The sequence below is a fragment of the Mercenaria mercenaria genome, chromosome 19, assembly GCF_021730395.1.
Source record: "Mercenaria mercenaria strain notata chromosome 19, MADL_Memer_1, whole genome shotgun sequence".
NCBI lineage: Eukaryota > Metazoa > Mollusca > Bivalvia > Venerida > Veneridae > Mercenaria > Mercenaria mercenaria.
The window spans coordinates 27,634,081-27,759,046 of NC_069379.1; the positions used below are offsets into that span (position 1 = coordinate 27,634,081).

At 35.0% G+C, this 124,966-nt stretch overlaps 2 protein-coding genes and 1 long non-coding RNA gene across 4 annotated transcripts; 2 read left to right on the forward strand and 1 right to left on the reverse strand.

The window, feature by feature from the left end:
- The first annotated feature begins 4,577 nt into the window (after positions 1 to 4,577).
- On the forward strand, positions 4,578 to 67,908 carry LOC123542359 (microfibril-associated glycoprotein 4-like). Of its 2 annotated transcripts, XM_053531426.1 has the most exons (9): positions 4,578 to 5,011; positions 28,125 to 28,238; positions 30,168 to 30,281; positions 32,211 to 32,324; positions 34,273 to 34,386; positions 42,131 to 42,264; positions 52,691 to 52,787; positions 55,501 to 55,662; positions 67,075 to 67,908. In XM_053531426.1, the coding sequence occupies exons 1-9, from the start codon at positions 4,738 to 4,740 to the stop codon at positions 67,332 to 67,334; spliced, it is 1,383 nt and encodes a 460-aa protein (XP_053387401.1). In that variant the 5' UTR covers positions 4,578 to 4,737; the 3' UTR covers positions 67,335 to 67,908. The 2 variants fall into 2 exon arrangements, with proteins under 2 accessions (XP_053387401.1, XP_053387402.1); XM_053531427.1 differs by lacking the exons at positions 30,168 to 30,281; positions 32,211 to 32,324 and having other exon boundaries at positions 4,579 to 5,011; positions 67,075 to 67,906.
- LOC128551080 (uncharacterized) lies at positions 34,238 to 65,899 on the reverse strand. The gene is made up of 3 exons (XR_008368604.1): positions 65,577 to 65,899; positions 65,216 to 65,337; positions 34,238 to 34,375 (listed from the first exon to the last, which is right to left on the reverse strand). It is a non-coding gene; the product is annotated as an uncharacterized LOC128551080 (long non-coding RNA).
- Positions 67,909 to 84,019: 16,111 nt separating the features above from the next.
- LOC123542676 (talin rod domain-containing protein 1-like) lies at positions 84,020 to 104,548 on the forward strand. The gene is made up of 4 exons (XM_045328630.2): positions 84,020 to 84,114; positions 95,396 to 96,446; positions 96,941 to 97,039; positions 102,691 to 104,548. Exons 2-4 carry the CDS (start codon positions 95,744 to 95,746, stop codon positions 103,191 to 103,193), a joined length of 1,305 nt encoding a protein of 434 aa, XP_045184565.1. The 5' UTR covers positions 84,020 to 84,114; positions 95,396 to 95,743; the 3' UTR covers positions 103,194 to 104,548.
- Positions 104,549 to 124,966: the final 20,418 nt, after the last annotated feature.

The window sequence follows — 124,966 nt, forward strand, 5'->3', positions numbered from 1 at the left end:
ATATACAACTGAAAAATGACTGAATGCAACCTGAAGATCATTATATGCTGATATTGGAGACAATAGTAGTTGTTTTGGTTGTTGAAATAGAATGAAGCATTTAATTTCATTGTAAATATTCTTTTATGGTTGCTTTTAGTTTAAGAACTATTCTGAAGTGTCTTTTATCTATGTAATTTATATATAATATATTCACAGCCTGCTTTTACCAATATGAGATCTCATTTGAAAAATAAAATCACCTGTCATGGTCACAGGGGCCTGAACATGGAAACCCGTTTCTGATAAATAACTTGAGAACCACTTGACCCAGAATGTTGAAACTTCATAGGATGATTGGACATGTAGAGTAGATGACCCCTATTGATTTTTGAATCACTTGATAAAATGTTAAGTTCACAGGAACTAGAACTAGAACAGTTTCCAACCAATAACTTTAGAATCATTTGACCCAGAACCTTCAATCACGATGATAGGAATTACAGAATAGATGACCCTTAATGTTTCGGGGTCACTTGACTTAAGGGAAAAGTCACAGAGGCCTGAAGGTGGAAAAACGTTTTCTGGATCAATAACTTGAGAATCACTCGATCCAGAATGCTGAAACTTCATAGGATGATTGGACATGCAGAGTAGATGACCTCTGTAGAATCTGGGCTCACTCGATCAAAGATCAAGGTCACAGGGGCCTGAACATGGAAAACGGTTTACTTGAGAACCACTTTTTTTTTTAACTTCATAGGTGATTGGACATGCCAAGTAGATGATCTCTGTTGCAGCCAACCATTAGTGTCTCTTTGTCTTTCGCTCCTATCCTCTATTGACTTCTTTCCTATTACGACTATGCATTGGGGGAGACATGGGCATCTTCTAATTTGAAAATCAATTGCCCTCTCTCGAGGAGGAGGGGTATATTGTAAATTTTATTGTTTGATGATGGATGTTGGTCAGTCTATAGAACAATCAGTTTTCGGATGATAACTGGAGAACGCTTGGGCCTAGGATCATGAGATCGGGAGATTTGTCATGACCAGCAGATGTTCCCTATTGATTTTGAGTTCAGTAGGTAAAATGTCAAGATCACAACTAGATTATGCTTTGGTCTAAGATCACATTAACTACGGAGGTCACTTAAGACTGGTAAATGATCCATAATTATTAATTTAAAGTCAATACGTCAAATGTCCAGTGGGGAATGACCAAATAATTTTGTTCCTTGTCAGTAACTTCATGCAAGTGTTGTACAAGCTCTTGTTATAACTAGAATCTCCAAACATCACATAGTTATCAAATAGGCCGTAACCTTTGCTCATATTTACTGTTATTCCCCTTGTTCCAGTAAAAGCAGTGTTTTCCCATTGATTTGTTAAAAAATGCTTATAATTCAAAAAAAAAATCGTAAGATTAACCAAACCTCAATAAGCACATGAGCTTTGTGCATATATTATTTTATTCCCATTGACGGTAAAAAAGGTTGAAAATGCTTATTAATCAAAAGTAGTTTAACTAGAATCACCAAACTTAAGCTAACTCTTCATGCCCATTACCAGAAGCTGTCAACCGCTGCCCACATCAGTCCTTTCAGTGCTTTGATCATATTTATGTAGTTTATATATGCCAGTCAGCATATCTCCAACAACTTCTAATTGATTAGTCAGCAGCGTTCTATTTTTAAAATGTTGTAAATGTGAATGTGTGTATGTGTGTGTTTAAGTTAAAGATGAGTCGATTATATTTGCGTTTTCTTAAGTATTCAGTCTCTTTAAATAGTCCAAAAATATGTTGTAATTGTATAATTAGGATTCTGCTTTATACTGAATCAAGTATGATATAACAGAATATCTATGTTAACGCGGACAAAACGTTTACTAGCAAAGTCGACAAAAACTTTACTTTTGTTTATGGTCGGAAATTAGCATTTGATGGCTTAATTTGCAAGATCATTGAATGATTTAACATTAAAGGTAAATGATATAAACACATATCACAGATAAACACGACTAAGATACGTTAGTATCATCAAGAATGTATATGCCTGCCAGATTTTAGATGGCGCGCGCACCGGATGCGATCCTCTCCGGATCTGTCTTGGTGATTGCACTTAAACATGTAGACTCTTCCTGGTTTTGGTGTTGTTTTGTTATAATATTAGTTAATGCATGTATAATAAAATTATAATTATTTAAACTTCCTTGTCCACCCCAAGCGGATTGATCTGTCCGCGGCTCGAACCCCTCTCGTATATTTTACAGTTTTGTTAACAAATCAGTTATATATCTTTTTTTCGATGCACATCATCAAATGCTGTTTTTATGGAAAATAACAAAAAGGCCCCATAGTCACAGATGGTAACACGCAACACATTTTCCGCTTGGAATACGTTTAAAAAGGATTGCGCGACGTCCGGTGCTGGGGTAGCTCGTCAGATAGAACGAAAGAGAGTAGTTGGACATTTGGTTTTGCTAATCTTTACAAATAAAAAACAGTCAATAGAATGCTTGTATGTAGACAGGTTTCTCCTTGTTTGTTAGCTACATGTAGTAATATGTTTGTAAGTTACATCGCAGTGGTCCTTATATGGAGCAATATATAACTATTGTTTAGAATTTATTTCCTTACGAAATAGGTCAGATAAACAATTATGGTGATTCTTTTCATGACGTTTAATAAAAGTCATTTAACTCATTGTTTAGTTATTTATTATACGCATACATTTATACCTCCTGATCAATGAATAACGTATGTTTGTCACCAAACAGGGAAACTAAATTTTTATAAAAATATATATATATATAGTTTCCTGTCAGATTCCAACAAATATAAAAAGAAAAGAAAAAAAAATAACTAGTATTTATGCAAATATTTCAGAGAAACCAATTTAAAGAAATACAGCATTTTGTTAATCTGTTCTCATCTTGGTTTCAATTTAACCGTAATTATAACATTGACTGTCTCTCATATAAATAAAACAAACACTAACTTTAAATTAATGAGTCTAATGTAGTTGCGAAATTCAGCCGCCATTTAAATGATTTTGTCACGAGGACAATGGTAATTTGAATGCAATTGATGCTTAAAAGATTTAATTTAAAACAAACTGGATGTTTATAACATAATAACATATTTTCAACACATTATTATGCATAAAATAACTGAATTTTTGTATTGAATAGACAAACAAGTGCATGTTTTCTATTGTTATGCGATAATCACTGAGTAATCGAATACTAGTTCAGTTTTAACAATATCCATGCTGTTATCATTTATCTCAATAAAGTACAGGTATCTGTATATGTATTATAGACATTTGAAGTCACTATATTTACAAATGACCAACGCAAATAATTATTTTCAACACAAATAAGGCTTTCTATTATTCATACTAAATCACCGAACCAACACAATTTTGCATGCAAAACACAATCAGGGCCTTCTCTGATTTTAAAATTATATTTGTTGATTATCATTTTGAATGGACTAAATTTATTCATCGTTATAAAATGAATAAGGAAGAAACTATTACTGATAGTTTAGATATTTATGACAGTTTCCATGGTTTTATATTGTGTATTTGTTTCAAAACAAACTATAATGTTTGTCGGAAAAAATTGCTATTGAATCTGAAACTTTGATAACGCTAACTTTAATCACAACACGTGTAAGGCATATGCACATATATGGTGATTTTTTCATCTGCAAATTTTTTCGGTTATCTTGGTGGCTTTCTTAGATCATTTTGAAGAAAAATTGACCAATTTTCACTGCTCAAACAAAGGCAATGTTTTCATTGCCTCACCAACTTAAAAATTTCTTTGTCAAATGCTATGTGTTGGTAATGCAAGACTGAGAAAACTGTAGGGTTACTTTACGGATACATCACCAAGAACCCAAGATATATATTGCGGGGGAAGGGTCGGTGGTGGAGACGAGGCGGGGCAGGCAGTAAGTGTGATGGTATATGCAAAATAAAACACAACTTCACATGCTCATTAACATTTCTTTAACTTTTCATGAGAAAATTGTTTGAGAAATTGTGCGACACATATGTTACGCCCTTAATGCAAATATTTGACTTAATCAAGGAAAAAAAAGCAGACCTTTGTATACAACGTCACATGCTGAATAATACTCTATATGGTTTTCTGGCTCTAGGTCAAATTGTTTTTGAGATACGTGCGACACAAACTTTCAGGCCCTTCAAGCTTACTTTTTACTAAGTCAAGGGCTCTAACTCTGTCTGTCTGCGTAAATTCCCAAATTCTATGAGTTGGCTGAATCACTGCTCGACAAAATAGTTAAACTTGGCTGTCGATTTGTGCAAAATGATTTCTAGGACTAGAACTTCCCACAACTACTCCTCCTATAAAACACAATAACACCAACAATCTTAAAAGGCAAAATTTACACGATCCAAATTGTCATTATATATTTTTGCACAAGATCGCTTCATATCCGAAAAATATGCACTTCGGACTGTGGTTTTGTCTTGCTGCACGATTAAGTTGCGCACAAAATATTGTGAAGAACCCCTTTAATCTACTCTATAAATATCTTCCTTTTCAATGTTATTGTTTTTTTTTTTTGTTATTTTTTTTTTTTTGTTATTTTTAAATCGAAGGAGGAAGTTTGAACATGCAAACATTGTTCACTAGTTTAGATGATTTAAACTACTCAATAATAAAATTAGAATACTCTATATAGTTGGTTTAAAGTTTCATTAAATAGTCTAAAAGTAATATGGAAACTGTACAAAACAGTGATTACGATTGCCATGGGGATTCCGTTATGTACTCTTCCGACGCGTTGGAAATGACTGCCTCTGATGTCAACCGAGAACGTTTAGATCATACCAATGAAGCTAGACTGACAGTAGATAATGGCAGTGTTCTAGAAGCACGAAACAAGTTATTCAAAAAACGGATTGGTGTAGCTGTCATAGCAACATTGATAGCATTATTTGTTATTGCAGTCCCAATTATGGTTTATGTTTTTGTAACTTTGGAAAAAGAAGGTAAGTTACGTTTCATAGAATTAGAATTGGTTGCTGGACGTTCAAATTACTCTCATACAAAAGAGAGAATATTAATTGATTAGACTGATGACATAATTTTCCAAGTCTTGCTTTTACACATTTTATCGCTTCAGCGATGAATCTCTTCTTAATGTGTGTAATAAAAGTAGTGTGCAGAAACGTTCATTACAGTTTTATGAGTAGAGTTTTGAGTATTGTTCAGCTACTTTTTACCATACTTATTTCCTACTGACACTAAATCTCATGAGTTATACAAATGAAGCAGGCAAAGCTATTTAAATGATATGAATAATTTCCAGCTTAAATTGTTTGCAACAATAAATATTTTTTTACAATAGACCCATAACAAAATCGGCAAATTACTTATTCACCGAATGCTCTTTCAGTATTCTACGTTTTCTATGCAAAGCAATGTTCTGAAAATCGAATTTCGAGTAAAACAGTCTCCGGGATTTAGTTTGCAAATCCGGAATTTTCGCGCAAACTCAGCTACATTTTGTCTTTGCCTTTTCTTTTATTTGTTTACATCTAACAAATATCCGGGTCACTCATAGAGAAAGAATTAGTCATGATTTCCATTCAAAAAAGACTTCTGGAAACAATTTTAAAGTCGGTCCTCCGATGGAAGAATATTTCTTTCCTGTGGGGTTTTTGCTATCCCGTTGGTTATCTCCCATTTTATCGTTCAGATGCTTAGGTATTAAATCACCCCTGTGCATAAAGAAGACAACAAACCACTTGAAAGCCTTGATTGTTTGTTAAGTAGATACTTACATTCAGCTGAACAATATCTGTTTCACTCAGATTTCACCAATTCACAAATAATGTGGTAACTAAATGATGATGATGTTGATACTATGGGTTTAAATATTCTGTTTATTGACATTGACGGTTGATTGGATCGAAATCCATTTCCGAATCATACATGTGCCTGGAGTATAATCAATATAATCATCACCTTATAGATAAATAATTGTTTGTTTCAGCGTTGTTAAAGTCATCTTTTGGTACCTGTTCTGTTGTGTTCTATAATCAGTTCAGTTATTTATTAAGCAGCAATAATAATAGTAGCTTCTTCTGAGTTGCATCGGCTCTGGTGGATTTTAGAAGACAGGATTATTCTTGGCACTTGCACGACTCGTGTGATCGGGGCCTTTACAATATTTGCTAGAGTCGCATACAACATACTAGATAAAGCTGCCGTTATATTAAACTTTATAAACACTCTCAAATTTTGATATATTGTTTGAGTGTTTAAGTTATTCAGATGGATTTACTGAATTTTAACTACATATTATTTTCTCAATGAATATCTCGTTGGAGATGTTTATTTGAAAATGATATACAAAGCAATTGAATTTTTCGGTGATCTGACCTTTGACCAAATTAACGTAAATTTCTGCCTAAATTATGGTTTCACGTGTATCATGTAATTTTGAAAGAATGATTATATCCAATACATTTTGGTTAATAGAAAACATCTCCATATAATCCAAGTTGTATAATCAAAGAACGTCAAAATTACGGTAAAACATATTGACCCGTCTTATATCTAAAATACGCCAGTAAGTCATTTTCAATGCGTTATCTATTATCTGTTTAACATAATCTTGTACAGAAAGATTTATAAACATCGTGACATATAATGCAAATTGGTAATTGAAATTATATAAATATTTCGAGTGTAATTATTGAAAAAAATATGACTTTTATATTTTGAAATTCTAATTTGGGATTTTCCTTCATGTATATATATACAGCACAAACGTTTTGTATTGTTTCAAAAATTGGACAATTGTTTTATTTTAGAAAAATATATTAACATATGGAACATATTAAGGCAGTGACTGAGTTCAAGTAGCCATTTTGGGGACCCAAAAAGTATGTTGAACAAATTAACCTTCCAACAACTTTTTGTAGGTTGCTGCCAAAATTATTAAAGAAAATTAAAAATCTTACACGGGTAAAAAGTGTGTAAATATTAATTATAGTAACAAGTCTGTTGCGATCGACAGAAATTTACAAAAGAAAGAAGTCTCCTTTCATATGAAAATGATTAGAAAACTCCGTCTCAGAGTCAGAGGGACTGGCCCCATTACCAAATATTGAAGAGAGGCCCTGGATATGACTATGACCATTCTTGCAGGTAGAAACTTGGATCTCTAAACATTTGTGAAGTTTCAATAATTACAAAATTATTCCGGTCACTTTAAACTTTCAACGTCAAGTAATTGATGACCGGTATGACTGAGGAGTGTGGTCAACTATTTATCCTCTATTTCATAGCAAAGCCAAAGGCATATTTACTATTTCAATAAAAAAACCTGGAAATACTTAACAATTTTGTATACGCGCTTTTTGCCAGTGCAAGGTTTCATATGCATAATAATCTAGAACATGAGGAACATAAAGTAGATACGCACATGTATGAACATGGTTACATGAAATGTAGAAAACAATCACGTCTGAATATAAAAATTTACATTTAAAACAGTTTTACATAATGAATACTTTATCTACAAAACATTTAACACAAATAAAACCAAATGTTAAATTGCATAAAAATATAAATTGATAAAACAACGTTGAAAATATTTATCGCTCGTATGCAGTTGATTCTTGTGTACTGACCAGTTGCTGAAGGTTTAAGTTGTAGACAGATATCGAACAGGAAAGAGGGTAACTTAGATATGATCAATATATATAATCATACAAAACATGCATGTTTTGTAATACTAATTTATGATTCCTGATAGAACCTTAATTTTTGTATAATTTTGATAGATATAGAGGGGTTCAACATGCGTTTCCGTACAAAATGTCTCATGATAACAAAAACTGCTGCGTTTTAAACATAATTTAGTGATATTTGCAAATTTTCTCAGCTCGGCAGCTTTAAATACGTTTATGATCTGACGATGTCACCGTCACCGTGTAGGATAGTATGTGTTTTTTATATGAAAATAAGTTTTCCGATAAATAAGGCAATCAAATGTAGGTTATTATTGTCTTTTTACAAATAGTCAATTAAAGTGATATTAACAGAGCACGTATAAATTTTAACAGACGACAAAAATTAAAACGGCGCATAAAATTAAACAATCTTAGACTAAATTGGAGTCTGATTACCAAGTAAAAAGATTTTATTGCAGTTTATAGAAATGACTCCAATAGATAGCAACTTTTCGTTCTAAAATAACTTATACATGCTGCATATAAAATTGCCAATTCCTACAGGTATGCGGAGCTGTGAAAAGGAAATTCTTTTCTCAACGTTTGAGATTCAATAACTAAATCTCAGTTATTTCAATAATTTCTTTTCGGTGCATTTTTGTTTACACAACATGCCCCTAATATATTTATTCAAAAGAGTACAAGCTTCTTCATTTTTGAAGTAAGATTTTCATACTTACGTGAAAGAACAGGTAATAAGAATCCAGCATTACTATTAATGTTAACTGAACGCAGTACGTACATAAAATGCAATTGAAAAATAGGGTTTATCCCATTAAATCGTTAGAATTTTTTTTTCATTACACCGTATGCACAATGCAAGTTCTAGAGTAAAGACCACTGGGAAGACAGAAGTGTATCTGTTGTACAGAGTTTGTTGCTTTTGAGAAGTTAATTTACCACGAATTACTTCAATTAAGAAAGAAAACATTGTATTTAAAAGGAGCTCCTAGAGGTGTCTATATCAGAGATTATAGATGAATTTACACACGGTCAATTCCTTAGCAATGGAAGTAAAATTTTGCGTATGCCCACCGTACGTAGGGCAAAAATGCATGACCATAAAACGTAAACTGCGTTAAAGTTATATCACGATTCAATCAATGTGGTATATGTGAGTCTGTATTATAGCAAGCAATTTCTATGAATTGGTATCACCCGCCGAATGGGTTTGTGGTGAAAAATGGCAAGGAATATATTTGGCAAAAAGTTAAGGTTATTACTAAGAAGCAAACAATTTCATCACCTTTGAACTTAAAGACCAGATGTCCTTAAGTGAGCACAATCAAGTAAGAGATCTGGAATGTGGTTGGTTAGCGATGTGTGTGTGTGTGTGTGTGTGTGTGTGTGTGTGTGTGTGTGAGGGGTGGGGTGGGGGGGTGTACAACTTCACATGTTGATAAATATTCTTGGAAGGTGTTTAGAAAAATTAAAAAAATTAAAAAGCTTTTTTCTTTTTTTGAAGGGTGGCTGGGGGGGGGGGGGGGGGCGAGGGGGGGGGGGGTGCTGTTGAAGATACAAAACTTCACATGTTGGTAATAATTAAATAATTATTTATGAAAGATAAAAAATGAAAACATAATCTTGGGGGTGAATGGGCCGGGGAGCGAGGTGGGGGTACAACTTAGCATGTAGCTAAATATTCATGGAAGGTTTAGGTTTAAAAAAAATGTTGGTTGGGGGAGGGGAGGGGTGTGACCAGGACGGTGGGGTGACCGGGTGTCTGTGTCAGTAGAGCTATTTGAAGAAAAAGTCTTTTGGCAGAAAATAAGACATTTTCAAATGTAAAAAAAAACAAGTTTTATGTTTGTATTGTTAGTAGATCTCGAGGTGAGAATGACTGCGAAAATGTCAAATTTAAAGACAAAGTCAGGACTTCGGGTAGAATGTAATTAATAACATATCTTTCTTTAATAAAAGCATACTGTACAAAAGATTGCGTGACCATTTTTTTTTATATTTTGGCAATAGATGTTCTTATTGCAGCGCGGTTCTTTTGTCACCAGTTAAACAACAGGGCAATCAATGGCGTTGTAAATTCGTATATACTATACGAATTAGTCGCAGTCCAAAATTACCCTGGCTGAATTACTGGTTTGGTTCTGCTCATATGACTTCGAGACTCGTGTCAAGGGATTACGGGTCTGGAAATACACAAATATGCGCCAATATAATCTTTTATTTGTCTGCGACAACATCTGTGGCCTTCGCCATCAATATTGCATTCGAATTGTCCAATACACCTCATATAAACTATTTCCAATAGTCCAGTCTTTACCTATATAACTTATTCATAAATTTCATAATTCCCTAACTGTAATAACTAACCACATGGTTGGGCCTCTCTTCTAATTTTACATTTCCCGGCTAATTTGCACAACGGCTGCGCACTTGGAAAAGTAAAGTTCTTGAGAAATAGCGTTAACCCCAATTGAAAATAAAGTGTATTCTTGCAGTTTTACGTAGACTGAAATTAATTGATAGATACTGATTTTTATCTGTTAAGCTATGTAAATCATCTTTAATATGGTGCCAATACGTACACAGTTGTTGTATCTGTTGTTCTACATATATTTTTGATGCGATAAAAACTGCAAAATATTATATGCATATTTTATCTAAGGGAGATTTCATTAATTCTAACTTTTGTATGTGTAACTATCATACACATATAGACCATTTGCATGCGCGATAATGACCTTATAGTGTGTCTATGCATCAGAATGTAGTTGGCATACAAACAGATGTCACAATTTACACACATGCGAATCAGGAGAAAAGCTCTTGACACAACGATATACATAATACTTTAATGAAGTTACAGTCAGACCGTCGAAAACGTGTGGCTACACGGCACTACTTTCTCCGATTTCTGAATTAAGTTCTATAAATGAAAATATAGAATAATATGTAATATTTACACACCTTTTTAGATTTTAAAACAGGTAATAGCTGCACCACGGAAATTCCAACAGCATCTTTTTATGGTGGCGCTAGGGTTTAATTGCTGGGTAATCGTTAAAACTATGACTGAAAAAATTAAAACCAAGTTATTTGTACGATTCAGACCTTTAAAGTACTCCAGGTCCGTGATTTCAACCGTTTTCTCACGCGATTTACATACAACATGCCAATTTCCCTTTGTGATCCGGACCTGGTGTCAAGCTGAAATTTTCCTGGGAAATTACGCTTACTCAAATAAGAATTTAAAGAGAAAGTCAGCTTGACATCAGGACCGGCTCATGTTGAATTTCTTTTTATTTTCGCAATTTTAAGCCAATAAACAGGATAACTGCTCATCTTTAAGCAACCGATCATCAAACAGATACGCCGGGGTTTTATGCTTTTTAGAAATATCAATAGTTATGAGTTTAATGTAACAGTGAACCAGAAGGTAAACCTTTCGATACTTAGTTTCATATATTGTACACAAGAATCAACTGCATTTTTGACATTATATAAGTTGATAGTGTATAAGCGGCATTCTCAGAGGAAATGGTAATAAAATGCTAAATGGTTAAAAATTAGCACCGCAACTTGCACTAGTTAATAGTTCATTTCTTAATAAGCCGCTCTGACACGATCGGTATGCACGACGATTCATTCAAATTAATTATGTCCAATACAAGTGGTATTCGAAATTAAATCCCGTAATTCCTTTTTGTCAATAATGAAAGACTGTACTATTTTGATAATAGCTTTGATAATTGCATTTTATTAAGTATTTTAGTAGCGAGGTCAAATAGGTTTAACAATTTATCCATGTTGTTTAGTAAAAATGTGGGTTTTTTACTTCTGTTAGTAAAATGTCGCTGATGTAGATTTCGTGTAAGCTCACAATTGCCAAACTTAACATATTATTCGATAAATGCTTTTTCAATAATTGTAGAATAAAAGTCGTGTTTTAATTTACCGTGTTACATTAAAATACACTAACATAAACCGTAACACAGTATCATATTTTGAATTGAATATTCAGTTTGTACATTGTCTAAGGCAGCGAAATATACGATAAAGAGCAGAACATACAGAATTCACAGAATTCACAGAACTTGAAATATGTATCTTTGAATCAAAGATAACTTCTCGTCATTTTGAAATACTTCTTTTCACACATACTGAAAGGTAGTCGTTTTCCAAGTGATTACTGTATATGCGTATTTATCAGTCAGACACAAAGATATGATAAAACGCCAAATTAAAGGCAAAAGGTATGAAAGTTTACCTCCAGTTTATACTATTTCAATTTAGGTCGACTGTGAAGCAAGTTCTATAACTTATACTAATTAATCGCTTCATTCCTGGTTAACTGAGATTGAACAACGACCTCCAACATTAGAAGTGGACGCGGACTAGGCTGTCTACTCTGTCAGTGAATACGCTTATGAAACTTTATATTGTTCTCTTTTTACGTAAAACAATGCTTTAAAAAGTACTAAGTATTATAATTTAAAATATGTAAACCAAAATTGACGTACAAATTTATCTATAAACATTGAAAACAGGATTACATTGTCGGTTCACTAAGAGTTATACAAAGATATTGGTATGTTACAGACTTTTAAAAGCATCCTTAATTTTGACTGGTAAAGAAATAAATAGTCCTGAGCAAGGGTCACAAAAAACCTATTGTCATACATCAAGGTTCGAGACTTTGGCGCCACTAACGGTAACAGTGTGGTTTCATTCTAGATTCATAATTTGTTCGTGAACATTTGTTGTTTATTTCCCGTTCCTTTGGGATCATGGAGTCCATTCAATATCTATGTAACTGAATTCCGCTTAAGCCGTTGCTAGGGGTTGTGAAAGGGTTCAATTACAGTTATCTGTTTCATCAAGATCAGGGATTTATTTTATGACCAAGCATGATGCATTCTACATCAGGTTTTAATGCAGTAATTCGTTCAAAAATGTGCTTCCGTGGTGTAGTCGAAAGAAGTCCCTAATAAATAGATCCTAAATCCATTTTTCGCGCATTTGCGCGTAAATCGGGGGTCAAATGGGCATTATTTCACTCGTGAAATGAATTTTACATAAAATAGGACATTTTTCATGCTAATATTCGCATGTTTTCGAGTTGTTTACTTGAAAACGAAAGTAGGGTGTTTATTCTGCGGACCGCTTTCTGAAATGCGGCAATATGAGGGTACCTGACTTCAGTTGACTTGCATTTCACTGCATACTATTCAACACCCCTTTTTCTTTTCGTTTTCTTGAAGCAAATGTATGGATGTCTTGTGGAAAATAGGTCTACGACGGAGTGAAAATCTAGAAACTGTAACAAAATTGTTCTGAAGTAGCTGAATTTTATATGAAACAATTTTCAAAGTAAATCATTCTACAAATGTTGTAGCTATTTCTAAAACTAAATGTATTCAAAATACCATTTCCACATAATATTTCTGTTTCAAAACTCATTTAAATAGAACATTAGAAATCTAATATCTGATTTACCTTTAAATTGTTCTATTTGTATTAAAACATATAACAGGATATTGATCAATTAACGCACACGTATTAGTACCGTTATGTAATACAGTTTAAAGCACGAACCATTGTCTTACTAATCAAATTGACTATTTCCTGTTGAATATATTTTAGTTGTTTCCAGCATACTCCTGGTTGGTGCAGATTTAACGGCCCACTTTTGTTTAGAAAGTAAATGGCTATTTATTATACCTGGCACATGACCTTTTCATTCATCATTTCCACAATGATCCTGGTCTGTTCAGCGATAGCCAGTCGTAGATTTCGTAGAGGTGGAGCGAGCTTTTGTTACGCAAATAGTCCGTCTCTAGTTTTCATTCAGTTATCAGGTGACCCACCTCCTATTATCAAAATTGTTAACTGTATGCAACAGGCATGGTAATGGGGATAATAAGAACAGAGTTACCTCTGGTTATCTCCACAGAGGGCGCTGGAGAAATAAAGGGTAAACATCATCTCGCCTGACCTTAGATTTACTATAGAATGTAGTAGAGATTCTGCGTAATAAACACTAATTAATTTGTAATTTCCTAGGTATTTGACCCTAAACACTAATTAATTTGCAATTTCCTAGATATTTGACCCAGAACAAAATAAAATCTTAGAAAATAGTCAAATGAATTACTTAAACACATTTATTTAAAGGATTGAATTTGATTATGGTTCAGTATTGTTGTGTACCTCTATGTAAGGGTTATGAAGGAATTCATTTTCCAAAAGAACAACATTTAAAAGGATTGATGGAGAGTAGCAGTAAACTAGAAGATCCTGGGAATAAGACAAAACTGTGGCAACCTAGTAAACATGATATTGTTTCAAAATATTAAGATCTGACTTGCCAAAAACAAAACTTAATCTTGGGTCAAGGATTACATTTGTGTGCTTCAACATAGCTAATTTCCGCAGGTGTATTGTTGGTAAACTTGCATAACTATTATTGTTTTGCGCAGAAATACTAAGAAATATGAACTATTAATGCTGGGCTGTTATATATTTATTTCAACTACATACAATTATTTATCATAGAATGAACATCATATTGTACTGCAAATGTCTACATATATCATCATCAATGTTATTTCACAGATGATCAGCTTTTTATTTCCGCAGATACTTTTTGTAGAACAGTTCTAGCTTTGTGTTACAGTACTCATGATCTAGTTTTGTACAAAAATATCCTTGAATATATACATAATGAAAAAGCAATATTGTCTTTTACTTATATACATCTGTCCCTGTATCTGATAATAGTAGTTTGAAGTTTTCTTTAGCTCAATTTCTCCGTCCGTATACTCCAAGTATGGAAACAATTTCCAGGTTGGATCATTTCTTCTTTCCCAGCATATGGACATTTAACCTCAACTATTGTTTGTTCATTGATGACTCCGTCGGGTGTTGCAGCCAGATATGGTCTTTCTCTACATATGAATAAACCACAGTTGTTAACACTATATCCCGTTTGCTTTTCAAATTTCTTAACTGCTGTTTTTTCATATTGCTTCCCAATTTAGGGAAGTGGATCCTATGGTCTGCTTGCAGTTGGTGAAACGCTTCAGTGGACCAGTCGGAACCCAGAGGTTCTGGTAGGAGAATATATGTTCATCCCTGAAGTCTTGATTTCTGTCATATGCTTAAAGTCTGAAAGTAAGAAAAAGATAGACACCATAAATTCCTCAAACAAGATATAGTGCTAGCATAAGTCATTAACCTGTAAAATGTTATTCAAAGGGCTACTCTCCAGTATTATTGCTTTGTGTAAGCAACACTAAATCTACAAATAATGAGATGCAATAAAGATAGCATCAATAAAACTTGCAATATACACCATGGCCTACATGTACTGGTTTCTCAAGGTTTGAATAGATTAATACTATTTTTCTGAAAATTATTTAATTATAACAACATAAAAACATACCTTGTTAACAAATCTTCCTTTCTGCCTTTGATTGATGCCCCTCTTTTTATTAATTTTCTCTGTAACTGTATAACTTTCCATCCAAAATATTTTGATTTCTTCTCAGAATCCATTGCAAAGTGTAGTGAGATAAGAATCTGGGTCAGCATTGTTTACCCCTTATTTTACTAGCGCCACCTAGCGAGTAGCTGGCTTATTATCCCCATTAGATTGTTAAATACTCTAGTGATTGGACGGTACTTTATATTGTTGATTACATGTATATTATTATTTTTGGAGGGACATATGTATTTTATATCGATGTGTAATTTTTACATTTTTGCATGTTTTGTTACAAAAATGTTAATATATTCTTACTTAATGAACATATGTCAATGTATTTCGTGCTTTTAGATATTTGAGAATTATGTGTTTAGTAATTTTACATATGTTGAATTAACATGTATGTTTTGGCGCGCTGCACTTATTAATTTATTAGTTAAAGCCTTTTTAGTATTCTTAGTACCCCATAGCTTTTGTCTCACATTAAATCTTTATTATCTCAGACATTCCTACTGAAAGATCAAACCCAAGTACATAAATATTATAACACTATTCCGTACGCGTAAAGTATTGTGTTTTTACACTTTTGACTTGGACGCGCTAATATAGCATAGTGATCCTGCATTTACGTTTTCATTAACATGAGATGCTTCAAGTGTTTGTATCATATACACTGGGCTGGTACTTTTAGTACCCTGGCAGCAATTTCTGTTGGAGGAGCCTATCATAAAACAATACAAGGCTGTCTGTCAGCTAAAAATAACTCACTTTCGTAGACGAATATCATTTTTTCATAGTGTGTCCATCGAACTATAAGAAAAACGGTTTAAATCATATCATTAACGAAGGCCAAATATAATGTAATTTACTGAACTAGTGGTACAAGTAAACAGGTTATTATTAGAAAATTATCAGAAATTATTTATCATGCATTCATACTGAGAACATTGTTATTGTAAATAGTTTTATACTTTCAGATCTACGCATCTAAATAATAGTTCTGTGTGTCACCTGTTATATGACTGAAATACTGTTGAAAAGCGGCGTTTAAACCCAAAACGAACAAACAAACTATTGTGTGTAGTTGTAAAATGTACAAGACTCGTCTTCATAACAATCTATGTTTCATGAAAAATAATTATTGTATTCAAACATGCTTAATTTTTACGTTGTTTGTATAAAAACCAAATAACAATATCTTAATGTATATGTTTCAATTGTATGACAAAAAAACTGTAGTGTTTACGTCGACAAAATATTAAATATCTTTCTGTCGGTCTGCTTTTAATGAAAAACAATTGGCAACAAGTAAAATTTTGATGCAAGATGCAGAGCATCAAATCGCCGGATATCCGAACTTAAAAAAATAAAACAACAACAACACGAAATTTAATGATATACATATACTCCATATCGGCAAAATTTATCACGAAACAGGAAAACAGAGTTTCCTAGCCAGTGTGTTTATTACAGTCAAACCTATCTATAAAAAACACCCTTAAGAGAGCTAAAATGTGGTTTTTAAAGCCAGGTGGTCTCTATTCAAAGGCGGTCTTTAACAAAGTAACAAAGGCTTTCAAGACCGTACACACCACATGTACACATTGCAAAGATTTATACTAGTTATATCTTGAACACACAAAAATTTAATTATGCTTCAATTGTTTAAATGAAAGTACACATTTTTATTTACCCAACGTTACAGCTGCATTGCCCGTCGAAAAGTTTTGATTCTTTTAGACAATCTATATGGTAATTCACTGTTCCTCTAAATTTGACAACATTTTGCTTTTAGAAGAAATTTATTGTTTATTTTACAAACAAACGCATCTTACATAACTTTCAAAGACTCTGTTTTATTTCCTCTTTCTTTTATGTAATAAGCAATATTTTAGACTTCCATTTAATTTTACTGCAATTCAAAGAACTAGATCTACTAGAGGCAGTTTCTGAAATTATCTGTAGAATATTGTAAAGACTGGGATTAAATTTGGAGTGTAGGTCGAGGGTCTAATTGTTTATCTATTAGAAAGTGATAAGAAATAGATTAACTGTGGTTATTAATCTGACATGGTTGTAAACCCATTATAAAGGCATTCTCTCTGCAGTGTAGTGGGAATGTTCACCTGTTTCAGATCACTTGAGAGGGCTATTGATACGGAGGATAGGGATAAGTTCTTTTTACTTTTTTTCCTACTTTCCTTTAAAGCTATATTTTGAAATAATAAAAGTCTTACGCATTTTTCAGCTCCTTATTCTTTTATGTAAGCCTATCATTAACAGCTTTAATTTCCTTTTATTTACGATGCAATTTTTTCATTGTCACATTTCAATAACTTCTCCTACCAGCTGCAGAATCCTAAAGCTTATCAAATATAGTCGCCGGTTTCTACCGGCGACTAATTAAAGAAGAAATACATCTTATATAAATACAGCTTACATCTTATTGATGGTTTATTCTATCCATATTTTGTTAATCCATATTTGAATCGAGCTTTTGGAAAAGTCAAAGTTGCGACTAGCATTTCTCTTACTTAAATTTTGTGTTGTAAAACACTCACATCTGGCTCTTATTTCATTGCTGACAGGCCCATTAATTCAGATAATTAAGCAATCAGTGTAGAAGTAATACACTTTTAAAAGTGTGTGATGTAGAACAACACACACACAAATGTGCAAGTGTTGCCGTGACAAGTTCTTAAAAATGATAAGCAGCTGTTTGATATAGTCGGTATTTTAGGCATGCACCTTTTAAAATAATATAAACCTTTTAACTGCTTAATATTCTATTCAGTTTATTGAATTACTTTCCTGGCAAATAATAGGTTTTAATGTCTTTTATACTTGAAACCGTCTGCTTATGAGGTTCATTCTTTATTTCAGTGTTTTTGACCTAATTAGCTCTTCCCGGCAAATTAATTTCTTTGGTAGTTTGGAAACTATGATTTACAAAGTTTTGTTTTAAAAACTAATTACACAAACCAAATGATAAATAATGTTTGTGTATTTATTATTCGGTAGTTGATCCGAATGTGAAGCGTGCATGTTTAATATTAAAAACCTGCATTAGCGCCTCCTTCTGGGTTTTATATGACAGTTGCGAGTTAATATGAAGCACCCCGTAGTTACTACCATCTTGGTATATTTACTATTTGTTTCTTTTGATACCTTACACTGACACAGACGACAGTGTTACATGTACAAGGTTTTGTATTTGCTGAGTTTTAGAGTTGTAATCCTTAGTCAATGCAAGACCGAAATCGTTTATTATTTAATGGATTTGTGATACTAATAAGAAGTATATAGTCATACACTTTACTACTTTACTAGACCAAGTTTGTTTAAATTCTTGGATTTAATACTATTTGAAAATAAGATGGAACTTTATAGATTAGCATTATACTGTAAAATACACTGTATAAGATAAACTCTATTCTGAATACTATTACTTATTAGTTTTATACTGTTCAACCTCAACTGTTTTTTTTCTTCTTTTTTTTTGTTTTTTTTTTTGTTTACTGTTGCTGAGTTAACTACTGAAATGCATAGTCATTGATTATGTGATGGTTGGTACTTGTAAATATGCTATGTATATATTGCCGGTGATGTACATTGTACAAGTCACAATAAGCTATATATACTATTCTGTTTTGTATATTTATCGTATATTCTAAATCATTATCTTACAATACATGCGCGAGTATGCAAGGCCGCCAGGCCGGCTTCTATCTTCAAGCTGTTAGGCCGCCAAATTCAGCAAAATGCCTTTTCTGTTGTTTATGCATGATGCATTCAGGATCACGTGCGATTTGCAGATAATACCTTTTGATTTTTCATAGAATTTTTCATAGAATTAAGTTCCTTTATTTCGTTTAGACAGTCAAACAGTGGCACCCCTTTGCAGCGCCTTCTTGGCTGTCACGTGACTTTTCTAGGGAGCCTTGAGATTTTCTGACATTTAAGCCCAGTTTATGTTTTACGAGCTAGCGCTTGGAATTTGATCGTAGAAAATTCCTCCTTACCCTCCCTTAATTGACATTTTCTGTTAGGTTTGATTTTCCGTTATAGCTTCTTTTTTGTGGGCCTACGCTATGAGGCTGTTTTTGTGGTGTTCTGGGCTTCCGAGAAATCTACCCTTACCTGTTATCTTTTGTATATCTTTTCTGTGAATTAGACGATACTTTGTATTGATCATCACATGTATATTATATTCTATTATCGGAGGGTCACGTGTATTTTATAATGTTGTGTAAATTGAAGTAATTTTCTTCATATACTTTTCCCATGCTTGGTTATGAATTATTACTTAAATAATTACCATATGTGCAGTGCTTCATGCGTTTGGTTATGCTATCATTATTTGTTTAATAATTATATTGTTAATGAATTCACATTATATGTACGTATATTGGCGCGCTGCGCATATTAGTTATATTAGTAATATTAGTTAGAGCTGTAGTTAGTTTAAGGCAATAATAAAGTTCTCAGTAACCCCCTATACTTTGTCGTTGTTTGTTTGTTCACTACACCACAATTATGAATAACGTTTGAAAATGCAAAACATGGAATCGAAATATTTGGTCGGGAATTCACGATGAAATCCTACATGCTGGTGCTTGAATAGTTTACGTGAACATTTCCGTATGAATAACGTCTGAAAATGGAACACATGGAATCGAAATATTTGGTCGGGAATTCCCGATGAAACCCTACGTCATTTGGTGATTAAATTCGTACTGACTACACAAAATGTCATGTTTTGTTATGCAATTGTACGGTGCCCATAAAGTGACATGTTACACACTTTTTTTCCACTTAAGTAATGTGAGACTTTTTTTATTTCGTTTAAACGAAATGATTTCGTTTAAACGAAATAACTATTTCGTTTAAACGAAATCATGTCGTTTTAACGAAATAACTATTTCGTTTAAACGAAATCATTTCGTTTTAACGAAATAAGTTTAAACGAAATCATTTCGTTTGAACGAAAGAACTATTTCGTTTGTTATTCGTTTAAACGAAATGATTTCGTTTTTACGAAATTAGTATTTCGTTTAAACGAAATAATATCTCGTAAAAACGAAATCATTTCGTTTTAACGAAATAAATATTTCGTTTAAACGAAATCATTTCGTTTTTACGAAATAACTATTTCGTTTAAACGAAATCATTTCGGTCACGTGTTGCAAATGAACGTTCGCGATTGGATAGATAAAATAGGTATAGAATAAAGAAGTATATTATTAAACTTATTTCGTTAAAACGAAATGATTTCGTTTAAACGAAATAGTTATTTCGTTTTAACGAAATCATTTCGTTTAAACGAAATAAAAAAAGTCTCACATTACCTAAGTGGAAAAAAAAGTGTGTAACATGTCACTTTAGGGGCACCGTACAAATGCCTTTATTTTGACCGCTGAAATACATTTTGGATTAAAACAGAAAAAAAGATTTTCCGTTTTTATTTTGGACAGTGTTCAAAGAACAATTTCTTTTATTGGTATATAGCCATCAATGGGGAACATTAGTCAGTTGCTTCCCCTGATTATGTCCAAGAAGTAGATTGGTCCTTCCTCTGTTTTTATCGTTGACTTCTTTGTAATTTTCAAAAGCAGTATCTATACTGAATTTCATTGGATTGGAAAATAATCAAGGACAGGTTTTCTTTTAGTGGCCCTCTGCTAAATTTAGGTTTGATTAATCACTTTTATTTAGAAACCTACACATAAAAAGCATATTTATTTTGACCAACATCAACATCTTGGATATAGGTTATAACGAAAAATTCAGAGGAATCCAACTGACATGGATCAATGTAATATTTGGTTATCCTTGCGCTTTATCATACAAGTTTTCAAGGGAAGTAACAAGCTAATGTTCCTCATTATCTATATATCCACATGTAGATTGCATTTTGTGAAGGCTGTATTTAGTCTAAAAAATGTAATTTGCATTCGTGAAAATTCCCATTAAGTGAATTAATATTCATTAAGAACACAATTATTAAAATCTATAAACATAATTTCTAAAAGACGCCTGTTTACATGTTATGACAGGTAAAAAAATGAATTTGGAAAATTTACAATAAACAAAATATTTTAGGGCTGGTAAAGGCTGATAGGCCTTGGTAAACTAAGAAATAACATTCATGAAATTTATATTTAAGGTACATAATATATTATTTCAACATCAAACTCATTTTTCTACTGTTTATAACAAGTTTAAAAGGGTATCTATAAGGTTTAGTACGGTAATAAAGTGTTTACATTCACCATTGATTACCATGCATGCGTGATGATGTAAGAAAGTACTTATTAACTGATACCAATTAACACATTGCACTACAGATGTCCATATACCATACCAATGGTCACTTTTTATTTGACTTGCATAAATACAGATAGATTAGAAGTATATAATGATGATTATACAAGTATTTATTAATACGATTTATTATTATTTATTATAATCAAGTCCTCTAAATTTATTCCAGAATTTACTGATTTAAAAAGTAATATTGCAATTTTTTATACAGATAAACTGAATGCAATGTCAACTTTTTTGAGAACTGAACTGTCTCGCATCCTGTGTATGATATTTATTTGATTTTATTGATGTTATGTTTTACACAATTATATACTGCATGTTTTATACAGTTACGCAAGCTTTCTGTATATTCTTAACACTACCAAAATTGTTCAGTTTTAATTTTTAACATGTTTATAGTCTCAATTTAATGTAAATATAAATAATTTTATGGCAACGTTTTATAAAAAAATAAAAATGCATCTTAATTATTACCTCCCTTTATTATATATAAAATTTTGATAAATACCGTCTGCAAATTTTGTTTGGAACTTAATTTGATTAATTCTGGCATATATCATATTAATTTTGCTAAATAAATTAGCGCATAATATTATAAACAATTAGATTACTTACCACTATATGTACATTTTTTTAAAATGTTCAATTATCTTGTTAATAATTTAATGTCATTCCTTGATATATATAACAAAGTTTGCTTTTATCATGGCATTATGAATTTTAAGATAAATCTCTGTTACCTTTAAAACTTTTGTATCTGAATCTTCAATAATTAACTGTTATTTCCACTTCTTTGAATATTATTTACTGGCCGAGTCTCTGTGGAAATTCATGTATCATTTGATCCAGTTTATTAATGATGAGTTTTATGTGTATTATCTAAATTATAACGTCTACAACTATTACATTGAAAAATAGTATAATAATGTATATTATTTAACATACATAGACGTATTATTTCATGATGCACTTTTATCAGCCATTTATGGCATCTAAACGTCGACGTCCATTTGGCGCGTCGACGTCATTTCCGTATTTCATGTATCATTGTGTATGTTACTGTCAACTGAAGAAGCTTAACATATTTTGACAAAACTGTGTTGGTTTATGAATTTTCAACATTATTCAGATATAACAATTAATAATGTGTTATGATTTAAGTTTATGAATAACAACATTGTTCTTTGTATTTGCTATCAATTGTTGATTAATATGACTAATATAAAGTTTACATGTTAACTAGAAATGTAAATACACATTATTTATGAAATGCATCAAATGCTTGGTGTTCTCTATGGTGGTATCCATAAGTCGTTACTGGAGGCCAACATTATCAGATACCTGTTGGAATCTTATCGTCTGCAACAGATAAACCACACCTACAAATGGATGGATTCGGGCTGTCAATCAAACTAATTGTAATCTTTTATATTGACCAATAAGATAACGCGGATTATTCAGTACGCATCCCTTGTTGCTTATGGGGGCAAGGGACAGTTAATTTGAAAATTCCACAACTCTGCGATGATACCAGAGCGAAAAAATCATAAAAAATCAAATTTTGATAAATTCAAGGCAAGTGTTAAGCAAAGGTATTGCCTCGACTTGGCACTTCATTATGTGACATTTTCAGTCTGCCGATTCTGTTGCTTCTGTGATAAAAACGAGTAAAACGCAGGTTTCAGGACACTAAATTTTGAAACAAAATTGTCCCAAAATGCACACCTTGCGCGACCTGTACCGTATTATCTGCAAATGACTGACCTAAAACACATGCATATTTTTAAAGCATGTGGCCAGACGAAAATAATGGTGGGAAGAAAAGTGTCTCATAACCGTTTACTTTTTCCGCAATTTTGAGCTGAAGCTGGATGGATGGATGACCGTTTCCATTTCGTCTGACTTCCGTTACCTCAGGTAAGGTTTTAGACCCGGCCGTCTTCACGAAAGTAGGAAAATCGATTCAAGCACTTATTTATTTTACACAGTAATCGCTCGTACGCAGGAATTCTTAGTTCTATAAACAGCCTAAATAACCAGTTGAATATATATGCCTGTAAAGTGCATCTGTCTATTTTATTTAAAAAAACGTACCCGGGCCAAATGCGAAACTGGCCCATGCCACTTTAAGATTTTTCATTGTATGACCAAAAGCGGATTTTACTGGTTCTGAGCTTTAATACATCTTTTGCGAATAAAACCAGACAAAAATAACTTTAGTAGCATGAAAAGATGGCTGTATGTGAACGTCTAAACTAGCCCGCCCCACTCGCGCAAAATGAGCCAAAATTTACAATTTGTCGCTACGAGACAAAGAATTTAAAATACGTTCGTTTCTATCATTTTCTAGCGTAATTTAATGTATTCCGCCATTAAAAATGATATAAAAGTCATTTTCGCTTCATTGTGCGAAAATAAAATACCCCCACCCCTAATTTGCCTTTTTCATGGGGTCCCCACCCTCCAAGCATCCCCCTGATTGACGAAATACAGAGCCGATTGACTAAATATGCGCTACGTGGGTTAAGAATAATGAAAAAGATGTTTTTACGGTACTAAAACACTGTTAATGGTGGTAGAATTCTAAAAAATCGTATGTTGAGATATTGACTTTCATACCTTGATGTGTCCTCACCGTAACATTTTTGAGCTGCTCTGTCGTCAATTAGCGTTTTAATGCCCCCAGAAAGTTTAAAATATCAATCTAGAGGTTCAAAACTATGTAAAACCGCGCAAAATCAAGACATTTTTCGAAATTAAATTTTGGCCTAATTCACTTATGATTTTTCAGTTTATGACCTAAAGCGGATTTTACTGGTTCTGAGCTTTAATACATCTTTTGCGAATAAAACCAGGCAAAAATAATTTTAGTAGCATGAAAAGATACCTGTATGTGAGCGTCTAAACTAGCCCACCCCTCTCGCGCAAAATGAGCCAAAACTTACAATTTGTCGCTACGAGACAAAGAATGTAAAATACGTTCGTTTTTATCATTTTCTGGCGTATATGATATAAAGTCATTTTCGCAACATTGTGCCAAAATAAAATATCCCCACCCCCAATTTGCCTATTTCATGGGGTCCCGTACGCAGGAATCCTTAGTTCTATAAATATCATAAATAACCAGTTGAATTTATATGCCTGTATAGTGCATCTGTCTATTTTATTTAAAAACGTACTCGGGCCATATGCGAAACTGGCCCCTGCCACTTAACCAGCCATTCCTTCCCACAAACTTTCGCTTAGAAACCGTTATTTCTGATAAGTTTGGTACACAACATTTTTGTTTCGGTGGAAATGGTGTTGAGGTGTGCTTAGAGGGAATATGTAGCGCTAAGGAGCGGTTCCCGGAAAGGCTAGAAGGGTAAAGATTTATATTGTTCCCTAAACGGTTAACCTAAGGCAGTAAGCGTTGAATAAAAGTATGCTGACGACAGTTGAACGAAACAATAAACACAAAGCAATCTACTCATTGACAAATGTCATTCTGATAATCTTTATATTAAAACTTGTATGTCAGTAATGTACATGATAATTATAATATAATAACGTACATAATACATTATGTATCGTCTGTCTGCCTTTACTTTTTCGTCTGTGATATGTTTTAATTTAGTTTAAATTTTATCAATTTATATTAATTAAGGCCGATCGCAGAATTATTCAGTTCAATACATTAGAGATATAAGTCATTTACATCTTATTTCATACAAAAGTGACAGCTAACCTTCTTCAGCAATATATTCTCGCAGTTGAAAGTATCATTTATATTTTCGCAAATGACTCTATAATAATTATATAAATACAAAATATTATTAAGCGACCAATTTATTCTTAGGCAAGAAATTGCATAGAGTGCACATCGAACGTGTCATTAATGAAATCAAAACATATAAAATAATTTCACATGAAATATCAACATAATTATTCAGAACTATAAATAGGATCTTGACACTATGTGGCATATTAACTTCGTTTCAATTTTTTTTCTGAAGGATAAAACGTACGTAAGCTCATATTAATCAGACACTAAACTAAGAGCAGACAGATAAATATTCGGAGCGGATTTTAATACTTTGCCATTATTTATTATGTAATGATAGTTCTTTCATATTTGTATACAGCAAGTATGACAACGGTATCCCCTCTGTGCGCCGCGAGGTTTCGACATCATTCTTTTCTATCCTAGAAGGTCTTAAAAATGATTGATTTAAACTGATTTTCCTGTCAGTTGTTTTTAAATGCAATTTAAAAGTCAAATATACGCACATGTTAAACCATGCAGTTTAGAATGTCACTGAATTTTTGTTACATTTATTCATTTCACTTTCCGACTACCATAAACTATTTATAACTACCATTGATATCGTGGTATTATAAATGCAAATTATGGATTTACTTAATCTGTTTCTTTTCCATTTTTTTTATTTGTGGACTTTAAGCACTTGAAAAGATTTAAGCAGCACTATGATATGCGAACAATGTCCGTCTGTGCTGAAAAATTAGAGACTACCAAATATTAAAATTTTTAGAGGTTTGTGCGCAAAAATTAGTACTGAAATAGCATCAAGCAGGGACATTTGTTTATTTTTAAGACGACTGCGTGGTATTTTACAAATACATATATAACAATATAATGGGAATAATTAACTAAATTGATATAAATGCGGAGATCGACATGTCCGCAATCAATTGCAGCGCGAGCGCAATACATACATGTAAAATAAGTACAGTAGCTAGGGTATTACGCAACGTTAATAAAAAGGTATTGAACCTATTAATGAATTTCTTTATCTGATGAAAATGTTATCTTCATTTAAGAAATCACTTACACCATATGTGACAACACAAGGAGTTTTAACATTTTTATCACATAAGCCTAGCGTAGAATTACTATCTCTACGACAGAAGTAGGCCTAATAGTTTAATCGGATATTTATATATCAATCTAAGACGACTAGTCTCTTTTAAAATATTGCTTATAATATAATTAACATTATAATTATATATGCCAAACCATGCACCTTTATAAGGACTCAGCAATTTTCCTGCCAGCAATATCTAGTGAAAGTGTTCACGGTTTTTCACTCTTTCTTTGAGAAAGCCAACGTTTAGCGCTAACATTTTACCGCGGTTTCTTCTGAGTTGATTTTAATGTCATGTACATATCCTTGAGTAAAATAATTAGGTACATTTGACAGCTTTCTTGGTGCATTTTTTTTTTCACAATTTGACAACTATTTCACAGAAAAATTATCTGTAATACTTTCTAGGGTGTCCATCGCAAATGTGCATGAATCCGCCATTTTGAAAGAAGCTTGTGGGAAGCAGTAACAGTAACTAAGGGCGGAGTTTATTGATCGGTTTACGGATCCATGCATTGTGTGTGTAGGAGCTACTGGCGATTCCCCTTTAAGCCGGTTCTGGGGGTTGTGAAAAGTGTTGTACTTTCCATTACCTCTCTTTAACAGACTCGGTGATACCGACTGCGCTATTATTTCGCTTGACTGCATTCTATGCTTTCAAAGGATCTTTCAACAGATTTTACTCTAAACATTCCTCCAAATAGCATTTTGACCATATAATGCGTTAGAAAGAATATTGTATTCTACCGTTTATCTCGCTAGAATCGAATTGAGCTACTCAATACGGCATATCAATGTTATAGTTATGATCTGCCGTGTCCTGAACATATTGTTATTATTTAATATGGGGTTAAAATACCACTTAACAACACATTGCAGCCGACTTTTCCTGATCCTGATGTGTCTATGCTATTTTAAAGGCTTGTACCACTTGTAAAGTAACTTTCTGATGAGACCTGGTCAGCGAAGACACTGTTGGGCTTATCCCGCCCTAAACACAGAGTTTTCTTTTTGCTGTATCCATATTAGTGTGTAGCGCTGCTCCAAGATTCTTTTTCCAATTCGTATATGTTGTCATCAACCTGGTCGCCATTTCTCACCGGTTCATTAGTAATTGATCGCTAAAATTACGTTTGAATGAGATATACATTATTTCTGTTTTATCGGCATGTTACGATGCACCAAAGAGACAAAATTGCACCGTCTATTGACTTCAATTATAGTTGCAGCTTGTGAAATGTTTTGGACACAGTACAGTGTATTTCAGCCGCACATGCTGTAATTTACATAGACCGTTTGATAGCGGTCAGTTACATATTACGACATCCAAGCATGTATTTTCTCGAATATCCAAATTGTTATTTAAGGCAGTGAAACCATATCTTGGTACCAAACACTACAGACATATCAAATAGCACGATACTTGTAAATTTCAAGGGAGACCGTTTTTGAGACAGTGGTGTCATCGTAAACCACGTTTTACAGCCGACTGAATTGATTGAAATTACTAAATATTGAATATAATCCTTCAAACGGATATCAATCAAATGTATCTTTAAAACCTATGAAATAAACGGGAGGGAAAAACATAGAAAACCTTATTTAAAAATCGTTTTTAAATATTTGGATATTTTATGATGAGTAATAATATTTGGACACCGTTTGTAAAAGTTGTTTTATTTACACCACTTAAGGAAAATTTCATACGTTGTAATATTTGCAGACATTGATGACTGTATCCAGGGTGTCTGTGGATCGCATGGTACATGTGTTGATGGTCTGGACAGTTACTCATGTTCGTGTAAATCTGGATTCCGTGGGATGCATTGCGAAACAAGTATGTTTAACACTTTCACTTTGTATCTTTTAGACCCTGGTATATATAACTGCTTAAGTCATCAACGACTTGATGGCGGGAATCTCTCCTTTGTTTTCTGCCTTGTCATGTCCACATATTTTGATACGGTAACGAGAATTTGTTCATTTGAACTAAATGCAAACAATATAACTTCTTCGATTCAATAATGCAAACATGACTCCGGAGGTAAAGTCAAGAAGATTCTTTGAAATATAAAATCTGCAGTACCTAATTTATCATATTCGGTAACTTTAAGGGTGACAATCTTGACATGTCCACAATATGTATAAGATAAGATCTACATGTACTTTATCATTTGTCAGATTATTATATGTAATTAATACATTAACTTTATATTGTACTCATTTTACGTAAAACGATGCTTTATAAAGTGCTAAGTATTAGAATTTAAAATATGTAAACCAAAATTGACGTACACATTTATCTATAAATATCGAAAACAAGATCACAATGTCGATACACTAAGAGTTGTACGAAGATATTGGTATGTTACAGACTTTTAAAAGCATCCTTAATTTTGACTGGCAAATAATTAAATAGTCCAGAGCAAGGTGCACAAAACACTTATTGCCATAAATCAAGGTTCGATACTTTGGCGCCACTAACGGTACAGTGTTGTTTCATTCTAGATTTATACTTTGTCCGTGAACATTTGTTGTTTATTTCCCGTTCCTTTGGGATCATGGCGTCCATTCAACATCTATGTAATAGAAATCCACTTAAGCTGGTGATAGCGGTTGTGAAAAGTGTTGCACTTTCCATTACCTCTCTTGAACAGACTACGTCAAAATAACTGTGCTATTATTGTGCTTCACGGTGTTCTACACTTTCAAAGGATCTTTCAAAGCATTTTATTCTAAACATTCCTCTAAATAGCATTTTGACCGTATAAGGCGTTAGAAAGAATATTGTATTCTACCGTTTATCTCGCTAGAATCAAATTGAGCTACTCAATACGGCATATTAATGTTATAGTTATGATCTGCCGTGTCCTGAACTTATTGTTATTATCCAATATTGGGTTAAAATACCACTTAACAACACATTACAGCCGTCTTTTCCTGATGCGTCTAGGCTATTTTAAAGGCTTGTACCACTTGTAAAGTAACTATCTGATGAGACCTGGTCAGCAAAGCCACTGTTGGGCTTATCTCGTCCTAAACACAGAGTTGTCTTTTTACCGTATCCATATTAGTGTGTAGCGCTGCTGCAAGATTCTTTTTCCAATTAGTATATATTGTCATCAGCCTTGTCGCCAATTCTCACCGGTCCATTAGTAATTGATCGCTAAAATTACGTTTGGATGAGATATACATTATTTCTGTTTTATCAGCATGTTACGATGCACCAAAGAGACAAAATTGCACCGTCTATTGACTTAAATGATAGTTGCAACTTGTGAAATGTTTTGGACACAGTACAGTGTATTTCAATAGCATATGTTGTAATTTACGCAAACCGTTTGATAGCGGTCAGTTACATATTACGACAGCCAAGCATGTATTTTCTCGGAAATCCAAATTGTTATATAAGGCTGTGAAACCATATCTTGGTGCCAAACACTACAGACATATCAAATAGCACGAAACTCGTAAATTTCAAGATAGACGGTTTTGAGACAGTGGTGTCATCGTAAACTACGTTTTACAGCCGACTGAATTGATTGAAATTACTAAATATTGAATATAATCCTTCAAACGGATATCAATCAAATGTCTTTTCTAAACCTATGAAATAAACTTGAGGGAAAAAATAGAAAACCTTAACTAAAACTCGCTTTTAGATATTTGGATATTTTAGGATGAGTAATAATATTTGGACACCGTTTGTAAAAGTTGTTTTATTTACACCACTTAAGGAAAATTTCATACGTTGTAATATTTGCAGACATTGATGACTGTATCCAGGGTGTCTGTGGATCGCATGGTACATGTGTTGATGGTCTGGACAGTTACTCATGTTCGTGTAAATCTGGATTCCGTGGGATGCACTGCGAAACAAGTATGTTTAACACTTTCACTTTATATCTTTTAGACCCTGGTATATATAACTACTTAAGTCATCAACGACTTGATGGCGGGAATCTCTCCTTTGTTTTCTGCCTTGTCATGTCCACATATTTTGATACGGTAACGAGAATTTGTTCATTTGAACTAAATGCAAACAATATAACTTCTTCGATTCAATAATGCAAACATGACTCCGGAGGTAAAGTCAAGAAGATTCTTTGAAATATAAAATCTGCAGTACCTAATTTATCATATTCGGTAACTTTAAGGGTGACAATCTTGACATGTCCACAATATGTATAAGATAAGATCTACATGTACTTTATCATTTGTCAGATTATTATATGTAATTAATACATTAACTTTATATTGTACTCATTTTACGTAAAACGATGCTTTATAAAGTGCTAAGTATTAGAATTTAAAATATGTAAACCAAAATTGACGTACACATTTATCTATAAATATCGAAAACAAGATCACAATGTCGATACACTAAGAGTTGTACGAAGATATTGGTATGTTACAGACTTTTAAAAGCATCCTTAATTTTGACTGGCAAATAATTAAATAGTCCAGAGCAAGGTGCACAAAACACTTATTGCCATAAATCAAGGTTCGATACTTTGGCGCCACTAACGGTACAGTGTTGTTTCATTCTAGATTTATACTTTGTCCGTGAACATTTGTTGTTTATTTCCCGTTCCTTTGGGATCATGGCGTCCATTCAACATCTATGTAATAGAAATCCACTTAAGCCGGTGATAGCGGTTGTGAAAAGTGTTGCACTTTCCATTACCTCTCTTGAACAGACTACGTCAAAATAACTGTGCTATTATTGTGCTTCACGGTGTTCTACACTTTCAAAGGATCTTTCAAAGCATTTTATTCTAAACATTCCTCCAAATAGCATTTTGACCGTATAAGGCGTTAGAAAGAATATTGTATTCTACCGTTTATCTCGCTAGAATCAAATTGAGCTACTCAATACGGCATATTAATGTTATAGTTATGATCTGCCGTGTCCTGAACTTATTGTTATTATCCAATATTGGGTTAAAATACCACTTAACAACACATTACAGCCGTCTTTTCCTGATGCGTCTAGGCTATTTTAAAGGCTTGTACCACTTGTAAAGTAACTATCTGATGAGACCTGGTCAGCAAAGCCACTGTTGGGCTTATCTCGTCCTAAACACAGAGTTGTCTTTTTACCGTATCCATATTAGTGTGTAGCGCTGCTGCAAGATTCTTTTTCCAATTAGTATATATTGTCATCAGCCTTGTCGCCAATTCTCACCGGTCCATTAGTAATTGATCGCTAAAATTACGTTTGGATGAGATATACATTATTTCTGTTTTATCAGCATGTTACGATGCACCAAAGAGACAAAATTGCACCGTCTATTGACTTAAATGATAGTTGCAACTTGTGAAATGTTTTGGACACAGTACAGTGTATTTCAATAGCATATGTTGTAATTTACGCAAACCGTTTGATAGCGGTCAGTTACATATTACGACAGCCAAGCATGTATTTTCTCGGAAATCCAAATTGTTATATAAGGCTGTGAAACCATATCTTGGTGCCAAACACTACAGACATATCAAATAGCACGAAACTCGTAAATTTCAAGATAGACGGTTTTGAGACAGTGGTGTCATCGTAAACTACGTTTTACAGCCGACTGAATTGATTGAAATTACTAAATATTGAATATAATCCTTCAAACGGATATCAATCAAATGTCTTTTCTAAACCTATGAAATAAACTTGAGGGAAAAAATAGAAAACCTTAACTAAAACTCGCTTTTAGATATTTGGATATTTTAGGATGAGTAATAATATTTGGACACCGTTTGTAAAAGTTGTTTTATTTACACCACTTAAGGAAAATTTCATACGTTGTAATATTTGCAGACATTGATGACTGTATCCAGGGTGTCTGTGGATCGCATGGTACATGTGTTGATGGTCTGGACAGTTACTCATGTTCGTGTAAATCTGGATTCCGTGGGATGCACTGCGAAACAAGTATGTTTAACACTTTCACTTTATATCTTTTAGACCCTGGTATATATAACTACTTAAGTCATCAACGACTTGATGGCGGGAATCTCTCCTTTGTTTTCTGCCTTGTCATGTCCACATATTTTGATACGGTAACGAGAATTTGTTCATTTGAACTAAATGCAAACAATATAACTTCTTCGATTCAATAATGCAAACATGACTCCGGAGGTAAAGTCAAGAAGATTCTTTGAAATATAAAATCTGCAGTACCTAATTTATCATATTCGGTAACTTTAAGGGTGACAATCGTGACATGTGCACAACATTTTTATGATAAGATCTACATGTACTATATCATTTGTCAGATTATTATATGTAATTAATACATTAACTTTATTTTGTACTTATTTTACATAAAACGATGCTTTAAAAAGTGCTAAGTATTAGAATTTAAAATATGTAAACCAAAATTGACGTACACATTTATCTATAAATATCGAAAACAAGATCACAATGTCGGTACACTAAGAGTTGTACGAAGATATTGGTATGTTACAGACTTTTAAAAGCATGCTTAATTTTGACTGGCAAATAATTAAATAGTCCAGAGCAAGGTGCACAAAACACTTATTGCCATAAATCAAGGTTCGATACTTTGGCGCCACTAACGGTACAGTGTTGTTTCATTCTAGATTTATACTTTGTCCGTGAACATTTGTTGTTTATTTCCCGTTCCTTTTGGGATCATGGCGTCCATTCAATATCTATGTAATAGAATTCCACTTAAGCCGGTGATTGCGGTTGTGAAAAGTGTTGCACTTTCCATTACCTCTCTTTAACAGACTCCGTCAAACCGACTGTGCTATTATTGTGCTTGACAGCGTTCTATGCTTTCAAAGGATCTTTCAACGGATTTTATTCTAAACATTCCTCTAAATAGCATTTTGACCGTATAAGGCGTTAGAAAGAATATTGTATTCTACCGCTTATCTCGCTAGAATCGAATTGAGCTACTCAATACGGCATATTAATGTTATAGTTATGATCTGCAGTGTCCTGAACAGATTGTAATTATCCAATATGGGGTTAAAATACCACTTAAAACAACACATTGCAGCCGTCTTTTCCCGATGCGTCTAGGCTATTTCAAAGGGTTTTACCACTTGTAAAGTAACTATCTGATGAGACCTGATCAGCGAAGCCACTGCTTGGCTTATCCCGTCCTAAACACAGAGTTGTCTTTTTTACCGTATCCATATTAGTGTGTAGCGCTGCTCTAAGATTCTTTTTCCAATTCGTATATATTATCATCAATCTGGTCGCCAATCCTCACCGGTTCATTAGTAATTGATATCTCTAGAATTACATTTCGATGCGATATGCATTATTTCTGTTTGATCAGCATGTTACGATACATCAATGAAACAAAATTGCACTGTCTATTGAATTAAATGATAGGATCAACTGACAGCCGTCGGCGTAAAAATGCTGAAACAGTGAAACTTTTTGGCCACAGTACACAATATTTCAACAACACATGCTCTTATAGCTGCCTATTAACTCAGACTGTTTAAGCGGGTAGTTACATTTTGCGATATCCAAGCATGTACTTTTTCTGTTATTTGAATGGGTTTTTAAAGCAGTGAAATAATGTCTTGTAGTCAATTGTGTCAATTACAGACAAATCAAGTAGCAGGAGAGCCGTAAAAGCGTTTTGTTTAAGAGACAGGGTCGTCATTCTGGACGTCTTTTTACAGCCGCACCAGTTGACTTAAATATTTATAAATAGAATAAATTCCTTCAAACGGTTTTTCTCAACAATCTTTTTCTCTCAAATAAATAAAAGCGAAACAAAAAATAAAAACCAGATTTAAAATTCGTTTTAAATATTTCCTTCTAGAATGTGAAAAAACATGTGGGTACTGTTTGTAAAAAGTTATTCCATTCACCCTTTAAAAATATTTTGCAGACATTGACGACTGTATTCCGGATGTCTGTGGATCACATGGTACTTGTGTTGATGGTGTCGACAGTTACTCATGTTCTTGTATAACTGGATACAGCGGGGTTCCCTGCGAAACAAGTAGGTTTAACATTTAATCATAAAAATTATATTTCCTGGACTATGTCATATATAACTATTTAAGTTTAAAGGGGTTAATGGCGGGAATCTCTTCTTTGTTATCTGTCTGTCTACATATTCCAATGCGAAAATGGAAATATCGTTTATGGGAAACGAATGCAAAAATACAAACTAGTTTGATTAAAATTTCGAACTCGGCTCCAAAGGTAGGGTCAAGGAGGCTGCATGAAATAAATACTCTACTGAACTTAATATAGAGTATCTGGTTATTTCAAGGGAGACAGTCTTAATATGATTACAACATTTTTAACGCACAATCTACCAAAATTCAAAAACCCCTGTAGTTTATAAGTTATGTTCAATGTAAGAAAGAAACTCCGTTGGTAGAAATAGTAAAGAAATATCGTCCGAATTAGATATACTATTATTTTTCTATAATTATTTAAAAGATATTGATATCGGTAATGCGACATTTTTCAATCTAAAGACATGTAGGGGTTGATTTAACAACACAAGTAGAAATTTCGAAGTACAACAGTCTAAAGGCTAAATTTCAGTATATCTTCTGAGTTTTAACATGAATAAATAGATATAACCTAAAATTTCATGAACAGAACACCATTAAATAAAGTCTAAAGTCTTCAAATAACTAAAAAGTATTTAATAATTGTGAAATATATGACAGTTATGTTTATATCATTATTCGGTGTGCTCGTATTTTTATAGCTGTGTTTGCAAGAGTGCCGAATCTTGTATCAGGCTAGTACTTGCAAGCATAGATATCTATTAGTTTACTTTCCCTGTACTAATACAGTTCAGTGAAAAAATAACAACAATTTTAGGCACATACTCATAATTTATTTTCACAACAAAAAGGACTAGGATATATTCGTATGTGTATAATTTACCCTTGCTGCTTTAGAAGTTTTTGTCAGCATATTCATTGAAAAAACTTTTAAAAGTCCGATAATAAAATGAATTAGCACTATGAAATTTGTAGTGAAGATATAACAGTGTTGCTTTAAAGCCTAATTTATGCAATGGTGTTGTAATACATGACAGGTATGATTAAGGAAGGTCTGTATTACCTTAGCCCACATGTTATTTTGGAAAACTATTTCAAAGTATTCGAAAGTTTAGGTTCTCTTTCGAAACTAATAACGAAACAGCAAGAATTAAGAAGAGCTCTTTGGTTTACAACTGGAGATTAATGTTCACGAACAAAAAGCTCTTTTTCAATTATCTTAAAAAGTTAAAATGTTATCACTAATTTGATCATTCATTATTAATCGAATTTCATGTCATTTTGTGACTTATTTTTGGATTTTGGAGGGTGTGTCCTATGATGAATGCAGTTGTGCAATTAAGCATCTCTTCATTATGAAATTTTTGACGCGTGTTACTTACCTTACACCGTCTTTTACACATTGGAAGTAATCTTGTTATAGAAAGTAAACTGATGAATAAAACAGTCTATCAAGATAGTTAAAAGTAATCTATCTATGTTATCTGCAGAACAAGATAACACAGTCATGCATCAAACAATCTTCAAACTGTTTGATGTTCACATATTTGCAGACAATTTCTCCATACTTTGTCGCATATACACAGACACTTTTGACTTGTCTCTTCCCATCAGTAGCTACAAGTCGAAAGATTTCCTGCGGCCAGGAGTTATACAGACCAGAAATTGTTATTGATGTTTGTGTGACCATAGTCTAAAAAGTAACTTAAGGGTGAATAGCGAGCTTGTTTTTTATCATACCATTACGCTTTAATGTAGGAAATATTACTCCATTCTACATGTTGTACAAGTAGATCTATGAAATATGTATTTCCAAAAAAGTATGAAATACACATAATCACAACAGGAGATAATCTATTTTTAATCTAATCTAAATTTATTTTTATAGCTCTTTGGTATTTCTTAATTCTGAAAGTCATTATTTTGAGCAAAAATAACTATATTTCCCTTTCATGTATAACATAGCTTTTAGCTCAACTGGTCACATTCCTTGACTATTGAAACACTTTACTAGAGCTATCACAAATGTGACTCATGCCTTCACCTGGACGTCGTTGACATATAGAGCAAAACAACACAGAACCATAATCTAGGAAATTAAAGAGCATTTAAAAATCTCATATGCACAACTAAGTATCAGTATTGATCATTGCTGAAAGTTTGAATAAATTATATGAAATAATGAATGAGGAATTCAGATCACAAGCATTTCTCTATATATCATATAGCTTGCCAGCTATATTTCGAAAACGGCGTTCCATAAATGCGATAAACCAATCACATATCGGTAAAAAATCACGTGATATCACCCATTCCCCATGTGCTACACTACTTGTTGCATTTCATTCAGGCCGCAGGTAATAACAAAATATTTAACCTTGTGAACTTCTTAGGGTTTTATCTTTAACAAATTGTCTATTTGTTGATAAATTTCCCATCTGAAAATATCACAATTTCTCCAGGGTATTTCTTGATTTAACTTTTACATATCTTTTTTCTTTTCAAATCGCTGATCACTGACAAATAACAACTATACACAAACCCATTTGTAGTATTAACACATGTCCATGTCCAGAATTAAAAACTGTTTGACTTGAAAGAGATGAACAGTCATCTTAGTGTACAATAAAATTTTAGCGGAGTTGTCTCCATTTGTTCCTAATATCTTATTACCCAAAATCATTTTTTTCGGCTGTAAAAACATTTTCCGAAAATGATCATGCCAGATTGAAAATTTTGATGCAGTTAACTACATATACATTTAAAATAAACAGTGCATATTTGAAGTTTGTATTTTTAGATCCAGTCCTATATTTTGCAACGATCAAAACCTAAGCCTAAAGCAAGAGTGATTTAGAGCTTAGCCTATATGCTTTAAAGTATGTGCTTTAAAGGCATTTTTAATGCAGCCGTGCTAAACATGGTAATTTCCACTAAATTTCATAAAAGTAGACCACTTGCAAACGAAACAACAGATAAGTTGCAATAGATGTAGAACTCGCTAACTATCTACTACCTTGAGGTTTCACCAAACAACTTGTTGCAAAAAAGACAGATTTGTCTTTCAACGGTTTAACAATAAGATGATTATAAAAGGCTATTGTATAATTCCCTGCTTTTGCAAAATAAATAAGAAGGTAAAACGTCTCTGTATAAGAATGAATCTATTTCAAACATGCCATACGACCTCGAGTCGAAGGTCTGACAAGAGTCACACAGACTGAACATACACTTAAGACATTCTAAATTGTTTTCATATACAGTACCTTATCTTCATATATTAGGGAGGTTATATAAATGATGATAATTATAACTGTAAAAACAAGAAAATAGTAGATGATATCTGTTGAAACCCATGTAAATGGTCTTTTTGGAAAACACAACACAAGTCTTTCATATCGCATTACTTTCATAGAAAGTGGAGCACATAACCGGTATATATAACTCGTGTAATATGGTAAATATGAGCATTTGGGTGATTTCATTATACCGGTTAACTTTAATTTCGACTTAGCGTTGTTATATTTTCCGGTACTTTGGGATCATGTAGACCATTCAATTTACCTGTATATATTAATTGAGTTGCACTTAAGCTGAAGCTTCAGGGCATTATTTGGCACTGCATATAGTTTGCTATTAGTTTGTATAATGCCTTTTCATGATTCCAATTTATCTTCTTTTATGTGAATTCTATATCTCCCAAGTCTTAACTTACTACAAGCAGCCTTTTTCATAGAAATGCTTTAATAAGATTAATTAAAATACACAATTGTAAGCCACTGTTGAACTAAAGACCGGTTAATAGAACAATCCATTATCCGGCATATTACACTGTCATGATGTCAGTCCTTTCTATTAGATGTAATAGTAATATTGGACTGCTTTCAATGGGGCTCAGTACTATATTTTCCACATGGAATCCAATATATTTTTAATATTGGACTAATTATTCAGTAGACTGCACGAGGGAAAAACTATTAACACACACATGCATTTTACTTCTGTAGTTCAACATCTATCAATAACTGGATTACGCATGGAAAATACGTTACTTAACCCTTTGAAAGCAGTCCAATATTAAAAACACAATACCAAAAGTACAAACGAGTGATCAATATTACAACACAGATTTATATATATATATATAAATGTTATAACAACCATACAAACTTATTCTTAGTTTTGAAATTATCCGCTACGACTTTATTTTTTAGTTTTACAAGGTTTTAGTAATTCAGCTGCGATTTGATAGTTGCACGAAGTGTCAGTATAATAATTACTCTACTTTCAAAGTTTCTTGAGAATACAATTATTAGATCTGCCTTGTCATTTATTGCAAAGATTGCAAACGGTTTGCTTTGTGACAACCATTTTTATATTTAACATGTGAAATAAATGTAATGTAATTTCATTCACTTTCATACAAGTGTCGATTTCTTGTCCAAATAATCAATTAAAACGTGTTCTTATTATTTTAGCTGAATCTTTCAGGTTTCCTCACCGTGTGACGCCAAGTAAAAGTCGTATATGAGGTACCTTCACACTTTTGTCACAAAATATGTCATTGCTAAAATTTATACTTAAAGTAAGGAACTTGGATATTTGTAGGTTATTAGCTTTGTATCGGGAAATATGCACGGGTTCTTCAGCGGAAATATTGCGCGACTTTAGGAGCGCAATATTCTTCCGCTGAAGAACTCGTGTATATTTCCCGATGCAAAGATAATAACCTTTTTATTACATACGCATCTTTACGTACAAATATTATGTAAATATCATAAATATGTACAATAGCCTGAATAGGATTGACGATACTGAACTGAATAGAAAAAAATAGTGCAACAACACACACTGAATTACGTCACGCACCCGATATGAAGTTCAGGCGTCAGTGTATGGAAAAATATTCACGTTTCCGGTACCAGTGTAACTTAACGGGGAATAGAAACGAGTATGTAATAAATCCCTTTACTGAGTTTAATGTAAGCATACGTATCTTTTTGACGTTAAATTTAATGCAGGGTTCGTCTGTCCCTCCGTGACAAATCATATATATGTGCACCCGCATCTTATTCACTTAAATAAATTTATTCTTATTTGTGCAACTGACATAGAATCATATGTCTTTCCTACAAAGGTACATGTACGTAAATACACATGTTTTCAACTGGGCAAAAAATAGACATGGTCGTTATATGACCTTTTAGTCACATTCAGTATATATGTTTTTCCATGTTATTGCTTTTATTAAGAGTATATTTAGTAGGTCGTAGACTTATGCTATTTGCTTTGTATAAATGTATTTCTATACACGCACGCGCGGTCCAATGTATTCACACTTGTTATAGTGCATTAAAGTGTTGTTACATACGTCTTTCAGAAAAATAATTTACCCCCCTATTTTCAACAGTGCTAAGTTATGTGTGGTATACCATTTGTGTCGAAAGTCTGTTTTGAGTTCGCGCATATTTCAAAATATATGTGCTTATATAATATATACATTCACGCGTAAATATATACGTCTGCTTGTATATTTCATACATGCATGTGTAAATATGTATTTGCGCGCTTATATGGATCTGCTCGTGTATATATCTATACGTAAACGCGTAAATATATACGTTCGCATGTATATTTTTTTACGTATACGCGTAAATATGTAGGTGCACGCTTGTATGGACATGCGTGTGTAAATATACCTAAATGTGTATATGCATGTATAAATTCACCCGTACATGTCCATGTATGCATGCACCTACATACTTACACATGTAAGTTTAAAATAAACACGTGGGCGTATGTATTGACGCGGGCACAACATTCTAGCTGCACTTAATTATACGCGTATACCTATACATTTACAAGTGTATGTGAAAATATATAAGTAGACGTATAATGTATAATTCTGGTTGTGTTATATATACGCGTGCACCATTATATTTAAAATTGTACGAATATAATTTTATGCGTGCAGGATTGATTCTGAATGCATGTTTATGTACAAAAATGCATTCACGCGTAATTTTTTTGCAACTTTAGGTTCACATATATATATGCGTGCATGCATATATGAACGTACACGAGCTTTTGTACACATGCGCACGTCCATCATGTCCATAAGCGCCTACATATTTACACTAGCATTTACATGTATATTTTTATAAGTGCACGAAATGTATGCGAACACAAAACTGACTTTCTACCTAAATTGTACACCATAGTTATATATGGGCAGTTAAACAAGCCATTCTCTCTTGTCGTAAGATAGAAAGCTGAAAGGTAAGAGATGAAATATTATATATACTAAACATTTCAGTAGGTTATTTAACTCGTTTTATGAATACTGTACAGAAGTTACTGGCATGCATTCCAGAAAAATACAATAATTATTGGGATCATGTATAAGTTTATTTAACAGGAAACATACAAAACTATATCTAAATTTTCGGGTGACAAGTCGTGCATAAAATGAGATGATTAATCGTCAACAAATGAAGAAATTCTCCATATACCCTCTAGAAAATTTTATCTTTTAGCGTCAACGATTTGTAATATTTAGCGAGACTAAACATGTTTTATCATGTTTATTATATAGAGTAAGTTTAGTAACTTTTAGAGAGTCTCGATTTTGTATCATTTAACGTCAGTTGTATCATTAAGCAAAGCTGTATCATTTAGAGTCCTCTAGATTGACAGTTAAGTGGTTTCCCATTTGTCCACAGGGCATTTTCTTTACTATTATAAATGGTCAAGAATACTTAATACAATTTCAGATAATTATTTTGGGATCATTATGAGTTGTTTGTTACTAGTTCTATAATAATAGGTGTACAAAATATAAAAGTAGCTCTTGCTGATATTAACCTTCATAATTTACGGGAATATCTTTTTGTATTTTGCCTACAATGTAATACACACGACTTGTAGTTTATGCCAGATAGATATTGCAATACCAAGTGCTTGATGTACTTACATGTACATGATATAATAATTAACAAGTAAAGTTTTTGTGTTACAAAGCCCTATTACAGATTAAATAGCGCTCTTCTACAAATTACGTAATACTACCCTTTTACAGAATGTATATCAACGCCCTATTACAGATAACATTACAAAGCTCTTCCACAGATTATATAACGCCCTTCTACAGATTATGTAATAACACCCTATTACAGATTATATATCAACGACCTATTACAGATTACATAACAACGCCCTATTACAGATTATATATCAACGACCTATTACAGATTACATAACAATACCCTATTACAGGTTATATCACAACGCCCTTTCACAGATTATATAACGCTCTTCAACAGACTATGTAATAACACCCTGTTACAGATTATAAATCGACGCCCTTTTACAGATTACATTACAACGCCCTTTCACAGATTATTTAGCGCCCTTCTACAGATGACTACCCTATTACAGATTATAGGCCAACGCCCTATTACAGATTACATAAAAAAGCCCTGTTATAGATTATATATTATAATGCCCTTTCACAGATTATATTACGCCCTTCTATAGATTATGTAATAACACTCTATTACAGATTATATATCAACGCTCTATTACAGATCTTTCACAGATTAAACAGCACTCTTCTACAAATTATGTAATAGCACCCTATTACAGATTATATATCAAAGCCCTATTACAGATCATATAACAACGCCCTATTACAAATTATATTACAATACCCTATTACAGATCATACGGACTGCTATGATGTAATCAGCAAACAAAACAATTCTGAAAGCGGGGTGTATTCAGTAACGTTGTGGCAGTCCAGGCAAACGATAAATGTATTTTGCGATATGAAAACTGATAACGGCGGCTGGACAGTAAGTTGTCAATCTTATTTATTCTCTTCGAATTAATCAAGATACATGATATCAGAATCTTAATCTGTGAACCACACCACATTAAACGGATTGTACCAATGCTTTTGTATCATCTGCATCTAATCATCCTAAACTTTTACAAATTGTGAACATTTTCAAATTGTAAAATCATTTGTTCTAAAAGATATATGACTAGCAGGAAATGAGAGGCAGTATGTTATCTTTGAGGAAATGTAGAATCAACAGTATCGATTATAGATATGTAACCGTTCTAATTGTCTGGAATCTAAAATGGTGTCAACTTACGCTGATCCTGGCAGATGCATTTAAAGAACAACCCTAAAATTCATCTAAGATTCATGCAGCACAGACTATCCCAGCCACGCTAGGAGGATGGCTACTACCCCTTGGGTTCGTACACTGGGTATATATAGTTGACCCTCGAAGCGGCACTAAATACCAAGCCGAGTCACGGTTTTTAAATATATCTACAAAGTCCTTATAAAATGAATTTCCATACGAGAAGATAATTGGAGCAATATGTGACAACAAGTAAAATTAAGCAGCACCGTAGGAAGTCAAACGAATCTAGAGATGGAAACGGAATAAAAGCTGCCCGTAGCCCAATTTGCATAAAACCTCACTGAAAAATCGTTACAGAATATATGGCTGTCTGCACCTGCTAGAGAGATAATGGTGTGTAATGACGGTTATGTACTGTGTCCTTTTCGGACCACCTTACATTTCGACTGTAACACGCGATAATTATCGCTTCTCTCTAGGTTAAGAAACACATGTAGTTGCGAAATTTAACAATCCGCACGATGAGTATCGTGTAAATTTGGCATGAAGACTACTTCAGAACAAGCAAAACTTGAGAAACTAGCGAAATTTAAGCACATGCAAATTTTAAGTTAAAATTCGTCCAGGATAAAATTTCCGAGCAGGTAGGACAATTTAACCAGGTAGGAAAATGTTGCAATGTTGCTGGTGTTGAGATAGAAAATATACCGTCATACCGGTGTCATCAAAAACGTTTTTATACCAGACTGAAAATCGGCGAGCTCACGGATAATTTGTGCATTCGTGAATGAATTTCCATTAGCTAAACGTCTCTAATATAAACAACTTTTTTATTATTTTTGGAAGCTGTACAACTCAGTTCAATCAGGAAAAAGAATAATTGAGAGAAGTTTATTAAAAGTTATTTGTGTCTACGAGATTATAACTTCCGATCTTACGGAAATATTGTTTGCTTAAGTGAATGACCGAAATAAGAGTCGATATCTCCAAGAAATAAAGGAGCTTGTTTTTTAGAGTACGTAAGTTAATACATTGGTATCACGTGTAACCATCATACATAACGCAATCAACAATATACAATATCTAGACTTTAGTGCGACTTTCATTTTTCTGACTCTCGTGTCTCTGGCTCTGAGCTACTTTAACGAGACGCTTAATTAGATGCAGAAATCCATTCTCGTACTATACGATAAATATCCACGTATGTTGGAAGCCATGAAACAAAATGGCGGTAGCGGCGACGAAAGTGATGGAGAGAAGACTCCGGCAAAATCCGAGCATCAAACTATCGAACGGGCGGACGAAGGTTAAACTCAAAAGCGTGACACCGATAATGTATTCCCGAAGTAAAAAAGGGATAACGCAGAAGAAGAAATCGTACCCACAATCCCGGGGACAACGCCTTCAAAAAGACGGTGGTGGTAGAAAGAAAACATGTGACACTGAACAGACGTCAGAATTGAAGTTGCTTACCTTTTAGCAAGATTTTTATGGACATTATACTTACAACAAAAATATTTCTTTTGAAATACAAAAATTTATTAACTTCATACAAAATATTCAATTACGTTCACTGTACACTTGTTGAATAGATTTTACTAAAATGAACATTTATTTGTCTTGAATATATAGCTTAAAAGTCTGTCGTTTATTTCCCGGTCAACCGCGACAAATGACCGCACAATATTGTCCATAGTCTCTCCCGAGTGTCTATACACGACATAATAAATGCAATACATTCCGCACAAGTCAGATTCAGAGTGTTGAATTTGATCTCGGAGCATTATGTATGACTTAGATGTCAAACTTCTCGGAAATCCGTAGTAAGCCGGCGTATGTCCAATTGAATCAAAAAATTCGTTCGGTCCTTTTCTTGGAAAGTAGAATGTTACCCAGTGTTTTCCCGGTGCTCCGGTAGCATCGGTGTTTGCAACGTAAAACCAATTTTGCTGATTTCCCACGGTGTCCGCCGAACATACGGTCGCTGGTAGTTCCCTTAATATGGTTGATAATTGAAGATTATTCATTGAAGATTTACGCTTCTGGTCTTGTCTATGTACATAACCTCTGGAAAGCTGGCGTATATAATGTGATTCAAACTCTCTGGCACGGCTTTGGCAAATTTCAAGTCCAAACGGCAGTGTCCTCTTCTTTTGACGTCGAAAGTGACGTAAGGGTTGACGTCGATAACGTACAAACAATATCCTTTGGTATAATCGTTTAGCTGTATGTCCAAGTCTTCGCCAAATGTTCCAAGCGTCCTGTAACAGCTCACGTAGTTCTTTTGGTCGTAATTGGGCTGTAGCGGTTTGCTAGGTATCGACTGACCGTCAACGTAAAGGTCAACGAAGTTACCATCGAAGGGGAGAAAATTCAAGGGATTCTTCTTATGATCTCCGGAAAAGGCGCTACTTTCCACCAAACCGAGAACGAGAACGAGTCTATTAGGAACGAGGCCGTGAAAAATGTCATCGGCCGTTACGTTATAATTTCCCTGCGGTACGGATAACGCTTTGATGACGCTACGTTGATACGGGTATAGGGCGTGTCTGTCCGAAAAAAGCTTTTCGTGAGCCACGATTATGGCCGGATTTAAGCGTTGAACGCAGAGTTTGAAGCTGGCGTCCACTATCTGTAGTTTCACTGACGTGTCCTCGGACATGATGCGGAAGGCGTCGTAATTTGTCCATAGTTTTAGCGTGAGTGCCACACCGTTGACGATAAGTCTCTGTTGTTGAAAAATGTCTAATAGCAGCGGTCCTTCCATGTCGACTATCTTCCCGCCTTTAAGACGTTGGTGGCGTAAGAAGAGTCCGAGATTATCATCATTTGCGTGCGTTTCGTCCATATTTCCGGTCTCTTTGAAGAACATCTGACTGTTCCTGAGAATGGTGCGGTCGTTCACGTTATCTCGAAGAATGGTATCTATGTAGCTTTTGTAGTACTCTTCCGGTTTCGTTAATGGCGTCTGTTGAAAACTGACATCAATCTGTCGGAACATGGTGTGAAATGGCATATTAATTGTACTGGCGTTCACGTCCTCTTTATTATAGGAACGCCCGACGAGTCGACGAGTCGACGAGTCGTATCTTCAAGTGGAGTAAGCTTCTTTTCAAGTCCATATACATAGAGGTCTGAGCAGGAATGTTGGACTCGAGACTCCCCGAGTGAACCGAGTTGGCTGGCAAATATTCTATCCATTGTCTACTTTGCAGCAAAGTGTCAGTTGGAAATGTGTTGAAAATTGATATTTCCTTGGCGTGAGTATGATCCTCCATGGTTCTATCCGTCCAGTTGAGATTCGTTAAAATGAAATCTGGATCTCTTTAGTTTGCTCGGCTTGGTCGCCTTCTTACGTTTTTTGTTATCGGGTTTCTTACGCCATGTCGGCTTTGGAGAGTTTTGATTGGCTTCCGCCTTTAGTTCCGAATTACAATGTCTACGGCCGGCGCGAGAGGCGTGACAATTTTCAACAAGGGTCGATCATCGGGTTTTTCCTGCTCTGAGAGCTTTCTATGGATGGCACCGTTTCCCACAGCGTAACCATCGGCAACATAATTATTTTAAGTGTTTGTACCACGTATCGAAATTGGCTACGTACGGTATCCATCTCTTCTCCTTCCAATCAAACACTTCTACGGAACCCATCTTCTTCTAAAGTGTAAAACCACGTACAGTCACTCTAGTCCAAGCTCTATGGTGTTACAATCAGATCCTATAAAGTAAAGTCTGAACTTTTCTGGTCTGCCCGGTCTAAAAGAAACGTAATTCAAACGATGATACTCGATGGATCGTTTTTCTAGTATTAAGGCTAGTCAGGACCTGTTGCCGTTGTTCGTTCACGTAGGACTCTTCAAGAAGGTCGCAACACAAAAACACCAGGCGACTGTCGGGTTTCTTTTTAAAAACTATATCCAATTCTGAAATGGCGCACTCCCACAGCTTACCGTTAGAAATGATATGCGGTAACGCTGAACTCCCTCTTACGCTCTTTCACGAAGAAGTCAAAGTACACGTAACAAGACTGATTCATGTTTTGATATGCTGACTCACACGTCCGTTCTTACGCTTTTTGTAGCTCGTCACTTCACTTTTATGTATCCAGCTGTTGTACTTATCGCTCCATCCCATCCACTTCACCAGCACTCTATTGCCACACCTCTTCAAAACCTTCTCTAATCTGAATGTCGTCGTTTCGTCCACTATAATTTTTGTCAAGTCGTTAGAGTAGAAACTGCCTTTTATCTCATCGCCCTGTAGGTCTTTCAGTTTGTAAAACGGAATTCCTTCCTTTTGGCCTCTCCCAGCAACGATGAAATACTCCATGGTTCACTCGCTGAAATGGCCTTTTTAAATGGGACAAGCGTACAGTATCCCCAGTTTTGAGCCGATATGCGGAGCTGCTGACTACACGGACGTCCCTTTTCCCTTTCCTTAGTTGATTATAGCTAGTGTTCCAAATTTCCGCTTCGTTGCTCTTGGTCACACTCGCCGGACTCCTCTTTATACTCCTGTGGTACGTGTTGTTGTAACTGTCTGTTACTTTAGATAAAATATCGATCCAACGATGCGTCTGATGCGAGCGATCCTGGACTTGATGGACTTCAACGCCCGTACGGCAAAGGCGCATTTGCTCTCGTTGAGGGAGTAAAAGTGCTGGATGCCCTGGGACTTTAACCACTTTTGGAAGAGTTTACTTTTAAACTCGGATCCTGAATCTGTTCTAAGTTTCTCGCATCGGCGGTTTTGGATCGTCTTAAAGGCCTTCAACACCTCCTCGCCGCGTACTCTGCGTACGGGAAATGTCCATACAAACTTAGAAAATCCGTCGATGATGAGTAGAAAATAACCAATGCCGTCGTTATCATTGGCATAAGTTTTCATGTATCCGGTGTCAGTCTTCCACATATAGTCTATATACGGAACTACGATCTTCTGACGTTTGAATTTTCGAACCACGCCTTTATGAAGAGTATATGTCTCCCGTTTCATCAACCATTTCCTAAATTTGGCTCTGTCCAGAACAAATTTTCCACCCTTTTTAACGTTTCTGTAGAGTTTGTCCAAGCCAGAATACGAAGCCGGGTGAGCAGGATCGTAATATATCTTTTCTAAATAGCGTTGGTACTTCATGTCCATTTTCATTTCATGATGATGCCAAAGTAGGTTCTTCTTCCTGACGAAATTCAGTCCTCCTTGGAACGTAGCTCGTAAGAAATGACGAAACGTAGATAGTGTCTCCTTAGTAATCTAGGTAAGATGTTGTACCTGTCTAGTAGGAGTCGTTTCTTACGGTTAAATGATACTCGATCGCTGACCACAGACCTCAGCAGTAATCCGTATCTGCTAAAATAATCCAAATCTCTGTCCTTCTACGATGTTCTTGGTTACCAACTGTATGCATTCCATTTGACCAGGAATCATAGCCCTGAGCATTATTTGTCGATCCCGAGCATTAGATTTTCCCAACTCTTGTAGAAAGTGAATCCTGATATATATTCTTGAGCGCTCCATATTCGGCATATTCCCGTTCTGTGCTGCTTCTTACGTCGTAAAGTATTTTAACTCTAACAGAGTAGGATACACGACGTCTTCTATCGTCTCGGTTGACTTTATTCCGGTGATTATTACTTTGCCCGTGTGAAAACAACTCATTGCTACGGACTCTCTTCTCAGCACAGTTGCTGAGAATATTTCCGGATCGTAGCCACACCCTGTGTCTCGAGCTAGACGCTCCAAATCTAAATAGCCGCTCATTTCGTGACAGGCGGAAATGGTCAAAACACGGATCTGAGTTAAATTCGAACAACAGCCCAACTTTTGCAGACACCGGGCGTATCGTCTCAGTCTGGTCAATCCGCCTTTATACTCTCTGCTTTAACGCTACAGTTTATATTACCGTTGCGAAACACTAAACAGTTACCGCCTATTCGTCTATGTTGTCAAATTAGACCGGAAAAGGAGGACGGGTGGTAATTAACGTTGCATAACGCACCGGCTAATTGACTCAAATCAATAGAGGTGTTTGTGCTGGCGCTGCACACAACGTTTGTGACCCTCATTCTTAGATATCTGGTGTAAAAATGACCTTAACAATTTGCAAAGTGGGCTTTTTAAAAGGTCTGAATTGTGGGGTAAACCCAAAGAGTTAAATATAGACACAAAGCAATCGTTTTAATGTTTTGTTTAGTACAAAATCATCAATAATGCATACATAAACTATTTAACATAAATAAGTTATTTTTACATAAAGTCGTTTGAATAGAATAGTGTCAAAATAACGCAAAGTCATGTATAGTCACTGATAGGGGTGGGTATTGCCACGAAAATTGGTATTGCGATATATTGCAATATTGTATGTGGATATTGCAATATACTGGGATATATTGTACCAGTTATTAATGAACAAAAACATGATGAATCATACTGTTTTTTTCAAATTTATTCAATTAAAAATGAGTAAAATGACTAGTATCAACAACACGAGTGTTTGCTCCACCTTCTCAGTCAATAAAAATACCAGTAAACAAAAAAATAAAAAGTTTTGACTAGATTATGGGGAGTATTGTCAATTTGTCATACACAAATAATATTAACTGTTGATGATTTTGCCTTTATTTTCAACAATCTCGAAGTCCGACATGTTGCTATCATGCTATGACGCCGATTACCAGATATTCAAAAGCGAAAGTAGACTGCGTCAAAATATTATTTAGTTTATTGTGCGGCACTACATTCGGTTTACGGATACAATCATATAACACAGGTTGCTCAATTCACCGATTATAAACGAGGAAAGTGGTATAGCTGTTGTATGAATAATAAATTCTAGTTGATAGAAAAATTACTAATGAGTCGCTGACAAATACGAAATTATATTCATCTAAATTTTCTTATTGGTTTTATTATGTGGAATTGGGTCCGTAAAATAGCTGTAAACCAGTCTGCTACCTGCACCGGAAATGAAAGGAGAAAAATGAAAACAAAGTTGAATCGTGCTGGCAAGAAAAGGATTCTTTTTGTGAATCTTCTTGGTTTACGTTAGTGTTACTTAATGTTATAAAATAACCGGTATTCGAAAATCGTATCGCAATATCGTATCGTCGGAAAAAACATCGCAATAACCGGTCTACCGCGGTATATCGCCCACCCCTAGTCACTGAGTACACTCATTTAGGCGTGCATTCGGGACATCCGGCAATGTCGTGTTTAGGTTGGCTGTAGCACGGCAAGACGTCGCAACTCGGGTACAAAACTATCCAGACACCTTAGTCCGTTCCTCAGCTCCCTGAACTGGTCCAGTGTTAAAGACATGCCTTTTCTCGTAGCTTGAATGTCCTTGGTCTCGTCCGGAAGCCAGAACGTTCTAATGTCCACGCTTTTGAATCCACTTTCCACTGTGACGTACCAGTTTCCACCAAGGTGACGTCTGAAGAACGTTTTCTGGTTCAACTCCATTAGATTGACTGCACCGTCCACTTCCGGTAAGCTTTTAAACAATTCGTTACACCTTTGAAGCGTGAGAGAGATACCGTCTTTTGTCGGAATCTGTTCGTTAATCAATTTCCGTATATTCACGTAGACGCTTCCGTGAAAACTGCTGTCAAATAGGTAAACGTTTTTACCCAAACGCTTGATGTAGCGAGGTTGGATCCTGTTTCCGGCTATCGGTTCATTCAATTCCATTCTAGTAGCCATTATTATTATTATATTCCAAAGTACTGTCTCTTCACTGTATATGTTTGTGTACATTTTTCACAAAAAATATCAATTTTCTACGTGCAATTTTCCGTTTATCTTAATTTGCACTATAATTTCAAAGTTTTATTTTTTCTAATAATGTATCGTTGTATGACAAGATGTGTACACTAGCTCGACCTCCTTCTAAAATGACGCTTAAAGGAAGCTAACGTCCAGTACAGTTTAATCCGTCACATTTCGATTGGTTGCAGATGACGTAATGTAAGCTGAATACTCTCCGATTGGTCGAGACAACAGCTAGGCCGTACGTCACAGCTGCCCAATGCCCCCAATAGGAGGGGATTAAGCCGGATTAGGGATTATGTCGGCTTAGGGATTAAGCCGGATTAACATATCACGCTGCACCATTGCCCCAATGTCCCATGTCACAACACGTTGAAAATCGCTGATGATGTTCTTATCACTCGACCGGAAGTGATCACAACTTCTCCCGCACTATAGAAACCCTCCACGAGTCTGTTGGCCGTTTCCATGGCTTCGTAACGTAGATTGTAGTTAGGTAAAAGTGTTCATAGTATAAACTCGTGGAGGAGGAATATAGCTATCGTACACATATTAGCTGTTTATGTGTGTTTTTTGAACTTCCAGTTTCAGGCGAAAACGTTAGGCTGTCTAATTTGCCACTTGAATCCGGGGTTCTGTGAGCTGGACCCGAATAAAGGCTTGTTCTGACTCGTTGTCTGACAATTAACGAAACCGCTCCCTTGTATTGCAGCTGTCGATTTAGGAGTTTCGTAGCCTATGATTTTCAAGTATGTACAGTCCGGAGACCACTTCTCGTGCTCCATCTAAGTGTCGTCGTTAGGCTCCCAACTTCCCACATTTACGCCTCAGCTAAAACAAATCACTTTGTCGGAATGTCCAGAATAATAAAATCCAGCCTTTGATAAAGAATACTTATCCGGTCGTATTAGACCACAGTTCAAAAGTTCTCAATCTGTCTTCTTAAAATGCGTTCGTATGCTTGCTAAAATCTAATTTTGATTTTCTGGAAATATCCATTTAAGTCCTCAAAAAATCACGACACAAAGTAATAGGAAGAAGGTTTGTCTTTTCGTCTCGGAAACGTTTTGCAGAATGCTTCTCGCTGTCAGTACGGTTTGCTAATAAATACAGACATAGATAGGGTCGTCAGCTTAGTGATTAAGTCGGATTAAAATGCTCCGCTGCCCCGCTGCCCCATTGCCCCGATTAGGAGGGGATTAAGCCGGATTAGGGATTATGTCGGCTTAGGGATTATGTCGGATTAAAATGCCCCGCTACCCCATTGCACCATTGCCCCGCTGCACCGCTGCCCCAACTCTGCCCAACGCCTCGTTATATACTACTTATATACTAGCGGAAAAAAGAAACTGTGCATGTGTAAAATGTTCATGTATCGCTCAATTTTATAAATTAAAGCTTGAAACTTTACACAGGTAAGCTGTGTATCCCTCTCGGTCATTTGCTGATGCAATAACCATATCAACTGAGCTGGTGTTAAATAAAGGTCAGATAAAACCCTGTTGATATTTTTTTGCGATTTCTTATATACCCATACACAGTTTCTTTTTTCCGCTAGTATATATCTAAAATAGGATAATGCAATCATTAGCAGCAAAATAATTATTTGTCTGCTCTATTTATGGAACTTCAGCTTAGTATTTATTCAGATGTCAGTGTCATCAAGTATAGGAGAAAGTTAAATGACACTTGATGTATAATTGTTTGTTAGTGACAAAGTTACATAATGTATTATATACCTTGATGTGCAAGCGCTATGATTATATAGGATCGTAATGCAATAGTTGTTACATAGCTTGTAATAGCATTTACATCATATTAGTGACAGTGTCTTTATTATAATGTTAAAGGGTAAAGTTTGTTTTGAAAATTGCCTTTATTATTTCATTATATTAGGGTATAAACTGGATACAGGTCTGCATGCAAAAACAGTATTTTTGAAGAGACTAAAATATTTAAATAAAATAATTATGAAAAGTAAATCATAATGACTCGTTACAGTTAATATCTCGCCATAACCACAACTAAATGTGTGCATTACTCCTTTTTCTATTGCCGCCTTTTGGTGAATGCGCCGTGGTTAATTAACCAGACAGGAGTTATTAGTGCGTTCAAATAAGGTCGAATTTAATGCACGAAACAAATTTATATTAAATACAAAAAAGCAATGAAATTTAGTTTGTTGAGGGCTACTATTACAAACAAATTTTGTTAACCCGCAAATGTTCGTTTCATGAAGGTGTACATGCAAGCATTTATTTCAGATATTCGCTTTAATGGTTTGAAATATGTGTTGTAAGACTTTACATTGAGAAACACCGGAAACCTACATCTATATGATCTTTCTACCAATTTACAGGTTTTCCAATATCGCTTTAATGGGAGTGTTGATTTCTACAGGAATTTCAAGGAATATGAGAATGGGTTCGGTAATTTTGAAACAGAATTTTGGCTAGGTAAGTTTTATCACTTTAAATAGTTAGAGAAGCAATGATTATGTGTACAAACGGGTTTTCACCAAATATAGAATTTTATGGTAAATACATACAATTTTATAAATTTTTAAACCTGGACTAAAATGGCTTAAAATCATTGACCTCCATGTGTCACCTTGACCTTAAAACAAGGGGTCTGATAGAATATTCATCTACGAATATCAATGATAAGGATCAGACAAAACTGTGTGACATTTACAAAAAAAATAGGGGCATGCACGGGACACATCGTTTAGATATGGAATACATATGTGCTAACATTTTTGAATACACGTAAAATTAAAAACAAAAAACAATAAAATTTATTATAAACCAGACAAAAATTGTTTTTGAGTTTTGTATGAAATATACCTTTAGGTTAAGAAAATTGGTCTTATTATGACATATTTTCTTAATCATTTCGGAATCCGAATAATCATTATAAAGTTCAAGAACGGTCAAGATACGCACGCACGGACTAAGGCATTGACGCATGGAGTAGCACTATATGACCCCTCCTCCGTTTTAATGGTGGGGGCATGAAACTATATATTAGCCACTAAATCCATTCTTTGAATCTTCAGACAAAAATTCCTAAAATATTATATAAACAAGGAGTCAACCCGAAATGTTAGTCGGGAAATTACGTATTCTCTGTATGCTTTTTACGACAATTTTCGAACTTTACAGAAAAACGTGTGCCGGTTGAGCTATATAAAAGTTTACGTCCGGAGAATGCCGAAAAGCCTAACAAGAACGCGTGATCTAACGGAAATTGCTGCATGTCATTATGCAACCACTACTATACAATACCTATTTTTAACCACTGTTTTATACATATTTACATTTTTCGTTTGTTTTAATTTCTAATCATTTTGCTGTCTTGCAAATTCTCCTCAGTTATACAGGATCATTTCAAACGTCAGCTTTAGACCCGTATTTAAAGAATTCAATGCGTACATGACAGCCTGGATAATGTCAAAATCACATACATTTACGGAGAATTTGTCGATTGTCATTACGGATGCAATACATTTATGACGTTCTTGTAACATTCTTCTTGTTTTGTTGTTTCTTGATCAAAATGCTAGTAACATATTTTCAAGTGTTATTTTTGTTTTGAGTTAAAACTTTTACGCCGTTTTTCAACAGTATTTCAGTCATGTAACGGCGGGTAGTAAATCTAACCAGTGTTCCTGGATTCTGTACCGTTACAAACCTCTTCTCCGCAAGTAACTGTCAACTTCCCCACATGAATCAGAGGTGGAGGACTAATGATTTCAGACACAATGTCGTTTATCAAATAGTCATGGAGAACATACGGCCAGCCCGAGGATCGAACTCGCGACCCCGCGATCCGTAGACCGACGCTCTACCTACTGAGCTAATCGGGCGGGTTCAGCATATACATTATTTAACAAATAATCAAGGCCTTCGAGTGGTTTATCGTCTAACTTATCATGGTGCTGAACTCAGATGCGCAGGAACTGAACCACGAGGGCGTTAGCCCGAGTGGTTTAATATGTAAGCATCTGAACGATGAACCGTGGTAAATTAGACGACAACCCACACGAAGGCCTTGATTGTTTTCATTCTTACATGGTCATTGATTTTTTTTAGTAAAATTATGCCGGGTGTCATTTATTCGGGTAGTAAATAATTAGACTTTATACGGCAGTTTGACATCATAATTGACGTTATAATGCTCTCTTAACGCTTAACTGGCATTCAAATCGAACCATGTTAGAATTCAGATTATACTGTATTCCATTTTATCAGAATAATATTTTGCTAGCAAGCCCGTCCGCTTAGCTCAATAATACAGATCGCGCGGTTGAGAGTTATATCCCCGGGCGTGGCGTGTGTTCTCTGTTACAATTTGATAGAAGACATTGTGTCTGTAATAATTCGTCCTCTACCTCTGATTCATGAGGGGTGGTGCCCGCCCGCTTAGCTCAGTAGGTAAGAGCGTTGGTCTACGGGTCGCGAGGTCGTGAGCTCGATCCACGGGCGGGGCGTATGTTCTCCGTGACTATTTGATAAACGACATTGTGTCTGAAATCATCAGTCCTCCACCTCTGATTCATGTGGGGAAGTTGGCAGTTACTTGAGGAGAATAGGTTTGTACTGGTACAGAATCCAGTTACACTCGTTAGGTTAACTGCCCGCCGTTACTTGACTGAAATACTGTTGAAAAAAACGGCGTTAAACCTAAAACAAACAAACATCATGAGAGGTGGTTGGCAGTAACTTGTGGAGAACAAGTTTGTACTGGTACAGAATAAAGGAACACTGGTTAGGTTAACTGCCCGCCGTTACATAACTGAAATACTGATGCAAAACGGGATTAAACCATAAGCAAATAAACATATTTTGCTAGCCTACAGAGAGCAAAGTTTACATCTGTTGACCTATTGTCTTGACTTTGACACTGCGTGTAGGCTACATAGAAACTTGATCAATTGATTTCAATTTACTGATCTAAGTATTAGAAGATATTCCGTGCAATAATATGTTTTGAATTTTCTTTATGGTGACCGGTTTTACAGATAATAAATGTAAAAGTGTCTCTGTTGATCTATCAATGATAAAAGATTCTATTACTAGCCATTAAACAATGCTTGTAACAGAGCATTGCAACAGTTATGTACAGAACTCATTTTACAATATGAGGGTATTTTTTGTCATCATGTAGGTCTAAAAAGTGTCCAGGAAATGGCATATCAAGGTAAAACTGAATTAAGACTGGATCTAACGGCGGCTGATGGCACAACTGCTTATGAAACTTTCCAGAATTTTTACCTTGACGAGGATCCATACTATACTCTGCACATTGATCGAGGACAGGGTACAGCAGGTATTTTAGTGTCTCTTCTTTTGATTTAACATGGTTTTGATGACAGATGCCATTCTCTTTCCATGACTTCAAACATTATTCCTAAGTATACTAAGTATAACATTCTTAAAAATAGATTATTAAAATAGAAAATGAAATTTATCTGGTATTTTCACAGCAAAAATATAAAATGTTTTCTTCTATGGAACGGACCTACACTTGAATGCGGAGTGAATGTAATTATAAATATTCTTCTTTAATTGCATCGAAAATTTACCTTTTTGTGCATAGGATACCTTAATAACTGCACGAACATAAAATGTATCCACCTTGAGACGTAACAGGAATATACAAAATGTATTACAATCCTTTTATAACTTCTTTAACGTTAAATGTCGCGAGAAAGGTTACTCGTGTAAATATTGTTAAAATGTTTTTGAAACCATTGACAAGACACGCAACTTAGAGACTATTTGCTTGTTATAGATCCAAGATCAAATTGGTTCTTTTTTCAGTTTTACATTTTCATTTGTGGTTTACGACTGTAGCATACCAACAATCTGAAGAAAAAAAGTTTAACAGTCGTAAATCAAAAGGATCATTCTTACGTTTAAAATGAAATAGTATAAACGATCCACGGAATGGCCTAACATTTATAGAATTTAGTTAACTTTTTTCTTCAGATTGTTGGTATATCAAATTGGTTCTTTTTTCAGTTTTATATTTTCATTTGTGGTTTACGACTGTAGCATACCAACAATCTGAAGAAAAAAAGTTTAACAGTCATAAATCAAAAGGATCATTATTACGTTTAAAATGAAATAGTATAAACGATCCACGGAATGGCCTAACATTTATAGAATTCAGTTAACTTTTTTTCTTCAGATTGTTGGTATGCTACAGTCGTTATGTGCTGACAGACAGGTTACGTTTCAAACACTTAACATACAAATCATCTTCCTAAAAATTCACCATTGTACCAAACATCTAAATGCAACTTCTTTACACAAAGTTGCCAGAAGAAAAACACAAATTTGAATGGTTAAAAATGTGTGGGTCATTAATGAGCTGAGATGTAATAAACCGTCTGATATCTTATTTAGCAGTGTCATTAAGTACACATGGTGGGTTATGTTTATTTCACTAGTCAGATTAAATACAGTCCCGTTAAAATTAACGGTAGCGTGTGTCATTTATAAACTATGGCTCATTAATGTTTAATAGCACATTCTCTAATCAGCCCCTGTGTCTATTTTTAGAATGACTTATTAACACCCATGTTTTTGGTTAAACGATTCGGACAAACATTGAGAGTGATGTGTGTTGTTTATATAAACTCAATGGATTGTGGAATGATTGTATGATGTTATACATATTATTTTTTTCTGTTTAAGAACTATAAATCCATTTCAGACATGTCCTAGAATTAGGTATACTAAATTACAGAAAACATTTACTTTAATTTAACTGATGTTATTATTAAAATGCAGTAAAACTTTTCACACGAATTAGCTCCTGTAAGTTAGATTATCTTATTAATGTTGAAATTTTGACTATACTGAGAGCTATGACATTAGTTATAAGAAATAATATTTCAGGAAAACTTGAATAAAATCAAAACACATATGGTTCTGTATTATGACTGGTGAAAGTAGGCCTTAACAAACAAGAGCTGTCGGAGGACAGCAACGCTCGACTATTCAACAGCCTTGTCGACTGAATGAATACGAAAGTCGAAAAAGGGGCATAATTAAAAAAAAGCAAAATAGGGTTATGGAACCTGCATAGTGCTTATCAGCTCATGACAGTGGACAAGTGTGTGAAGTTTCAATCCATTCCCATTAGTGGGTACTGTGATACCAGCTTACATATAAGAATTTAACCCAAAACTCCTAAGTTTAAAAAGGGGCATCATTTTGTAAAATGCAAAGTTGAGTTATTGACCCTTTGCACTGCATGTCATATCATGACAGTGAATAAGTGTGTGAAGTTTCAATCCTTTCCCATTAGTGGATACTGAGATACCAGCTTACATACAAAAACCTTAACCAAAAAATTCTAAGTCGAAAAAGGGGCATAATTTTGTAAAAAAGCAAAACAGAATTATGGAACATGCTTTGTGTATGTCAGATCATGACAGTGAACAAGTGTGTGAAGTTTCAATCCATTCCAATTAGTGAGTACTGAGATACCAGCTTACATACAAAACCTAAACCAAAAAATTCTAAGTCGAAAAAGGGGCATAATTTTGTAAAAAAGCAAAATAGAGTTATGGAACCTGTGCAATGTAAGTCAGTTTATCACAGTGAATAAGTGTGTGAAGTTTCAATCCATTCCCACAAGTGGTTGCTGAGATACCAGCTTACATACAAAACCTTAAACAAAAATTTCTAAGTCAAAAAAGGGGCATAATTTTGTAAAAAAGCAAAATAGAGTTATGGAACCTGTGCATTGTAAGTCAGTTTATCACAGTGAATAAGTGTGTGAAGTTTCAATCCATTCCCACAAGTGGTTGCTGAGATACCAGCTTACATACAAAAACTTAACCAAATCGGGACGCGGACGCCGACGCGGACGCCGACGCAGACGCGGACGCAGACGCATGGGCGAGTCCAATAGCTCTACTATTCTATGAATAGTCGAGCTAAAAATGACACTGATGGGAAAATGAAGCGTATTGAAGCCTTAGATTGAAATCTATAGAATCAAAAAGAAAACACAAATATGGATGTTACATGATGTGATCAGTCAGTATAAAGCAATTTCCCCTTTTTTGAGAACCAGAATGGGGAGATCATGATCATCTTTCTGAATTTATAAGAAAGTTTACTGTTTAGTTTAGACTAAAAACATCATCAGTATTTGAGACAACTCAATGGGACCAATTCAAAGTTGCGTGTTCGATCTAAGTGACAATTTGACGAGAAAGAGTAAATCTGAAATAACTCGTTCTCTACCCCAAATTTGTGGGGAAGTTTGTGTGACAGTTTATATTGGTTCATTCATGATACATAACCTAAATTGGGCTAAAATGATAATAATGCTGCGCCAAACAATAAAGAAATAAGCAGAAAGAATCTGCCAGAACAAAATTACGTGTTCCAAATTTAAATACGTAACAAAAATGAAACAATGTATTTTTTCTGCACACTTATACTGCTGTGTCAAACAATAAAGAAATAAACAAGTAGAATTTATCAGAACAAAGGTGTTCCAAATCTTAATTCGTAACAAAAGTGAAACAATATATTTTTCTGCATATTTATACTATCATCCAAGATAATAATCTGTGTAAAAATTAATCAATTCAAAATTGATTCATCAAAGTCCTTCTTTATCCTAAACTTTATGATTGTCATTTTCCTTCTAGATTAAAAACAGTGGTTGTTACAAAATACAATCCATTTATATCATTAACAAATTTCTAATAACATAGGAAAAATTGAAAATGATACTTGGTGTTACATGTTATGATTGGTGAATATATTATGGATATATGATAAAAATGATATAGGACACAAATATAGAGATATAGGCGGTGTTCACATATAAATCTAGACATAAATAACATACAAACAGGGACATATAACGAGACAACACAAAGACATACCAATGAGCTATATACAATACTATGTCCGTATATTACCCTCGTGACATACTCCCCCACTTCGGGGAATGTCGTCCCGACATTCAAATACAAAACGTTACGGTGAGTAATAATAAATAGTTTTGGAGTAGTACATTGAAAGTGTATCTAAACCTACTTACTATGTAGAAGTACAAAAGTAAGTAAACTATAACTAAGGCTCTACAAACCTACTACTCCTAAGTACTAAAGGGATTACTGTTGTACTGTTAGGTTATACTAAACCAGTATACACTCCCGTGTGTCTGTACGCATGACCAAACAACGGGCTTAATCATGTTTTAAATACTGTAAAGTAAGCTTGAACTGTAGGTGTGCACCCCTACATAAAATTCATATAGTACTCAAGTACTGAAAAGTACATCTTTAGTACATAAGTACTAAAATGTATTTAGTGTATACATCAATAAAAGATGTACCAAAGTAAGTACATATCTTATTAAGGAACATTTCATAACTAAAACATTGGGATCCTTGTGTGAACATCTCAAATTTATTTACAAATGAAAATGCACACTGTTAGTAACGTGATTAAATCAAAATATCATTACAATTCGGAACTTTGAATAAAATAACTGAAATTCTAGATAAAATACAAGCAAAATACTGCAATAAAATTAATCAGCTGAAATGCCAAGCATCATGCCTCATCCATGCAGGTTTAACCTTATCTCTTCTCGGCCTCCGTAATGGTTCTTCCTTTCTCTGATTTTGACTTACTACCTGACTGGTTCCTTGTCTCAGTTCAACCGGGTCCTTGCTTATCAGACTATGTCCCTCTTTAACTGTCTCTGTGCGATCCTGTCGACGTGCAGGAATGATATATTTACCACTCCGAGATATGTCTGAAACAGAATTATTATCAATTTGCTCAACAGGGGTACAACTATCTGTATTCAAGAGCACAGGAGTTTCAGGACAGGGGTTTAAACTTTTATCTGATACATCAGTCTGTGATTCTACTACTACTACCTGAGGTTCAGGGTTTTGGACTTTGACAAAGGAATACCAGTCAATGGCAGTAAAATGTTCCTGTGAAGGAGCCGATGTTTTCCTTTACCGTGTTCCCCTTTTACCTTACAAATAGGGATATCAGGAGTAGGCTGGGAAGTTATTACATATATGTCCTTTTCCCATCTGTTGTCTAACTTTGCCTTGCCCCTAATTCCTACATTTCTAACTAGAACCCTATCTCCAACTTCAACCTTAGCCTCTCTGACCCGCAGATCATACCATTTCTTATGTCGTCTATCCTGTTTCCTAGTTTCACGACTAGCTGCCTTGTAAGCAAAATTAAGTCGATTTCGTAACCCAATAACATAACAAGAAGTGTCTTTGGATTTGGCGCAATTTGGCTCGATTCCTTAGAATGCATAAATCGCAAGTCGAGAATGTCGTCCAAACATTAAAAAGTGGGGCGTATAGCCTGTACTTGAATGCGGTGTTGAATTGTATGCATTTACAAGTGCATGGACATGGGCTTTCCAATTTGATTTTCTATCATCCTCTAGGGTACCTAACATGTTCAACAATGTTTCATTAAAGCGTTCTGGCATTCCATTTCCTTGAGGGCTGTATGGAGTAGTCCTAGACTTTTCTATATGGGCCAGGTCACACAGTTCAAGTAAAACGTCGCTTTCGACATTTGCCTTGATCGCTATGGAGACGACTTGGAAAGCCATGAAAATGTTCAGGAAGTACAAGCTGAACAACAGGATAACCATTTGAGGTTCCTTTACGATGAAGAACATCACCCTGAAGGTACAGGTTGCCCCATTCCTCAAATATTTCCTTACTGATTCCGTCTCATGTGATTTCTGGCGATCTGTAAGTCTATGTCCAGTCTGTAAAAGATGTTTTACACGGGCTAAAGTTGTGTCATTACCTTGCACTTGTTTCCAATCAACGGACTGCAGGTCACTACCAACAGAGATCTCATCTTTTGGATTGTCTTCCAGGATTTGCTGTGAAAAAGATATGCATTCCACGGCAGGTATTTGACCTTGACCTTCTGACACAGCCTAAACCAACGCTTTAATGGCATCTGAAAACAAAACTGTGTTTCTTGAATCAGAACTTGAAAGTCGAGACAGAGCATCTGCATCAGCGTTGAGTTTCCCTGCACGGTACTGAATCTTGATGTCATAAGCTGATAAAGCAGCTAGCCATCTATGGCTCATTGCGTCTAATTTGGCAGTGGAGAAAACATAGGTGAGGGGATTGTTGTCGGTACGGACTGTAACGGCGTTACCATATAAGTAGTCATGAAATTTGTCGCAAATCGCTCATTTGAGTGCCAAGAACTCTAACTTGTGTGCAGGGTAGTTACGCTCACTTGGCCTAAGACCTCTATTTGCATACGACACAACACGTTCCTTACCATCATGTACCTGATATAAAACCGCACCGAGCCCATCTGAACTTGCATCTACGTTGAGAATAAACGGTTTAGTATAATCAGCATAGGCTAGAACAGGTGGAGAAGATAATTTCAAAGTTTCAAAAGATACTTGTTGTCCTTCACCCCATGTCCAAGTTACACCCTTTTTCGACTTGCTAGATTTCTTATTAGTCGGGTGACCAACCAACAGGTCATTCAGAGGTTTCGCAATCTTTGAAAATCCCTCTATATACCGTCGATAATGCCCTGCAAAACCAAGGAATTTTCGGAGGTCCTTCACATTTGTAGGCACAGGCCATTCTTTCAGCACTTTGATTTTGTCTGGGTCTGTTTCTACCCCATGGGCACTAACAACATGTCCCAGATACTGAACGTGTGTCTTGAAAAACTCACATTTAGAGCTCTTAAGTTTAAGACGCTGACATACAGATTCCAGTCGACGAAAGTGAGTGTCAGTACTGTCTGAATAGATCATAATATCGTCTAGGTATATCAAACAGTCTTTTAAATGTAATTCTCCCATGCAGCGTTCCATCAAACGTTGGAAGGTGGCAGGCGCATTAGTAAGCCCAAATGCCATCCGATTGCATTCCCAGAAACCAAGCGGTCCAATATTAAAAGCTGTTTTCTGCTTGTCCTTTCCCATCATTGCCATTTGCCAGTAGCCAGATCTTAGGTCTAACTTGGAGAAGTACTTTGATTCTGCAAGTGTGTCTATCGTCTCTTCAATACGTGGAAGAGCATAAGAATATCGTACCGTGTGACTGTTCAGTTTTCAAAAGTCTAGACAGAAGCGAAGAGATCCGTCTTTCTTACGTACTAGGACTACATTGGAAGAAAATGGACTATGTGATTCACGAATAGCTCCAGCATCCACCATGTTCTTCAAATGTTCCTTTTCTTCTTCAAATATACTTAGGGGAAAACGCCTGTATGTTTCCTTAAAAGGTGTTGGGTCAGACAAGTTAATCTCATGTTCAACTACATTAGTGCATCCTAGGTCAGTAGGTCCTGATGAAAATATATGTTTTCCAATGTTAAAAAATGCCTTTGCCTTATCCTGTTGATCTGGTGATAAAGTATCAGTCAAAAAAGTAATACCAAGGTCCTCCAAAGACTTATCTGAGTTATGAAACCTGTTTATCGCTGTTTCTGAAGGACTAATGCTTGAGATCCTCCTCTATTGCCCTCAGTTTCTTCCTCAATGTATTGAAATCATCCAATTTTTCATACAAATACCGAGAAATATTCTTTAATTCCAAATCTCGTAAACTAGACCATAACCTACTGCGAAGCATTTCATTCCTCGCCGGCATATCAACATGTCCGGGCAGTCTACTCAATAGCCTTTCCAATCGCATACAATAGTCAGCAACAGTCTCATCATCCCTCTGGCGTTCACTATAAAATTGTGCCTTGAGGCGTTCAGAAGTTTGAACATTTCCATAGACAATCTCTAACTCAGTGAGTTTATCTGCAGCTGAAGTGTCTTCTCCAAGATGTAATAAAACTCCACGAGCTGTACCTTTCAGCGACTTTCGTATAGCTTCTCGTATAATATGCATAGGGTATATCCCTTCATCTATCAAACAATGGACATCATACTTCCATATCTCAAATAAGTTTGTCTTTGCTTTTTCATCTCCTGAAAATGTGGGTAAGTCAGGAATACGAGGATGAATGTAATCATACTTTCCTCTTAACTTTGTACTTGGTAACAAAGATGGACGGGGTGTAGGCAAGAAACGCACCTGGTGTATGTTTGTAGAACGCTGGTCTGTGTAATTATCGCCACTGCGCAAAGTTTTTGCGTTCGTATTGTTCTTTGAACTATCACTTGTGTTTTCCCTAACCGGTGAATAAGATTCACCCAAAAGTCCTCTTTTCTCCTTATCATTTGGAGCAGGGGTGTACTAGTGAGTTCATTTACTTGGTAAAGACCAGATTTACGCAATTGCCTTGCAAAAAACTCCAAGTCCATTTCACCGTATTCCGGAGATCCTGTTATATCGTCCGCATCCGCTTTGATGCAATTCTACAAGTTGACTTGTAATTCCTAAGTCAAAACTTGAATAGATCTGCTTAACAACAGATTTGAAGTATATCCTTGAGAAGTATACCACTAAATCCATGTATATAATAAATAAAACAATTTAAAAGTGTAAAACAATTTAAAAAATTCTAATGGCTTCAAAGGACACTATACATCAAGCTATATGGTATTACACTACCATATGCAAAACAGAAACACAAATACAACTGTCACTATCAACTTTGATGAGGAATGTTTAACACACAATTTGAAAAATAGAAGTGTGTTACATAGAATTTGAAAAATGTATAGTGGTCTATCTGTACACCATACATTTATGGTATATGTATGTGATCCTTTCTATACACCATTCACTTTGACGGCTTATAATTTGAAAATGAAAAAGTTTTACATAGAATTCAAAAAATATCTAATTGCCTATTTGTACACCATACATTTACAGTATATGTAAGTGGTCCTCCCAATACACCATACACTCCAATCACTTACAAATTCAAAATGAAAAAACTGTTACATAAACTTTAGGAAAAGGTAATTGGTCGTTCAGTACTCCATACAATTACTGCTCATGCAAGTGGCACTGCTGGTACACCATACATAAGTGTCAAAAATGATACATGAATTCAGTTCTGGTCGGTTGATCAATCAACTCTTAAATGCAAGTGGCACCACTGGTACACCATACATTTCTATTTATTACAGCATCAATATTTGTCACAAAAGTAGCAATACTATTACTATTATTTGCAACCAGTATATCAGCTTAGGTTTCAACTTGGTTTCACACCAGTACTTTGTTTACTCTGCGGCTGTATGGTAATATTGCCCACCATATATTTCGTTCACCTTTATGCACTCAAAGATCGCACAATTCCACTAGAAAGAAAACAAAAGTAATATATCCTGCAGTGATATATCACATGTGTTTTCTAATTTTCTGAAACTCAGAAAATCCAAAAGAAAAACAAAAGGCAATGTGTGAATTTTATTTCAAATCACATTTCAAATTTCACCTTATGCTTACCACTAGTATCAACCGCTGTCGCCTTCTTGGCCTGACAATCTCTTGTAAGGTCTGAATCTCTAAATATTTGCTGCAAAATCTCCGTGTGAGTCTTTATGCAATCCGAAAAAAAAATACGAGAGTAATTTCATTACTTATATTTAAACTGAAACTCAGTTTAAGACTATAAGCAATTCAAAGTGCGACAGACGGATTACAAGTGTAAAGCGTATACACTGATATTGTAGTATGCACTGATATTGTATATGCTCTGTGAAATAACCCCAAAACTATTTCTTCAAGAAATAAACTTGGATACCAGTCTGACAATGAATTTTAATCATGTGCACAGACACACTGCACTGCATTTTTTTTTTAATGTACAGACATAAATACCAACATATATGCCGCCAATACACCAAATATAGACACTTAATATGTATATATTTTTTCAATAAAATAAAATTACACCTGTTCCCGTCACCACTGTAAAGTTATGTGCAGCCCATGCCAACCTCTGTTACTATCTGTGACTGTGCTTGTAGGTACCCACATACATCTCAATTCATATGTCTTGTAAAATTTATAACAACCTGAAAAATGAGTCAAAATTAATTTCTACTTCTAAAATTATTTCACTACATAAAATTCAGCAACTGACCTTATTAAATTATTGAAATGAAGTAGTTTCAAAAGTTCACTAGCACTATAATTGTTCCTTTTAGTTTAAACACAAATTACTGTCAATATGTCACAAAAACACAATTCCATAATCCAGATGAATCCTACTTTCACTTTCAAATGAAAAGTTTTCAATTGTCAGAATTATTACTTCAGCAGCGAAATCCTCGATATCCTGTGTAATTCAATTATATTGGCGGTAAATATGTTGTATATGGTACCAAGATTATGAAATGATAATGTTTATGAGCTCAAACATGAATAAAACTATGTGCTCGATACAAATCTATTCCCAGTGTTTACATCAAATTCCTGAGGAAAGCCGGTCGTTGTTGTTGTTTCGGAAGTATCTATAAATACCTCGACCAATGAAAAATGGCAACTCATGACGTCACACGACAAGGTGAGACCCAGATTCGTCCCCAATAAGATTCGTACTCCTGCATCCCGAGAAATGATAAGAAAGCCACACTGGCCACCAATGTCTTTCTGTGTTAAGGGATGGTGTGTTTCTGCCTGCAATGGCACATAAACAAAGCTTGATAAAATAAATTATCAAGACAGCAAAACAACAAGCCTTCTCGGCGCTAACCATTAGAAGTGTATTTCTAGTGCGCATGCGTGCCAGTTTATCCGGGTAAATTAGAAGAAGAATAGGCCCGTCTTCCCATACTTAGTTGTTAGGAAGAAATGAAAATGATACTTGGTGTTACATGTTATGATTGATGAATATATTATGGATATATGAAAAAAAATGATACAGGACACAACTATAGTGATATAAGCGATGTTCACATATAATTCTAGACATAAATAACATACAAACAGGGATATATAACGACACAACACAAAGACATACCAATGAGCTATATACAATACTATGTCAATATGTTACCCTCGTGACAAGAACAAAGAATAAACTCGATGTAAAATAAAAGGTATAACTCTGAATTTTAAAAAATCAATTGTCAATCAATTTTGAAACCATTAAGGACATAATTATAGGCTCATCAAACTGAGTCGTAACGGTGACAGATTCTCAAAAAATAGGTCGAGATGGTGATCGAGCTAGACTTTAACGATGACGCAAATAAAAAAAACCATAGTATTGTGCTTGATAAGAGAGTGAGAGATGGACGTATATCTTACCCGTATGGATACTGAGTATATTATATATATATATTGTGTTATTTTACAAAAAATAAAAGATGAACAGAGCGGTATCGTTTCTTATCTTTTCATTTTTCCCAATATCTTAAATGACGGATAAACATATTAACGTGACGTCACGTCGTTCAAATGAGTCCAATCCCGAAAACTGACTCCTCCCAATCCAAGACTGCGGCTTTATATAGACAAAGAAGGGGAAAAGTGGTCTAGATTCACGTCCTCTACTACTTTTAGCATTCATACACTTATACTGATATACATGCAGGCGTTATTTAGAAACAGACATATCTGTATTTAATTTTTACAGATTTTATTGATATACATTTTCTGCTATAGTTTTATTTGTAGCGACTCTGAAATAACTCGCACCATAGGCTTCTCAAAATATTTCGTCTTTGCATCGTTTATTTACAAACTTCAAATGTGTTTAGAAATTATTCATTTTTATCACCCGTTCTTTCTTCCTTCTGTAACAATAGGTGATACCCGAGGGTTGTCGTATAATAATGGTTACCATTTCACAACTTACGACGCTGACCGTGATGGATCTTGGGCAAATTGCGCTGCCGATCGCAGTGGCGGATGGTGGTACAACACCTGCGCCTGGGCCAATCTGAATGGAGAATATGTAACACCAGGAACAAAACGACCATTAAATGCAGAAGGTGGAATGATCTACTATGATTTCCAAGAATACAGATCGCTTAAAGCCGTTAAAATGATGTTCCGACGTGTTTGAAATTCAGGCGGCTGAAATTTCTTTAAGAAAGCAGTTTTCATTTCAAAATCTTACAGGAAGTTAACACGTGGTTATTCATGACGTATATTAAACGCAAATAAAAGAACACCTTATCTTTAAGTTTAGAAGAGAATGTTTTGGTATTTATTTCCTTGATTTAACGTGCATGAAACCTCTATATAACATTATTTTACTTTATTCTGCAAAATAATATCTTGCATTAGCAGTAACGTTATCATGATCACATTTCATATTAATGGGAAAAATACTGAAAAATTAATGTTACTTTTGTAGGTATTGTTTAATGACTACAAAATAGATGCAAGCATTAGATTCTAGACTTCTGATTTACCGAATAAATACAGACAGTGTATTTAAATCATATATTAAAATTATACTCAGCGTAAATAAAAACTACTAATGTGCCCTAAACTTATCATTTTTTACAACGGTATCCCAATTTATGGCACTGTCATATTTTAGTTGTAGCCTTATGACTTCATGTGTTAGCTTTTTTTTAAAAGCTGTACCCTTACATGTTTAGAGTGTTCTTGTTTACAAGATGATGTTTAAATGAAAAGAAGCCCATCCGCTTAGCTCAGTAGGGAGAGCACAGGTCTGCGGATCACAGGGTCGTTAGTTTGAGCCCAGGGCGGTGTATGTTCTCCGTGACGATTTGATAAAAAACATTGTGTCTTATATCATTCGTCCTCCACCTCTGATTCATGTGGGGAAGTTGGCAGTTACTTGCGGAGAACAGGTTTGCACTGGTACAGAATCCAGGAAGACTGGTTAGGTTAACTGCCCGCCGTTACATAACTGAAATACTGTTGAAAAATTGCGTTAAATCCTAAAACGAAAGAAAAAAAGAAAAGAAAATCAGATAGCATTTCTGATTTTTAGCTCACCTGTCACGTAGTGACAAGGTGAGCTTTTGTGATTACCCTTCGTCTGTCGTCCGTCCATCGTCCGTCCGTCCGTCGTCCGTCCGTCGTCTGTTCACAATTTCTTGTGAACACAATAGAGACCACAGTTTGCAATCAATTTTAATCAAACTTGCACACAACTTGTTTTGGCATAATATCTCGTTTCTTTTTGAAAAATGGTCAGATTCCATCATGGGCTCCAGAGTTATGGCCCCTAAAAGGGCCAAAATTTATTGGTTTTTTTGCTTGTGAACAGGATAGAGACCATATTTTGCAATCAGCCTTAATAAAAGTTGCACACAAGTTGTGTTGGCATAATATCTCGATTCTTTTCGAAAACTAGCCAGATCCCGTCATGGGTTCCAGAGTTATGGCCCCTTAAAGGGCCAAAACTTGCCATTTTTGGCTTGTGAAACAATAGAGACCACAATTTGCAATCAACTTCAATAAAACTTGCACACAACTTGTATTTGGCATAATATCTCAGTTTCTTTCGAAAATTGGCCAGATTCCATCATTGGTGCAAGAGTTATGGCCCCTTAAAGGGCCAAAATTTGCTATTTTCTGCTTGTGAACACAATAATAGAGACAACGTTTTGCAATCAACTTTAATCAAACTTGCACACAACTTGTATTGGCATAATATCTCGGTTCCTTTCGGAAACTGGCCAGATCCCATCATGGGTTCTAGAGTTATGGCCCCTTAAAAGTCCAAAATTTGCTATTTTGGCTTTTGCAGCCATATAGAGACTTCATTTATGGTTTGATTTGATACAAACTTGCAAAATATCTTCAACATCAATAATCTTGAATTCCATGATGAATCTGTCAGATCAGTCATAGGTTCTGGAGTTATTTTATATCTGATTACCTTCCCTGATTTTAATCAAAATGGATTTATATTAGTTAGTACTTATAGGACTAATTTGAAATTTCATTATTGTCATTAGCTGCACTGAGACAATCAGGGTAGATAACTATGGACTGATTTTATGTTAAATTATCTCCCTTTATTTCAAATTAAAATGGGTATATCTTTGTAACTAATGAAGATATTGATCTGAAATTTCATTTATGCCATTTAAACTGTTTACATATGGAAACTACATATAGACTGGGTCTCACTTTTGCAATTGCTTATATTAAGACGTCATTTACACAATAGTGTAGAACATACATACATTTTGTCCTAAAATACCAGTATATAAATTCGAAAGCACAATACATATTTGAAACTGATAATGCATCCATATCTTCATCTTGAAGCATAATACATATTCTTGTGTACGTTGTATATGCAATCCAAACATACAAAATGCAAATCCATATATTCATCTTGAAGCATAATACATATTCTTGTGTGTACGCTGTATATGCAAACCAAACATACAAAATGCAAATCCATATATTCATCTTGAAGCATAATACATATTCTTGTGTGTACGTTGTATATGCAAACCAAACATACAAAATGCAAATCCATATATTCATCTTGAAGCATAATACATATTCTTGTGTGTACGTTGTATGCAAATCAAACATACAAAATGCAAATTGCAAGCATAAATATGCTTGCTCAAGTCGTAAACAAAATGCGATATATTTACCCATACTCCTATATCATACTGACACCACATCATCACATACAAACTTAAGTCTGTTTCCATGAATACTATAAGATAGTTGTACAACACGAACTTCATAACAAATGTAGAGAAAAATTTTGATGACGTCACAAATGATGTCACAGACGCGATATAAATTTTGAACGTCAGTGTGGAAAAATATTGACTTTTCAGGGTTCATTTAAATTTATCGGAGTACGTAATAAGTTTGTTTTTAGTCTAAAATGCTAAAATGACTCAAAACACTATTAAACATTCTTTTCTCATCATATCATATCTGTCTACAAAGAAGAACCAAGTGTCTGGATCCAGTGGAAAATCTACCAATCAATCTATGGCATTTAGTGGAACAGCAAATGATAATGGTTAAAAGTTATTAGTCGTTAATTATTAACTAAACTGTTTACATATGGAAACTACAAAATATAGACTGGGTCTTACTTTTGCAATTGCTTATATTAAGACGTCATTTACACAATAGTGTAGAACATACATACATTTTGTCATAAAATATATATAAATTCGAAAACACAATACATATTTGAAACTGATAATGCATCCATATCTTCATCTTGAAGCATAATACATATTCTTGTGTACGTTGTACATGCAAACCAAACATACAAAATGCAAATTGCAAGCATAGATATGTACGTTCAATTCGTAAACAAAATGCAATATATTTACCCATATTCGTATATTATACTGACACCACATTAACACATACAAACTAAAGTATGTTTCCATTTATACTTAAAGAAAGTTGTACAACACAAACTGCATAACAAATGTAGAGAGAAGTTTGGATGCAACAATTCAAGTCTACATCTTTTATATTTTCCCGTAAAAATATTCAAGTCAGTCTAAATGCCTCGACTTTCACGTCCGTAAATATATGTAAACTTGAACAGTTTTTGCCGGAAACTTACAATTAGACCTTTTCGGCGTTAATATCTATGTTCATAGCTACCAGGTTTGGCCCAAGTTTTCTACATTCGTAAGTAGAAGAGAAACGAAAATGTACACAACTTGAGTGATTTGAACTAAGAGATCAAGTTGAGAAAACAACATTTAGGTATACAGGGATTTGAGAACTTTGTTTTTTGCTCGAATGCCGCCGTCTCTTCTTGGTTTGATGTTGTACTGTGTATGCACATTAATCGTTACCATTTAAAATGTGTTATATCCAAGTATTTTGGGGAGGCCCCTCGAAATCAATCGAAATTTGTAAACATTTACGTAGTCGTGTACATTTACGCCGAAAAGGTCTATTAGGAGTTTGTTATATATAATTTGTCTTTAAAAATTATTTAGAACCATCTTCTCTTAATTCATAAAAATAATATAATTGCGTATCATAAAAATGGCTATATTCCAAGTATAAAGATAAGCCTTTATCCTGAAATTCGGACAAACATAAAGAGCAATTATACTTGCCCTTTTCGAAAAGTATTTTTTCTTGAGAAATGCGAAAATTTTCTACTGACATTCTTATTTCAGATTGCTTTTTTGCCAATATAACATTAACTCCGTGGAATTTTAAAGTATTATCACAGATATTAGTGTTAAAATGCAACATTTAGTATCAATATCTAATATAGACTTTAAGACCCACCAAAACCTATCTCTGTCTTATATTTCTCTGTAAACCTGCCTTATGTAAAACAGAGAAAAGTAGAAACTTCACAGGTCGCTCAACACGACAAAAACGAAAATGTTGCAGACTCGGTTTGATTGAGCCTGTTCATGGACGGTAGTGGAAATGCATGCTACCGTCCACGCCCTCTAGCCCCGGGTTGAGCAGAACTCAACATTTATACATGCTAAAAGTACAAAAAATAATTTAGAGACATCCGCAGATGTATTCAAACGGCGATGAACATGGAACCTTCAATGATACACGTGTTGAGGCGCGTAATTCCATGAAGAGCGGCGTTTGGTCCCCAGATAAAATAAAGGGTTTGCCCCAAACGAGAAAACAATGGGCAGAACTAAACAAACTGGAATTTAGGAAGGGGATCTAAGGTTATGGAGCCTGCGTATTACAGGAACCGTCAAAAGACAAAATTAAAAAGCAGGCACAATATCAGGGGTGATTAAACAATACCCAAGGCTGTGAAAGCGGGAGTACTGGAACCACCCAGGCCGAAATGGTCATGTTGAAAAACTAAACAGTAGCAATAACACGACATAAATGTCGTGCTGAACGATCTGAGAAGATCGAAATATAACAGCCCTAAGACGTGCCTTATCCGGCAAAGTTAATGGTTTTCTGTTGGCGAATTATAATGATATTCCTTTTTTCTCTATATTTTGAATACTTATGATTTTATGAAAGCCTATATGTCACTCATTAAGAATTCCATTGGTAACTTTTTTATGCCTTGAGTATGGCGGCCATCTTGAATTTCAAAATGGCTGCCGTATTTCAATAATTATACCGTTATATACATATTCATTCTCTGAAATAAACCTGTGTTTCTTACTATGACACACACATTTATATTTCTAAATGGTTAAGGCTTATATTTATCATGTATATATGAAGTTTTAGTTAAATGTTGACTTTTCATACATGAAAAACATAATTTTCAAAAGTGAATTTAAGTAGAGAATCTTCTTTCATTATATATCCAATTTTTACGCGGTAAAATGTGCTAATTGTTTAAAGGAAATAGTATATTTATTCAAAAACATATATGAGACATTTATCTTAGATAAAGTTTTACTTATTTAAAGACAATGAATTTATAAATTATGCGTGAAAGTGTGTACCTAAGGTTCCTGCTGCAATAAAAATATCTATTACAATGAAAGAAAACATGAATATGGAGATACAAGAGGGCCATGATGGCCCTATATTGCTCAATCGCGGAAGCGCGATGCCTTCATTTCAGTGCGGCACATACCCGTGTTCTTAGGTCAAAGATAAAGGTCACGATCCGGAACAATTAAACTGTTTCCGTACGATAAAGGAGCAAGTTAAGGGAAATAACTTTGCAACTTAAATTACAAAGTTATTTCCCTTTTCAAATTAGAACATTATGGAAGAGCTTTTGTTACAACTTTTTGTGTAAGCTAATATGAGGTGGAGGAATTTCAAATAGTCGACTGTACTGTCATTAGAAAGCTTTTGTAAAATTTTATTGGGGTGAATCGAAGATAGTGCCTTATTTCATGTTTACAATGTCAATGATATACAAAATTAATGAAAAACGATTAATTGTGTTTTTAAGGCTTTATTTTCACATACAGACAACATAAACAATTCTAACTTAGTACTGAGCGTAAATATTTACCTGGCACTAATTCATCTCGAGCATTTTTGTTACTTCATACAACAACTATATCTGGAAATAGCTTTCAAACTAAATTTACCAGTGACTGCAACTGGTAACATGACTCCTACCCAGGTTACCACTGATTCGAATTGAGTCTCGTACCATTGTTTTTGCTGCGAAATTCCTTGTTATTTGTCACAAAATTACACTATTCTACTTCAATAGTTTTTCCTGAAAATACTTCTATGCTGGCGATAAGGAATTTATCTTTATGTCAGAGATGTTGGTCAACATTTTGTCAACATATTTACATGTATATGAGAATGCTGAAGTCCTCAATAAATTCTACAAATTCTACCAATACACTTTCTACCAATAACTGCACCTACAAAACATTGTTATGAACGCGGCATAACTTCCAGCTCCCCACCCACCCCCTTGATAAAATGTTACGTAGATAGATCATGGGTATATGTATAAAATGTGTAAGTGTCAGACGTAGGACTCGGACTCAGTGATAACCAATAGGAATGTCCAGTGTCTGTGCCAGCTAAATAATAACGCAATAGAAAACTTAAAACACAATCATACACTTACAGATTTTTATCAAACATCTAAATATCTTTCAATAATTTTCAGCTTAATTACTTGAATATTACTATATTCATAAAACTGGTAAATGACTTCAGTTAGTGAATACACTAAATTGTCAATATCTAATTTTTCAAATATGGTAACATCAGTTCCAAATTCTTTTAATTTCAATAACATATAAAAGATTTGGCTACGTCCGTATGGATTTTATACGGTATGTTTTAGATCGCGATATACATTTGTTAATAGCACGGACAGCAAATAAACTAAGACTAACACACATATTACAAACAAAAACATAAATCTGGACTCTTGCTTCCCCATTCATTGAGAATTAAACAAAATCTTAAATCATTTCAATGACTTGCAAGTCTTTCGGCAATGTACGAAGGCTGTCGAAAATAATCATCGGCAAGCGATTTTGAAGGTTGCACCCTCAGACTGATTCTGGTATTGTCATTCGATTGACAGAACAACATATTATTGATCATCAGTTCATATTTGGTACAACTGATATGGTATATGTTTTGCAGTTAAGGGTAGACAACCCATACCTGCGATTGTCGCAGTTATACGTAATAATGCCACATTGTCAGATATATTTAAATATTTGTTACAGTGTAACCATGCTGAAGATAACTGTCAGTTTCCTCGGTTTATCCATTACTCAGCTTCCACGTTCGGCCTGTTGGTGTTTACCGTTTAATTCTATAGAGATACATTTTAATTGACATTATAAAAAAAGCGTTCCTTTTTCACGTTAGAATATTATTACAGATATCACTGTGGGTATTTAGACCACTTAACACAAGCATGACATCAGTAGAGGGTACACAACTACATATTATGTTACCCAGTTTGAAACAGTACTGACATTTTTCAAATTCATTCATGAATACGAGATACAAATTCGGACTCATGCACTGGCCATGACGGATACAACTGAAATGGGAAACCGATCAGACGTGTCACCATACATTTGATTCGTTATAGCTCAAGACTTCTACAAAATGCAACAAAGTTAAGAGCATATCATATGTTGAACTTAGGCAACTTTCAATACATTTGAGGACTTTGGGGAAATGTGAAAAATTATATTAAAAAAAATTATAAAATTTTGCAGCTACAGCATAGCAATAAAACATCAAAGATAAAAAACATTAACTCCTGGAAAACATTAAAACTGCTTCTGGAGTTGGCAGAAAAAGGGAGACAGAAGCGATGTCATTGCCTATTGATAAATGTGTCTCGAATCTGGTGCAAGATACACATGATCGTGTCATCTGTACACAGCAATGTAATGTCCTTCCTGAGAAGTAACAACAATTTGTATGATTTGCAACATGGTTTTATCTCAGCAGGTTTTTGTGAAAATCAATTTATTGTTTACATTGAAAACATTAGTTAGTCTAATAACAACAACATTCGGACTGACATCATTATTATGGATTTTGATAAACTGCCACATGAACACCTACTGTATAGATTAAATACTATCGAATATACTATAATGTTTTAACTGGATTTCTGTTGGGATTTTTTCTTGAGGATAGGACCCAGACAATTGTTCTCGAAGGTGGTGTCAAAAGAGTGTCTGTGACGGTGTCACAACAGTACGGTACCGGGTCCGATCCTCTTCTTAAAAAGAAGATACAATGACTTTTTCCGGTTTTAAACACAGTACTTTAAGTATAACGTACGTACTAGTTGATTATTAGCAGCAACTGCAGCCACACAAGGCTCTACTAGCGATCTGACCAAAAAAGACAGAGAGAATTTTTCAGATACAGACGTGTCCGGCTAACTTAGCCTTCTGGTTCTTTAACGTGCCCCCGGTGTATAGCATCGATACACGCGTAGCCGTCTTTTCCTGGGAAGAACCAGTACAGGCCTCTAGTTAGGTGGGAGACACTCAATAGCATCTCAGAAATTTCCAGTGCCTGGACCGGGATTCGAACCCAGGACCTCTGGATTGACAGTCAAGCGTGTTACCACTAGACCACCGGCCCACCTTGGTGCATTTTCCACCCTGATAAACGCAACATTCTAAGTATAACGTGAAAAACATCCGATTCAATTGAACTATACGCTACATTATCATGCTTCAGAAAAAGTTCACTCAGCAAAGTATTTCTGTGTAACTCTTCAAACTGATTTAAGATGGGCACATACAAACAAAAACTAACAAAACGAATCAGTTTCTTGGTTTTATGCTTAGAAATCTAAAGATTCCAATTCTTCTAACATGAAACTCTATGCATATTGATATAAAGCAAAAATAATTCCAAAATTATAATATTCATCAATTCTTTGAGACCCACATACTAATAGCCATATACATTGTATATCAAACTCAAAAAGTGTTTACGTGATACAAGTTCAGATAATTAGCTTACTTAAATTGGCCATCATTAGAGATAAGACGAACTAGAACTTGCTTAATAATTTAATGTTCTTTTAGATAGCCCATCAAATAGTAGCTGTATACTCAGAAAACAACTAATTAATACTAGCTGATTCAAGAACAAGGCATAGACATGATAATATGAGCCGTGCCATGAGAAAACCAACATAGTGGGTTAGCGACCAGCATAGATCCAGACCAGCCTGCGCATCCGCACAGTCTGGTCAGGATTCATGCTGTTCGCTTTCAAAGCCTATTGAAATGACAGAAATCGTCAGCGAGCAGCATGGATCCTGACCAGACTGCGCGGATGCGCAGGCTGGTCTGGATCCATGCTGGTCGCACACCCATTATGTTGGTTTTCTCATGGCACGGCTCATATACTGCTTCAGACACATTGGTACATCCAAAGATTCCTGCAAATATTAATTTTACCCATGAACAGTGAACCATTGTGCATGCTCTCTGTCACAGGCACTGAGCAGCCACAGTTGATTCGCTCAAAACTAATACCAAGTAGAGTATGCATGTTTTGATCTCTGCCTTCAGTTTATAACAACCAATGTACAAAGTTTTAATACTGTAGATTTGGAAACTTTTGTTGTTTGACAAATTAATGGTTTTGATTTTGTTTAAATGAAATTGTAAGTCATCGCCAGCACTTCAAAGTATTAGTTTATTAGTCAGTTCCGGATCACAGCGCTGTTTACACTTACATAACGGAGATAATCATTTAGTTCTTAGCATGAATATTTACTTCTATAAGGGAAATAACATAACAAAATATAAATTTTGCAGATCACTGGAATGTGAAGAAAATTCGTATTTTGTCAATCCATGTTATCCGGAACTCACACAACAAGGACACAAAACAATTGAGAAATCATTTTTAAACAAGAAAATATTTTTATCTTTCCAGCTTGCCAATATGTAGTGATTTGGTCGGATGAGAGAAACCAATTATTTGTTCACAGGTGTCCCAGTGCGTTTTAGTTTTATTATAAAATGGTCTGTAACTGACCAAAATGGTGACACCAATGGTGCCTTTCTCCCTGTGCAAAAAAAAAAATAATAAAAAATATGTTCCGAAGCTCAATAACAAATGTAGCCCTTATATAGTGATCCGGATCTGACTAATCGAGACTGTATATGAAGGAGCAGGCCCGGATCCAGACATGTTTGGCGGGAGGAGCACCAGTCCAAAACGAAGACGTCACCACCAAGGCACATAGCACTGAGAGCGGGTAGATACATGGATGGGATGGGGTGGGTAGGTAGCCTCTGGTGCATTTACTGGTAAGTTTACGCCCCTCATTTTAGGGGGGCGGGGGGGGGGGGTCAGAGGGCTTTTTCCCTGGAATTGTTTTAATACAAGTATGGAAATGGTGGCCTCTATTGCATTTACTGGTGAGGGTACTCCCCTCATTTTAGTGGGGTCAGGGGGCTCTCCTTCTGGAAATTTTTGAAATACAGGCATGAAATGGTGGCTTCTGATGCATTTTAGGTCTAAATTTTGAGGTAATGTAAGGGTTACGCCCCCTGAGAGCTCTTGATGGGTGTAGGGGGTCAGGGGTTGTCCCCTGATTTTTTGTGGCCTCTGATGCATCTTAGCTCTAAATTTTGAGGTAATGTACAGGGGTTACGCCCCCCACCCTTGATGGGGGATCTGGGGCTGTCCCCCTGAAAATTGTTTGAAATACAGGTATGAAATGGTGACCTCTGGGTCTTAATTTTGAGAAAATATTATTCCTTTGCCAAAATAGTAGAGTGCATCTATGATGAATATAGGTCACTTTTCAGCCATCTGGGTGGAGGGCACTAGCCCCCTCGGCCTGTCCTTACTAAAATACCAGGCTTCCGGCGAACGTTGCGGCAAATTTGCCTCAAACGTTTTGGTGAATTTGCCGCAAACTTTCTTTTGGCAAACTTTTACCATGCAATTTAATTTTGCGGCAAATTTGCCGCAAACAATTTATGCAAATGAATATGCAAATGAGGTTTGCAGCAAATTTGCGGCAAACCTAATTTGCATGGTAAAAGTTTGCCGCAAATTCGCCAAAACCTTTCAGGCGAACTTCTGGCAATGTTCTGGCGAGCTTTTGGCAAACTATTTGTGCAAATTAGTTTGCGGCGACTTTGCAGCAATCAATTATTCAAATTTGTTTGCCGCAAATTTGCTGCAAACTTTTGGCGCAAAAGTAACAGACCTTTTGTTTTTGAAGAACAAAGGATATATTTGCAAGAAAAATAAGAAAGGGCTATTAAATTAGTAAAATATTATCTGCTAATAATGATTTATCTTTTCTAAATAACTATAAAGAAAAAATACAAATGCACGAGATCATTATGATAAAGTATGTCGTTAGTAAGTCAGACAGACAGACAGACAGATAACTTTATTCACCCAAGGTATTATATAATACTACATGAGGATATACAAATAAATTTGAATAAAGCCAAAACTAGTTCCGGTAGTAACCTGCAAAAAAAAAAAAAAAAAAAAAAGAGTGCAATCAATTGTTAACAAATACATGTATATATGTATTGAGGGGGAACTCATTTACTCCTTTAACACAAATACATGATAAACTCACGTTTAATAACAACTTCTAAAGAACAAATATGGAAAAAAAGATGTTTAGTTCATTGACAAAAACACAGTAATACACACACACACACACACACACACACACACACACACAAGGGAGATTACGAAATATATAAGTTCAGTAGGAACTACATAATACGTCGCAATGATTTAAGGTAAAGCGTGGGAGTATGTGATTAGGCTTTAATGACCTGTCATTCTATATTTAGACAAAAATAAGTGTTTGCTTATATGGATCAATAACAGCGAATTACGGATAGGTTACACGTGCTCGGATTTACTCTATGAGGTTTGTAGGTCATATATATTTACTATCTTAAGTGTTTTGTATTTTAATTACTAACTTGAGAAAAAAAGGAAGGTTATTTGCGTATCTGCAACTGGGAGGCAATATCAAAACTTAGAAATAATAATTCGTAGAAAAGAGCAGAGATGCACTAGCGAATTTGCGTCTGTTGACTGTATAATTTGTCGAAATGAAAGATCGCTATCCTGAATATTCGAATCGCGCAGGTATCTATTTCTTTCTTGCCTAAAGAATTCGCAACTGAGTAGATAATGTCGTTCATTTCCGACGGAGTTATTACTGCACAGTGGGCATATACGTTCCTGAAATGGGGTTCCATCATAACGGCCTGTTTCAACTGGAAATCTGTGGTTGCTGGTGCGAAATTTAAGAAGCGTTAGATAATCTTTCCTACTTAGTACATTGAAATAATTTTCATATTTGTGGCAATGTTTAAAGCTATTGTAAAACAGACCTTTTGTTGAAAGCTGCATTTGGCTATGCCAGTGTTGTTTGAACTGGTCGACAAGAGTTTGGTTTATTCTTTTTGGTGTACTTTTATTTAGTGCTACATCTTGATTAAGCCATAAGTCTGACCTTCCAACCGAATCCAGAATTTCTTTGATTTTAGAGATCCATTTAAAACTAACGTCATTTTGGTTAAGCATATATTAATACATCAGAAATGAAATCTTATTTTCTTTTCCTAGTAGCAATCTTGTCCAGAAGGATATCATCTTGAATTTTATAGATATTGAAACTGGGAACGTCCCAGTTTCTCCATATAACATGTACATTGGAGTACTTTTCCTAGCATTCGATATTTTTCTAAGAAAATCATTATTTATTTTTTCTAGCAAATTAATATTTTCGAACCCATAAATTTCGGATCCGTAGGTAAGAATAGGTAGAACCGTGTGTTGGTAAAGTTTGATAGTTAAGTCTACTGGCAGGTGAGCATTTTGGGTTTTTGTAAATAAAAGATACATGGCTTTGCTGGCTTGTTGAGCTACGTGTTTTCTGGCTCTTAGGAAAGATCCATTACTGGAAAAGGTTACCCCCAGATAGTGGTAATTGTCCGTTATTTCAATTTCTTCGTCCCCTAGTTTAAAGTTAAAATTAGAATTATTTCGAGAGCCAAAAACAATTATCTTAGTTTTTCTTTTGTTTACTTCCAATTTCCATTGGTTACAATAATTATAAAAAGCATTTAAGCTATTTTGAAAGTCATATTGGTTATTAGATAATATTACAGTGTCGTCGGCATAAAGCAAAAGTAAAAGTTTAAGCCAGGTTTCCCCACTGATTGGGTCACTGAGACTTATGCCTTGGACATTATGTGTTTCTAAATAACTTCGCAAATCATTCAAATAAAGGGAAAACAGGATGGGGCTTAGGTTTTCTCCCTGACGAACCCCGATTTCAGATAGAAAAAATGGAGACTGTGCGTTATTGTGCACCACACAGGACTTTATATTTTGATACATGTTGAAAATTACCTGAAAAAAATTGCCATTTACAGAGGTTTGCAGTAGTTTGTGCCAGAGACCAAACCGCCAGATCTTATCGAAGCATTGTGAGAAATCTATGAACGAACAGAACAGTTTTTGCTTCTTTTTCTTAATAATTTCAATCAGTGCATGTAAAGTAAATATATGATCAGAGCAGGAGTATCCGCTCCTAAAACCTGCCTGATTTTCATCGAGTAAGTTAAAGTCCTCGATATAGCTAGTAAGTCTGCGATTTAGAATGGAAGTAAATAATTTCCCGAGACATGATAGGATGGTAATCGGTCTATAAGAGCCGCAGTCCGTGGGGTTACCTTTATTTTTGTATATAGGAATGATCATGCCTTGTGACCAAGATTTCGGAATGATACCCGTATCGAGTATGCTATTAAAGAGACGGTTATACACAGGGAGAAGTAACGATTTTGTGGCTTTGATATATTCATTTAAGATATTGTCTGTCGGGCAAGACGCTTTTCCATTGTTCAAATTATCTATGCATTTAATTATTTCAAGATCCGTGATAGGCATGTTAAGAAACAAGTTTGAATCATTTATAAAGTTTGGATCATCTAGTAGATCATCTTCATCAATGTCTACACTTGGCTTCGTGTTAATACTTTTAAAGTGGTCATAAAACTCATTTATGGACGGATGTTCTGTGTTATTGGTTTTGGGTTTTAAGCTTTTCAGAAATTGCCAGTATTGCTTAGGGCTTTTAGAATGCATATTTCTGAGCTTATTCGCTTTTTCAATCTTGTACTTGTTAATGAAATAATTCATTGTTCTTTTATATTCTTTGCTGGCGTTCTTTAGCCTAAGCTTGCTATTAGCGGAACGGTTATTGCGATAGTTTGATTTAGCATCATGATAATTTTTCCTAGCCTTATTACATTTTGTTCCAAACCACGGCTTGTTATTTCTTATGGAGTAACTATTTCTTACATGAGATCGGTTAACTTTAGGGAAAGAACAACTTGCAGAGTTTTCGAACAAAAGCTGTATTTCATCAGTAACGTGTTCAATTGATAGCTCTGTCTGCGATAAGTTTAATGTGTTTAATATGGAATTTAAGTGACCTGAGTTAATATTTTTAACAAATTCGTCCTTGAGGTTATCTCGCCAAATCGGCTTTTTGGCTACTTGAGGACCGGAGCCGTTAAAACTTGGTAAGCTTTGTTCACATTTAAGAGACCAGTAAAGCGCACTGTGACCGTCGGAAAAAAGCGCATCCGTTTCGTTTATTTCAAATTCGGATAGGAATTCGTAACATTCTGCGCTTGCAATTAGGTAATCTATCACTGACTTATCTCTAAATGTAAAAGCACCTATGTTGCTGTCTTTTCCAAGCCTCCCGTTTGCAATAAAAAGATTATTATTCCGACATAAATCTATGACTAATAAACCATGCGTATTTGTTTTCTTATCCTTGGAGGTGCGGGTAAGGGGTATAGACAAATTTTCTAAAATAACGTATTTATCATAGTGCATGATAGAGTCCTGGTCAATTTCAAAGATATCATTTTATCCTTACATGGGTTTGAAACTCTTTAAATATTTTAAAGGAACCATTGTAAAGGCTTATAACTGATTTGCAAAAAATTCTTCTGTGTGCAAATGTCTTAATAAATTTGCAGATTCACTAAATTATTTATTGCAACCTATTGTATCTAATGGTCTTTAGGTGACACATGTCTGAAATAAACAAAGGCTAACCGTATAAAAATCATTACAGTTTGCTTTAGCATGCGTAATAATGTGAAAACTAACCTTACATCGCAACATTTATCCATGGAATTAAACATAGTATACTTCGGTGATTTATCCATCTTTTTGTGGAAGTTTTTGTTTACGGTAATGAAACATAAATAAGTCATGCTAATACATCGATGTTCAACTACTGTTTGGCAGTTTGAAAATGGAGCCAAACTCTATACAACCAATAAAAACAAAGAAGAAGTAATGTGATACTGTTCTAGCAATCCACTGGCGAACTCAAGTTCACATCTGGTCAGATAATTAAAAGATCTTATGGCGAATGTTTTTGAGAAGAAAATATAGATAATTTTTAAGATTCTGGTCCGCGTTTCATGTCACCTGGTGACGTTCTGGTGAACAAAATCATGCGATAAAGTTTCTGGCGATGTTATGGCAAACTCTTAACTCAGTTAAGTCTGTGGTGAGTTTGCAGCAAAGTCACCGAAACGTTTGCCGAAAGGTCGCCGCCACCGGCGAACTACTGCAAACATTATTACTCTGTTCTGGTGAACTAAAATGTTTGCGGCACCGCAACTTTGCGGCAAATTTTGTATCCGGACCTGAGGAGTGTAGTCAACACGAAGATGAAACAGTTTCTGTTTCAGCCAGGACCCGCTGAGAACATGTAATCATAACATAAAGGCAGTGGCTAGGTAGCCGTCCGCTACCTAACCTTAGTCTACGTAGCCGTTCCGGCTACCTAGACTAAAGGTCTAGGTACCGGCTCTATATAAGATATCGTAATAACATGTAATCAAGTAGCCAGATTTATAAACTGTATATAAAGAATCATAATATTAGTTTAATGAATTACATTTCTTGTAATTCATTATTTATTATTTGTGTTTAACCTGTATATTTCGTATTCACGCGCTCATATCATATCGGGCGACATTTTCAATTTGTTATGTTAAAATGTACTCGATACATATATGAGATACTGTGATTCATTCTTAAAACAAAACAAAACAAAACAAACAGTAATAAAGGGCAAAACAAAGAGCATCAATGTACATTAAATGATGAGGCTTAACTGAACATACTGGCGTTTGATCCTTTCCTGCGCCCGTTTACGTGATAATTGTAGGTGATCACCACTTTCGCACCTCTATGACTGTGCGTCTTAATTTAATTAACTACTACAAAATTTCTCCGCCAATTTGTTATTAGTCAATAATCTTGATTGGTTCTAATTGTTTGTTTGAACATATGAGCTCTTTATCTAAGGCAGCATAATATTCTAAATACGAAAGATAATAACTAATGACCTAATGCTAAAGAATCGCCGTCAGTTGACATCATCTATCAAAAATGTTTTTCAATATAAAACAAACTACAAAAAATCATTAAAAGATATTTTAAGAATTTATAAACGTGCCATTTAAACACGCCAGTGACAAAAACGACATGATAACATGACAAAGTATCGACAGATATGATATAAGTGCGTAAATACGGTAAAATAAACAAGTAAGTCACAAATTATAAATAATAAATCACAATAAATTTATTTAACTAATATAATGATCCTTTATAATACAGTTTATCAAAACCGGCTACCTTGACCTTACATGTACATATACGTTATGTATATATAGAACCGGCTACCTAGTCTAGGTAGCCGGAACCGGCTACCTAGCCACTGCCTAACAGGCATGTATTTATTAATTACACGAGCAAACAATTAAATATGCATGAGTTCAGTGTTCGATTAAATATTCATTTAAACATCCCTTGCAATAAATCAAACACACTGCAACAGCAGGTGCTCGCAGAAAAAAATCTGACAGGTGTGTGTTCATCTTGTTGTAAGAAAACTAGGTCTGTTTCATCAGAAAAAAACTCAAATGCATCTTTAATCAATACTGACTCTGGGCTTTACGCAATTCAGAATTGTGTATTTTTCTCAGGAATGTAATTCAATAAGCTTTAGTCAAGACGTTGAACAGTCTTCGGACAGAATATATCCGGATCACTGACTGTATATCCGACGTATACAGTTTGTTTTATATTGTGACGGTCAAACTGCAAAAGTCAGAAATTAAAAAGCAGCCACTCAGCGACAGTAAGCTTGTCTACTCTGACATTTACTGAGTTAGGGGTATTCTCCAAAAATGTTCACATGCAAGTCCAACTCTTTGGTTTATTGCCTCAAACTTGTCAGCATAAAGGCTAATATGAAATAAGGCAAAGCCTCAAAGCGAGCTCAAAGATATCTGGTTTTAAAACTATATCAGGTCCTAGTCTAGTCTGCAGGGCTTTTCATCCTTATATAACTATTAACAGAGACCTATAAAAGGCCTCTTCCCAGTCCAAAAATATGCTATTTTTTCCCAACTGTGGCAGAGATATTTCCCAAAATGCAAGAAAAAATTTCCCCAAATCATGCAACAGATGGTTAAGATTTTGTTTACATTTTATTATTTCTACAGGAAGCGTTTAGAGTATTGATTTTTTGTCGCACAATAGCTTCACAGCCCACAGAACCAGTTCAATGAGTTGTGACACATTGTCAGTCTAATACATTATGTTCCGTTACCTGGATTTTAGTCCAAGTTGCAGGGGATATAAATTTGCTCCATCTTTCGATGTTTACTTCCGGTTGATAGTTTTTCCCAAAATGAACAATTATCGCGCATAAATTTCCCAATCTGAAAGGCCAAGGCCTCTTCCCAATTTCCTGATGAAAAGCCCAGAACTGTCCAACTAATTGTATGCGAGTCACGACATTGTGATAATTTTTGCATAGGTCAGTATCTTTCCTCCACGTACAACGTAGGAAAGGCCTTTTCTGTGGTGAACCTACCGTGTCGACTCTAGGTGGCGAGACGGCTATTTTCAAATGATAGACCAGGAAGGTTTAATAAGGGGAGTAGACACTCCTTATAAATCAATAAATTTATCTGTATTATGCTGTTGTCCATACCGGTAAATATCGACCGGTCGTTAGCGATCGATATTTTGTATTTGCCACTATTGATTAGCGTGTAATTAGCATATTACCTCATTTTAATCATGGAGCTATAGCACTTTTTGTTCAAAGAGTTTCACATGTTAAGGGGACGCATATTGCTACATTCACAGTTTATACAGAAATGCGGAAGAAATCAATGGTGGGAAAATAAAAAACATATTCCTAAACTGATATAATATTGATGGACACCTGTAATATTCAGTATTTTGTGGATTAGGATGTGGTACTATGAATGTAATAGGAAAACAGAGGTCTTTGTGAAAGTACATTCAACACAAAATATTAAGCTTTTATATAAGGAAAAAACAGGTTTTTTACAATAACAGTGTTCCAAATAATGTTGAAGGGATGAGATTTTCTTTCTAACACACCAGGTTTGCTTAAACATGTAAAAATTTAACGCCACGTCATTTCAGCTCGGGATGGACGCCATATTTCTCATTGATAAAAATGTAAACAAAAAAATCAGAGTGGGATTAGCATTGCAAGGGCATAACATGACATTCTACACAATGAATACCTTAGAACAGATATCTAAGATGCTACACAGGTCAGGCGGGTTAAATGCATAATGGCGATCACTTGAAATTCATCTTGAAAAGGTGGTTAATTTTAGTTTTTAGCTCACCTGAGCAATGCTCAGGTGAGTTTTTCTGATCGCTCGATGTCCGGCGTCCGTCGTCTGTCGTCATTTAGCTTGTGTATGCGATAGAGGCTGTATTTTTCAATTAATCTTCATGAATATTGGTCAGAATGATAACCTTGATGAAATCTAGGCCGAGTTCGAAAATGGGTCATCTCGGGTCAAAAACTAGGTCACTAGGTCAAATCAAAGAAAAACCTTGTGTATGCGATAGAGGCTGTATTTTTATTTAATCTTCATGAATATTGGTCAGAATGATAACTTTGATGAAATCTAGTCCGAGTTCGAAAATGGGTCATCTCGGGTCAAAAACTAGGTCACTAGGTCAAATCAAAGAAAAACCTTGTGTATGCGATAGAGGTGGTATTTTTCAATTAATCTTCATGAATATTGGTCAGAATGATAACCTTGATGAAATCTAAGCCGAGTTTGAAAATGGGTCATCTCGGGTAAAAAAATAGGTCACTAGGTCAAATCAAAGAAAGACCTTGTGTATGCGATAGAGGCTGTATTTTTCAATTCTTCTTCATGAATATTGGTCAGAATGATAACCTTGATGAAATCTAGGCCGAGTTCGAAAATGGGTCATCTCGGGTCAAAAACTAGGTCACTAGGTCAAATCAAAGAAAAACCTTGTGTGTGCGATAGAGGCTGTATTTTTCAATTGATCTTCATGAATTTTGGTCAGAATGATAACCTTGATGAAATCTAGGCCAAGTTCGAAAATGGGTCATCTGGGGTCAAAAACTAGGTCACTAGGTCAAATCAAAGAAAAACCTTGTGTGTGCGATAGAGGCTGTATTTTTCAATTGATCTTCATGAATTTTGGTCAGAATGATAACCTTGATGAAATCTAGGCCAAGTTCGAAAATGGGTCATCTGGGGTCAAAAACTAGGTCACTAGGTCATATCACGTAAAAACCTTGTGTATGCGATAAAGGCTGTATTTTTCAATTGATCTTCATGAATTTTGGTCAGAATGATTGCCTTGATGAAATTTAGACCATGTTCGAAAATGGGTTATCTGGGGTCAAAAACTAGGTCACTAGGTCAGATCAAAGAAAAACCTTGTGTATGCAATAGAGGCTGTATTTTTCAACTGATCTTCATGAAATTTAGCCAGAATGATTACCTTGATAAAATCTAGGCTGATTTCTAAAATGTGTCATCTGGGGTCAAAAACTAGGTCACTAGGTCAAATCGAAGAAAAACATTGTGTATGCAATAGAGGATGCATTTTTCAATTGATCTTCATGAAATTTGGTCAGAGTGATTGCCTTGATGAAAACTAGGTCGGTTTTGAATATTGGTTATCTGAGGTCAAAAACTAGGTCACTAGGTCAAATTAAAGAAAAATCTTGTGTATGCGATAGAGACTGTTTTTTTTCAGTTGATATTTATGAAATTTGGTCAGGTTGATTGCCTTAATGAAATCTAGGTCGAATTTGAATATGGGTCATCTGAGGTCAAAAACTAGGTCACTTGGTCAAATCAAAGAAAAAACTTCTGTATGTGATAGAGGCTGTATTTTTCAGTTGATCTTCATGAATTTTGGTCAGAATGATTGCCTTGATAAAATCTAGGTCTAGTTTGAACATGGGTCATCTAGGGTCAAAAACTAGGTCTTATCTAAGAAAATGCATGTTTTATCGTAAGAGACCAATTTTTTGGTCCAATCTTAATGAAAATTGGTCAGAATATTTGTTTCCATGAAATCACTAGGTCAAACATGTTTTACACTGTTATGGAGTGTTTCTTAGGTGAGCGACCTAGGGCCATCTTGGCCCTCTTGTTTAATTTTCCCACGACTTCTCGGCGATTCACTGCAAATGTATTACTGCGCCGGACGAAAGGTAACTCTAATAAATAGGGATGGGAACGATTACCGATTTTACTATTCGATTAATCGTTAATTTTTTCGAACGATTACTCGCATCAAGAACGGGCACTTGTTCCGTATTACGCACTAAACGTTACGGAAATAAAGGGAGGTAATTCAGGCATCAAAAGTTTACGATTCCGGGCGGCTTAACGTGCATTGTATTGTTTTATATTTATATATATTAATTTTTTATACTTGTATACTAATCTTTGGGGCCTCCGTGGCCGAGTGGTTAGAGTCGTTGACTTCAAACCATTTGCCCCTCATCTATGTGGGTTCGAAACCTCATTTGAGGCGTAGAATTCTTCACGTGGGGAAGCCATCCAGCTGGCTTACGGAAGGTTGGTGGTTCTACCCAGGTGCCCGCTCATGATGAAACTCTGCACGGAGGGGCACCTGGGGTCCTCCTCCACCATTAAAGCTGGAAAGTCGCCATATGACCTAAAATTGTAATAGTAATGCAAAATAATGAACAAATATGCTACCGTAATTATGGAGATTCCTCTAGTACTTTTGTGTGTGGAAACAATTTAAATTAATATTAATCCGTTTTGTTTGATTAGTTGGGATATTTAATGGATGATTGCAAACCGCTAATTCGTCAAAAGAGATTCTCGTTTGAGGTGCATATCTGCAGGAGTGGGAAACATTTAAAATTTAATATGATATGATTCTACCGGATGTAAGTGGCATAATTACAATCTGGAACAATGCGAATTTGCAAACTCGTGTCATCAGTCAGGGACACTTCATTGTACAAGTTAGCGGGAAACAAAACAAGTTTTCGCACCTCTGTGTCGGTATTTTGATAATCCTGTCTGTATTGAATGCAGCAGCGTCTGGGTTAATTTTAAAGATTTTTTTTGGAGATGAAATTAGGGAAAAACGAATTTTTTCCGATTAATCAACTACCAAATTTGTGATCGATTAATCGAATAATCGTTCCCATCCCTACTAATAAACAACGGGAGACAACTTAGGTGTCAGGACGTGTACGATTTTTAAAAAAAACATGTTGATGATTATAATTTCTTATCAAATAATGAATCCTATTCAGATATTCATCTTTAATATTAGAAAATTACTAAGTTCTGTGGACATTTGTCAAAAAATATTACTTACATTGGACTACTTCGCATCAAACTGGTTTCCGCTTCAGTTGTGAGGCACTTCCGTTATACTTTTTGACAACAATAACAAAACACAAAATGAATCAATAAAGTCACTTATAAACCGACTGTTACTTAAATCGGTGTAAGTAAAGTTGTTGTTACAACATTATACATGTTCGTTATGTTATGAGATAAAGTTTATCTTGAACTGCATAATCCATTAATTACGTTTAAATGATATTGCATTTACAACTTATTTGACCCCGTTTTTTTACGTGAATGACAGCATTCTCGTGCAACTCGTGCAAACAGAGTTATGAAAAGTATGGTGGAGAATTCAAGGACAAATTATAAATGACATTAAAGTGAGGTCAGGATAACTGTATATTCGTCCAGTTTTGATCATTGACATTCCTGCTGTGTATTAGTAACTTTTGTGAACAAGATTAGAATGTTACTTTTGCACATATACACATTGATTGGACCTCTCAACCAAATTTCATACATTATTTTAGGGATTTTTAAGACAATACATTTTCAAAAGTTTGTTGAATGTGTTTTGATATTTAAGTGCATTGTAGTTCATGAATACCAAGTTAAAAATTAATAATGGCAACATTTCTAGGCCCTTATTGTAAGCCACTAGACTTCTGTAACGATAAATGTTTAATGTATTAAGGGGAATATACTCTTTTAGTTTTGGAATGTGGCATTCCTTCACCACCGTATCTTTTCTTATGCACCTCTTTGTAAACAAACTAAATAATGTGTATTAGCTTACATATGCGAAATGAAAAGCAAGACAGTGACCTTATTTCACATTCCTTCTTTAAATTAGAATCTGTAGGACATTGATAAATGTTTGGACAAGGTGAAGCACTATTATTTTCACACCAAAAAGTCTTAATTACTGACATTGAATGTACACAATAAGTCTTATGTAATTCAACAATAACTTTCTTGTTTCAGTTTTCTCATTTTTATTAGCTCACCTGTCACATAGTGACAAGGTGAGCTTTTGTGATCACGCAGCGTCCGTTGTCCGTGCGTCAGTCCGTGCGTGCATGCGTGCGTAAACTTTTGCTTGTGACCACTCTAGAGGTCACATTTTTCATGGGATCTTTATGAAAATTGGTCAGAATGTTCACCTTGATGATATCTAGGTCAGGTTCGAAACTGGGTTACGTGTGGTCAAAAACTAGGTCAGTAGGTCTAAAAATAGAAAAACCTTGTGACCTCTCTAGAGGCCATATTTTTCAAAGGATCTTCATGAAAATTGGTGAGAATGTTCATCTTGATAATATCTAGGTCAAGTTCGAAACTGGGTCAACTGCGGTCAAAAACTAGGTCAGTAGGTCAAATAATAGTAAATCCTTGTGACCTCTCTAGAGGTCATATTTGTCATGGGATCTGCATGAAAATTGGTGAGAATGTTCATCTTGATGATATCTAGGTCAAGTTCGAAACTGGGTCAAGTCTGGTCCAAAACTAGGTCAGTAGGTCAAATAATAGAAAAACCTTGTGACCTCTCTAGAGGCCGTACTTTTCATGGGATATGCATGACAATTAATCAGAATGTTCATCTTGATGATATTTAGGTCAAGTTTGAAACTGGGTCAACTGCGGTCAAAAACTAGGTCAGTAGGTCAAATAAAAGAAAATCCTTGTGACCTCTCTAGAGGTCATATTTGTCATGGGATCTGCATGAAAATTGGTCAGAATGTTCATCTTGATGATGTCTAGGTCAAGTTCGAAACTGAGTCACGTCTGGTCCAAAACTAGGTCAGCAGGTCGAATAATAGAAAAACCTTGTGACCTCTGTAGAGGCCGTATTTTTCATGGGATCTGCATGACAATTGATCAGAATATTCATCTTGATGATATCTAGGTCAAGTTTGAAACTGGGTCAACTGCGGTCAAAAGCTTGGTCAGTAGGTCAAATAAAAGAAAATCCTTGTGACCTCTCTAGAGGTCATATTTTTCATGGGATCTGCATGAAAATTGGTCAGAATGTTCATCTTGATGATATCTAGGTCAAGTTCGAAACTGGGTCACATCCGTTTCAAAACTAGGTCAGTAGGTCAAATAATAGAAAAACCTTGTGACCTCTCCAGAGGTCATATTTTTCATGGGATCTGCATGAAAATTGGTCAGAATGTTCATCTTGATAATATCTAGGTCAAGTTTAAAACTGGGTCACATGCGATCAAAAACTAGGTCAGTAGGTCAAATTATAGAAAAACTTTTGACCATTCTAGAGCCCATATTTTTCTTGGGATCTGTATGAAAGTTGGTCTGAATATTCATCTTGATGATATCTAGATCAAGTTGGAAACCGGGTCAACTGCGATCAAAAACTAGGTCACTAGGTCTAAACATAGAAAAACCTTTTGACCTCTCTAGAGGCCATATTTTTCAATGGATCTTCATAAAAAATGGTCAGAATTTTTATCTTGATGATATCTAGGTCAAATTCAGAGCTAGGTAACATGAGCTGAAAACTAGGTCACTATGTCAAATAATAGAAAAAACGACGTCACACTCAGTTCATGCGGGGACAGGTGAGCGATTCAGGACCATCATGGTCCTCTTGTTATTTTAGTGAGCAATCCTTTGTGTACTTATAACAGTTGAAACAGTATCCATTTCATGTACCAAAACCTTGTACTTTTTTGCAGGTAAAGTTTATCATACCCCACCCACTTTTTTCTAATTTCAAAGTATGTGTCCTCTTAAGTGGTGATAATTAGATAATCAGAGATTGATCTAAAGGGATTCTGAAGGAAAACAGCATGCGACTGCATGTGGTGATATGCTTAATTATTATGAATTAACTCGAGCTCACTTCCCTGAAGAAATATTTTACTACGTAACTTCAAACCTTTATCAAAGGACCGATATTTGTTGGATTTGAATAAATAAAATCAAGAAAAAAAACAGAAAGCTGATACTTTTCTTAATCTTAATTATTGTTTATAATGTCAGATTTCTACATTATAGAAACAAACATTCTTCTTGAACGCAGAGAATGTTTCAAACAAAATTATTGTGTAAACTCCAAAAATCAATTTAATTAATTCAATTGTAAAACTGATGTGTGAAAAATACAATGTATTTAAATCAAAATAACTATGAATTTTTTTTTAAAAAAGGCCAACAGCGAAGTAACATTCAGTATTCTGTACCTTTAGATAAAACTGCAGAAAATCATCTTGGTTTAACACGCATTTAAATGGTGAAGAACAAAGCAGTATCACAAACAAATATTTTCAGGCAACAATTTACAATTTCGACTTGCTATTTTCATTAAAATAGAACCTAATGTTATTGTTCTAAATACCCTGAATCAACAAGGCAAATTTATGTCATGTAAAAAACGACATCTTTCTCTCTGGGTAAGACAAGCCTAGATTTAGCCATTTTCACAGGGCGAAATGTAACATTAATGTAGATATTTCCCATTTAAAAACAGATGCAGGCAATAATTTCATGGCAGAACTTTTGTTTTCAACAAAAATTTCAACAAATGATTTCCCAGATTTTCACGGAAAGGACGAGTTAAACTGTAAGGCTAAGTGTGTGAGTAATAGCAGAATAACCTACGGCATACGCTTCGATTGGACAACAGCATAAGATAAGATAAATGCCGCATTCCAGTCCCCGACGTATCAGTTGTTCCAGGATAGACTAAGCATTTTGACTATTAAAAAACATTAGTGAAATTTTAAGATACCTGGAATGGATATTCATTGTTTCCTTCCATTCAGTTGATGTTTGTGTGAATAAATGGCAAAACACGAGTTTGTCACTGTTTTAAACAACACACCCGAAAGTTTACACAAATTTTACATGGCTGCGATTCATGTCACGTGATCGATAACGACCAACCGCACTGTCAGCGTGTACTGAGTGTAATGGCAGACGTGTAAATACAGCGAAGTAGCCAAAATGAAACATATAGTGTTTACGCTTTATTGACATGTTTTACTGTTATGCTTATCAGTTTAAACCATAAAATGACTAAATTTTATTTTGTTTTACAATTTCATCGTTTAAGCATCATTGTCTGATCGTGTTTTTACCTACTGGTACTGATGATAAACCCGAAAAGAAAATGAGGTTTTTTTACTGTAAATTTTTAGCTCACCTGTCACAAAGTGACAAGGTCAGCTTTTGTGATCGCTCGGTGTCCGTCGTCCATCCATGCGTCAGTGCGTCCTTAAACTTTTGCTTGTGACCACTCTAGAGGTCACATTTTTCATGGGATCTTTATGAAAGTTGGTCAGAATGTTCATCTTGATGATATCTACATTTTTGTAGGTCAAGTTCGAAACTTGGTCACGTGCCATCAAAAACTAGGTCAGTAGGTCTAAAACTAGAAAAACCTTGTGACCTCTCTAGAGGCCATATATTTCACAAGATCTTCATGAAAATTGGTCAGAATGTTCATCTTGATGATATCTAGGTCAAGTTCGAAACTGGGTCACGTGCCATCAAAAACTAGGTCAGTAGATCTAAAAATAGAAAAACCTTGTGACCTCTCTAGAGGCCATATATTTCATAAGATCTTCATGAAAGTTGGTCAGAACGTTCACCTTGAAGATATCTAGGTCGAGTTCGAAAGTGGGTCACGTGCCGTCAAAAACTAGGTCAAATAATAGAAAAACCTTGTGACCTCTCTAAAGGCCATATTTTTCATGGGATCTGTATGAAAGTTGGTCTGAATGTTCATCTTGATGATATCTAGGCCAAGTTCGAAACTGGGTCACGTGCGGTCAAAAACTAGGTCAGTAGGTTCTAAAAATAGAAAAACCTTGTGACCTCTCTAGAGGCCATATATTTCATAAGATCTTCATGAAAGTCAGTCAGAACGTTCACCTTGATAATATCTAGGTCAAGTTCGAAAGTGGGTCACGTGCCATCAAAAACTAGGTCAGTAGGTCAAATAATAGAAAAACCTTGTGACCTCTCTAAAGGCCATATTTTTATGGGATCTGTATGAAAGTTGGTCTGAATGTTCATCTTGATGATATCCAGGTCAAGTTCGAAACTGGGTCACGTGCGGTCAAAAACTAGGTCAGTAGGTCTAAAAATAGAAAAACCTTGTGACCTCTCTAGAAGCTATATATTTCATGAGATCTTCATGAAAATTGGTCAGAGTGTTCACCTTGATGATATCTAGGTCAAATTCGAAAGTGGGTCACGTGCCATCAAAAACTAGGTCAGTAGGTCAAATAATAGAAAAACCTTGTGACCTCTCTAGAGGCCATATTTTTCATGGGATCTGTATGAAAGTTGGTCTGAATGTTCATCTTGATGATATATAGGTCAAGTTTGAAACTGGGTCACGTGCCTTCAAAAAGTAGGTCAGTAGGTCAAATAATGAAAAAACGTTGTGACCTCTCTAGAGGCCATATTTTTCATGGGATCTGTATGAAAGTTGGTCTGAATGTTTTTCTTGATGATATATAGGTCAAGTTCGAAACTGGGTCAACTGCGATCAAAAACTAGGTCAGTAGGTCTTAAAATAGAAAAACCTTGTGACCTCTCTAGAGGCCATACCCTTGAATGGATCTTCATGAAAATTGGTCAGAATGTTCACCTTGATGATATCTAGGTCAAATTTGAAACTGGGTCATGTGCCATCAAAAACAAGGTCAGTAGGTCAAATAATAAAAAAACCTTGTGACCTCTCTAGAGGCCATACTTTTCATGGGATCTGTATGAAAGTTGGTCTGAATGTTCATCTTGATGATATCTAGGTCAAGTTTGAAACTGGGTCAACTGCGGTCAAAAACTAGGTCAGTAGGTCTAAAATAATTAAAATCTTTCGACCTCTCTAGAGGCCATATATTTCAATGGATCTTCATGAAAATTGATCTGAGTGTTCACCTTGATGATATCTAGGTCAGTTTCGAAACTGGGTCACGTGCGGTCAAAAACTAGGTCAGTAGGTATAAAAATAGAATAACCTTGTGACCTCTCTAGAGGCCATATTTTTCATGAGATCTTCATGAAAATTAGTGAGAGTGTTCACCTTGATGATATCTAGGTAAAGTTCAAAACAGGGTCACGTACCTTCAAAAACTAGGTCCATAGGTCAAATAATAGAAAAACCTTGTGACCTCTCTAGAGACCATATTTTTCAATGGATCTTCATGAAAATTGGTCAGAATTTTTATCTTGATAATATCTAGGTCAAGTTCAAAACTGGGTCACATGAGCTCAAAAACTAGGTCACTATGTCAAATAATAGAAAAAACGACATCATACTCAAAACTGGGTCATGTGGGAAGAGGTGAGCGATTCAGGACCATCATGGTCCTCTTGTTGTTGTCATTCGATCTGGAGGCCTGTGCCTTTAATGATCAGATCCTCAGGTATAAGTAACAGGGCATACCTTTTTGTTATTAGATAATTTAAGATATCTTTGCACTCAGATATACATTTTTTTTTTCAGGTAAAACATGACAATCAGTATTATGTTGTAGTAACCATACAGTAAGTGATGTACAAGGTATCAAGTCGTAGATCTGCTTTGAGGATATGAAGGTACATTCGATATGATGTTGGCATTTTGATGAATGCTGCAGTGTCCACAGCATTCTCTCGTGTATGCGTAACTGGATCGAGCTGGAGAGGAAACTATTGCTGAAAATTGATAACATCAATGGCTGGAATTTAAAAACAGTTTTAAATAACTTTTTTTTGAATCCTTTAAATGATTAAAAACTGTTCCTTCTTGTTTTTAAAAGTTTGAAAGAGAATTTAAAAAAAAAATCATTGCTGCTTTTTATCTATACACCAAATGAAGGTCGGAATGTCCTCCCATCACTCACATGCAGTTGTACGTCACTGCGAGCACACCCAGGTCAAAATACACACCGTTGCTGAATTACTCCTCCTTTCGGGACAGTTCCGTCCAATCAAAACAGAGAATACAAATGGAGTCGAAATCTCTCTGGCGTCTGCGAAAGAGCAAATCAATTCTTCGTTAAGTATTGTTACAGAAATCGTAACAGACGTTACTAAAATGATGAGTGACCTAAAATCACGATGGAAGGTCATGTGTGATATGTTGTATCGACTTTCAGATGCAGTGACGGTCCTCATAGAACTATGCTACTTTGTGACTTTTCAGTATATAGGTGCGGGAAAAGCTGGAAGTAGTGAAAATGTCTTGGTTGATAAATACGCAGCATCTTATGCGGGTTTAGAGATTAAGTTAAGTTGCGTGCAGTTGAAAAGGGCTCGACTGGACGAACTGAACGCCACTTTCATCATGGATATATGTTCTAATATATCTAAATACATATCAGTATTGACAGACAATTGTCGAGCAGCCAGTGAGGGTGCTCCTGACGCTGCCACACGGGATCAGTTCAAACTAGGAATCAAAAGTGTTACATGTGCTGCCGGAAGTCTGATAGCCAGTATCAAGTCGTACAAGAGTGACAGGTCAGCAAGACATCATGCAAGGGTCGTTACTTTCTGTGAACCAGTTCTTGCAGGTACTGTATGTGCTTGGAGATCTATATAAGTTATAAATAGATACCTTTTTAAGCTGTATTTTAAAAATTACCTAAGTAACCTTTTTCTTTAAATAAATTTACATTGTCAATTATATTATAGATTCTATATAGGTTCGCCATTGCCCAGTTAATGTGCCGACATCAAATCATGCCTTGTTTGGGATGAAACTGTGCTGAGGGTGTAAGAATTTTTAATATTGATATTACTAAGGAGCTTGCAGAAGCCTATTGGCTCTTCCTAGCTGTCTGGACATGTATAAGATAATGGCTGGAGGCATGTCTTGGGTCTTCCTCCATCTTTAAAGCCAAGAATGTGCCATTGTATTAATATCCACAAATTAATTTGGCCACAAAATATGGCTTTTTGAAAAAGTGAAAATAAATTTTGACAGCTTCACCGTATCACCCTTTTAATGTTCTATTTTGACTACATTAATTTAAATTTTATGCATTTAAATATGTGTGTATTTCAGCAAGCCATGCTTTAGTTTGTTTGGCGACAGAGGAAGAATTTGTGGACAGAGGGCGAGATCTGACTGCAAATGAACAAGACATACAGAAATCTGTATTTGGTACACCACTTTATTGTTTTTTTATGTGCCCGTATTTATGTGGGGCCATGTAGCATTGCTGCAGTTTGTATGCCCGTCCGTATATATGTCTCGAAAGCTTGTGTGCACAACTCCTCCAACACTTTTAGAATAATATGCTTTAAACTTTCACAGATATCAAAACAAGCTTGATATGAGCCGTGCCATGGGAAAACCAACATAGTGGCTTTGCGACCAGCATGCATCTGTGCAGTCTGGTCAGGATCCATGCTGTTCGCTTTCAAAGCCTGTTGCAATTAGAGAAACTGTTAGCGAACAGCATGGATCTTGACCAGACTGCGCGGATGGTCTGGATCCATGCTGGTCGCAAACCCACTATGTTGGTTTTCTCATGGTGTGGCTGATACGCAGATGAGTATTAAGGAAGGAACTTTTACTGTGACTACTTACAGTTATGGCCCTGTGATAGTTTTGCTATACAGTGCATTCGCGGTGCTACGAATCGCAGTTTAACGAAATACCGGTATACTACAAAAAGGTGTTGTGGTCCCGGCTGCTTTCCTTCTTATTTCTATGTTACAAAGTTGCGGTTTTACGAAAATGCAATTTTACGAAAAATGCGCTCCTACGAATGTATTGTTATAACCTTAAAGCCTGTTTTCAACTTGTTTTAGTTGCGATTTTACGAATACCTGTATTGTCTAAGTTTTCACACCATCCGTAATGGCGTGAAAAACGCTTTAGAGTGGAAAGTGTCACGATCAATTAGCTGGGCGTAAACAGTAATTAAAGTGTAAAAACTTAGTAATTAATTTTGAAACACATACGCTGTGTTAGTGGTTATTTTTTTCTTCTCTAACTATCAGATCAGATGGCATATCAGTCATACTTGTTTCGATATCTATACGTCTAAAACAATCACTACATAGAACAGATAAAAAATATTTAAGTCCTGAGATCGTCTGTAAATTGTCGTTTTATTATTCCAAACAATTCAGTGAATGGTTACCGTAGCTGAATCGGTATAGGCAATTGCTATTTTTGTTCTCGTGCAACAATGTACCCTGTATATGTTTTATGTACAGTGAATAAAAAGTGAAGAAAAACAAAACAACCCATTTTGCATTTCAGATTCGAACAAGATTTGTAGTAGACCCAGATGAACATATAAAATTTGTTTAATTATCACGGGTTACAACCTGTAGATATCAAGATGCTGTGTAGCGAAATTTCCTATGCTGCGCTCGAACAAAAATGCGATATTACGAAAAAAAACGGCCGGTCCCTTGCCTTTTCGTAGGATCGCGATTGTACTGTATATAATATATATAGAGAAAGTCTCGTTTGTCCAACTCCCCAAACACTATTGAAAGGATATGCTTGAAAGTTTCGCAGATGAAGGACCTTGATGTGAAGATGAACATAAATAATGGACTTTTTTCTGTGGCTATTTTTTGTAGAATTATAGACGTTTTTTTTTAGTTTCACAGAATAGGCCATAGTGAAGTAATGGATTCAAAATTGCACAGATGTGCAACCTGATCTGAGTAATAGAGTATGACCATAAAGGATAGGCTGTGACCATTTTGACCAGTGCTATGGCCCTTTATTAATTTCCCTATGTAGGATATAGTGAAGAAATTTTGTGTGTTCAAGACAACTCATACTCATAAGGAAAGGTTCAAAATTGCATAGGTGAAGAATCTCGATACGAAATTGCACAGTATGTTGGGGCATCTGTGTCTTACGGACTTCAAAGAATAGTCTAACTATTCTACTCACCCTGGCGCCGACGTCACACCTTGGTTAAAGTTTTGCATACAAGCAGAGCTCCAGATAAGCTTTTGGTGCAATTGGGTGTTTACCCATCACTTTTTATTTGAATTGGGTATTGGAAATCTGAAGTGGGTAAAAATAATATTACCCAGCCTTTTAAGAAGTAATTGGGTATTTGCTAAGATCAGTTGGGTATTTCACCAATCTCGCACAAATAATTGAGTATCTTTTGCTTATAGTATACATGTTATATATCATTAACAGGATTTACTAACTACATAAAAGTACTTTAATGGCATCCTTTAATGTTAATACAAAAATGTATTTAAAATTGTAATGAAATGTGATTTATTAAAACAGTACAGTACTGTCTAAATGCAGTCGGAGATCAATTCATCCACAATACTGAACGATGTGTTCGCCGCAATATGAATTCTCCCATAAGATGTCATCCAGTATCAGTGACACTACATCGTCACAAACAGATAACTATCATTGCTTAATAGCAAAATATCACACTTATTTGTTTGTTAGTGCTGCAGCAATGTTTATCTGCGACCTCTTTACATTTTATCGGCGTAGAATTGTTTACAAAGCGTCCAGAAAACACCGACCAGCCAACTGAATGGTCCTGTGATTTTTCCGATAAATTGCAACCTGTTCTGCGGTAACGTACAGTATAACCAGTCAGTTGTCTAGCGGTTATTCTAGTACCCGTTCTAGTAATAAGGAAAATGCGATACGCAAGCGATTTTTCATTAATTGGGTATTAGGAATTTTAATTGTGTTTCAGTACGCACACTGTATGAATTCAGTTGGGTTTTCTGCAATTTTAATTGCGTAAATACGCAAATAGGCAGCTTATCTGGAGCTCTGCATACAAGTACATATGACTATCTTTAAAAGGCATATACATGTAGCTTTGAAACTTATTTTTCCTGTTCTAGGTCAAATACCAATATCACTGGGTCAAGTCCCGTAACTCTGACATGTACTTTGGCAGAATTATGCCCCCTTTTGGACTTAGAAAATCCTGGTCAAAGTTTTACACGCATGCTACTATCTCCAAAACTGATGCAGATATTGAATTAAAACTTTTCTTGCGTCTTCTGGGTTATAAAACTAGTTTAAAACGTCCCATAACTCTGACCAATTTATACCCCCTTCTGGACTTAGAAAATCCTGGTTAAAGTTTTGCATGCAAGCACATATAGCTATCATTGAAAATCATATAGCTCTTTTCTAGGTCAATTATCAGCCTCACTGGGTCAAGTCCCATTACTCTGACATGTATTTTTGGCAAATTATGCCCCCTTTTGGGTTTAGAAAATCCTGGTTAAAAGGTTTGTGTGCAAGTTCCTATCTCCAAATTAAATGCAGGTATTGAATTGAAACTTCACTTTTTGTCTTTCGGGCTATTAAACTAGGTTATAGCATCAAGTTCCATAACTCTGACATGCATTTTGGCCAAATTATGTCCTCTTTTGAACTTAAAACTTCTTGTTAAAGTTCTGCATGCAAGTTACTATCTCCAAAACTAATGATAATGGATTGAAACTCTAGAGATATTTTAACATTAAGGGTAATATTCCTGCTTTTGGGACAACAATTCGGATAGTCAAGCATTGGCTGTCTTAGGGACAGCTCTTGTTCTAAATTACTTTGAACTGTCTTACATCATTTTCCGAAAAACTTCAATATTCTGCTGAAAGTAAAAGACTTAGTGCAAGAACTAAAACAAAATTGAGCCTAACCAGGGCTGTTACATTATGTAGGTCAGAACATAGACTAGAAAACTGTTAAATACTTCTATCCTTGATTGATCCTTGAATTTGATGCTAATTTGTTTGTTTATTGTGGTTTATAAAGCCATTTTTCAACAGCAATTCAGTCAGTGTAATGGCTGGCATTTAACCTAACCAGTGTTCCTGGATTCTGTACCTGAGTACAAAGCTGTTTTCCGCAAGTAAATGCCAACTTCCCCACATGAATCAGAGGTGGAGGACGAATGATTTCAGTCACAGTGTCTTTTATCAAATTGTCACGGAGAACATAAGCTCCGCCCCCCGGGGATCAAACTCATGACCCCGCGATCCGTATGTCTGCTCTAACTTCTGAGCTTAGCAGGTGGGCTTTGATGCTAATAGTCCTTTGAAACCTTTTGAAAATAACTAGAAGAGTAAAGAAAACCTGAAAATATACTTAAATGTTTAGGAAAAAACTGCTTAAAATTTACCCCAAACTCCTTTAAAGATGGTGTCAATGAGATTTTGATCAGGTACTGTGAAATCATTAATATTCGTGGGGGAATAATTTTCGTGGATTTCGTGGTTGATTCAATCCACGAAATTTAATCCCAACGAACAAATAAAATTCCCATTCATTTTATGTTCAAAAGTTGAAATCCACGAATTCATATCCCCACGAAATTGCCGTTTTGACCAAAACCACGAAATTTCATGCCCACGAAATTTAATGATTTTACAGTAATGGATTTGTTTCAAGCTTTTTCATCTGATCATTTGATGCTCTCTGAACAATTAATGTATGATAAAGATGTTTAGTGGGGGGAGGGGGGGGGGGGGGATAAAAATTGATATTCCTGTTCTGGGTGCCCAAACTTAACTTAAGATTAAGTACTTTGCCTAAGAAATGATATAAATATAAGACCAGCTAATGTATTATGCTTGTTCCATATTTGCATTAACAACGATATATTAAGCTGTAATTCATTAGAAATGCAAGTTTGAAAATTATTATAACCTCCCTTTTCCCATCAAGATAGATTTGAAATAAATGAATTCAGATGCCAGACACAGTTTTAAAACTTGTGCTTTGATTTAGATTGTTGGAATATTCCGATATCTATCAATACTCAGCTTTTTAAATAATTTCTTATTAAAGGGAGATAATAACAAAATTTTATAAGTCAGTTTAATGATATAAATTTGTATTAGGGATCTAATACTATGTAATGGGTCTTCTTGTTCCTAAGATATATCTCTTGGACTAATATAATATACTTAATATGTGAAAAATGTCGTTAAATGTTGCTTATCTTTTAGGCTGCTGGCGGTTAGTGATTTTGGCTTTGCAACCAGTGCAGACCTAGATCAGCCTGCATGGACAATGCAGGCTGATCATGGTCTGCACTGTTTGCTATTCAGTCAGTAGATTTTCAGTAAACACCCTTTTGAATAATAAGTGGTACTGCCATGAATGATGGACCAGACTATTTTAGAAATTTAGCAGGGTAAAGGTTATTAAATGTGATTGACAACCTTTGAAAATTTAACAACTTTTTTTGTGGAAAGAATAATTTTCAAGATTTAAAGAAAAAGGGAAAATGAAGGTAGTTTGAAAAAAAAAACCAAAAACATTGGGTCATTTATCAATTGTGTATGCACAAGTAGCAGTTATAAGTAGCAGTTATAAGTAGCAATCTGTGACCACATTTTATTACAATTTACACAAGAGTGCAGTTTTTACAATAACACCATTTCGACAGATATTTGGACTTTGATTTCAATACATTTAAGTTTTGAGAAAAGTATTCCTTGAAGAAGTAAAAACTGTGCTTGAAAAATCCTTAAAAAGTAGATGAATTTTGTCTTAAATGTTCTGTTTAATTCTGTGGCAATCAGGAGTCTCCACTTAAGATTCTCTTATTCATTAGTAGAAGTTGTCAGATGCTAAAAGATCCTTACTAAATATGCTGTATGCTAATTTTGAGCTCAGTGTACATATCCATGCAAAAATGGATTTAGAAACTGCGGACACAAAGCCAAGCAAAATGTCCCTTCTACTTTCAAACATAAACATAGAAAAGAATTTATTATAGCTGTTTGAAAAATGTTATTTTACTGCATAAGTATACCATGTTTTTATTTTGGTAGGTCCCTGTATGAACATAGTATCTGGTTGTGTTCAGATTTGCAAGACGCTTCGAGACTTTGCACACGACTCGAACAACGCTCATTACCTACACAAGGCTAAATCTTGCCAACACTCTGTCGGTAAATCCACAAACCAGCTTAAACACGCTCTTCAAAACCATCTCGAAATAGATTTTCATGTAAGGAGTGCTAGTCCTTTTAGGGGAGATACTAGATATACAAGTTCCGCTGATGAATCTGAATCCCTGCATGAACTCCACCGAGAATCGTCTCCATTTGAAAGAAAATCTCCTCAGCCAACAGAAAGCCATAGAGAGTTGTCTCCCTTCAACAGAACTTCTCCACAGGAAATACCAGGAGATTTATCTCCTTTTAGAAGCTCTCCACAGCCGTTAGAGAATTATGGGAATAATGGTCTGCATCATGGGAGAAATGACCTTTCCCCAAGGTCAACTGTAGCATCTTCTGATATATCATTTACAAATAGCACTGTATCTAGATAAATTATACAGTCACTTAGCACAGTAGCACAACAAATTTTAGTTGTTTTTAGCTCATCTGATTTTTTGAAAAAAAATGATGAGTTATTGTCATCACTTGAGCAGTTGTCGGCGTCGGCGTTGCCTGGTTAAGTTTTATGTTTAGGTCAGCTTTTCTCCTAAACTATCAAAGCTATTGCTTTGAAACTTGGAATACTTGTTCACCATCATAAGCTGACCCTGTATAGCAAGAAACATAACTCCATCTTGCTTTTTGCAAGATTTATGGCCCCTTTTGTACTTAGAAAATATCAGATTTCTTGGTTAAGTTTTATGTTTAGGTCAACTTTTCTTCTAAACTATCAAAGCTATTGCTTTGAAACTTGGAATACTTGTTCACCATCATAAGCAGACCCTGTACATCAAGAAACATAACTCCATCTTGCTTTTTGCAAGAATTATTGCCCCTTTTGGACTTAGAAAAGCAGTTTTCTTGGTTAAGTTTTACGTTTAGGTCAGCTTTTATCCTAAACTATCAAAGCTATTCCTTTAAAACTTGCAACACTTGTTCACCATCATAAGCTGACCCTGTACAGCAAGAAACATAACTCCATCCTGCTTTTTGCAAGATTTATGGCCCCTTTTGGACTTAGAAAATTTCAGATTTCTTGGTTAAGTTTTATGTTTAGGTCAACTTTTTCTCTTAAACTATCGAAGCTATTGCTTTAAAACTTGCAACTCTTGTTCACCATCATAAGCTGACCCTGTACAGCAAGCAACATAACTCCATCCTGCTTTTTGCAATAATTATTGCCCTTTTTGGACTTAGAAAAATCATTTTCTTGGTTGAATATTATGTTTAAGTCAACTTTTCTCATAAACTATCAAAGCTATTGCTTTAAAACTTGCAACAGTTTTTCACCATCATAAGTGGACACTGTACATCAAGAAACATAACTCTATCCTGCTTTTTGCAAGAGTGATGGCCCTTTTTAGACTTAGAAAATCATGGGTAGGACAATATTTCTATTATACAAAAAAAATCAGATGAGCGTCAGCACCGGCAAGGCGGTGCTCTTGTTCTATTTCTTATTCTTAAAGACTGTTTCTTGTCCAAAATGAGAGTTTAAACTTGAGGTTCTGCGTGTTCAAATAAAATGTGTTTTTTTTTTCTACAATGTAGAATTATACCCTGCTTTTTTCAAAGCATTAAATGAGCCGTGCCATGAGAAAACCAACATAGTGGGTTTGCGACCAGCATGGATCCAGATCAGCCTGCGCATCCGCGCAGTCTGGTCAGGATCCATGCTGTTCGCTAACAGTTTCTCTACTTCCAATATACTTTGAAAGCGAACAGCATGGATCCTGACCAGACTGCGCAGATGCGCAGGCTGGTCTGGATCCATGCTGGTCGCAAACCCACTATGTTGGTTTTCTCATGGCACGGCTCAAATGTTATTTTAATAGAATTCAAACTATAAAAGTATATGGTTGTGTCCTGAATATTTTTTTTCCTGGACTGTTTCGAAATATTTAGATCATAAAGAAATGAAATTTTTTTTTTAATGGCATTTTAATGTATAGGAAAACTCCTACTGCATATATTAGATTTTAATGAAACTTCCTACATGTGTAAATTGTGACCTTAAAAATGAAACAGAGGGATATTATTTAGCATGTGAAGTGGTGCATATAAATATTTTTATTGTAAATGTATTTCACTTCGGCATTATTCCACACTTGCTGGGTAAGTTATGCGCCATGAATTCCATTTTTTTTTTCAAATGTACAGAACTTCCTGAATAGAGAGGTAAAGATTTCAAATTTGTAATAAGCATTGGCTAGGCTTTGTTTAATAGTCAGGTAGCCCTTGCAAGTAAATGTGTACATTTATGAATGGCAAAATTACATTTTACAACTGACAGTATTTTGAATTATAACACCACAAAAAACTTACTGAAATATGTAATAAAATAGCGCAAGTTTGAAATATCAATTTCTCTCTAACGTTTGCCCTGCTGACAGCAAGTGATATTGCCTTAAGTTTTCAACCAGTGCAGACCGAGATCAGCCTGCAATGGTCTGCGCTGTCAGCTATTCAGTCAATAATTTTTTACTTTCAGTGAACACCCATTTGAATAAGTGTGAAACTACCAAAATTGAATGAGGAACCAGTCCATTTTAGAGATTAAGCAGTTTAAAGGTTAATTAGACAATTACAAAGGTTAAGGACACTTGAAATTAATATTTGGGATGCAGTCGTATAACGAAAACATTATGTCTTTAAAATCTCAACATAGATATATTATATGTTGCAGGTTTAACTTCTATTTAGAGTATATACATGCAACTGATATATTAAGAACCTATTGTCAGTACTAGCATTAGGAAATACGGGTCACAATGAAACATTAAGGTAGCCCACCGAATATGCATATTGTTTAGATTGAAATTTTATACTTTAAAAGCAGAATTTTCGCTATATTCACAAGGCACTTCATCTCGCAAAAATTAATCCTCGTGAAAATATTCACCATTAGTATAATTCAAACTAAAGTAGGATACCAGTTTTACAATTTTGCAAATATTTAACCTCACGAACTCAAAATTTAAAATTCGCGAAATTTTGACCCAGCAAAATTATGTGCTTTTTCAGTAATACTTGTATTTGATACATGTATGGAATTTCACAGCTTTTAGATGTAAGGCTAGACTATGTATGCATCTAGATGAAGAAATCAAATATTCACTGCCTTTATATATAACTGCATTTAGATGTAGAAGTAAACTATTCACTGCCTTTATTATGTGACTGCATTTAGTAGGCAGTAAACAGTTTTCAGAGCTTCTCGGACTACATTCGCCTGCTCGACTTTTCAAAACCTTACACAAAGGTCTGTAACTACACACCTGAAATACAAATAAGCCATGCCATAATAAAATTAGTGGCTTTGCGACCAGCGTAGATCCAGACCAGCCTGAGCATCCGTGCAGTCTGGTCAGGATCCATGCTGTTCGCTTTTAAAGCCTAGCTATCGTAATTAGAGAAACCGTTAGCGAACAGCATGCATCCTGACCAGACTGCGCGGAGGCGCAGGCTGGTCTGGATCCATGCTGGTTGCAAAGCCACTATGTTGGTTTTCTCATGGCATGGCTCAATTATTGGTTTTCTCATGGCGCAGCTCAAATATTGCATTGAATATTAACATGACTGTATGTGTCTCATTACAGACCATCAGCAATACATGTCTAACATCTAGATTTTAGTTTTATGTTCCTTAGGTTGAGAAATCAGATGATGAAAAAAGCAAAATTTGCCAATTTTCAAATCGCTGCAGAAAGTTCCCTGCAAATGATAGCACCAACAGTTTCATGAGTTCTTACTCCATTGACATCAGAAAATCTGAAAATAATCTCAAATATATGTGTCATCTGTACCATTTTTATGCTCCCGTCATCTACTGATGCGGGAGGCATATAGTGATTGTCCTGTCTGTTCGTTCGTTCGTTCTTTCATCCGTACGAGGTTAACCAAATGGGACCGTTTCGTCCAGCATCAATACCCCTTACTAGAATGACTTGATACTAATGCAGATGTAACCTGTGACCATTCCTCATCTTCAGACATCACCTGACCTCAGTTTGACCTTGACCTTGATCTCATTTTGGACTTAGGTTGCTTTATATGGGCCATCTTTTGGTGAATCAAATGGGACCGTTTCATCTAGCATCAATACCTCTTACTAGAATGACTTGATACTAATGTAGAATTTGTAACCTGTGACCATTCCTCATTTTCAGACATCACCTGACCTCAGTTTGACCGTGACCTCATTTTGGACTTAGGTTGCTTTATATGGGCCATTTCCTGATTAACCAAATGGGACCGTTTCGTCTAGCATCAGTACCCCTTACTAGAATGACTTGATACTAATGCAGATGTAACCTATGACCATTCCTCATCTTCAGACATCACCTGACCTCTGTTTGACCTTGCTTTGTATCGACAAGGATGCCACTGGCGGCATCAAGCGTTTACTGAACACAGCTTCTTCATTTTTTCACTATTTCAATTTTCCTGAGGCTCCTGTCAAAATGAAAGCTCCACTTAAGGCATGTACAGATTGTATTTTAATCTGAGAGGTACTTTACAATTTCAAGGTCAAGACTACTAGGCTAATTATTACTCAATAACTGAAACTTTATTCTTCCCACTGAAACATCATTTCTAGTAATTATTATTGTTTTAAAGAACAAATGTGCCTCTTATTTATAAATTTGACCAGGACCAGTTCGACACTAACAGCTTAAAACTGTTCACTGCCTCCTTAGATGTGGAAGTAAGCTATTCACTGCATTAGAGTATGTAGAAATTAACTAGTCACAGCACTTGAGTGTAAATAAATCCTCATCTCGCTTCATTTTATTTATTGAAATTTCATAACTCACATTATCACGAAAGTATACTTTAAATAGAAGACAATTGCGTAGTAAAAGCAAGAAAATATATTGTGAAAGGGTATAGTCAATTGTTGCAGTGTTCATAAGTATCTAAGACAATGCAATTATTAAAGGCACCTAAGTTAGCAAAAATCATCGGAAGAGAATTTTGTCTGTAGTGTTTGAAGTTTGTGTGTGTAATTGGTTACTGTAAAATCATTAATTTCGTGGGCATGAAATTTCGTGGTTTTGGTCAAAACAGCAATTTCGTGGGGATATGAATTCATGGATTTCAACTTTAGAACATTACATGAATTGGAATTTTACTTGTTCTTTGGGATTAAATTTCGTGGATTGACTCAACCACGAAAATAAGTCCCCCACGAATATTAATGATTTCACAGTATGTGAAGTCCTATAAAGAAAAAAAATACAGACAGGTGTGATTTATATGAGAAATGATAGATCAGTATTATATTTTAAACACTGTTATGTTAAGTTACTTGTGTGAACAGATATGATTTTAGCTCACTGAGTATGTAGTGCTCAAGATGAGCTACATTGTATATAAGCTGTCCTGTGTCTGTTTTCATGTGGTGTCCTCAACAACTTTACTGTTAACAAATTAGATGGCATAGATTTCATTCAATTCTTATGAAACTTGTTTAAAATATTTTTGGATTTTGTTATAAAATGTTATTGTGGATAAGAAACTAGGTCACTCAGTCAAATAATAGGAAATGCTTGTTAACACTTCAGAGGACATACTTTCTGCCAGGTCTACATGAAACCCAGTCAATATGTTTTTGTTTATAAAACTGAGGTTAAGATAAAAACTAGGTCATCTGGGGTAAAAAACCAGGTCACTAGGTCAAATAATAGAAACATCTTGTTAACACTTTAATTGCAAACTTTCTTATCTGATATGATTTCAACCTAGTCATACTATTTGTCTTTTTGAAGTCTATGTCAAGTGCAAAACTGTCCTATAGGCTCAAAAAACAAGGTCATTACATCAAATAAAATGAAAGAGCCTGTTAACACTGATTAGGCAACATTTTCTATTTGACCTTCATGAAACATTGTCAAAAAATTAACTATATGAAAATTTGATTCAAGTTAAAACTAGGTAATCTTTTTCACAACAAGATCACTAGTTCAAGTCATAGAAAAGCCTTGTTAACAATTTATTCGCCTTGTTTTCCTCTTGGTCGACATGAAACTTGGTTAGAATGTTCATCTTTATAAAATCTATGTCATGTTCAAACTGGGTTGTTGGAAGTCATAATCTGTGTCAATAGGTCAAATAATAAAAAAAACCTTGTTACGGCTTCAGTTTCATAAATCTCTTGATAGAAAATTTGTCACTTAATTTATTTTGTAATATTCAAGGTCAGGCTAGTGACCCAGGGCCTTTATGGCCCTCTTGTTTTCAAAAATAAAACCCACTTTACTATACTTAGGAGCCTTTCTGTTTGTTTTAAAATCTTTTTGCTATAAATTGCTGGCAGGATATCAGTCTTAAGTTTGCAGAAATGTTTCTACAAAAGATGGCTATCGCGATCCATAACGATCATGGCTGCCAAGTGCTTGGGATATAAACATATAGAGCACATTGAAGATCATCTTGTTATCTTTAAAGATGCTAGTTCGATATCAGATCATTCCTTTGATGACCCTTTACAATAAGTGTTAAAATCATGTTGATTTGTTGAAAGAACATGCCTACCATGATACATGTTTGAAATGTTAAACTCGGGTGAGTGATGGAAAACCATCATAGCCTTCTTTTTTGTGTTTATGTGATAACAGATATGCTTTTATGTACATGTATATTATGTTTTAACAGATGTGTGTCTATGTGTATTACAGTTATTTAGTAGTTTTCTTAAGATATAATATTACTTTTTTGCTATACTTTTGTCTTTTATATTCTTTTAATGCCGGTCTTTTATGTTAAGATATATTATTAGTAGTATTTACTGCATGTTATCTGGATTGATTGAATGTCTTTGACAGTAGCATTCAAAGTTTAGTTGTGTTCAACCTTTAAAATGTTACACTTTGCAAGGGTTTTGCAGAATTTTAGCATAATTGTATTTTTATGCCCCCCGGCAACTACTGATGCGGGAGCCGTATAGTGATTGTCCTGTCCTTCCGTCTGTTCGTTAGTCCGCCCATACGAGGTTAACCAAATGGGACAGTTTCGTCTAGCATCAATACCCCTTACTAGAATGACTTGATACTAATGCAGATGTAACCTGTGACCATTCCTCATCTTCAGATATCACCTGATTTCAGTTTGACCTTGACCTCATTTTGGATTAAGGTTGCTTTATATGGGCCATCTCTTGGTTAACCAAATGGGACCATTTCGTCTAGCATCAGTACTGCTTACAAGAATAAATTGATACTAATACAGATGTAACTTGTGGCCATTCCTCATCTTCAAAGATCACCTGACCTCAGTTTGACCTTGACCTCGTTTTGGACTTAGGTTGCTTTGTATCGACAAGGATGCCACTGGGGGCATCAAGCGTTTATTGAACGCAGCTCCTTGTTTCTTATGTATTTTTTCCTAGGTACAGTTACATGTAGTTCTATGAAGTTGCAGAAATTGGTGAGGAACTACTTTTTGTGGATTTCATGGTTGGGTTAATCTATGTAGTAAGACTAACAGTAATATTTCCATTCATTTTCATTTTCAGAAATAGAAATCCACAAATTCATATCACAACAAAATAAATGTTTGGCCAAAAGCATTAAATTTAGAGTCTATGTAATTGATTTATTATACAGTAAAGGTCATCATTTCTTTGGTCAAGAAAGAATAAAAAGATAAGTACCATTTTAGCTCCCCTGTAACATTAATAAGGAGTGCTCACTTGGTTGGTAAAAGTTCTTACAGTCAAACCTGTGTTAAGCAGCCAGGTAGTGGAGGAGCATTGTCTGGCTGCTGAAAGTAGGTGGCTGCTTAAGACAAATTGAAAGTAGAAGAAAAAATCATTTTTAGAAGTTTATTAGACTGGCTGTTAAATGCAAGTTACAGCTAAGGCAGGTTCAAGTGTATTCAGTTGTTTTTTTCTCGCATCCTTTGTTGTTGTTTTTTTTTTTTTAATTTACTCATTTGATTACAATTGAACTTATTATGGTCTTCAACAGCACACCTACCATATATGACATGGTCTATATTGTATGTTAACTTTCAAAATTCAAGAGAAATTTCTTGTGCATTTTTATGCAAAACTTGGAACTGCTTGATGAATTTGATTCAAATTCATGTATGTTAATGCATTCAAATTTTGATTCCAGACCTAAATTTCATTGCAGCAGTTTTCCCATGTTTTTCATAAATTTATGTCCATTTTATTGTTCAGTATTGTATTAGCAATGCATACTTATTAGCAATGCACACTTTCACCTCTTAACATCTCTTCTTGTGAGATCCTGCATGTTACTGTGAAAACATTTTTATTCGCGTATTTCGCGCTAGAACTGACGCGCGAATTTAAGACCGCACTTTTTATTATTTTTTATTCATTTTTTTCATTTAAAAATTGAAAATGCGCGAATTAAAGCCCACGCGAAACAGCCCTTTTTCACGTTCGCACGAAATTTCATGCCAGCAAATTTAAATGATTTCACAGTATTTCACAAAAAAAATATGCTTGAGTTGTTCACTTTATGACTCTGAAATTATTCAATAGAGAAAACATTGAGCTCATGCAAAGAAGGATTTTTCAGACATACTCCATATTTAAAATGATATTTTTTACCCTTTGAACTAATACATAAGGTATGTCAAGTGCTACATTGATAAGAAGATACTCACCTAAAGCAAAAAGTTTATGCCATTTTTTTTTTCTTGAGAAAATCAAAGGCCACTTCCAAACATTGAGATAAAAATTCTGAATGAAATTGTCTTCTGACTGGATATTGGCTATTTTACCTCTTTGGTGATCAGATATATATTTTTAAGATATCTTTTTCCAAGATAAGATATGTTTTCCCAAGATAAGATATATGTTTTGACAAAATGTGTTTTTCAAGATAAGAAATATGTGTTGCCAAAATGAGTTTTTCCAAGATAAGATATGTATTTTCAAAATTAGTTTTTCCAAGATAAGATTTATATTTTCAAAATGTGTTTTTCCAAGATAAGATTTATGTATTTCTGAGATAAGTATCTCCAGGAGATGATATGTACCTTGTATTTTTAAGAAAAATATGACTTTAAGACACTGATGAAGGTATGTGGCTGATTCTGGTATGCAAGGTATGTGGCCTATGGTCTGCGTATTTGGAGGTAAGAGCCAGTATACAAGACTGGACAATTGATAGACTTGCTTCTGTTTATCATATTAAGCTACTGTATAGCTACTGTGCAGTACATAGATTGCATGTGATATTTTTCACCTTTATAGCAAACCAGTTCTCACTTTTATAACGAGTTTAGAAAGCATGATTAAATTGAGATAAACTTGAGATATATATTTCCAAGAGAAGATAATTATGTACTTCTAAAGTAAGCTATGTTTTTCTGAAAAAGAATATGTATCACTAACATAAGATATGTTTTTCCTAGATAAGATATGTATTTTAAAGATAGGATTTATTTTCCAAGGCATTATTTAGAAACAAATTATCTCAAGCCATTTATGCATGATTACTTGTTATATACTTATTTTAGATTGAATTAAGATTACTGGCAATTCATTTTGTCTACTGTCTACATTAATTTGATCTCATAAAAGTAGACTGATGCTAATTGTTTGGATAAAAGAGTAGAGATTAATAGGTCTATCTGAATGTATGATGATTCTTCCGTAGCAAAAAGTATCTTATGTGTAATGTTCATAAAGCTTTTGGTTCTAGATATTTATTTAACAATACTGTAGATAAAATTGAGTTGGCAGTGATTTTTACCAACGCTGTTGAGCATTGTGACTCAAAAAGTATTTAAAGCGGATTTTAAGGTAGTGGACAAGAAACAATAATCAGCAATTTCCTAGCAATTTGGTGGGGGTTTTTTTTTCTGTTATTTCGGCATTCTTTGGTCTTAAATGTAGCTGATATAAGCAATGGTTTCCGTAACTTCTGGAAGTCACATACGGAGTGGAAAAATAGGGATTGCAATTAGGGGTCCACAACCTTTAATACCTGTATGTATAATGTATAATCGGCTTTTAGTTGTTTCTTTGGATAAACATGAGTAAAGCAGTATATTATTATATTGTGAATAAAAAAAACAGCGATACGAAATTATATCCTTTCTACTGTAATTATATGTTTGATTATTTTACTTAAAAAGATGTTTTATTTTTTATTTAACAACAGTTGCCAACATTATGACAAATACTTTGAAATTTTTATTAATTTTAACTAACCTCATAATGCCTTCGTAACTATTATGATTTATCTTACTATGTTCATTTAAACAGTGCATGACACAGCAACCAAAGTGGTTGAAAAGAATTTGATTTTTTAATATGAAAATAAATATTGACATTTAAATAGCATTTTGTGTATAAATAATATATATGCTGGTGTAAAGCTTGTTCATGTATTCATGATTCATTTGTATAATTTTACTCAATCAATTAACCTTATCATGCTGGACACAACTGATTCTTCCTTTGAGACCAGTATAGCTCATGATTTGCACTGTTTGCCATTCAGTCGATATCATCAGGGCCTCCCCAGGGCCTAATAAAGTTGTAGCCTCTTTTGAGGGAAAGTGCCAAATTGAAGCTGAATTATTGAAATTTGGCCACATTTTAATAAAATTCTTGTTGACACTTTCAAAAATCTGTAGCCAGTTCTTTGAATTTGTAGCATTTGGCTACATTGGCAAATGGCAGAGGAGGCTCAGATCTTTTTTGTAAGCACCCCTTTTAGTTGTTAGTGGTACTGTCCAAATTAAAAGATGGACAAGTTCATTATAGAAATTAAGCAGGGTAAGGGTTAAAGGAAACAGAAGGAGGCTGTTTTATTGAATTACATCTTAATACGATAGTAGATATAAGTCTATAATTGTGTTGAGTCGGAAAACATAAATCTGACCATCATCTGTGTTTCTGTCCTGCACATGCCTCATCCGTGGCGATATATGACCTTTCTGTGTCAGTTTGCCGTAAAACCCAACTCGCTGCACTGCCTCATTTTCATAATTTTTACACAGTAATAATTCCATAATCTTTTTAACATACAATATTCGGCATGCTGAATTAAGTCTGCTATATAGAAGACATTCTTATATTAAGATTTTTAGCTCGACTATTCAAAGAATAGTCTAGCTATTCTACTCACCTTGGCGTCGGCGTCACACCTGGTTCAGTTTTTGCATGCAAGTACATACAGCTATCATTTAAAGGCATATAGCTTTGAAACTTATTTTTTCTTTTTCTAGGTCAATTACCAACCTCACTGGGTCAAGTTTCATAACTCTGACATGTATTTTGAGCAAATTATGCCCCCTTTTGGGCTTGGAAAATTCTGGTTTAAGTTTCACATGCAAGTTACTATCTCCAAAACTAATGCAGATATTGAATTGAAACTAAACATGTGTCTTCGGGGTTATAAAACTAGTTGATAGCACCAAGTCCCGTAACTCTGACCTTCATTTTGGCCAAATAATGCCCCCCTTTTGGACTTAGAAAATTCTTGTTAAAGTTTTACGTGCAAGTACATACAGCTATACTAAAAGGCATATAGATTTGAAACTTATTTTTTCTTTTTTAGCTCACCTGAGCCAAAGGTCAACATTTTCTAAAAAAATCTTCTTCTTGAAAACCATTGGGCAGAATTACACCAAACTTCACAGGAATGATTCTTGGGTGGCCCCCTTTCAAATTTGTTCAAAGAATTGAATTCCATGCAGAACTCCATGGCAACCAAAAGGAAAAACAAAAAATCTTCTTGTCTAAAACCGCAAGGCGTAGAGCCTTGATATTTGGCATGTGACATTATCTAATGGTCCTCTATAAAGAGTGTTCAAATTGTGCTCCTGAGGTAAAAAGTGGCCCCACCCCGGGGGTCCCAAGTTTACATAGACTTGTATAGGAAAAATCTTTGAAAGTCTTCTTGTCTGAAACTGCAAGACCTAGGCCTTTGATATTTGGTATGAAGCATTGCCTTGTGGTCCTCTACCAAGATTGTTCAAATTATGCCCCTGGGGTGAATAGAGGCCCTGCCTCGGGGAGTCTTAAGTTTTACATAGACTTATATAGGAAAAAACTTTAAAAATCTTCTTGCCTGAATCTGCAAGGCCTATGCTTTTGATATTTAGTACATTTCATTGCCTTGGGGGTCCCAAATTTGACATAGACCAGTGCTAGCCCTGGCCATTATAAATTAATAGCCACTTTTTTAAAAATTAGACTTATATTAGGGGAAAAAATCTTCTTTTCTGAAAGTTTAAGGCCTACTAGGCCTTTGATATTTGGTATGTAGCATTGCCTAGTAGATCTCTAACAAGATTGTTCAAATTATGCCCCTGGGGTGAAAAGAGGCCCCACCCTGGGGTGTCACTTGTTATATGAGTTATTTAGGAATAAATACTTCAAAAATTGTCAGATCATATTTCCTAGACTGTTTAATTATAATTACCTAATGACCCCAAGTGATTAGGAGTCACTTGACTGTGACCTTGACCTACTGACCTACTTTCTTGGTTTTTAAGATACAGCCTTGAAATTTGGATGACATGTACAGTTTTGCACATCAGTCTTAAAACTGACTTTGAGTGACCATGAATTTGACCTAATGACCTACTTTCTAATATTTTAGCGTCAGTTTGCCATTTGAAACATGTGGCTCATATTACTCAGGTGAGCGATTCAGGGTCATCATACCCTCTTGTCTAAATAAATTACCAACCTCACTGGGTCAAGTTCCATAACTCTGACATGTATTTTGGGCAAATTATGCCCCCTTTATCTCCAAAGCTAATACAGATATTGAATTGAAACTTCACATGTGTCTTTGGGGTTTTAAAACTAGTTGATAGCATCAAGTCCCATAACTCTGACCTTCATTTTAGCCAGATTATGCCCCCTTTGGACTTACAAAATCCTGGTTAAAGTTTTGCGTGCAAGTACATACAGCTATTACTTAAAGGCATATAGATTTGAAACTTATTTTTTCATTTTCTAGGTCAATTACCAACCTCACTGGGTCAAGTCCCAAAACTCTGACATGTATTTTTGGAAAATTATGCCCCATTTTGGACTTAAAAAATTCTGGTTAAAGTTTTACATACAAGTTACTATCTCCAAAACTAATGCAGATATTGAATTGAAACTTGAAATGTGCCTTCAGGGTTATAAATCTAGTTGATAGCATCAAGTCCCATAACTCTGATATGCATTTTGGTCAAATTATGTCTCCTTTTGAACTTAAAACTCTTTTGATATTTAACATTTTGGATAATATTTTCCTGCTTCTGGGACAATATTTCGAATAGCGGAGCTTGGCTGTCTTACGAACAGCTCTTGTTGTTTTATTTTATCTCCATGTTTTTTCTTATGCTTTTTTACAATATAATTTAGTCACTGTTTGGTGCCATTTTACTTATTTTGCAATAGACTGTTTGCTTTTTATTATGTTTGCTGTATTAAGAAACTATTTGAGCTGCACCATGAGAAAACCAACATAGTGCATTTGCGACCAGCATGGATCCAGACCAGCCTGCACATCTGCGCAGTCTGATCAAGATCCATACTGTTTACTAATGGTTCTCTAATTTCAAAAGAGTTTGAAAGCAAACAGTATGGACCCTGACCAGACTGCGCGGCTGCACAGGCTGGTCTGGATCCATGCTTGTCGCAAATGCACTATGTTGGTTTTCTCATGGTGCGGCTCATTTTTGTCCTAGAGTAGCCTTTCTTTGTCATTTCCCAATTAAAATGTAGTGTAAAATATAAAATCTTCCAGCAGAAGATTTGTTTCTGTTAAGGGGCTGTTAATTACTACACAAACATTTTAGACTGTAGATATATTAAATTCTTACACAACTTGATTCATTTTCCTATTCAGCAAAGAAGGCTGAAAGTTGTGTGTTATATTACCACAATTTACTGTTCTTACGTCACAATTATTACATCATAGCGTCAAATAACATAGCGGCGCGTTAGAAAAGGAACCAACAAAAAACAGGCCAATATTTGATGGACGTCTTCAATGATATATTTAAAAGTCCTTGGTAACATGTTAGAATGGAAATAATATGTCTCATTTAGTGATTTGCTCTTGAATAAAATCAATGTTTGGAGTTCAGATGCAAAGGAATTATATCACGAGGGCGCAGCTCAATGATTTTGTTAACAACAAACCACTAAATGAGATATATTATTTCTTAAGTAACTACTAAAATCATATGCAACATACTTCACTGCAAGCATTGACAGTCAATTGCATTGTTAGTATTTTGTAGAAACAATTCAATTGTTCAAAAATTTAAAGTGTTTTATAGTAAATTGGTGTGAAATAGTTATTTTTATTCCTTTTTTTTTCAATTGCTCTGTGTTAGAAAAATTTATTATTTCCTGACTGTGGTTATGGTGTTGCAGTATCCATAACAAGTTGTTCAGTTAAATATTTAACCTTTAGCCTGCTAAATTCCTAAAATGGACTGGTCCATCATTCAGTTTGGGCAGTACCATTTAGTATTTGAAGGGGTGTTCAATGAAAATTTACCGACTGAATAGCGAACAGTGCAGACCATGATTAGCCTGCACGGATGTGCAGGCTAATCTTGGTCTGCACTGGTCGCAAAGGCAGAATAACTCGCCGCCAGCAGGCTAAAGGTTAATATTTTGGGATTTTTGAAACACAAAGCCACAACTATTCTAGAAGGGAAATAGACAAAGAAAGGTAACTCCTATAGGATAGTTTTGAAACTTTTTTTCATGATCTAGTCACTGTGTTTATTTTGTTCTGTATATTTCAGTATTTCAGGTTAGAAATGAATTGCAGTTTTGTAGTTATTCATTTAGATATGACATACATTTGAGTGTATTTTATGTATTTAGAGGAAGGCTGAAGTAGCCAGCTTATTTCATCCGCAGTTTTGTTTTCTTGTTTATTTTCGGTGTTCTTATTTAAGGAGTATTTTAAACCTCTGTGTTTTAAATATCTGTAACGGACATGCCTAAAGATGAACATTAAAATTTAAAAATCTTTGAAATAAATATCAACATAAATTAGATGATTAATAAATAGCAACATAAATTAGACTTTCTATAATTAGAATAGCAATGTAAATTAGACTTTCAATAAATGTCAATGTGAATTAGACATTAGATGAATATCAGTTTAAAGTAGAAGTTAAATAGAATGATGTACAGAACAATTGAATTATTTCTGTTTGAGTCAATTTCTCTTGCCTGACTAACACATCTGACAGTTTTCTACATATTGTACAGACAATACCCATGTTTTAAGAATATGTTCTTGCTAAATTATTGAACATTTGAAACATTTAAAATAAATCTGAAGGCATGTCTCTTTATAAGACATACTTGTTAATAGTTGTGGCTGATAAAGTCAATGTAATTTGTTCATAGCTGTAGCTGTTTTAGTGAATGTGACTGTTACAATGAATGTGACTGGTTCATAGTTGTGGCTGTTACAATGAATGTGACTGGTTCTTAGTTGTTACAGTAGCTGTTTCAGTGAATGTGATCAGTTCATGGCTGTAGATGTTGCAGTAAATGTAAATGGTTAGTAGGTGTGGTGGTTACAGTGAATGTAACTGGTTCATAGCTGTGAAGGTTACAGTGAAATGTAACTGGTTCATAGCTGTGACTGTTACAGCAGATGTTATTATGTCACTCTTCACAATGTGTATCTCCCATTATCTCATATGACGTCATGACATCATAGTTGTTCAGTGTTAGATCATTAAGCTTCTGATCCAGAGGTCTTGTGTTCGAATCCTAGGGAGATTGGAGGTTGACTGCGGATCCCACAATCATTCACCAAGGTCTGAAATCCAGGAAGCAGTAATTGATTGTAGTTCACGTTTGTTTTTACAACTTTTTCTACAATCTATGTGAAATAAATAAGTTTAATAATTACACAACAATTTGAATAAGATTACTACGGGTTTGCTCTGCTTTTGAATTCCATGTCATTCACCAGGACTAGGAAAAGTAGTGTGTATATAGTTAGACCTATATAATAATTTGTAACTGAAAAGTTTCTGTGAATCTTCCTGCTCTTAAGAAGTAAGATTGTTGGCCAGGTGTGAAGAATAAAGCAGCAATCTTTCTTATTATATTGTTTGAAATGATCGAGACAAAGTTAGATTTTCATGCTGATTTAGTGCCAGTAATTGAAATATGTGTAAACCATTGTTTGGGGTTATAAGGCTGGCCAGTATGAAGACCAGTCTGAAAAAACAAAAGCATCCGATTGGTCGAGTCTGGGCTTGATTTGAAAACTGACCAATCACAAGGTGATATTTAGGGACTGGTTTTCAAACTCAGTTTTATAGTCTTGAAGCTTTGGTATAATCCGCTGTGTTTTTGTCAAAATATACCAAGTGTGATGATTTACATGCCTCTGTATATTGTATGAAGAGATTTGCAAATGAGTAAATAAAACTCCACATTTAAAAAATGTTTTACTTTTTCTATTTTTAGCTCACCTAAGCCAAAGGCTCTAGGTGAGCTTTTGTAACCGCTTGATGTTCGTCGTCATCCGTTCGTTAACAATTTAAAAAAAAAACTTTAACTTGAAAACCTCTGGGCAGATTTACACCAAACCTCACAGGAATGATCCATAGGTGGCCTCCTTTCAAAGTACTTAAAGAATTGAATTCCATGGCAACTAAAAGTCGTCTTGTCCAAAACTGCAGGGCGTAGAGCGTCGATATTTGGCATGTGCCATCATCTAAAAGTCCTTTACGAAGTTTGTTCAAATTATGCCCCTTGGGTGAAAAGAGGCCCCGGCCAGGGGGTCCCAAGTTTTACTTATACTGGAAAATCTCTAAAAATCTTCTTGCCTGAAACTACAAGGCGTAGGCCTTTGATATTTGGTATATTGCATTGCCTAGTGGTCCTCTACCAAAATTATTCAAATTATGCCACTTGGGTGAAAAGAGTCCCAGCCCTAGGGGTTCCAAGTTCTATATAGACTTATATAGGGAAAAACTTTAAACGATCTTGTAGAAGTTCAAGGCGTAGGCCTTTGATATTTGGTATGTAGCATCGCCTAGCGGTTCTATAACAAAAGTGAAAAGAGGCCCCACCCAGGGTTCACTTGTATATGAGTTATATAGGAAAAATACTTTAGAAATTATCTGAACATATTTCCTAGACTGTTTAATTATAATTGCCTTATAAACCCAAGTAATTGGGGGTCACTTGACTGTGACATTGACCTACTGACCTACTTTCTTGTATTTAAGATCACCTAGTGGGTGACATTGTTAGTTTTGCACACAGATCTTAACACTAACCGTCAGTGACCATGAATGTGACCTACTTTCTTAATATTCTAACATCAGTTTGACATCTGAAACATGTACCTCATATTATTCAGGCGAACGATCTGGGGTCATCATGACCCTCTTGTTTCATCGAGTAACTAGTCACTTGCATATCTCCTCAAAAAGACTTCTTGGTTTAGGTTCACCCATCACCCCATTCGCCTGCCTGTTAATTTGTTTGTCAGCAAGCTGTGTCCTCTCTACCTTCTTTACTTCTTGGAACGATTTTCAAAGATGTTTGTTCATGAGAGAACACAATGTTCGTTTATAATTATTGCTTTAAGCTTGAGATTTTATGCATAGTCCAAAGGTCAAATAAGCAGAATTTTATATCCTTCCTGTCATTCAAAAGATTTTCAGATAATTCGTCAAAAATGTTAGCCATAAAACATGACAGTGAATCATGTAGAACTCTAGTCATGTGTGCTCAAGGCCTCCTCTGATATTAAATACCTACTGGGTACTCCATTTAATTGAAGCTGTACATACATTTTTGAACTCGAAGACAAAATCAATATTAAATTAATTCTGAACTGACTATAATATTTCTTAGGAGATTAATGTGTTTGTTTCAAAAACCTTAAAAAAGTTCAACGTGACAATTCTTCAAACCTTATCATGAAGGGCACGATTGATTCTGTCTATGCGACCAGTGTAGATCATGATCAGCCTGTATATCTATGCGGTCTGATCAAGATCTGCACTGTTCGCCATTCAGTCAGTATCTTTTTTTGGTAAGCACCCCTTTTACCAGTTAATGGTACGGTCAAAATTGAAATATGGACAAGTTCATTACTGAAATTTAGCAGGGTAAGTGTTTAAAGTAAAGAAAATAGGACATAACTCCTGAAAAAAAAATGTGAAGAGTTGCTAGTATATATGGGTGATTTGACATCGTTCCTTGTCCACACCTTTATTATTCATACACTTTAGGTCACTATTTTGACCCAGTCTTGAAACATTGACGGAATTTTTGTCTCAATAAAGTTTCGGACGATGTCTCTACTTGGACTTCTAGGGCATCAGGATCTTATTAACAGGCAAAAGGCCACATTTTCAAGTATTTACGTCATCGGTATCAAACCTGTTCAGTAAAGTCCAGACAAAGTTCAAAACTGGGTCATATGGGATCGTAAACTAGGATACTATTTACGTCGATTCGTAGGAAGATCTTTATTTTTCTCTCTGATCTACAGGAAACCTGACCAAATGTGTGTGCACACGAATAAAAAAAGATTGCAAATCTTTATGAAATCCGTCAGAGGAGCGTAGACAAAAGCATTTACAAAAGGGTTTCAATAAAGAGAATCTTTAATCTTATAAATAACCGGATTCATTCTTCCCCAGGTGAGCAACTTAGGTCTCTATAACTAGGCAGAATCTGCGGAATGCCTCTTTTTTTTAATAGAATTAGCAAAAATTAAGGTGAGTTTTTTTTTCTTTTAACATATTGTCACCAAGTCTAACGAATAAAAAGACCATTTCTGTCAATTCATTAATGTGTTCTTGCAGTCAGAGATGCTTTTCCTATCGGTTCAAATATGAAAAGAATAATAATTGACGGTTTATGATTGATTTTTACCGCCCCTGAGACTGACTGGCCTAAGATCAATACACAGTTTTGTAATCCGGAAGTTAGTTTTGATTAATTCGGTTTTGCAAAATTGATACTTTTGTCATGGTTATGATTTGTACGAAACACGTCGGACAAATTAACTTGTTCTATGTTCATCAACGGCATACGTCAGACAGGAAGTAAACCAAGCAGGTAAAACTCAAATGACCCTAATCCATATATTATTTACAGCCTACTTGACATTTCCTAAACATTACTTATTACGCATAGTAAGTTCACTTCTTACAAAATTCATTTAAACAGTCGACATTAAAAATAAAGGGGTTGACGTTATTAAGTTTTGCCTGCAGCTGATCAAGCTAAAGATCAACGAGTCAGTTTATAAAGGCTAGTTCTAATGCACATATACATTTGAAGACACGCCCGTCACACAATCTCGAGGCATTTCGTTATTTTACTTCTTTATTAGTTATTTTTAACACATTAATAACATAATTAGCCTTTTCATGCTGGACACGATTGATTCTGCCTTTGCGACAAGTGTAGATCATGACCAGCCTGCACATCCATACAGTCTGATCTTGATCTGCGCTATTCGCCATTCAGTCAGTATCTTTTTGGTAAGCAACCCTTTTAACAGTTAATGGTACTGTCCAAATTGAATGATGGACACGTCCATTATAGAAATTTAGCAGGGTAAGGGTTAAGGTATACCTTCAATAAAAGTTAATCTCCGCTTAAATTGTCAGGAATATTGAATACGTACATTTAGACGCCTAAAAATCATTTGCCTCAATGGCATAGTGGAAAAGATTGTACTTGTTTTCCAGCCGTGTGTTTCCTTAGACCTTGAAAATTCAAGGGTCAAACGTCTGAAATGTACATCTGTGTCAAAGATTATGTTTTTTTGTTTTTTTTTGTTTTTTTTTGTTGTTGTTTTTTTGTTGTTGTTTTTTTTTTTAAATATAAATAACTATCCTTCGATCAGGTAATAACAATTATTGTATTATATATTAAAATCAAAGCTCTGAAAGGACTGATAGCCAGTGCTTATTAAGAGATATTTCAACCGATACACTTGAAGAATCAACATTTCATTGTGCACAGACCGGTCATGATTTGAACAAGATCCACTAGACAATGCTACATGCCAAATATCTAAGTGCTGTGCATTGTGGTTCAAGACAAGAAGAGTTTTAAAAGTTTTCCCTATACATCTCTATACAAAACTAAGTTTGCCCCAGTGTGGTCCAATTAACCCTAGACCCTAACCCTAGAGCGGAGTGATTCCGAATATTTCGAATGTGAATATAAAGTTCATAATTATTCTAGAATCCGTTGCTGCTTGTTTTTGTTGTTTAAAACAGTAGTCTTCAGTTGCTCACACACTCGCACAATACCAAGATTATAAAAAAAAAAAAATATGGGACTATTTTTACACGTCCAGCATATTTGTGTGATGCAGTCACATAGAAATAGAAGGAAAACTCAAACGACGCGAGGTTGAAACTTGGTAGCTGATTTAGACCTATAGCCAGTTGCTAAAGCACAGGCTAAAAACTTAAAGAATACAAACAACGTTATCCCGTGACTTCTATTTTTAATAGAAAAACACTCCCATACTATTTGAATAACAAATTTTGAGAATGTCACTTTTAATCATTTTTTTTCATCCTTTATATTAAGCATTATTGTGATTATATCAAATCATAAAGTTATGAAAATCGTTACCTTTTACAAATAAGGATACATAAACATGTTTAATAAATAAAGAATGTGAATAAAAATTTGATAGTGGTCTCGCATAATTATACATGTTTTCTGATATACTTTTTATTAGATCCTTTCAAAACATTGCGTTTGTAATAGTATTTCTGTTAGTCCAATAGAAATTTTAAAAAATAATGGTTACGGGTTTCATAACATCAAATATAGAATACTTTTGATTAATCTAACATATTAATTTTATAATAGTCATTTTACCTGACTCATGCTTTGTCTCGACATGCTGATTTTCGAAACTAGATGTCTAAATAATGAATTATTGTTGACGCAGAGAAAAAATACTTATATTTTGAAAACGTAGACCTATGTCTGTATATACTTCCGCTTCCCACATATTGATGGAACTCCTTAACGTCTTGTCTTCAAGCTTACAATTTAATCACAACTTACTAGGTTCCTGTTGAACTTGACCAATACTGTTCTGTCAAATTTAAGGACTAGTGAATTTTGGGATTTTGTTAATTTTACAAGTGATTAATTTTGTTGGTGATACCGACGGAAAAGTGGACTTTGTACGGACGTATGCCATTCACAGTACGTTGTCTGTCTCTCGTGAGTCGCGACCGTTTAATCGATTGCCTGTGATCTGTTTGTATCACAAATTGAAAGGATCAATTTCTACCTCTATTATCCGAGAAATTGTTTCAATTTATAAAATATGAACAGTTAATTCCCTGCACAAAGCTACAAATTAACGTAATTGATCGGACAGCATCATGTAACGTGATAGCCGCTTAATGATGTTTAACCGGGAAATTGTTTAAAGAGTAATCAGGTCTTAGCAAAACTTAACACTTGTTCTTGTCAGTCGTGAAGTATTGTCAAGATCATTTACGGTGGTTGATTTTTTCCTTTAAATTCTCTGAAAGTCCAAAAAGGAAATATCATGAAATAGAGCTAACACAAAGACGTACATAATATGACAGAATGCTAAACATGTCCGTATATTTCATGCAAAAATGAAGACTGCATGAAGCTTAACCGCGATTCGTTCCATAAATGAATTACAACGACGCAGGTGTGACAGAGCAGACGCAATGCTTCAGTATTAACCCTATCTGAAAACAAAACCAGGGGCAGTAAGTTCAAATCCCCGCCCCTTAAACTCAGTGAAAATTATTATCATTTGGGATAAGAGTTCCATGTATGAGTGCTTTACATCTGACACAGAAGCTTCTGAAATTGGAGCGTTTTCTGTATCTTGAACTCTTCTCCAAAGAAAAATCACTAATTCATGAGGAGATGTCGCATGTATGGGTTACCGACAGCGACTTCAGATAATCTGTCTCTCTCACACTCACGCGCGCGCTTGCACACACGAACGCACACAGGAACTGTGACACATCTATGAGTCGGGGGCTCTTTGTGAATGTGCTGACGTCACGAGAATGACGTGCATTTTATAGGATCATTACGGTTGGTCGCGGACATTAAACACCTCAGAAAAAGAAATCACACGGATCCGGTATTTATAGGTTGCTTTTAAAGTAATACGTACGTAGA

Bases quoted from the DNA above. Each gene is read 5' to 3' on its own strand.
- LOC123542359 (XM_053531426.1), top strand. From the start codon at position 4,738: ATGGAAACTGTACAAAACAGTGATTACGATTGCCATGGGGATTCCGTT. The intron at 52,788-55,500 runs GTAAGTTTTATC...GTCATCATGTAG, and splicing joins TGAAACAGAATTTTGGCTAG to GTCTAAAAAGTGTCCAGGAA. The intron at 55,663-67,074 runs GTATTTTAGTGT...CTGTAACAATAG, and splicing joins TCGAGGACAGGGTACAGCAG to GTGATACCCGAGGGTTGTCG.
- LOC123542676 (XM_045328630.2), top strand. From the start codon at position 95,744: ATGAAGGTCGGAATGTCCTCCCATCACTCACATGCAGTTGTACGTCAC. The intron at 96,447-96,940 runs GTACTGTATGTG...TGTGTATTTCAG, and splicing joins CTGTGAACCAGTTCTTGCAG to CAAGCCATGCTTTAGTTTGT. The intron at 97,040-102,690 runs GTACACCACTTT...TTATTTTGGTAG, and splicing joins CATACAGAAATCTGTATTTG to GTCCCTGTATGAACATAGTA.